We start from the raw sequence: 144179 nt of genomic DNA, 5'->3' as shown, positions 1-144179 counted from the left end.
AGCATTTTAGAAATATTATCTTAAGCATGACAACTCTAACTTTATTTATTAACTCATTTTAATGCTACATTAATTTTTTCGTACACTTCGAGCGTTAGGTAGTTTATTCAAAATTATGTTAAATCAATAATTTTAATTTTTTTTTTAAATACTGTCGCGTGCATTACTTATAGAAAGATGTTTAGTGTAAGAGATAAAATAGTGTTGTTTATTTCTCGCGTTGTCCCCGCTACGCCAGTTATTGTCTTTAATCACGTGGGCAGGGGAAAGGTCAAGCACTAGGAGTCACATGACGTGTCTTAACGGCTACAAGGTTGTCTTCCGCAGGTCAAGGTCACGATGGTGTAATATCACAAAAACTTTTTACATAAGTTTATGAATACGATGCATTCTGTTTACCAATACCATTTTCAATGGGTGACTGGCAGCCAGTCAGTAGGTCGGTATGGGCATACATGTATATGCAATATGCATTCAGTCTTTTTATTATGACTACATTCGTGTATAGAAGAAGGTGACCATTGAATGAATATATTATGGTGATCCTAATACGCTGGACTGGGTTAGATATTGCTTAGTCGTTAGGTCAGATACAGTGAGAGACATTGTTTCTATTCTATTTATCTGAATGTGATTGTGAATTAGGATATATATATATATATATATATATATATATATATATATATATATATATATATATATATATATATATATATATATATAACTTTGCATTAAAGAGAATGATACCAGCTACAAAACATAAGTACCTTATGTAAAGGATAGATCTGACACTGGAAACTTGAAGCTTTTTATTTAAACATTTACTCATACCACTAAAACATCATTAGAGACACCTAATTATAATTAACGCCATGTGGTAAGTTATAAACGAACTTAATGGCCCAGACCCAGCCTACAAAATCATAAACTTTGTAGGTGTCGTTAACGCCAACACTGTTTTATAAGACCACTTAATTCCTGGGTGGTATATCATTAAATTATCACAAACTAGCGGAGGTTCTTTGATTAGAAGGAAATAGATGATAAACTTACGCATGCCTGTGATCGTATTTCTTGATACCGAGCTAGGTGTGAGTTGTAAGTTATGGGGTGAGGATGGTGTGAGTGGTAAGTGGTAAAAGTGGTAAGTTATGGGGTGAGGATGGTGTGAGTGGTAATTGGTAAGTTATGGGGTGAGGATGGTGGTAGTGGTAAGGGGTAAGTTATGGGGTGAGGGTGGTGTTAGTGGTAAGTTATGGGGTGAGGATGGTGTTAGTGCTAAGTTATGGGTTGAGGGTTATGTTAGTGGTAAGTTATGGGGTGAGGGTGGTGTTAGTGGTAAGTTATGGGGTGAGGATGGTGTGAGTGGTAAGTTATGGGGTGAGGGTGGTGTGAGTGGTAAGTTATGGGGTGAGGATAGTGTTAGTGGTAAGTTATGGGGTGAGGGTGGTGTGAGTGGTAAGTTATGGGGTGAGGGTGGTGTGAGTGGTAAGTTATGAGGTGAGGATGGTGTTAGTGGTAAGTTATGGGGTGAGGGTGGTGTTAGTGGTAAGTTATGGGGTGAGGATGGTGTGAGTGGTAAGTTATGGGGTGAGGGTGGTGTGAGTGGTAAGTTATGGGGTGAGGGTGGTGTGAGTGGTAAGTTATGGGGTGAGGATGGTGTTAGTGGTAAGTTATGGGGTGAGGGTGGTGTTAGTGGTAAGTTATGGGGCGAGGATGGTGTGAGTGGTAAGTTATGGGGTGAGGGTGGTGTTAGTGGTAAGTTATGGGGTGAGGGTGGTGTTAGTGGTAAGTTATGGGGTGAGGGTGGTGTTAGTGGTAAGTTATGGGGTGAGGGTGGTGTTAGTGGTAAGTTATGGGGTGAGGGTGGTGTTAGTGGTAAGTTATGGGGTGAGGGTGGTGTGAGTGGTAAGTTATGTGGTGAGGGTGGTGTTAGTGGTAAGTGGTAAGTTATGGGGTGAGGGTGGTGTTAGTGGTAAGTTACGGGGTGAGGGTGGTGTTAGTGGTAAGTGGTAAGTTATGGGGTGAGGGTGGTGTTAGTCGTAAGTTATGGGGTGAGGGTGGTATTAGTGGTAAGTTATGTGGCGAGGGTGGTGTGAGTGGTAAGTTATGGAGTGAGGGTGGTGTGAGTGGTAAGTTATGGGGTGAGGGTGGTGTTACTGGTAAGTTATGGGATGAGGGTGGTGTTAGTGGTAAGTTATGTGGCGAGGGTGGTGTTAGTGGTAAGTTATGGGGTGAGGGTGGTGTGAGTGGTAAGTTATGGGGTGAGGGTGGTGTTACTGGTAAGTTATGGGATGAGGGTGGTGTTAGTGGTAAGTTATGGGGTGAGGGTGGTATTAGTGGTAAAGTATGGGGTGAGGATGATGTGAGTGGTAAGTTATGGGGTGAGGATGGTGTGCGTGGTAAGTTATGGGGTGATGATGGTGTTAGTGGTAAGTTATGGGGTGAGGGAGGTGTTAGAGGATGTAAAGCACAGTTATGAGGTAAGGATGGTGAGTTATCTTTAAAATGTTAAGCTTTGACAGGTAAGATTTGTACTCAGGTGTTGTTGTATTACATCGAGGTGGGGGGATGATAATAGATAAATAAATATATGTGTGTGTGTGATTGTGTGTGTTTTTGTGCGTGCTTGTATCATGTACGATAAGTAAATATGTGTGTGTGTTTGTGTGTGTGTGTGTTCTTGTGTACGTGTATGTATCATGTCGTTTTTACGAGCGCCAACAGCAGCAATCATGAGATATAATTGTAATTTTGTAGTCTCGTGGTACAGACAGGATACAACTTTACCTGGCAATTATCTGTTACACTCAAGTTTCCTTACCAGATAAATTATCTGTTTTACAACAGATAAATTATCCCTATTACACCACAAAGGTTTTACTTACCCCAAATTGGCCTTGTTGACCCTGGCGTCTATTTCAAATTGGGACGAGTGTCTTCAACACAACTTCCGGGTCTACAAAAACTCGGATTGTCTGGGAAAGGCCAATCTATCTTTCGGTGAAATCTTGATAAGGGAAAAAGGGGGCAGGAAATAGATTTTTTTAAAATCTTCCCAAGGGGACAAAGAATATATTTTTGGTTATAGGAATATCCTCTTAAAACTTAAAAAATAATTTGTTACATAAATAAAATGAACTTTAAATGGGAGTGAACCTCACTGCCAAGGTACCTCACTAAATGACCCCGCCACAAAGTATCTCAGTTAAGAAACTCGTTCCCCACTTTATGGCGTTCATTGACACAAGCCCACACATGCACTACCCCACGTAATCCAGGAAAAAACTAACTCTGTTTTCTTATAATCAAGCAAATGAGTCTAAGAAAGAAAAGACAACTCCATCTTATTGAAATGATATACGAATTGTATAGCTACGAGAATTCAAACAGTGGATCTATAGGAAGTTGGATTAGATAAAAGTTGTGTAGGCGGTAGTTTGTTTTTGTTTTGTTTGTTTTTTCTTGCTTACCGTAACAAGAAAACGTGACGTCGGCGGTAAGCTGTGTGGGGGGTACGTAAGGTCATGGTAAAGGTCAATTAGGGTCATTGAACGAGTTTTTGAAGGTCACAGTAGAGGTCAATTAGGGTCATTGAACGAGTTTTTGAAGGTCATAGTAGAGGTCAATTAGGGTCATTGAACGAGTTTTAGAAGGTCATAATAAAGGCCAATTAGGGTCATTGAACGAGTTTTAGAAGGTCGTAGTAGAGGTCTATTAGGGTCATTGAACCGAGTTTTAGAAGGTCATAGTAGAGTCTCTTCGGGTCATTGAACGAGTTTTAGAAGGTCATAGTAGAGGTCAATTAGGGTCATTGAACGAGTTTTAGAAGGTCATAGTAAAGGTCAATTAGGGTCATTGAACGAGTTTAAGATGGTCACAGTAGAGATCTATTAGGGTCATTGAACGAGTTTTAGAAGGTCATAGTAAAGGTCAATTAGGGTCATTGAACGAGTTTTAGAAGGTCATAGTAAAGGTCAATTAGGGTCATTGAACGAGTTTAAGATGGTCACAGTAGAGATCTATTAGGGTCATTGAACGAGTTTTAGAAGGTCATAGTAAAGGTCAATTAGGGTCATTGAACGAGTTTTAGAAGGTCATAGTAAAGGTCAATTAGGGTTATTGAACGAGTTTTAGAAGGTCATAGAAGAGGTCTATTAGGGTTATTGAATGAGTTTTAGAAGGTCATAGAAGAGGTCTTTTAAAGATAAATTACAGGTCTTTGTAGGTCTAGGCCGATGTCTATGAATTCCAAACTAAAGGGTAATAAGGTCACGCAAAAGGTCTTTAAGCTTCACTGAAGAGGTTAATGAACTTCTTGACAGGTCTTGGTAGGTTTTTGTAGAAATCTATTAGGCCTCTGGCCGAGTTCTCGAGTACCCACCAGCTTAAGACACCGCCGGGATGTCAACAGTACCAGACTGCCCCTCCCCCCCCCCCCCATCCCCCATCCCATGCGTCTGTCTGTTAGCATCATTAAACCTGTAACTATTACATCACTAGACCACACGAGGTCCTTACGACAGGTGAAAGGCTAATTGAACGCCTGCAGGTCATCGTGGAGAAGCAATCAACCTTGACCTACCACCCCTCTAGACGAAAAAACAACTTTTAATTAGAGACGTGTAATAATTTAGAGCAATAAAAAAAATTAGCAGCTTTAATGATGTATGTCTAATTAAGCAATCAACTGTAAATTCAGATAAGCTTTTCAAGTCCCAAAGCATGTGGTTCAGAGAGTTTAAATAAAGATGTGGTTTCACGTAGAGTATTTCTTGTGGCGCTGTGGAAGATTTCAAATCTTGGGCTTGTGGCTTTACTAAAGTATTGGGAGTCAGGCCAGACATTGGTGTCTTGAGTCTCGCTAGAAGTGGAGTCAGCAAGATGTATCAGGTACGAGGTGTTGAACGAGTTTCACGCATGCGCATGGGTTGTTGCCCTTGACAACAACAGACGACATTTTAAAAAAATTACTTGCGAAATACTTACATTTTTATACACTTTACCTGGAATATTTGAAAGTTTTGGAGTGCCGATGAAAAAAAAAATCGCCCTTCGCTAACAATAAAAAAATTTTTGTGTTTACATCTAGGCCTAACGGAAGTGTATTAGGCTCCGAAACGACTACTTGTGGGGCTTGTCCTGGGTTACCAAGGTAAGGGCCAGGGTTGTTGTAAAATAGGTCAGTAAATTACCTTGAGAAATGGAGGTCATACACTGGTTGGATCCTGTAGCGGGCTGTCAGGTTGTGTGGGTGTATGTGTGTGTGCGTATGTGTGTGTGTATGTGTGTGTGTGTGTGAGTGTGTATGTGTGTATGTGTATATGTGAGTGTGTGTGAGAGAGAGAGAGATTGTGTGTGTATGTGTGTGTGTGTGTGTGTGTATGTGTGTGTGTGTGACAAAGGCATCTTACATGAGTACTTGCACACCCCACTCAAACCCCATTTCAGAGCTAAGAGAAAAGTCGATAGAATTAATATAATACAATTATAAACTATTGTAAATAGTCATCGTCGTACCCCCCCCCCCCCCCCCCGCCGACGTTTAAAGCCCCTTTGGGTCCTGTCCTGTCTGTGTGACTCAAGTCACTGGACGCAGTGTTTCTTCCAGACTTTTTTCTCCGGGGGTGCACTTGAAATTTTCGGGGGGGGGGGGGGGGGGGGCGGTAGACTTTCTTCGGTTCGGGGGGGGGGGGGGGGAGACTGTTAAAAGTATATATTTTCTATATAAATTATATACATTTCATTTCGTTCGGAGGGGGGGGGGTGCGGTAGAATTTTTTCGGTGGGGTGGGGGCTAGAGATGCCTGGAAGAAATTCTGACTGGACGGCAGTAGCGTAGCGAAGGGGGGGGGGGGGGGCGGAGGGGGACATATGTCCCCGGCAGCCGACCTAAGGGGGCGCCAAAATGGGTTGGAAAAATAAATTGTAAGGTTAAGGGGGGTGCAAATCGAAAGTTTGAGGGGGGGGGGGGGGGCGCAATTCGAAATCTTGAGGGGAGGGGTGCAAATCGAAAAGTTTGTCCCCGGCGCCGGGAAGGGTCGCTACGCCTCTGCTGGACGGCTCACTGGACGGCTCACTGGACGGCTCATGAATACGACTGTGGCTTACTTGTTGTTCTGGCTCCTGTCAGCTATAGGCGCCTGTGATCCCACCATGACAGCTGTCATTTGTCTGACACATGACATCAAAGACTTTCCTACTTCCGTGTTTTCCCCTCCCTATCCCCACCTCCCCACTCCGCTGTTTATATCTGGCAGCAAAAAAAAACTAATCCAGGGCTGATTTTTGCACCAGTGGAACCGCAGATGCTGCGATTACAACCTATCAGTTATTACACATCACGAATGTTAGAAGATAGAGAGTGATTGTGTGATTCCTAATTGGGTGATTGGGTGATGGGTGATTGGGTGATTGGGTTGTTAGAATATTGGTGTTTTCGTGACCAGAGGCGTAATAACCCATGTCGGCGCCCGGGGCGAACTTACAATTTTATACCCTCCGTCCACACATTTATATATAGTTATTCAAGTTGGCGAAAAGCGCCCCCCCCCCCCACCTCATCTGGAAAATACGGGGCACTATTTAGTAGTGTCTTTGCCTAATAATTTTTATTACGTTGTCACGCAGTCTATGTAGAAATTAGTAAAATTAGTCTATTTTCTTAACTTTGACAGTGTATAATTTATAATTCAGTAATACAGCTCAGGAAGAGCTTTTTATTCCTTTCTCTGCTTGTGACACCCTCAGTACTGAATGCCACAGTATATGCTGACCTTCAACCCTACCTAAAAACCTACTCACCTACACCGACCTACGGCGCACTAGCAGCCATATTTGATGATGTGTTAAATGAAGCCAAACAGAGTTTAATTAAGGCAATCGTGAGCTTGTGTTTACGTCAATAATCATTAAGCCTTGAATCACAAAAGGACAAAATAGGTTAAAAATCTTTTCAAATGGGAAAATATTTTTTTTAAAACTCTATTCTTTATGGAGGTGCATTGCTCTGTTTTCTGGTCAGGGCTAGGAGTGAGTGCATTAAAATCTCCCACGATGTTAGGAGTGAGTGCATTAAAATCTCCCACGATGTTAGGAGTGAGTGCATTAAAATCTCCCACGATGTTAGGAGTGAGTGCATTAAAATCTCCCACGATGTTTGGAGTTAGTGCATTAAAATCTCCCACGATGTTTGGAGTTAGTGCATTAAAATCTCCCACGATGTTTGGAGTGAGTGCATTAAAATCTCCCACGATGTTTGGAGTTAGTGCATTAAAATCTCCCACGATGTTTGGAGTGAGTGCATTAAAATCTCCCACGATGGTAGAAGTGAGTGCATTAAAATCTTTCACGATGTTTGGAGTGAGTGCATTAAAATCTCCCACGATGTTTGGAGTGAGTGCATTAAAATCTCCCACGATGTTTGGAGTGAGTGCATTAAAACCTCCCACGATGCTAGGAGTGAGTGCATTAAAATCTCCCACGATGGTTGGAGTGAGTTCATTAAAACCTCCCACGATGCTAGGAGTGAGTGCATTAAAATCTCCCACGATGGTTGGAGTGAGTTCATTAAAACCTCCCACGATGCTAGGAGTGAGTGCATTAAAACCTCCCACGATGCTAGGAGTGAGTGCATTAAAATCCCCCACGATGGTTGGAGTGAGTGCATTAAAACCTCCCACGATGCTAGGAGTGAGTGCATTAAAATCCCCCACGATGGTTGGAGTGAGTTCATTAAAACCTCCCACGATGCTAGGAGTGAGTGCATTAAAATCTCCCACGATGGTTGGAGTGAGTTCATTAAAACCTCCCACGATGCTAGGAGTGCGTGCATTAAAATCTCCCACGATGGTAGAAGTGAGTGCATTAAAATCTCCCACGATGGTAGAAGTGAGTGCATTAAAATCTCCCACGATGGTAGAAGTGAGTGCATTAAAATCTCCCACGATTGTAGAAGTGAGTGCATTAAAATCTCCCACGATTGTAGAAGTGAGTGCATTAAAATCTCCCACAATGCTTGGAGTGAGTGTATTTAAACCTCCCTCTATGCCCAACCTGGTTTAACTTACCGATTACATTAATAAGAATGATAAATAAATCGTAATATAAGAAAATATATATCTTAATTGTATAATTAAAGCATTAATGAAGGATTTATTTTTTTGTAATTAACTTCATGAGATTGTTTTCATCAACGTGTTGACCTTTAATTAAAAAACTTTGCCACACTTATACAAAATATGTTTTATGGCTGGTTCGTTGGTCAAAATGTGTTGTCCAATATTCATTTCATAAATTAAAAGACCGGATGTTTACTTAATTAGCTAATTGATTTTCCTGTGGCTTTTAAGCTATTTATGGAAGTACTGAATCTCTTATGTTCGGCGGCTACCATTTAATGAAAGAAGTCGAATCTAAATCTTAATGTATTTAACATTTACTTGTTTTAAAGATATCTGTATCTTTGTGTAGTTAGAGTTTCTTTCTACGGGGAGCCTCCCCCTCCCCCGAAGAAAGTCTATCCCCCCCCTGAACGAAATGGAATTTATATAGAAAATATATAAGTTTCGTCGTCCCCCCTTCCCCCCAAATATTCAAGTGCCCCCCCCCCCCCTATGATCAAAGCCGGACACAGTGCTTGTGATCAAACACCAGTTAATAGACCACCTGTGATCAAAGACCCTCTGCTGAGAAAACACCTGTGGTCAAACCCCCCTATGGTCAAACCCCCTATGGTCAAAGCACCGCTATGGTCAAATGCCCGCTGTGGTCAAACGCCCTATGGTCAAAGCCCCTATGGTCAAAGCTCCGCTGTGGTCAAACCCCCTATGGTCAAACCCCCTATGGTCAAAGCACCTGTGGTCAAAGGTCCGCGCACCGAGCATTCAACGCAAAATTGCATGAAGCAGTTTCCATTAAGATGACCACTTACTTGTAACTTAGCTTAAATAATTCAAATCGAAGTGTTTAACTTTGGCACGTTTCTAAAACCTTACCCACTCCTTGTTTTGTTAATGGCAGCCTTGTAAAAATGTTTAGAGATTAAACCTCAGGGGTGACTGGTTTTTAAATTAAACAAAACTTAGGGGACTTTTCTGATTTATTACGTCCCCTGAAGGAATGGCTTAGGTCGGTAGAGTTCAAACTTATGTAAGTCCAATCACTTTCGTCACGAGAGTGGTAAGTTTAATGTAAATAAAAACGGAGAAAAATTTTCAATTTTTTTAAAAAGTAGGTTATCTATGACGTCAAAGTTTGTGGTCAGAGATTGTGTGTTGGTTCCTTCACAGATTGATGTACTGAGTAGATGCTGATGGGGGGGGGGGGGCGTTGTCTGTGAATGAAGACAAACTAAATCTTCCTGTCTGGCAATTATTGTTGGGTTATCGACCTTCTTTTGGTGCAAGCTTAACATTTTTTTTTCTTCCAGCCTTTTGGTCTAGAACCAAAGAAACATTGAACTCAACGTATCTTTGCATCGCTTGATTAACCCGATCGTTCGTACCGTTTGCTGTCAGCTGTCATAAAAACACGACTGTAAGTTGTAAGAATGGATGATGAGATAATGGATAATCTCATTTCAAGGCTTCTTCCTGGTTAATCTATCCAGAAACGACACAAACGGATTTTAAAATATCCTTAATTAAAATTTGAATTAATTTTTTTTTCTTAGATCATTACGAAATCGTTTCCGTCTCCATTACACATTTAAGTACAACCTTGAGATCTTCTTCCTGAGATTAATTTCCTGAAATAATTTGTCCTGAGATTATTTATCCTGAGATCATTTGTCTTGAGAACATTCGTCCTGGGGTCGATTGTCCTGAAATCATTAGTCCTGGGATCGATTGTCCTGAAATCATTCGTCCTGGGGTCAGTTGTCCTGAAATCATTCGTCCTATGGTCGATTGTCCTGAAATCATTAGTCCTATGGTCGATTGTCCTGAAATCATTAGTCCTATCGTCGATTGTCCTGAAATCATTAGTCCTGGGGTCAGTTGTCCTGAAATCATTAGTCCTGATGTCAGTTGTCCTGAAATCATTAGTCCTGATGTCAGTTGTCCTGAAATCATTAGTCCTGGGGTCGATTGTCCTGAAATCATTAGTCCTGGGATCAATTGTCCTGAAATCATTCGTCCTATGGTCGATTGTCCTGAAATCATTAGTCCTATGGTCGATTGTCCTGAAATCATTAGTCCTATCGTCGATTGTCCTGAAATCATTAGTCCTGGGGTCAGTTGTCCTGAAATCATTAGTCCTGGGGTCAGTTGTCCTGAAATCATTAGTCCTGGGGTCAGTTGTCCTGAAATCATTAGTCCTATGGTCGATTGTCCTGAAATCATTAGTCCTATCGTCGATTGTCCTGAAATCATTAGTCCTGGGGTCAGTTGTCCTGAAATCATTAGTCCTGGGATCTATTGTCCTGAAATCATTCGTCCTGGGATCTATTGTCCTGAAATCATTCGTCCTGGGGTCAGTTGTCCTGAAATCATTAGTCCTGGGGTCAGTTGTCCTGAAATCATTAGTCCTGATGTCAGTTGTCCTGAAATCATTAGTCCTGGGGTCAGTTGTCCTGAAATCATTAGTCCTGATGTCAGTTGTCCTGAAATCATTAGTCCTGGGGTCAGTTGTCCTGAAATCATTAGTCCTGATGTCAGTTGTCTTGAAATCATTAGTCCTGGGGTCAGTTGTCCTGAAATCATTAGTCCTGATGTCAGTTGTCCTGAAATCATTAGTCCTGGGGTCAGTTGTCCTGAAATCATTAGTCCTGATGTCAGTTGTCCTGAAATCATTAGTCCTGATGTCAGTTGTCCTGAAATCATTAGTCCTGGGGTCAGTTGTCCTGAAATCATTAGTCCTGATGTCAGTTGTCCTGAAATCATTAGTCCTGGGGTCAGTTGTCCTGAAATCATTAGTCCTGATGTCAGTTGTCCTGAAATCATTAGTCCTGGGGTCAGTTGTCCTGAAATCATTAGTCCTGATGTCAGTTGTCCTGAAATCATTAGTCCTGGGGTCAGTTGTCCTGAAATCATTAGTCCTGATGTCAGTTGTCCTGAAATCATTAGTCCTGGGGTCAGTTGTCCTGAAATCATTAGTCCTGATGTCAGTTGTCCTGAAATCATTAGTCCTGATGTCAGTTGTCCTGAAATCATTAGTCCTGGGGTCAGTTGTCCTGAAATCATTAGTCCTGATGTCAGTTGTCCTGAAATCATTAGTCCTGGGGTCAGTTGTCCTGAAATCATTAGTCCCTCCACCTGAACTGGAATAAGTTGTGTGTGTGTGGTTGTATCTCCCTAAGAAAACAATTGGAATATTTCCCGTTTGTACTGGATGTCTACTACCTCAATCACAACAAAATCGTTCCAATCAGAAAGTTTTGACAAATGTGTTTCGAAGATGAGTACACACACAAAGAATCTTATCAATACGTAGGTTAGGCAGGAACGGCGTAGCCTAGCGGTAGAGAGCTAGACTGCTAACCCGAAAACGTCCCTGAGCCCACCCAGCTATGATGTGTACCTAACTCGCTTTAGGGAAACAAAGGTAGCTGGACATAGTGCTGCGGTAATTGAAACAGGTGAACTCTACTTCATCTTCCCCCTCTATCTTGGGAAAAGATGATAAGTTGTGCTGGTAATTAATGTATTAATCAACAAAAACACTATTCGGTAGTACTTCAGGATAAAATAATAGGTTATCTTGTAATTTCAGTAGAATTACTGTGTTATTAAGGTGTACCGTTGTGTTTGGAGTAGAATCAATGTGCTATTGTGGTGTGTGTGTTGTGTGTTCTTGTAGATGTTGGAGAACATGTTGATGCATAAATATCGCCAAATATGCTAGAATATAAAGTATGTGAGTTAGGGGACACTATCTGAGCATTCACTCAGTCCTGTTTCATATCCCTGGGACTGTGACATAGTAGATGTTTTATTAGATCTCGATAGACTACAAGACTCATCAATTTTATCAATTATCAAAGACTTAGCACTTTCATCACTTCGAGAATTATGGAGGTTGTATGCCAGTTTGACAAGTGTGACAAATGGTACAAGATGTGACAAAATGTGACAAAGTGTGGAAAATGTAACAAAATGTGACAAAATGTGACGAACTGTGACAAGATGTGACAAAGTGTGCCAAAATGTGACAACTGACAAAGTGTGACGAAATGTGACGAGCTGTGCCAAAATGTGAGAAAATGTGACAAACTGTGACAAAATGTGACAAAATCTAACAAAATCACAGAATGGCGACAGGTGCTGACCGGCGAGTATAAGTGTTGTTAAGATGTGAGCACCTTATCGATGTAAGCCTCATTAAGTATCGTGCTATTCTCGACTGGGCATCAATACTGGAGTAATTGGTGAACAGCTTGATCAAAAAAGGAAATGTAATTAACCTAATTGAAAAGTGCTTGACCGATATTTTCAAGGCTGCACGGAACACATGGGTGATGGGTGGTAAGTTCAAGGTTGTATGTTTTTACTTTCTCGTATACGAAGTAGGCCTATAGAGAAAGAATTGTAATCGTGCAAAATATCGAAATCGAGATTTTCACAGATCTTGACGTTCTACACCTCCCTGAGTCAGAAAGAACATACGTTTACAATATTGTCCGTATGTCTGCGTGTGTGTGTATGTATGTATTTGTTCGTGTGTGTATGTCTGTGAACACGATAACTTGAGTACCGTTACAGCTAAGTTGATGAAATTTCATATATATATCAAATTTATACTTCTGTACCAGCTTTTCAACTATTTCCGGTAACCGGAAGTGAAACTTATAAAACTTTTGGTTTTTCAAAAGACTTTAACTTGAGTACTTTTTTAGAGAGATAAACGAAATTTCACATATACGTAAAAGATCTAACTCCCTACCTTCTATCAAATTTTGAGTAATTTCTGTTGACAGGAAGTAGTAATTTACAGTATTTCCGATTTCATAAAAAAGGAATATGAAATTATTAAGTACTAATATTCCGCACTATTATACACATATTTTTGTCGTTCACTTGGTGCGCAATTCTTTTTTCTAAGTGATTCTATTATATTTTAAAAAGTTTAAGTAATCAAAAAGGCTTTTTTAAAAGTTTAAGTAATTAAAAATGGATTATAAATCACGTCTATACCCCGAGTTATTATCCTCCATATTGCTATTTTAGAATATTCGAGAAAGTTTAGGGGAGATCACTCCCGCTTTTTTAAAATATAATTACAAATATTTTCTCTGTTTCTTTTCAGATTGTGAAAATGATTTCTTATGTAATAGTTCGATTTTTTAACGGATTCATCTCTTTAACAATCCGAAATGAAACACAGAACTTCCTGTGTTTATAAAATCCCCACTAAATGGAATCAACACCAAATGGCTACACCCATAAGGAAGCTGATAAATATTTTTTTAAAGAGACACTTAAGTCAGTACTTCATTCTCCGATTCCGGTCTCAGTGGGGTGGGATATTTTTAGCTTAAGTGGTAACTTCCTGTGGATGTTCATCAATCAGTTCGTGTTTTGTTTTATCCACTGAGAAACAGCGGCCATTAAATAATGGCGTATCAACTGCGCATGCGTGGGGAAATCCGAGTCTAAAAATAGAACAATTAATCGCTGCTCATGTCAGATGTACTAGTACAAGTTTTTAGAGATTATTTTTAGTCAATAGATGACACATCGACAGAAAGTTATGGAAATGTTAATATACGCCATTTAAAGTAGCTCAACACAAAATCCATACCAGACGTAAAAAGTCTCTCATCTGGTAGCCACAGCTACACAAGCTCTCTTCCTGTGGACTAATTCCACCGGATGCTACCATCCACCCCCCACCCCCCACCCCACCCACCATTACCCTTTCTGCACTAACAAATGGGTTATTACCTGGGTCACGATGACCTAGCCGCTGCTCACCTAAAAGCGTGGCTGGCAATGCACGTGTCGACAGAACCATTCTTAGATTGTCAGGGTGAGGAAATGATGCAGTCATGGAATGCTGCTGTCAAATAAGGCTACAAATAAGGCGACAGTCACTTGATGCTACTGTCAAATAAGGCTACCTTTACTCGGTGCTGCTCAAAAATAAAACGATCACGCAGTTTTACTAAACAGATTTTTTATGGTGTCACTGTTTTCCTGTGGTGATGTAAAAAATTTGTTTGTTTTTTATTTCAGAAAAATCTATTTTGCTTTAATTTTCTTTTGCTTACAATTTCCACATTGCAAAAATGAATAAACGGAAGCCCCCTTGTACAGTTCCTGTAGCGGCAAATGTTGATGGAATTGTTAGACGCACAATGACGTCAATCATGACGACCTAAGCAAGACGTCTGTCATGTGGAAAACCATCTGTAAATAAAAACTGAAGTTTAATCAATTATTTCCCTTTATATCAGCTCATTTTTCCCTCGGGAGACAATAGGTGCAAGAACTCTTTATTTCCTTTAACACTAAGAAACATAACTCTGGAGGTAACTGAAGCTTTCATCCCTTAGCAACAAAAAAAAAATGATTTATATAGCTGTGTCCTTCATACCGAGACCCATCCCTCTGTTAAGTAATTACATGTTTGAATGATTATGCAGCGACAAGATTTTAAAAGAGGCGTGCTATGAGCAAACTTGATACTAACATTAGCCGACACGTTACGTGTGGTTGTATGGGTTTAATGTTGTTTTTATTTCTTCTCGCAGTAGGCACGATTTAAAGGGTAAGGGGGTTTAGTTTAGTTTAGTAAAAAAAAGTCCTCTTTTTGGTGTATTTAAGACAGTCGATGATTTGAATTTGCTGACGATGATAGACATAATCAATGTAACAGCATGGCTAGACGGTAGAGCATACGACTACTAACCCGAAAGTCTCGAGTTCGGATCTGGGACGCAGGACGTCCACCCATTTCTTATGGGTGCCTGACTTACGCTGAGGAACGTAAAGGCGTCTGGGAAAAGTACTGACCTTCACATGCCAAGGTCATTGAAACAGGTGAACTCTACTTCCCCTGCCATATGGGTCTACAGGTTCAAGAATGTACTTTTGTATGCTTACCTAGTTGCATAGACAGGCGATGAATCTAGTAGTCGATCTGAACGTTATCCCCTATGCATGACGCAACAACAAGATTCAGTCGCCTAAAATTTTGGGTAAATACTTACATCTATATTTTGTTTTACAGATATTGGACTCTTGACACATGCACAGAAAAATGGATAAATAAATGACTGGTTTTACCATACAAACTTGGTCATTTCGTTGTTTACTAGCGTCAAGCTACGCCATAAAGATCATGTTCGAATCCATCTCTGACTGCAATTACCGTTCGGTCAGTGACCTCAAAAAACGAAAGGTCAAGCCTGTAATTACTCCCCTGTGGTCAGTTCCTGGTCATTTATTCCACATCATCACCACGTCACTAGAGCCCGCGGAGTGATATCCTACCAGTGAATGTGGCTCTCAGGACTACTTTCTGTGAGCGCGGCAGTAAACGAAACGGTGTGGGCTTCAGCTTGGGATAATAAACGACCTCCTGCCCCTGTCCCCGGGCCGGGCTAAGAAAGGTTTGTGTCAGTTACAGTCATGTAAACTCGCCTTGACCTACTTTCTTCGGACGTTCTGTTGGAAACGCGAGCCTCGTAAACAATCTATGTCGACGTTTTTAGGGTCAAATGTGAGTCTGTCCCCACCCTCGGATCCTGTTTCCACCCCCGCACTTACTCACACACACACACACACAACCTGTCTCGGCGTTTTTATGGTGACATGTGAGTCAGTCTCCACCCCCGCGTTTTGTCCCCACCCCTACCATCTTTCCCACACACAATCTAGGTCGACGTTTCTGGGGCGATATGTGAGGCAATACCCTCCCCCACGGTCCAGTCAAAACCCTCACACACACAAATATGGGTCAATGTATATAGAACAATATGTCCGTCCCCACCCCTCGCCTACCCATCCCCAGAAAATATCTGAAAGTGTCATATCTAATTTCCCCAAAATGTCCGAGTTACGAGATGCCAACATCAGAAACCGTACAGTTACGGCAATTTCCGGCACCATCACAGACGTGAGAGGGTGGTAGATAGGAAATATCCATGTCCTCTAGTAAAGACTCACATTTCATACAGTTTCGATACGATACTCGCATTAAAGCAATACTACAAGAATTGTTCTGAAGTAGGATTCTTAAGTAAGTAAAAACAAATGTCATAGAGACTGAGATTTCGTGTGTATTAGCGTGTGTATGTGTGGATATGTGTTCGTGCGTGTGAGTGAGAGAGAGTGTGTGTGTCTTTGTGTGTGTCTATGTGTGTGTGTGTGTGTGTGTGTGTGTGTGTGTGTGCGCGCGTGTATGCGTACATGAAGCTGTAGGTCAGATGAGCTCAATAAATAAAAGTCAGATTTCTTAACCTCCATAAAAAAAAAACAATAAAAAACTTTAAAATGTCAAAAACGTACTTTAAAAATATTAACCCGTTTTTATGTTTTGACAACTACGAAAGAGGACGAAGGTGTTAAATAAACAAAATACAGATAACGTATTCGCTAGAAAATGTTTTTTTGACACAAATTATTTTGAGACGAATAAACTTTTTGGAAGCCACGATCAAACAATCCTGGCTACATTACATAAAAACGGTATACCGAAAACTGGGAAATATCCAAACACGAAACGAAAAATTTATAATAAAACATTCACAGACGAATACATTTCGAAACAAAAACACCCGCATCAAAAAAGAAAAAAAGAAAAAAAAAAAAAAACACGTTGAATCGAAAACATCCAAACACAAAAAGAAAAGGAAAACTACCAAAAACCCCTCGTATTTCCGACAGTAAAATAAAAGACCACCATCAACTCTTTGTGAAAGTTGAAAGATTTCCCCACCTGCTAATGCAGGGGTTCCCAACCCTGTGCCCGCGGGCGCTGAACGATTCGTATGTGCCCGCCTCTCACTATTCGACAGAGACAGAATTTTTTCCCTAAACATTATTTTAACATATTATTTATTTTTATTCATTTTTTACAGTTACAATTTTGTTTGACTGCCTAGGTTTGTCGATTTAAAATAGGTGGTGCCCGCCACCCTACTGATATTTTAGAATGTGCTCTAGAGTAAAAAAGGTTGGGAACCCCTGTGCTAATGGATTCCCTTCCCCAGACGGTACCTAAGGTGGGAGGGGGGGGGGGACTTTTATCTCTATGTTTCCATTTTTACACCAACGTTCCACTGAATTTTTATCGAGACAGAGAGTTGTGTTTACTTTTTAAATTGTTCATCAACATGTCATAGAAGCGAGAAGTCAAAGGGAAGCTACTCTTGTCCGTTTTGCTACATGAATAGGGGAAGTAACGCATTGTTAATATCTATCACTCGTTTAAAAAATTAACGCCGAATTCGAAAATATATTTATTGTTAAGTCAACGAATATTGTATTTTTAATATGATCTTGTAGTTGGATAATTAAACGTAGAAATGTTATCGTTTATTTAGTAGACGCCGGGATAAATTATTGAAATCCTTGGGGAAAAATCGCTGAGCTTGCGAAATGTAAAAAGCTGAATAATCATCATGTGACATAATCATCATGCGACATAATTATCATGTGACATTGTTATCATGGGAAATGTTTTATCATGAATGAGTAGTTATTCATGTGATAGTCTCGCCGCTACTCAGATCTGCTCTGAAATGTATTGATGTAGTTGACGCCAGTTATAATTTAGGTAACCAGGTAGTATTTTATTAGGGAAAAGCTCTCTTATCATTCAGTACAACATGACCATCTCTGATATTATATTAAACGTGAATTTAGCATTGATTCTCAAGTGGTTTATAATGCCAATCTGCGCTTTTTAAATCTCATTAATTAGATTTATTGGAAATCAGATTCTAAGAATTGTAATTGCACATGTATGTCTCATATTTTAAGTGAAAATCTGGAACCAAAATATTCAATTTGGCCCAGACACAGCTGGTTATGGCCACTAAGGACACGTATCCTGGTATTTTCCGAGTTCACTTTTAGTTGCCTGTTAGTTCACTATAAGTTAAATTTTAGTTGACTGTTAGTTCACTTTTAGTTGACTGATGGTTCACTATGAGCTCACTTTTAGTACTGTAAAACACAATAGCGCTAATGTAGGGGGAGTAATTTTTGGCTTGAAATCATGACGAAATATCCTGTCCTAAAATCGACCGTCCTTGACATTAAGATTATTTTTCTTGTCTGAAAAACTAGGAAAACACTGACCCTATATTTTTTACTACCCCCCCCCACCCCCACCCCCCCCCCGTCCATCTCCCACACAATGTTGGTTGTTATAGTCGAATAATTTCAATCAAGCTTTGATCTAGTCCAGGGGTCTCCAAACTACGGCCCGCGGGCCGGATGCGGCCCGCGAGGTCCTCTCATCCGGCCCGCGGAGATCTTTTTGTCCACGGAAAAAACATGTTTCTTGGAGGTGGCTGAGGAACTTTGCCCAGAAAATTCAAAATAATTTGAAAATGTAGCTTTGGTTGCAATACCATTGCCCGCCGTTTTGCAGACATTGGTGAAAACAGCAAGCTTTGTGTGCTAAATATATGGACTTAAGCTGTGTACTGAATACTCTAACGAAGAAGGTGAATTTAATAAGGTCATATGGGCTTAACCCTAGATAGTTTAGCGACATGTTGAAAGATACAAACACAGAATCGCAATATTTACTATATTACACAGCAGTACGATGGCTAAGTTGTGAGAAACTTCTGAGCAGAGTATTTAAGTTAAGAAAGGAAATAGGTGACTTCCTGGAAAGTAGGCAAGCCACGTCCATAAATGTCTGGTGAAGAATGGGTATAGCAATTGGCCTCTGCTGCAAACATAACTAGTCATTGAAATTTTCTGAACCCATAACTATAAGAGAGGGAAATATAGTTTCTATACACCCAACTAAAGGCATTTCAGCTACCCCGAAGAGATGCCTGCAAGAAACTCTGGCCCCCGAACTAATATTTGATAGTTAATGCGGCCCTCGGGCTGAAAAGTTTGGAGACCCCTGATCTAGTCAAAGGGAAATCACCGTAATAATCTGGATTTAACTTACTTGGAGATTACAGGGGAAAAAATACAGCACAAATAAAGGGAAGTAACAGTTAATTTTTTTTTCAAAAATAGTCTTTGTACTGAATGAAACTAGGGTTGTGGAAAATAAGCTTCTTTATTTTTTCTACAAACTTGGTTTAGTTTTTGGTATAGAAATATTTTGTTACCGTGAGCATTGGTTGTCAACACTAGCAAGCACCAAAAGATAGTTTTGTCTTTTCTACCAATGTTGTCCAGCCTACACCATTAAATTGTGTTCAATTGTCGATAAAATCGATTATTAGGGGACCAAAGAATTGAAAATTCTAAAAACTCAGAACTTTAGGTCACGTGGGAAGTCGAGCCGGCATTTTATTGGTGATCTTCTTTAAGAGGATTGTTAGATTGGGTAAATAACTAGGCCATTCTACTTCCACCCCCGCCCCCCCCCCCCCCCCCCCGGCTAACGTGGGGTACTCGTTTCAGCTGGATGGGCTGAGGAAGTTTAAAAAGATCTTATAAACTATTATAAAGATATTACATCATCAAATCTCTGTAAGACACTAACATATACGTCTATCATGAATATGTCAGACATCCGTTATAAGTGTGGCAGGACTCCATCATATGACAGACGTCCATCATAACCATGACAGACGTCCATCATAACCATGACAGACGTGCATCATAACCATGACAGACGCCCTTCATAACCATGACAGACGCCCATCATAACCATGACAGACGTCCATCATAACCATGACAGACGTCCATCATAACCATGACAGACGTCCATCATAACCATGACAGACGTCCAACATAACCATGACAGACGTCCATCATAACCATGACAGACGTCCATCCTAACCATGACAGAGGTCCGTCATAACCATGACAGACGTCCATCATAACCATGACAGACGTCCATCATAACCATGACAGACGTCCATCATAACCATGACAGACGTCCAACATAACCATGACAGACGTCCATCATAACCATGACAGACGTCCATCCTAACCATGACAGAGGTCCGTCATAACAATGACAGACGCCCATCATAACCATGACAGACGTCCATCCTAACCATGACATACGTCCATCCTAACCATGACAGACATCCTGTATCAAAGACAAGACAGAACGTGTTACCTGTCGTCACGTCTTACACAAACAAAGATTGATGGAACGCTCTTCAAAGCAACAAACCAACAAAGATAGATTTCAAAGCAACAAACCAACAAAGATAGATTAAAAATCGACAAACCAACCAAGATAGATTTCAAAGCACACGAACCACTCAAGTGAGAATGGAGCTACTAAGTCGAGGTTAAGCTCCCATTACTTCAGGGTAAGCTCCGAGAGCTAAAGATAAGACACCTCGTGACAGATGATCTTTCTGTGGGGAGAGGCATGAAAGGACACTCCCCGTCCCCTGAGGCTACTAAAGTTCAGGCAAACAAAGGCGAGTACATCACGGTTAGTCTAATGACTTTGTACTCAGCTCGGTGAGATAATGATTCAACTTGGACTTTAGAGTTTTAACAAAACATCGTGCAATTTCCTCTCAGCAACGTATCTTGGTAATAGACCTAGTAAATAAATACATACATACCCACCTCCCAACACCCACCTCACAATACCCACCTCCTAATACCCAATACCCACTTCCCCCAATACCCACCTCCCAATACCCACCTCCCAATACCCACCTCCGCCAATACCCACCTCCCAATACCCACCTCCCAATACCCACCTCCCAATACCCACCTATCCAAGACTACTCATCCACTGGAGAACACTATGGATGAAGTTCCACGCTATTTTAACCACCGGCCATCAGCTTGTCTTATTTAGCAACAATTAATCAGCGCCAAAAAAATATACACAACCATTTGTTTCTTCTTGAAGCAGGTAAGTCAGAACTGTCAGCAGTCTTTGGTCAGAGCATCATTACATACTGTCGTGGTTTCTTAAAGAAAATACATCTTATTGATTTTCTAGACTTCCCATGTTTGTATAACTGGACCTAACACATTCGGTATTGCCTCATGTATCAATCATACAAGCTAATCATTCGGCCTTTCCCCTGCTGCCCAGGTTTTGAACTTGGAACTATCCGCAATCATCAAAAGATCTATTAGATATATAGAACCATATATAAGCAAATCAGCATCAACTTGATTTCGCTGAACAGTATTCAAAACAAACCAACTTACTCTGGTTTGTTTTTGGTGGTATTTCTTTTTAAGAGTCACCTAATTCAATGCACAGTGCCTCGTCTTGCTTGTTTTTTTCATAGGTCATAGGTCATAGCAATGGGATCGGCCTTTAACCTTGTCGGCCTTTTGTCTTGTCGGCCTTTTGGATGTCGGCTTTTTGGCAGTCGGTCTTTTGTCGTGTCGGCCTTTTGTCTTGTCGGCCTTTTGTCCATGTCGGCCTTTTGTCCGGATCCCATAGAAATGACAGGCCGCGGCCCTCTGGCCGATTGTAAGAACCCGACCCTTTGAGATAACTCCCAGTGAAAGAGCTGACATAGACCAACGCGACTCGGTGATGGAGGGGGTCGACGTTAACGATGACAGCTGCGTACATCCAGCGGAAACTGGGCGGCTGGAGCAGACGTTAAGCGCCGGGGTATCGTCTGGTTCGGTCATTCCATTATGGCTGGCTGCTACGTGAGAAAACATTTGCGTCATAACGTTTGTCCGTGGTCATAAAATCACAGGGTTTTTCTTTTAAAGTATAGCCTACTGACGTCATAAAGTTAGTATCTGGTCATAAAATCACAGGGTTTTTAATGTGTGTTAAGTATAAAATGTTTAGCCTAATGACTTCATAACGTTAGTCTTTAATAATAAGGTTTTACAAAAAAATTGCTTATGTTAAAGTTACAATTTTATTTTTAAATTTCAGATAATTGTTTGTACTACCCATACACCAAAATTATATTCTTTGTTATGACTGGAAATCACACAAATTATATGGTTTATTATGACTGTGAAATCACATAAATTATATGCTTTACAATGACTGCGAAATTATAATTTTCCCTGTAAAAACTTGACTTGTTCATGTCTGATTTTTATTTTGACGAATTTTTTGTTACTTTCCCTTATGGTGATAGTGCCCACTTAGATCTCAAGAACCAAGAAAATGAATGGCTTTTATTTTCCACTGCTAGAGTTACTAGACAAAAATCGTATATCACGTGATAAGGGTTTAAAGAAATTCTATTCTCATCATAACCTTTACTTTGTGTTCTTGTGTCAAAGCTGGCCTCTTCCAACGGTCTTTTTACTTTTACCAACTCGAAGTATTGAATCGGTGAGACTAGTGAAATATGGTCGTTTTTTTCTCATGAGGTACGGCGAGGTATGTTTTAGTTAGTTACGTTGATAAGATGCAGTATGTTTATTTTGTTGTCAGATAGTAACATGGTAGTAGTTGGGTGGTGGTTGGATAGTTGTGTTGTGGGACATGTGGTAGTACTGTCATGTAATAGTCCTGATATCTGACAAGTGGTAGCGGGATGGTAGTGCTAAATGACATTCATATATATATATATATATATATATATATATATATATGTGTGTGTGTGTGTGTGTGTGTGTGTGTGTGTGTGTGTGTGTGTGTGTGTGTGTGTGTGTGTGTGTGTGTGTGTGTGTGTGTGTGTGTGTGTGTGTGTGTGTGTGTGTGTGTGTGTGTGTGTGTGTGTGTGTGTGTGTGTGTGTGTGTGTGTGTGTGTGTGTGTGTGTGTGTGTGTGTGTGTGTGTGTGTGTGTGTGTGTGTGTGTGTGTGTGTGTGTGTGTGTGTGTGTGTGTGTGTGTGTGTGTGTGTGTGTGTGTGTGTGTGTGTGTGTGTGTGTGTGTGTGTGTGTGTGTGTGTGTGTGTGTGTGTGTGTGTGTGTGTGTGTGTGTCTGGGGTTTGCTTTGCCAGCACTGTCAATAGTATATCTTCCAATAAGCCAAAATCATCATCACATAACGGATAACCATTTTACCAACATGATAGAGTCTGTTCCCTCACAACAATCTTACATCCACATCATTTTACCAATTTCATTCCCCTTATATACACAACATTATACCAATTCGATTGCCTATGTGCACTCATAACATTTCCTTCCGCTAGATAAGCTCTGATTTAATGAGTGTTGACAAGAGAAGATAACTTTTTCAGATGTCTACGTCCGCTTATACAACAAGGGCAGACAATCGCCTGGAGGGGTGGCGGCTTTCCTTGGTGTTGAAGCATCTTTTTTTGTGGTGTTATGGTCAGCTTACCGTAGTTGTGGACAATACGTAGTAGTATTGTGGTCAACATATTGTGGTGTTGTGGTCAACATATGGTGGTGTTGTGGTCAACAGATCGTGGTGTTGTGGTCAACATATGGTGGTGTTGTGGTCAACAGATCGTGGTGTTGTGGTCAACATTTGGTGGTGCTGTGGTCAGCATATTGTGGTGTTGTGGTTAACACATCGTGTATTTGTTGACAACATATGGTCAGCACACCATGGTGTTTTGTTTAACAAAGCCTAGTGCATGTAGATGGTGGTCTATAAAGTGGTGTGATGGTGTGTGTGGTATGGGTTTGTTAGCAGGTGTCTTCTTTGAATATTATATATATATATATATATATATATATATATATATATATATATATATATATATATATATATATATAGTGTATTGAGGTAATTTCTCAAGAGATAATGGATGAAAATCTATCATGGGGATATTGTCAATAGAGTGGCAGGATATAGGATTTGAAGAGTACATAAGTAAAATCTAAAAACAGTTCTCTTAAAATAATCCGAGTAAATATTCAGGAAATGCACTATAAAACTATTTATTTCCGTGTATGTAAATTACTATTTTTCTTCGACAATGTTCGGCTGATTGACATTTTATAAATGGATGTCTTGGAAATTCTAATTTAAACCTGAAACGGAATATAAAGATAAGTCTGAAGCTGTCTGTTAAAATTTCGTCAAAATGTCTGCATCGCGTGATGTACAGAAAAATTGTCCCTTTCAAATATAATTGCTATCTGTGTTGTGTCCTATAAGGTTTGAGTATACATGCGTATCTGGCAACACGGTCATACTTCATATGATCTGGCCAGTCTATGGTAGCGATTTGCAGTAAAGGGATGCTTCCTATAGTGGTAGTGAGATGGAAATATTCTAACTGTCACAACTTTTTATGTGTAACATTTCTCTATACCAAGATATCAATATATCGCAAAAACTTTCATTGCTCGCTTTTACTCCTTCCCCACGCCCCCCCCTATTCCACCTTCACTCCACCCTGTTTATTCCCTTTTCCCCTCTCCCCCCCCCCCCCCCCCTTACCTTTACCCCTAACCAGGGGCGGAACTACAGTGCCGCCAGACCCCGCATTGCGGGGGGACCCGGGACGTTTAGGGGCCCGCAGCAGACCATAATCAATTTTTCTACAATTAAAAAAATAATCTTGCATTTTGACTTGATGGATGTTTTGTCAAAAGAATACTGCAGCTGCGGTTGGATTATCTTCATTGTACAGACACCATCCCAAGTCCTCTTTCTTCTACAATCAAACACGATGTTGTCAGCAAAATTCTTTTGAAAATAAATCCATCGAGTGAATGATACGCAAACGTTCAAACCACTTCCATGACTTATTTCCCTTTTTAAAATAGTCAAATACATGTGCTATTAAGCACCTTTTAATAGATTTGCACTAAACAAATTAAAAAGCAAGAACTTCTCTTAATTTATTATTAAAAAAAATACATAATAAAGAATGACAAAGCATAAAAGAAATGTATTTAAAACTAATAATATAAATAAAAAAACCCACAAAAATAAACATAGGGCGAGAAACCATTACACATACACAGCTTTCATGCTTTATATTATTTCGACCGCCTTTTACTTTGATATCAAAACCAAGTCTTAAATTATTTTTTGAAATTTCGAACAAGCCCTAAATGAGTATTCTATGATGGTATTTTCGTATATATATATATATATATATATATATATATATATATATATATATATATATATATATATATATATATATATATATATAAATAAATTTATATATATATATATATATATATATATATATATATATATATATATATATATATATATAAATTTATTTATATATATATATATATATATATATATATATATATATATATATATATATATATATATATATATATATATATATATATATATATATATGGGGCCCAAAAAATTTCTTTGCGGGGTGGCCCTTTTTTACTAGTTCCGCCACTGCCCCTAACCCTTTCCATCCTGATAGCCATCTATCTATCTATCTATCTATCTATCTATTATACTACTAAAAGTCAAGTTTGTTTACATGTTTGAATATTTATTTGTTTTTTTGTTTGTTTGTTTGTTTGTTTGCCTGATTGACTATCTCGCATGGTTGCACTCATCGTGGAAAGCTGTAAAATAGTATGTAGGTAGAGAAAAAATTTTGTTTTAAGACAGACTGTTCAGACTGTTAATCACACATTTATTTAAAGACGTTAATTAATTTATTGATTTATTCATACGCAGAGTAACCCATTTTTTTAAAAAAGTTTAGAACGACCACTAGACTCGACGGAAACAGTGACGTCACAGGTTTTTGTTTACTCTTTAGTACAAAAAAATGGCGGCGTCTATCGAAGAAAATTGTGTTCCCATTCAAAAGTTTAACGCGTTCTAAATCTAATTTTCTGTCGGTCATAACTTTAACAATACGTCCGTTTGCTGTATTTATTACGTTCCAACACTTATATCAATTTTAAACTGTCTTTTTTCATTTAGTTTTACAATAAATTTCTCTAGATCTAAAGATCAGCTGTCGAAGGAAAGTTATGAATCTAGCCTAGATCTAGATCTAGCCTAGATCTAGGTCACTAGACTCAATGTAAATTCTAGATCTAGACTTAATGTAAATTCTACATCTAGAATCTATTTCAGGCCTTAATACATCTAGAATCTATTTCAGGCCTTAATTATTTTATATAAATCTTTGTTTGGCTAATTTAAGATAAAATTTAATTTGAAAGTTACTAGATTCTACTACTAGACTTAGATCTAGATCTATGCGCGGAGACTCAAAAGTATAGTATAAAAATTCATTTGTGACGTCACGAGTAAATAGCTAAGTTGATAGCGTAGTCCGCTCTCATGTGGGTGGTACAGGTTCTAGACCAATATGTCAATGATCTTTTTTTTTCAATTTTTTTTTTTTTAGATGTGAATGATAAAGTTGCCTATCTGAACTTGGCAGGATACAGGGCAGGTGAAGTAGAGTTCATCTGTTTCTTTGTCCTAAGCATATGAAAGGATAGTGTGGTCAGAGACATGCTCGGCTGGAATCGTTTTTAAACGATAAAAACATGTTGTCTGAGACTTGGCGGGACACTGGGCAGGTGAAGTAGAGTTGAGTAGGTCACATGTGACGTCAGTATATGAAGGGATAGTCCGAAATCGGTGTTTTCGGTGTTTTTAAAAGATAAGAAACATATTTTTGAATGTGGGGTCTGTTTTTGTGACGATAAGCGACACTGCAGTAGCGTAGCGAGGAGGGGGGGCGGGAGGGGAGGCGGGGGGAGGTGGAGGGGGGGGGCGGGGGGACATAAGTTGGGGCGCCAAAATGGTTTGGAAAAATAAATTGAAAGGTTGAGGGGGGTTCAAATCGAAAGTTTGAGTGGGGGGGGGGGGGTGCACATCAAAAGTTTGAGGGGGGGTTGAAAATCGAAATCTTGGGGGGGGGGGGGGGTTAAAATCGAAAAGTTTGTCCCCGGGCGCCGGGAAGGCTCGCTATGCCTCTGAGTGACAGACGTGATGTTTTTTGATGGATGACCCCCGAAACCCACAGTTATCCAACGGATGACGGGTATTCTAGTATACTACTAAAAGTCAAGTTTGTTTACATGTTTGAATATTTATTTTTTTGTTTTTTTGTTTGTTTTTTTTGTTTGTTTGTTTGTTTGCCTGATCGACTATCTCGCATGGTTGCACTCATCGTGGAAAGCTGTAAAATAGTATGTAGGTAGAGAAAAAATTTTGTTTTAAGACAGACTGTTAATCACAAATTTATTTAAAGACGTTAATTAATTTATTGATTTATTCATTGTTAAATTAACCGTATTTTTTTAAAAATGTTAATACTTTGAATAAACTTTGTGGGGATAGTGACGTCCCTTGATGTGTTTACTTTTTTGGTACAATAAAAATGGCGGACTCCATCATAGACTTTGTGGCCCATTCAAAAGTTTAACGCGTTCTAAATCTAATTTTCTGTCGGTCATAACTTTAACAATACGTCCGTTTGCTGTATTTATTACGTTCCAACACTTATATCAATTTTAAACTGTCTTTTTTCATTTAGTTTTACAATAAATTTCTCTAGATCTAAAGATCAGCTGTCGAAGGAAAGTTATGAATCTAGCCTAGATCTAGATCTAGCCTAGATCTAGGTCACTAGACTCAATGTAAATTCTAGATCTAGACTTAATGTAAATTCTACATCTAAAATCTATTTCAGGCCTTAATACATCTAGAATCTATTTCAGGCCTTAATTATTTTATATAAATCTTTGTTTGGCTAATTTAAGATAAAATTTAATTTGAAAGTTACTAGATTCTACTACTAGACTTAGATCAAGATCTATGCGCGGAGACTCAAAAGTATAGTATAAAAATTCATTTGTGACGTCACGAGTAAATAGCTAAGTTGATAGCGTAGTCCGCTCTCATGTGGGTGGTACAGGTTCTAGACCTATATGTCAATGATCTTTTTTTTTCAATTTTTTTTTTTTTTTAGATGTGAAGCCTATCTGAACTTGGCAGGATACAGGGCAGGTGAAGTAGAGTTCATCTGTTTCTTTGTCCTAAGCATATGAAAGGATAGTGTGGTCAGAGACATGCTCGGCTGGAATCGTTTTTTAAACGATAAAAACATGTTGTCTGAGACTTGGCGGGACACTGGGCAGGTGAAGTAGAGTTGAGTAGGTCACATGTGACGTCAGTATATGAAGGGATAGTCCGAAATCGGTGTTTTCGGTGTTTTTAAAAGATAAGAAACATATTTTTGAATGTGGGGTCTGTTTTTGTGACGATAAGTGACACTGCAGTAGCGTAGCGAGGAGGGGGGGGGGGCGGGAGGGGAGGCGGGGGGGGGGAAGGGGAGGCGGGGGGAGGTGGAGGGGGGGGGGCGGGGGGACATATGTTGGGGCGCCAAAATGGTTTGGAAAAATAAATTGAAAGGTTGAGGGGGGTTCAAATCGAAAGTTTGAGTGGGGGGGGGGGGGGGTGCACATCAAAAGTTTGAGGGGGGGGGGGGTTGAAAATCGAAATCTTAAGGGGGGGGGGGGGTTAAAATCGAAAAGTTTGTCCCCGGGCGCCGGGAAGGCTCGCTATGCCTCTGAGTGACAGACGTGATGTTTTTTGATGGATGACCCCCGAAACCCACAGTTATCCAACGGATGACGGGTATTCTAGTCTCTCACACATTACCCAAACCTAACCCCCTCTCCTAAAATCCCATAACCCTAAAAACTGGGCCCTCCCCCCAATTCAAAATCCCACAGTAATCAGTGTTAGCTGTGTGAAAACTGAACAAGAGACCCTCCCCACCCCCACCCCCCCCCCCCCCTTCCACCATTCAGACGAGACACCCGCCTGCTAGTGAGAGTGTCAACAGACTAATGTACAAGACATCACGTGACTTGACCGAGTGTTTAAAATGTTTACTGCTCGACTACCGAGTGCCCAAACGTCAATAGGCGGTTGTTGTTTTTTCAACGGTTGGCAAAGTGGTGGTATTAAAAGTCTGATCCCATAATGCGTCAGTAGCGTTGGGAATAGCCGCCATGTTTTTTTTTTTTAAAACATGAGATGTTGGGTTAACTGAACTTCGCAAAGCTCAAAGTTGAAGACTGGCTTCTCTCCCCTCCTGTCCAAAGTTGAACTGCCTTCTCTTCCCTCCTGGCAAGAGTTGAAGACGGGTTTCTCTCCCCTCCTGTCCAAAGTTGGCTTCTCTCCCCTCCTGGCAAGAATTGAAGACTGGCTTCTCTCCCCTCCTGTCCAAAGTTGAAGACTGCCTTCTCTCCCCTCCTGTCCAAAGTTGAAGACTGCCTTCTCTCCCTTCCTGGCAAGAGTTGAAGACTGGCTTCTCTCCCCCCCTGTCCAAAGTTCAAACTGGCTTCTCTCCCCTCCTGTCCAAAGTTGGCTTCTCTCCGCTCCTGGCAAGAGTTGAAGACTGGCTTCTCTCCCCTCCTGTCCATAGTTGAAAGTTGGCTTCTCCCCTCCTGACAAGAGTTGAAGACTGGCTTCTCTCCCCTCAATCAGGTTCAAGAGTATCTAATTAGCCAGATTTTTGTTTTGTCATGGACAGGTCATGAAACAAAATCTTCATCTGATCAATGGATCGCTAGGTCTTAAGAGGAACTTTACTATACCAGGACTATTTTTAGTTATAAGCAATGGAATGAGTGTTCCCTGAAAAATAACTTTTTTTTTAATTTCTACGTATTACTATTATTACATCTTTATAACAATTTGAAAGACATTTTTAGAATAACAACAAAAAATTTGCCAGTAATCCTGTCAGAAATCAGTGAGGCATCAATTTCTTCTGTGGTCATAATAAGTCTTGGGTCTATGCTATGATTTCAGCTTAGTGTTAAGAGTGCTCTTAGACTATTGATTCTATAATAATTCTCAAACTATTGGTTGTTTGAGTACGGCTTTAGTAGATTAAACTTTGATGTACTAAACAGGGAAATAAGCTGAAAGCCATTCCTACATTATTTATTTCTACTTTCTCGATTATACGAAGTATAAAGTCTTGTAATCGTGCAAAAAAAAAAAAAAAAAACGAAATTTTTACAAATCTCGACGTTTTACACCTCACTGATACGGAAAAACATAATTTTGCTATCTTGTCCGTATGTCTGTCTGTAAACACGATTACTTGAGTACCGTTACAGCTAGGTTGATGAAATTTCATATATCAGTATTTTATCAAAATCGAAGATCCGTATCAACTTTTGAGCGATTTCCGATAACCGGAAGTGGTACTTTTTCTACTTTTCAAAAGCCTGTAACTTGAGTACTATTTTAGATAGATAAATAAAATTTCACATTTAAGTAAAAGATCTAATTCTCTACCTTCTTTCAAATTTTGAGTAATTTCCGTTGACCGGAAGTACTAATTTACGCGATTTCCGATTTCTCAAAAAACGCATGTAAATTTATAAAGCACTAATAATATTGCGCACTATTATGCACATTTTGTTTTGGTGTTCGCTTGGTGTGCAATTCTATTTTCTATGAGATTCTATTCTATTTTTAAAAGTTTAAGTAATTAAAAATCATGTCTATATTCCAAGTTATATAAGAATATTCGAGAAAGTTTAGGGGAGATCACTCCCGGTTTATTAAATTGCCTTCTAATTTTGATCAAGGGGAATTAACTATTTTTTGTTTCAATCCTGTACATCATTAATGTGAGAACACAAGTACAGTTTAATAAAGCAGTAAAGACAAAAAAGCTCATAAGTTTAACAACATAATATAATTGTTCCTTCAATAAACATAATGCACATTCAAACATTATGGGGAGCTTTAACAAAAATAAAAATAAGGAAACATTCTTTTGTTGAGCATCAATTTCTGCATGTAAAAGTGAACAGTGAACAACATACATCCTTGTTACAAAAATAACAATTTTCTGTGTGATGGTTAGAAAACTACAAATTGAAACTGACAGCATTTCTTGACAGAACTAAAGCTCCTCATGGGGGTGGGTGTCTTGTGGCTGGGAGCATCTGGCAGGGGTTGTAAACTCAAACTGGTACTCACAGCGGCTTGGCTCTGATGCACCTGTCAGAGCATTCTCTGATCCACAGTGGATCTTTACCTGGATGATCAAATCAGATAGGTAAGCCAACAGTTAATCAACAGCAGTGATTTATCAAACTACAGTTGTACAGCTTACTGGCTTCTTCATCTAAAACCTCAATATGAACTTGCCAAAAATTTATTGTATGCTACATGTGTAGAAAAGATTATGCCAGAATTGTATTCTAAGTGCTTGAAATTGAAAACTATTTGATTTATGCAAATGAAAAGCATCCAGTATTGATTATTAGGCACAACATAGACAACCAACAATACAAAAAAAAAATAATAAGCATCCAGCTCTAGGCAGTAACCAACAATAAATGAAAGTGAAACCTACATGGCATGATCTGTTGGGCCCATTCCAGCAGCTCTGGCCATTCTCATACTTCATGGAGTCGTATTTGTCACCTTCTGGGCCATGCCAGTGTCCCCACACACTGAAAACATTTTTAAAATCTTGAATCAAACAGTGCTTCATCTCTAGAGCACAAATATGATAGGAAAACTGGCATCAAGCTCCCTTTTTTTAATGTGACAGTTAGTAAATAAAATGAGAACAGGCCTATATAATGTAAAATAATCCAATTTCTAAAAAAGTATTATAGCCAATCTCTTAATGAATAACTTTGGGATTAACTAAAAATTCATCTCCCCCCCCCCCCCCCCACATCAGACAGAGCCATGTTGTAAGCTACTTACCCCAAGTTAGTTTCTATACCACCACCTTTAGGTTTCTGAGATGTCTTCTCATAGGGGCAGAATTTGTAAGTGTACTCTCTGTCTGTGTACTCAAAGCACTGGCCCTTCAGGACAGAGAACTCTTCTTCTGGCCCAAGGTCAAGGTCCAGATACTTCTTTATGTTGCTGATGTGAAAATTGTCAACATTGAATGAAATGACAGTCATGAACTTAACATGCAGCTATTTTAGCATGGAGAGACACATTGTCATGACTTACTTAATTTCGTTGTCAATATCTTTCACTTTTTTGTCAGCCTCGTCATATTTTTGTCTGGCTTCATCAGCAACTGGGTGAGATAGAAAATGTGTTACTTTCAACTGTGGCTAACAAAACACAGAAGGTAATTAACACTAGGCTTTAATACAACACAAAGTTGTACGAGAATGAAAACAATGAAGTTGTCTCCACCTACTTGCCATCAACCTCTTAGTTTCATCATCATAATCAGGCATCCTATCTTCTTCAGCAACCTGCTCCAACTAGGATAGAAAGAAGTGACTTTTAAAATACAAACTAGCAAAGTGTTTATGAACTCTCTAACTTAAATATGGCATCTGGAGAAAAACAGCGTTGCTGCTTTAACCACAAGTCAGGCTGCTGTTATTTATCTACTAAAACTAATGAACTATACAATTAGTATTTGGATCATTTCTGATCATTTTAAATAATAAAATCTTAATTCTAAATTAAATTAATTATCCACAGAATAAATAAGGAAATAACAAATTCTAGTTAGTTATTTGATTCTTGTATCAATTAGAGGTAGTGTAAATCACCATTTAAATGTATATTATGGAACAAATAAAAATGTATTTGAAAGTCACTATATCCAATTTCAATTATTTTGTTAGTTCTTACACTCAAACATTATAACAAGACTCTACAATTAGTATGTAAAATTTAACAAGACAACTACACTTAGTGTTTCCTGCATAGATTGTTTTTTTTTAGCCACTAATACAGTCCATCCCTTTTACCTTTATGCAACACATACAAAGTTTACAGAAGACTAAATATTCAAGAAATCAACAACCCAAAAAAAAAAAATTATAACAATGAGCACTTAAGCCAATGGCACACAAGGCAATTTAACTAAAATTTAAGCAATGATAAAACACAATGTTTGCAGAAAAAAGATTTGTTTTAAATATCTATACTTGTTTAAAGACAACTTATATATACCATTTTTAAGCAGAAACATTCTTCAAATTTGTAGTAAAATAAATTCAAAGGTTAAGAAAAGAAAACTATAAAAAGTGGTGTACTTAAATAATTTGCTGAATAACTTTTGCCACTAATAAAGCTTAAGTGGTTCTTAATTATGCATGATTATTTGTGAGATTTTATAATTACAAATCCCTGTACTCAAATATTTCAAAATTTCAAAGCATTTGTAAAATAGCAAGACAATTAAAAAATCATAATTTGTAATTGGAAGTGTTGTATCAATGTGCTGTGCTGTGTGCCAAATAAATCAAACATTCAAAAAGCAATTAAAACTGAAATAAAAACATTTCAATAAACATCGATCAGGTGGGGCCATCCACAAATAATTTGTAATGGTACAATTTTAAACAATCTCTTAATCTTCTACTCATTTCACTTTTTTACTTTGTAGACTAAGAACATCTACATTTCTTTTAAAAATTAAGGGTATCAGGGTCAGTAGGTATTATTATCAAAAGAACATTGCTGGTTCTCTCACTAATATTAGGGGACAAGGAAAAACAATTATTTTGTATATTTTTTATCAATGTTAATAAACTATGTTACAGCTTCTTTTGATGGCAATAAAGCTTCTTGTTAATGTATGGGTCTGTGAAAAATTCAATAGTACTAAAAGAATTTCCTGAATATAACCGAGTTAGTACCAGCACTAGGATGATGATCCACTTTAAAAAATAGGATGATACTTGGATGCACACAAGTTATAAACAGAATAGATCCAGTAATGCTACCAGCTGTATGCAGAAGGTAAATGTTCATGATACAGGCAACTATGGAGAAACCACTTTCAGCTCAAAATGCAGGCATCTCATTGAAAAAATGAAATAGGAAAATCTTACTTACATCAGATTTTTTATCAATTACATCTTTATTATCATTTTTTTCTTCTACATCTTCCTCATCATCATCTTCTTCAGTATCATCATCATCATCATCATACTCCTCAGTTTTTTCATCTTTTTCATCTGTAGTTCCTTCTTTAATATCATCAAGTGGAATTTCCTAAGAGTACCATGCAAGCAGATGTAGCTTGTCCCAAGCTAGAACCACTTTAAATAATTAACTTACAAGTGCTCTAATCAAATTATGATAGTCCTTAATTAAATTAAAAGGCACCTTTAACATTTTGTACTCAAAATCTTGGTAAAATAAGCCCATTAGCATGGATTGAACTAAATGCTAAGGCATTACCAGTATTGCTCTAAAGTTATAAAATATGGAACCAAATTATTACTTAAAATACACAGTATATAATCAAGACCTGCAGTAGACAGGATTAAAGCTAGAAATTAAAAAAGCAGCACCAGTATAAACAATCTATTGTAAAAACATCTTTGCTTATACTAAGTATGTTTGAGTGTTTCTATACACTCAAGTGCTGAATTCTTAACAATTAAATTATATGGAATTTTGTTATTTGTTTAGTGCAGTTGCTCCAACATACAAAAGACAAATAACATTTATGGTAGTATAAACTGATTGTTCAAAATATTCAATCATGTATTAAAAAAAATGCTTAAAAATTGTATAACATACAAAATGACAAGTTAGTTGACACAATGATGAAGTCTTAGTCAGCAAACAATGGAAAGTTATTTGCCAGCTCATAGACAATTACAAATAATTGAGATAAAAACTCTTCACATCAATGTTAAAGCACAGTAAAGAGAAAATTAAAAACATACTTTGAAATATTTTTAAATAACTAATGGTAAACAACTGGTAAACAAAAAAACAACTAAAGTATAAGAATATTGAAATAATTTTTAAGTCTTCCATAATTAAAAAAAAAAAGCAAGAACATGTCTAAAACAACAATGACAAATATGTCTAAAATAGAACAACTAAATACAAGTTTTAAGAACAAAATAAGATTTTCAAACAGTGAAAACATAGTGAAACATATATTATAAACAGAAGCGGTAAGCTATTAGTGTGCTATATAAAATCACACAAGTATAAAAATAATTTCAAAAAAAGTTTAGAACAAAAAAAAAATGGGTGATGAGCAAGGAATAAACAAAAAAGTGGGGAACTACTTATTAATGTCATACATTTTTGTGATCCCTCTAACTATTATAGGAATGTAGATGTCCCTGATTTAAAAAAAAACACTTACTGGATCTGCTTCTTCAGGCACCTCTGGTGGTGCTGGAGCTTCATCCTTCTTTTCCTCCTTGGTTTCTTCTTGTATTGACCCATAAGGTTTGTAAATCTCTTTGACATTGGGCCAGATCTTTTCTGTGAAGGTTTCTAAATCAACCTCCTCTCTTTCCTCCAGGTATTCCTACCATAAAACAAGGCAGTGATTTTAGAAACCACATAGACCAAGATATTGAACAGTAACATCTAGATAGATAGGTGTACCATGTGTTTGTATGCTGAATACAACTTTATCTGGAAAGACATGAAGTTGTGCACCTACCCTAGCCTCTTCCTCACTAACTGTACCATCAGAATCAATATCAAACTCTGGGTGTCTTATGATTTCTGGGAAGTCAACTCTGGAAATAATGTTCTCATTACATTAAATTCAGATGGGCAATTCAAGACTTTTATGTGCAGCTAATTAACAAAAGCTGTGAGTGAATAATTTTAAATCAAAACCAAACAATGAACTCATGACTGCAATGGTTACGTCGAACTTGAGGTGACAATGGAAAAAAATAACTCACCGGCCATCCTGATTAACATCCAGATCAAGAAACGCTAGAGAAGCAGCTTCAGTTTCTTGCCTCTTTTTGCGCTCAGCTTTCACAGCTTCAAAGAAAAAAACAATATCAAGTAGCATCATTGGGTTTCCTAAGCAGCGGACTATTTTCTTATGATCAAACTAAATGTTTACCTTCCCAGGCTTGTTCATGTTTATCTTTAGCCACTTTTTCTGGAGCTTCAGCTTCCTCTTTCGCAGCTAGTAATAAGAAAATGGTTTTATTATATAGAACTGTATAAAAAACTGTTCTTGCTATTGTTTTTTTAAAATAAGCCTTCCAACAAAACGATAATAAATTAATTATAACACAAGATATATCTAACAAAAATACATTAAATTAAAACAAAAAAAAAACCTTTGAGAATATCTTTCTCTTTGTCAAGCAGATCCTTTTCTTTTGATAATTCTGTCAATTGAGACTGGGGAAAAATAAAAATTATTTTTCTAAACAGACACAAATTATATAATTTACTTGTTTTGTCTTCGCTTGCATTGAAAGTTAATTATGAACTTGTTAATAAATCGTATAAAACAAGGGTGATTGCTGTTATATTCTGCCTTGTGATCATAGTTATGTTAATATTTTTTACAGATATCCTGCAGCTGATTTCTCAAATTACAGAAAATAATCCTTAAAAAGAATAATGAAATATAGATCTACTTTATTCATTGTTTTAAGTTTGCATGTTTTAAATGATCTTGTAGTTAGGGAAGGCCTTATATGCAATAAAAAATATACAATAAGAAATATTGCTATTTATGTTTGTACTAGGTTAAAACACTAACCAGTTTCTCATCTTTGGTTCGCCTTCCAGTCTGAATATACTCAAGCTTAACTTTATAACCAGCTTCTTGTTTCTCTCTTAACGCTTCTTGCTGAGCTCTGATCTCTGCTAGCATTTTCCTAGAGAAAAACACAAAATTTTTTAGTAATGACAACATTCTAAAAGTTTTAAATCCACAAAAGAAACCAATGATGACAGGAACAGAACATTAAACAGTGAATTAAAACTAGGACTAAACTAGACAAGACTTACTCGCAGAGGTTCTCACAAGAGATTGTACCATCATATTCATCAGAACCATCACAACAGTCTGGAAAAGTGAACAGAAATATAATCTGTTACAATTAAAATGAAGTGAGGCTAAGCAAATCTTCACTTATGATGCAGAGTAATCTAAGCAGCTTACCACAGATCCCATCATTCACACGCGAGGACATGATGTAACTGCCTTTAATTGACTTGTTTTCACAATAGAATAATCCATTGCTACATGCAGAGGTTCCTGTATTAAACAAGATATTATCAATATCATTATTTATCAATATTATAGTTAACTAGTGTCACAGACTGTATTATTATGTATCTTTATTATATTGTGTTTTGCATGAATGAAGAGTAGCTGGCTAGCGGAAGGACTGTCTGAGCGATCGTCATGTGTTTTTCCGTGTTTTGGGTGAGATCGCTCATTGACGTAAGGGGAGAGAAAGTAGTGAATAAAAGGGAGAGCGAAAGGTGAACGGGTGTTGTGTGCTAGGACTTGGGACTGGAACGATGGCAGTAGAATGTAAGATGTCTCCATGACTTGGAGTCGTGATTATTATTTGTACCTATTATTTGTACCTATATCAGTTGATCTTCAAATATGGATGTACCACGGATTTATCTGTACATAGTGTAAATAAAGTTGTCATTTCAAGTTGCCACTGTTGCTCGTGTTCCTGTATGAAAGCTAACCCACAACAACAAAGAATACATGTTGTTACATATGGTGTCAGAAGTGGAGGCAATAAAGTGATGTTGCTACATTGTATTACTGTTACTTATGATGTCACAAGTGGTTGAAGAATTGGTGCTACATATGTCAGAAATGGAGATATTACAGTCTGTGGTCTTCCACTGTTTACCAAGTACGTCAAGTTCTTGAAAGTCATCTATCTACACTCAAGTCAGAAGGGTTGCTGTAGTCAAGTCAGACGTTTTGTTCAAGTCAAGTCATCAACGTGATAATTTTTATCACCTTATTTCGATATTGTCTCACCAATGTCGAGTAAATATCGTCTGTGTGTTTTTTCTATTTGGATTTAGCTGTTCAAGTTTTTTCTATTTGGATTTAGCTGTTCAAGTTTTTTCTATATGGATTAGCTGTTCAAGTTTTTCTACTGTTTGGATTTAGCATATCAAGTTTATTTTTGTAACTGTTCCTAAACTGTTCCTAAAGATGTCTTATCTAAAACTGGACAAATTTCTACTCTGTAACAGGCTACTAGAACTATTTTGAATTTTTTCAACTTTTTGGAATCAACAAAGTGAACTATTTTTGTACTATATATGTACTATGAACTTTTCTTGGATTACTAGATGTCTCTAATCAACTGAACAAAGCCAGAAACCAAGAAAGGGTATTGTAAATTAATTAACATTTATCTATTGTCAACTAATGAATTTATATTTTATGTCATAGAAAATATATCAAAATGTTATGTTTTGAAGAATATCTAGCACTAGCGAGGGCGCAAGGCATTAAGAAGATGAAGAAGCAGATAGCCTGGGCAAACACTCGATTTGACAGAGACATAGAAAAAGCATTAGAAGCATGGGACGAAGAAACAGGACGACCCCGAGTAGCTCATGGAAAAGTAATAAGTGAATTAGATGATGAGATAGAAATAGAGTGTAATAGATCAAGAGCTATTACAGACATGCAAAAAGAAGAAGAAATGTCAGATGGAGATAAAGTAGAAGAGACTGTACAACTAAAAGGAAAGCGAAAAAAAAGAAACAGAAAACAAAGAGCAGATAAAAGGGCTGAAACTTTGGAAAAACAAGTTGGCCTACATGAACTAGTATATAAACAAGAACTATTAGAAATGAAAGCTATAACAGACACAAATGAAACAAAATTAGAAAGTGAACAGACAGAATTTAAAGCAGAACTTGAAGAAGTAAATATTGGCAACCTTTGGAATGAAGAACAGAGTAACATAGTCCAGGAAGAATTGAAACCCAAGGAAAAAACAGAGGTTGAACTTAATAATGATTTAAAGGGGACAGATACATTAGAATGTCTTAAGATTGACTCTTTATTGACTCAAACGCAGGTACACGAGAATATTATTGAAAGTTGTATCGTAAGTCCATCAGAGAATGGCAGTCAACAAGAAATAAGTCCATCAGATAATGGTAGTAAACAAGAAATAAGTCCATCAGTGAATGGCAGTCAAAATGATTTAATAAGCCCATCAGTCAATGGCAGTGATGATTTAATAAGTCCATCGGAGAATGGCAGGAATCATGATAAACTAATGATGATTAATGAATCAGTGAACTTAATAAGCCACAATGAAGAGAACGTACCTATTGAAGATTTACTTCGAAAATTGGAGTCAAACTATAAAGAAGATATACTAGAACTCAAGAATAAATTTAACAAAGAAATGGAGAAATTAACACAGACATTTATGTGTGAATTAGAATCAATAAAGAAGCACAAGGAAGTTAAGAAAGATGAAACAGTAACTAGAAACTACCATGTCATTGATGCACAGAATGAAAGTAAAAGAAATTTAGCAAACTATGAATACAGTCAACATGTTAATAAGAATGTCATTAATGTCATTAATGCACAGAATGAAAGAAAAAGAAATTTAGCAAACTATGAATACAGTCACCATGTTTATAAGAAGCCAAAATCTAGATGTTTTTACTGCGGAAAAACAGGTCATTACCAAAATCAATGTTGGCATAGGTTGGCAAATCAGAGAAGAAACAATTATGTACACAGAAAGTCATGTGAGAAATACAGTAATTTAAGGAATAATGTATCAAGTTCAAATCAGAATAACAAAAGTGTGAATAGGTATACTAATGGAAGCTACCGACGCAACACATATTATGAGAGGCCAAAGCAATGCCATAATATTTATATTAAGTTGGTTGATGAACCAAACGAACGTACACAAAGCAAGATAACTACTGACATTGTTCAGAAACCAGAGGAGAATATTAAAACAAATAAAGTAACACAAGTTAAACGAAATCAAGGAAATGATTATGGTAGCACAGCTAAAAGCTACAATTTGAGGGAGAGATGGCATACAGGTCATCGTCAACTGCACGAGAACGATTACTCATGCTATAGAGGATGCTAAGATTAAATTATCAATTGACAGTTTATTAATATTATACAGTCTGTAACTGTAATATATAAATATCAAATAATGTGTTTGAGTAAACATAAATTGTGTACTATATCTAAAGAATGTAAACTGTATTAGGTTAAACCTATTCTATACTATTAATTAACAGAGAATAATGTATAAAGTAAAAGTTAGAGACTATTTACTCCGCATAACAATAAGACGGAAGTCTCAATGATGAATTGAATTGTGTATTAGTCATTACCTGTGGAAGGCAGGAATGTGGTTGTGTTGTGACCTAGATATGACTGAAATGGGTCAAATAGGGGAGACAACAAAGTATATTACTCATGCGTGGTAATAACATACCTTGATGATAAGGAAGTTTTTTTTTACCACATAGGATATAGTTATTTAAATTAGGAGTTGAATTAAGTCTTTGATAATTTCAACTATGTATTATAGTTTGGTAATTTACTAAACTCATTTGTCTTGTTTATACTACAATTACTGGGTAATTGAAATGTTTTTCTTTCTCATATTTGAATATATTACACATAATGCTTGTGCATTAGTCTACAAAGAATGTATTTTTCCATGTTTTTTGAAATGTATAAAAAATTTTGTTGTCTGGCACATGGTCCTGCCCTACTAATATTGTATTTATAAATTTTGTTACACAAAATTTTATTCGAAGGGGGGACGTGTCACAGACTGTATTATTATGTATCTTTATTATATTGTGTTTTGCATGAATGAAGAGTAGCTGGCTAGCGGAAGGACTGTCTGAGCGATCGTCATGTGTTTTTCCGTGTTTTGGGTGAGATCGCTCATTGACGTAAGGGGAGAGAAAGTAGTGAATAAAAGGGAGAGCGAAAGGTGAACGGGTGTTGTGTGCTAGGACTTGGGACTGGAACGATGGCAGTAGAATGTAAGATGTCTCCATGACTTGGAGTCGTGATTATTATTTGTACCTATTATTTGTACCTATATCAGTTGATCTTCAAATATGGATGTACCACGGATTTATCTGTACATAGTGTAAATAAAGTTGTCATTTCAAGTTGCCACTGTTGCTCGTGTTCCTGTATGAAAGCTAACCCACAACAACAAAGAATACATGTTGTTACAACTAGAAAAAGTGGATAAAATATTATCAAATAAAAAAATTAGGTGAAAAGCATTTTGAACAAGTTAAATCATACTTAAAAGTTAAATGTAATTGTTACGTCACTTTTTTGTCAAGATTTGAAAATTTTTATGAAGAATATTTTATATATATATATGTATACTGTTTACCTGGTTCATCTGAACCATCAGCGCAATCACAGTAGTCATCATTTACATGTTCCAAAGGGATGGATTTGCCATCTGATAAACATCTGAATGTTGTGCTTCCTTGATAAAATGCTGCCTCTGAGGGGCAAAAGTAAATTTAAAAGGTGCATTATAAGATGAAAAGCCAATCCTAGGCAGCATTAATAATATAAAATTTCTTGGCAACAATACAACATGTTTGTGGTGGCAGAGGATTCTAACACGATGATGTTCAAATTCAAAGTCTATACATCGGGTGGCTTTGATGTTTCAGTTTCACATAAAATAAAGAAGTTGATCTAGATGAACTCATGTATTTCTGGCAGTTTTGAACAAGGTGGTATTTTAAGTCAACACAAAAGAAAGTTGATAAATCATAAACCATCAGCATGCCGCAAAAAATTTGAAGTTATAATATAACAAAGTTTAGGCCCATTGTAAATCAGGTGCTGCATAATTTTCACAGGTATTTGAGGTATCTTCACATTTTACCCTCACCGGGCATAAGTCTGATAAGATGCGTGACAATAGTGTCACAAGACCAGCTGCAATTTATCGACTCACCATTTCGCATTTCACAATTTACCCACACCAGTCTGGATCTATAGATTTATTCTAGATCTAAATTTCAAGATCTAGATTCTAAATATAAATTAGAGGCTAGATCTTGATCTATTTTGGTTATCTATCGTTTTAGGTGCGTAAAAATCGGTCAAAGCTAAACAATAGTAATAGATTAGGCCCCTACCTCTTTTTTTAAACTAAACCAAGAAACTAAAATCTAACGAAGTGTCTATTCACAGTCGACTGTGAATAACCGTATTGGGGCTATTCACAGTCGTGACCGTTTTTTGATAGACTTAATGTTAAAAATACCCAACATGGGCATGAAGATGTGTGGTTGAACGGTCATGGGGAGTGGCTATCGTGCCTTATTGTTATGACTCTTAATGTATTCTTCTTTATCTTATTATCAAAATATTTTTTCACAGTTACTTGAGTTACTCATGGTTTTTTTTGTTTTATTTTTTCGTTTGTGACGTAATTGTTGGCATATCAGCAAAAAAAAAAAAATCTATACCCCACTCCCCAGTCACAATAAATGCTTTTATTATTTTAAGATATTATTCAAAGTCGTATTTAGCATGAAATGACAGCCGACTGTGAATAGCCGTATTGGGGCTATTCACAGTCGGCTGGGAATAGCCCCAATACGGCTAAAATCTAAAAATTGTCTCTTCTCAGACTAGTTAAGTTCAAAATAAGTTCAGTACACTGATGAGAGTATGACCTCAGTATGAGAGTACACTCTCTCAGACACTCACTGTGTCTGAGTGAGTACACTCAGTACACTCACACTGTGAGTTAGGCTTTTTGATGAGAATTACAGAATGATTTTTTTTTTATTGAAAATGTATCAATGATAGCTAGAACACTAGTAAACTAAGCTAATTTAGCATATTTTAACTTTCTGTGCAAAGTCATTATTACTGAAAAAAATTCCAAAGTCAGGTCAGCCTGTGGCACCCTCCACTGAACTTGACAGAAGGAAAAAAAACTTGACCCGTGACCCTCATTAAAACAGAATTTGCTTTTGTTTTATTTTTTATTTTTAGTAAACATGTGCTTTATCTTACCCAATAAGTGATAAAAATTTGAAAATTAATTTTAATTACTGTTGTAAAGTGAGATAAACAGCTTAATAAAAACATGTTTTCTTGAGGGGGTGTGACCCGGGTGTGTCACATCGCAATTGGAACTTTATATTTCTGTGTTTTATGACTATATTTGTTTACAATTAGCATGCTATGCTTTTAAAATTGATAAAGGGTAAGTATACCAAGTTACAAAATCTTAAAAACGATCATCAACGAAGAAAGCGTAAACATTCTATTTTTAGGTGTGACATAAAAAAACAGTCATAAATCTAGCCAAATGATTGGATTCTTGCGCGGCACACAATTCTTAAATAACAGACTGAAATAGAAAAGGATAGTTCCGTTTTCTAAAATTAACGATGGCATCGTAATCAATAGTTTTATCCCTATACCGTTTAGAGAAAGCAAAACTGGTCGCCATTTTAGTAAGCGCATGAGCCGTGAGATGCCACGAAAATGACAAACCCGGAAGTGTTGAATCGAATGGCCTACTGTGAGTAGATCTAGAATTCTAGATCTAATCTAGATCTAGATGAGAGTGTCTATTGGTACTTTACTACAAATAGCCCTCAGAAGGCTATTCGTACTTCGCTATTTTTAGCCGACCAATGAAATTTATTTTTAAATTCATTGGTGTATGACATTTCAATTTTGAACGCTTGAAGTAACTGCTCCGGTGGTCGAAGTGGTTGTGCATTGGCTAGTTTGTTTTCGAGGCATGGGTTCTATTACATTTAGCTCAGAGATTTTTTTTTCATTTTAATTTTGCTTTTTTTTTTTTTTAATTTTACTTAAGGATTAGGGTTAAGTATTAGGCCTTATTAGGGTAAGTCTAGATCTAGAATCGGTAATCCCTTAGTTTAGCGTCGGTTATTATTCCGGAATCGTATAGCAGTAAAAAACAGTAAAACAATGCCAAAGTCTGTCACACACTTCCGGAATTCACCGGAAGTACTGTAAACAATACTTTATTTGGCGTCATCTTTTATTTTTATACAGAATGTTTAAATTTTGGATAGATTTATTTTTGTAATCATTTTTACTATTTTCGTAATCTAGATTTTTTTACTTGGTCTAGCAGCTAGATATCTAGCTAGATCTAGATCTAATTAATTAATGGTCGCAAATCCGCTGCAAGCCAAAAACATTAAATTATTACATTTGACTTCATTATTTATATTTATATATGTTTTTTTTTTAATTTTTAGATCTACTAATTTAAATCTACTATTATATTTATTCTTGTTTTCTTTAGTCGATTAAACTTAAAAAATTAAAACATTAATTTACTACAATCGACTTTCAATTTATTTATATTTCAATGGTCAAATAAACCATGGTTTACCGTAACTCTAGCTACCGAAACTCAACAAACATTACCCAATAATTTCCGACGCTAAACTAAGGGATTACCCTAGAATCTAGAGATCTACTACTAGATTTAGATCTAGATCTACTTAGTAAAAGTCTTAGTACTTGATCTAGATTCTAGTACTCTAGTCACTAGTGAGCACTAGAGGTCTAGATCTAGATCTAGAAATTCTAGATCTAGATTCTAGATCTAGAATCTAGATCTAGAATCTAGATTCTAGTCTAGTGAGACTCTAGTGTCGAGTCACGGCTTAGGCCTTAGGCTTAATTATTAATTATTAAATTAAGTCTTTTAGGCCTACTTGAACTTGCCAACCTAAGATGCAAAATTTTTAAATACAACACATACTTTCAATAGAAACTCCTCTTGGCCTTTCAAGGCAATAGATTCCAGCACTAAAACTCAATATCAAAGAAAAAATTAATTCTAGCTTCATTTTAAATTAAATTCAAAACTCAGCTAAGATTCGGCTGAAGACTGATAATGATGACGTTACTGTACCACTAGACTATACCGCATTCACTTCCGCTATCACTTTTAGTATCGTTTTTTTTAATGCATTATTATCTGATAACTTTTAAATGTAAATTTTAATATTGTCAGAATATCCATTTTCTCATTTTAAGATCTCTCTAGATCTAGATCTATGTGAATTTCTTCCATTCCATCAGAATTGTGTGCTTTGTATATGTTTGGCACTAGAGAGGCACACGTTTCATAATGATCTAAAGTTAAGGTCACTAGGCCTGCTAAACGAGGTGCAACATTACAACTGCTACTGCTTTGTAGAGTTTCTTCCAGGCATCTCTTCGGGGGGCTTTGCCCCCCCCCCCCCCCCCCCGAAAACTTTTTACCGCCCCCCCCCCCCCCCGAACGAAATGAAATTTATATAATTTATATAGAAAATATATACTTTTAACAGTGTCCGCCCCCCCCCCCCGAAGAAAGTCTACAGCCCCCCCCCCCCCCGAAAATTTCAAGTGCCCCCCCCCCCACCCCCGGAGAAAAAAGTCTGGAAGAAACACTGCTGCTTTGTAACTTGGTGCTACTTAACTGAGGTGCCCTGTCAAAACGGCCGGAGACAAATCGGCCCCGTAAAACGGCCCCGTTAATATGACCCCGTCAAATCGACCCCCGACAAAACGACCCAGTCAAAATAGTCCCGTCAAAAAGGGCCCCGACTTATTGACTCCCGTCAAATGGGCTCCAGTTATATTGACTCGCGACATATAGGCTCCCGACAAATGAACTCCCGACATTTAGGCTCCCGACAAATGGACTTTCGACATATTGGCTCCCGACATATTGGCTACCGACAAAGTGGCTCCCGACATATTGGCACCCCACATAAGGGCTCCCAACAAATGGGCTCCCAACAAATGGGCTCATGCCATATTGGCTCCTGACAAATGGGCTCCCGACATATTGGCTACCGACAAAATGACTCCAGACATATTGGCTCCAGACAAATAAATGGAATGACCACTATTGGCATAAATAAAGACAACGTAACCGTGTTCATGTGATGAGGTAGTTTAAACCAGTGGCGTAGCGAGGTCGGGTGTCACCCGGTGCGGCACTTAATGGTGTCACCCCCCAGAGGCGTAGCGACCCTTCCCGGGGACAAACTTTCAAGTTTTCTATCCCTCCCCCCTTCTCAAACTTTCGATTTGCACCCCCCCCCCTCAAGTTTTTCTATATATTTTGCTATTTTTTGCCTTGGTGTCACCCCCCCCCCTAAATGGTGTCACCCGGTGCTGTCCTCACCCCCCGCCCCCCCCCTCACTACGCCCCTGGTTTAAACGTTACCTAACCCGATTGATTCCTACGAAAGCAATGTGACTAAGTACATACCTGCGTATTTAATAATGCAAATAGTTTTCTCAGTCAACCTTCTCCGGTACCAACTATAGAATAGTTCAAATCTTCTATTCCGTAGCTCTAACCACATTAGACCATATTTGTCATTTATATTTTGTACCAAAATCCACGTAACATATCGTTATCCATAACGTTCTCCTTTATACGGATATATAATTTCTCAGCATTTAACATGATCAAGCAGGCCAGGTAATATGAACATATCTGAAAAATCGATATATTCGAACCTTTCCTTTTACCTGCGGCCTTCCTTTGTATTTCAACTTTGTCACGGCTCAGTGGAAAAAGTATTTAAGTGTATTTTGAGAGTTTTGAGAAAAATGAGTGCAAAGTTTTTAAATTGAAGCTGAAATACCAAAAACAGCTGATGCAGAGTATTCGAATGAAGCTACTTCGGTACTTTTTCCATGGCCCAAATTTACATGGATGGTAAAGGGGAGGTAATCAAATAATATACCGGTCTTAACTCTTTTTTGAAAAAAATGTAACTTAGGCCCTAGGTACTTTTTCCACTGAGCCCTTCAAATATTTGTTTTGGAAGGTGATGGCTGTGTAATAGCTAGATCTATAAAATACTATAAATACTAAACTTTATATCCCAAACGTATTTATAGCTGGCTGCTATACACAATTTTCCCCGAAAAAAGCGAATTGATGTCACCTGTGTGTTTATTCATTCATTGAAAGTCACCTCATAACACAGTTACAGTACAGTATTTTACTTACTTTTAAGATTTTAAGTTTAGATACTAGATACTAGATAGGCCTATATCCTGGTTGTCTTAGCCACAAGTTACAAGTATTTTACTATTTATTTATTAAGTAAGTAGATCTAAAAGCCATCAAAATTTATACTCAAAAATGTTGTTTTTTAAAGGTTTTTTTGTTTGTTTTTATGTCTTATGTTAAGATCTATCTAATGTATACTAGAATTTTGTATACAACACAAAGTGGAGAAAAATGTATGTAGAGCTTTATTTTTTTTGTCACTCTAGTGACTAGTGTAATATTAAATATAAGTTTGAAAAATACAACGCCTAACCCATCCCTACACAACGTAAATCATTGTATGCGTTTTTCTCATGTAAAAATCAGTTTTAAATAGTTTTCTGATACAGATTTTTGTTTAAGTAATTAAATGCATGGCTATGATTTGTAAACCCAAAGTACAAAATATACAAAAGAGAACCGAAAAGCTATTTCTTTGCAGATCATTCACTACAGTTGATGAAGTTCAAAATACAACGCAAACAAAATACAAGTGGGTGAAGTATAGCCTGGTAATTGAAACAGGTATTTCTGTTTTGTATTACAAAAATAGAAATTATGAGTAGACCTATTAGGTTTAATACTTTCAAGAAAATATTATAGCATGCATAGCTAACGCTACTACCTTTGTACACATGTAACGGATAAAGTAGAAACAAAACCATTGGCTGATCTTTTCTGAAAAGAATATATTTTGACTTGATATTAATAACTTAAGTAACATTTTTTAAGTGAATGTTTCTGAAACTATTTCGCTGTCATAAACAAATAACTTCTTTTGCATTATTACAAAATATGTGTTTACTTTCTACCGCAGGTATAACAATGAATGTTATGCTCATTGGTAGAAGTTATGGCAAATCTTCCTGTAAAAGTACTTTGATGGCAGGAGTTGTACCATCTCATTGCAAGGATTCTATACTTGGATATGAGCTTAAAGATAGAGATTTTATTAATGTATTTGAGGCGCCATCTGTTGAAGACATTTGTATTTTTGAAGAAATGATCAGATTTCATAATTACACAAAAGAAGTTATGAATAGAATTGGAGTATGTATTAATGCTTTCTTAATTGTGCTAAGGTATGGTTTAAGATACACCAAGCAGGATCATGACTTACTTACACATTTAAATGAATATTTTGGACATGATTTCTTAAGAAAATATTGTATTGTTTTGTTTACACACGGTGATATTTTCAGTGATGATTATAAATTGTGTACATTTCAAGAATGGTGTGATTGGCAAGATGGCTACCTGGAACTTTTGTATAAGGCTTGCAACAAACGGTTTATGTTGATGTGTAATAAAGGTGAAGACATTACAAAACAGCAATGTCGTAATAACGTGTTGGCATTGGTGAATCAATTAAGTTTTAAACAAGAACCGTTCACATTGGAAAATTTTAGAAACAACAAACCAGTTCGTGAAAGGCTGTTACTCTCCCTACCATCAACATCTAAAGTACAAGTCATTGCAGTGATTTTTGCTGGCTTTTGTCAAGAAGTAGAAGACATGTTAGAGGCAGATAACATAGACATCGCTGATAGACTACAACACAGAGCTCGCTATCTGAAGGATAGGTTAACTGAAGAAATATCTCAGTTCAAGAGGGCGTTTGAAAAACCGAAGCTTGAGATGGAGAAAAACATGACCGATCTATATAACGTTGATTATAGTCTTCATGTTGTGGGGGATATAATCAGCCGCTGTCAGTTAAATAAAATGTCATTTATATTTGCAAAAAATATTGTAACAGCATTTCGTAAAGAATTTGAAATCTAAAAGAATACTTTAAAGAATAATAATCTCAATTATTTTTGTTATTGTATAATAAAACTTTAGTCAGTAGGCCTGTACAATTTTGATACATAATGTAAAAAATGAAAATTAGTTATTGTTATTAAGGTAAGATGAAATAGATCTTTTATTTTCAACATGTGTACAATTATTTTCAATGTAATATTACTTTTGTTTTCACAATATGTCAACCTTCAGTGTAACATTATTATTTCCAACATTTATTGACTTTCAGTGTAACTTAACTATTTTCAAAATAATATTACTTTTGTTTTCACAATATAGATCTATCAACCTTCAGTGTAACATTATTATTTCCAACATTTATTGACTTTCACTTTCAGTGTAACTTAACTATTTTCAAAATAATATTACTTTTGTTTTCACAATATGTCAACCTTCAGTGTAACATTATTATTTCCAACATTTATCGACTTTCAGTGTGAGTTAACTATTTTCAAAATAATATTACTTTTGTTTTCACAATATGTCAACCTTCAGTGTAACATTATTATTTCCAACATTTATTGACTTTCAGTGTGAGTTAACTATTTTCAAAATAATATTACTTTTGTTTTCACAATATGTCAACCTTCAGTGTAACATTATTATTTCCAATATGTGTCCGCCTACCATGTGACATCAATAACTGATGTTGCTGTGTACGTTAGACATTAAAACTGAACATGTTATTGAGATGAAATGTTTTTGTTTATTAACATCCCTTTCAGGACCAAGGGACACCAGTGTCCCAAATTTTCAAATTATCACCAAATGAAATTGAAATAACATAGAGTTGTTGAATTTGCTTTAAAACATTTATTACATGATAGACTTAATATAAATAAAGTTGCTTTCAGTATATATGATATAGCTTTGTTGTCATATTTATGGGAACTTTGCATTTTTAGACCACTCGCAAAGCTATAGTTTACATTTTTATATAAAAAATACTTACTGTAACAGAAAGAAATTACTGGCTGTTTTTCAAAGGTTTACTATTTAGGTATTATACTTACATGTACTTTTCCTAATAGCTTTGCTTGTTTTTTTTAAAGTAATTTATTTTGCTTGGGACATACATGTCCCTACAGTCTGGAAGGGAGATAACTTTTTTTACAATGTTGCTAAGCATGTGTTTTGGCATTAGAATACAAATAGTTGAAACAGCCTATAACCGACTCAATTATGGAAGTCATTGATAGATGACTGTTAAATTAAAACATACTATATTTTATAATCGATAAACTAATATAAAAATAAGGCCTGCTGTTACGGGTCATTTGAGGTCAGGTTAGAATAGGGTAGAATAATATAGAATTAGGGGAGAGTGCGTGTGTGAGTTGAGTTCACCCTAGAATATTGTTAACCCCGGTGTGTTTAATTAGTATAATTTGCTCTTGAGTAAATGCCTATCACTTTGCATTTTAAGTAGTGTAATTAATTTATCTAGAATTCCTAAGTGCTTTAGATGTTTTCCTTACAAGTACTCTGTAGTATGTGCATACAACATACGGGTGTCACTGAGTGCGGTAAGGGGTCATCCATTTATGACGACCACAATTTTTATTTTGGACGACCCCCCCCCCATGTGTGGACGTCATAAATGGATGGCCCCTAACCATGGGTGCCACCCCCACGCCTTTCACGAATTTTTGCATTTACATGTTAAAGAAACCCCTCTTCCTTGTTTTGATTGGATAAAGCATTATTTTGTGAGTAAATTTTAGTATTTTTTGCTTAGGTGTAACCCCTTTAATAGCGTCACCCGGCGTGGAACACACACCCGCTCCGGCCTAGTGATGATGATATTAGTAAAATGTGTGTGGTTTTTTCCATTATGAAGTGATACGTTTTTTCTGGAAAGAGAGTTTTCATTGTGTGTTCCCAAACCAATCTTGCAAAACACAGGACAATCATTTGTCAAATAAATATTTTTTATTTTGTTTTTAATGTTACAACAACATAAGGCCTACACATCTGAGCTAAAAGTAACAGAACAACATAAAAACTACACAATTGAGCTAAAAGCAACATTGAACAAAAATAAATGTTGTTTTTAATCATATCAATGCATCGCTTTTTGAGCACAGTTAAAAAATATGTCTTTTACTGTAACTACAGTAAATTTAAGACATGCAACATTGTGAATACACAATAAAATGAGCAACAATGTCTAGTTTCTTTTGATAAGATCAGAAATTCATTGTTTTTTTATAAAGGTTCTTAGACATTGTTACAATTAAAACAAGAATCAGAAATTTTGTAGAAAATTTTTAAAAAATGTAAATACTTACAAAATATGGATCTATATAATCTATATATTGCTGTTTATACACCAATAAAAAATGCCACAATTTTCTACATAATACAAAATAAACGAAGTATAAGATCTGAGTGCATTAAAAACTAAGTCAGTTATTATAGGTCCTGCAGTTTGATAGGTCTAAACTATAAAAACATTGTTTGCTTTTAAGTAGTTTTATCTCTGCAACACCACTAAAAATGAGGCAGTATTTAAGGTTTTTTTAAATTTTCTAACCATAAGCTTCACCGCACACATAAATGTAGTCTATATCACAATAAAAAAACACACACAAATAGCTAACTTAAAGGTTTATGTAATATTATAGAGGACAATCATTGGAATTCCATTATTATTATAAAGAGTGGGGAAAAAAAGCAGGCCCTTTTATTTATAACATCATTTTTGATAAATCACAGTTAAAAAACATTGAGTTTTGCTGACACTAAAATAAAAATGGTTAAAAACTACAGTACAAAAATTGAGCAATATTTACAAAACAAATATTTACAAAAGAAATCTAACACATCATGCGCCAATATACAACTTAATACAAGCTTGTATAAACTATTTTTGTGGTACACTTTCAACCAAAAACAATTCTTAAAATCCCAAGTACTCTTACTGCATGGCATCACCAACTTAAAAAAAACAACTTATTTTACAGGAATATTAAATCTTATAGAAGTTATTTTGGTCCACATTTAATAACTTTCATTTGGTCAAAGACGTTAAATCAAGTGCTTATTAATTTGTTGTAATTACAGAATGTTAAGTAGTTGTTTCAAACATTAGAATGTCCTTTTTTCCATAAGGCAACCACAGCAGACTTGAGATACATTTTCTCTTTAAAAGATTTTGTTTTAAACTGCTTGCCATTGGTTTTCATTTCATCGCCACTGTCGTCACTGTTGAGCCCTGCACCTTCGTCCCACGCCTCGTCCTCGGTGTGGATCTCCATCTTCTGTAGTATCATGCGCAGCAGCTGGTTGTTCTTGTCCAGTACTGTACTCATCTCTCGCATCCTGTAGGGTAAATGGGACGTGAAAGTAAAACAAAATGTTGACAATAAATTTAAAAATTTTTTTAAAACTCAATAAATATCAAAATATAATAATTAGATTTTAATCTCCATAATTAATAGAGTGCTCTAAGAGTAAAATCACCATAGAGTGCTCTTCTAGTAATGATTAAAGACGAGAATAAACTGGGTGTCTAGACACCACTGCCTGCAAACTGCATACATGACGATAGCTGCGTCCGTTCAAAACAGGTAAAACTAATGTTGATTTATTTTTTATGACTATAACATCTTGAACTTGAAGTACTTTTATGAGAATCCTATGTTTGTTTTTTATAATACAGAGGTTTGATAGGGGAGTTTCAAAAAAATGAAAATTATTTGGCTGAAACTGAAAGTATTTTTCAAATTTAAAAGATTTTAGTAGAATGACAACAGTCAAACTAAAGTCATATAAAAAAATAACTTTCAGCAGTCTAAAAGCACTGCTATTTTTAGATCTATAGACTTATATCACACCTGACTTTTTGCTTATACATTTCTTCATACAAGTACGAGTTGTGCATTCCTGTTTCATTACATCTGCCATCACTGTCTGCCTTCTTAAATGAAATCATTGAAAAAAACTGGAAATTGAAAGTAAAATAAGTTAATGCACTTGACACAAGAAAGAAGGAAAATAAAAACAAGTGAAATTATAATTTTGAGAAAGTATATGAATATGAGTTCTTGCAGCTAAAATTTTACAATTTGTCAGTATTGTGTTTTAATCCTTACATTTTCCATTTTTTTCTGGCATCTGTTAGGGTACTGTTTATATTCTTCTATTGTTACTCTTCGGTAAATGAACATGGGCATTTTTCTTTCCATGTTAATGTGAAGCTCAACCTATATAGCCAAAAAATTAATTTATAAATAAAATTAAAAAAAAACAGTTTACAATAATATTAAAATTAGCTATGTGTTTGCACATTAAAAACAATGCTAATACTGAATTAAATTTTTTGTAAATAAAATTTGTTTGACCAACCTGCATCGCCAGACGTTTTAGTCTGGCATCTCTCTGCACAGATTCTATGTCACCAACTGCTAAACCAATCTAGAAAAGAAATCTAGCTTTGACTCATACTCTCATCATGTTTTGTAAAAAAATGTAATTAAAAATGTATTTAAATTAAACAATACATTCACAACATAATTTAATTATTTTCAAAATATTTATTGTAATACAAAATATTTAGAAAATTACAATAAAAATAATTCTGCAAAAAAGACATTTAATTCGGAAATAATAATGTAAATTCATTTAATTGATTTTATAAGTCAGTTAAAATGTTTAAGGTAAAAAAAAAAGGTTATTTGTTTTTAAAAAATGACTTAGCTACACTCACCAACAAATTCATCAACAAAATGGGCATGAGCAGTACGAAGATGGTTAGCAGAATCAGAGTGACATTCCCAAAGTGTAGAGTTTCCTCCCTGCCATCAACATACTGGTCATTGAAGGAGGCCATGTAGTCCAGCTCCAACATCATCATGAAGGTCCGCAGGAATGAGAGGCCGGGAGTGGAGTAGGCTTTAGAGTCCTGTGGGACAACACAATCAGTTTAGTGGTCAAGAGAGGCTGGGAGTGGAGTAGGCTTTAGAGTCCTGTGGGTCAACAAAATCAGTTTAGTGGTCAAGAGAGGCTGGGAGTGGAGTAGGCTTTAGAGTCCTGTGGGTCAACACAATCAGTTTAGTGGTCAAGAGAGGCAGGGAGTGGAGTAGGCTTTAGAGTCCTGTGGGTCAACACAATCAGTTTAGTGGTCAAGAGAGGCTGGGAGTGGAGTAGGCTTTAGAGTCCTGTGGGTCAACACAATCAGTTTAGTGGTCAAGAGAGGCTGGGAGTGGAGTAGGCTTTAGAGTCCTGTGGGTCAACACAATCAGTTTAGTGGTCAAGAGAGGCCGGGAGTGGAGTAGGCTTTAGAGTCCTGTGGGTCAACAAAATCAGTTTAGTGGTCAAGAGAGGCTGGGAGTGGAGTAGGCTTTAGAGTCCTGTGGGTCAACACAATCAGTTTAGTGGTCAAGAGAGGCTGGGAGTGGAGTAGGCTTTAGAGTCCTGTGGGTCAACACAATCAGTTTAGTGGTCAAGAGAGGCTGGGAGTGGAGTAGGCTTTAGAGTCCTGTGGGTCAACAAAATCAGTTTAGTGGTCAAGAGAGGCCGGGAGTGGAGTAGGCTTTAGAGTCCTGTGGGTCAACACAATCAGTTTAGTGGTCAAGAGAGGCTGGGAGTGGAGTAGGCTTTAGAGTCCTGTGGGTCAACACAATCAGTTTAGTGGTCAAGAGAGGCTGGGAGTGGAGTAGGCTTTAGAGTCCTGTGGGTCAACACAATCAGTTTAGTGGTCAAGAGAGGCTGGGAGTGGAGTAGGCTTTAGAGTCCTGTGGGTCAACACAATCAGTTTAGTGGTCAAGAGAGGCTGGGAGTGGAGTAGGCTTTAGAGTCCTGTGGGTCAACACAATCAGTTTAGTGGTCAAGAGAGGCTGGGAGTGGAGTAGGCTTTAGAGTCCTGTGGGACAACACAATCAGTTTAGTGGTCAAGAGAGGCTGGGAGTGGAGTAGGCTTTAGAGTCCTGTGGGTCAACACAATCAGTTTAGTGGTCAAGAGAGGCCGGGAGTGGAGTAGGCTTTAGAGTCCTGTGGGTCAACACAATCAGTTTAGTGGTCAAGAGAGGCTGGGAGTGGAGTAGGCTTTAGAGTCCTGTGGGTCAACACAATCAGTTTAGTGGTCAAGAGAGGCTGGGAGTGGGGCTTTAGAGTCCTGTGGGTCAACACAATCAGTTTAGTGGTCAAGAGAGGCCGGGAGTGGAGTAGGCTTTAGAGTCCTGTGGGTCAACACAATCAGTTTAGTGGTCAAGAGAGGCTGGGAGTGGAGTAGGCTTTAGAGTCCTGTGGGTCAACACAATCAGTTTAGTGGTCAAGAGAGGCTGGGAGTGGAGTAGGCTTTAGAGTCCTGTGGGTCAACACAATCAGTTTAGTGGTCAAGAGAGGCTGGGAGTGGAGTAGGCTTTAGAGTCCTGTGTGACAACAATCAGTTTAGTGGTCAAGAGAGGCTGGGAGTGGAGTAGGCTTTAGAGTCCTGTGGGACAACACAATCAGTTTAGTGGTCAAGAGAGGCCGGGAGTGGAGTAGGCTTTAGAGTCCTGTGGGTCAACACAATCAGTTTAGTAGTCAAACATAAGGTCCTTGTGTAATACTTTTTTAGCGCAATTTCCATTCTGGAGAATTGCGTTTATTAACTCGTCTTTTCTGGGAATGGATGGATGGATGGATGGATGTGTGTCCGCAGCTTTAAGTCGTATCTCCTCCTCAACGAAGCAATATCAAGGACTAGTTCCAAAAGCAATTATGTTAAGCAAGTTACGAGGATGAACATAGGCTATAAAAATTCCGGGTTTCTTTCATGGATTTCCCGGAAAAGCCAAAAAACCTCGAACAAATGCAGTTTTTTGCCCATATCTCGGCAACCAGACCACTTAGCGACTTGAAACATGTACCAATCGATTCCTGCCATAATTTAGAACTATATTGCCGAAGAAAGTTTTCAAAAATATCCTTTCGTTCGGTCACAAAAAATTTTTTTAATTAATTAAAATTTGGACCGAATTAGTAGGCATTTTATGCAACCACACCACACGCGTCATCACGTTCAATAGCTGCGCCATCACGTTCAATGGCTGCGACGTCACGTTTGGTAGCTGGGCGCGCAATGGTTTTTAGTCATGTTACTCTATTGTAAATAAAACATGTAAAATACTGAAAAAAAATTAATAAAAAACGTTTTAATAACTAACCAATGGTTTTACTAACCCTGCTCTTGATTTACGCTACGACAGAGCTATTTTTAGATAACACAAGGAAATTGCGCTAAAATTGTCACTAGACTTTTTTTAATTACTTGTTTTAAAACTGATTTAAGAAACGATATAACTTAATAAATGGTCTCATAAATTCCAACTTGATAGGAACTACAGAACCTGTTGGGATATCTTTGCTCAAAGTGTCAGGGTGTTGATATATATTTAGAATTATATTGCTTAACAGGAATTTGAATATTTAATGAACAAATAATGTATTACCAGTAATTTCATTTTAACTACGAACATAAAACAAGCACACAGTTTATTTTTTTTAAATTTTGATCTGGATTCTAGATGTAATATAATAAAAACAGGGAAAATGAAGATATTTGACAAAAACTAATATTTACTTTAGATAATACAAGATTACGCTTTAAATATTTTAAAATATTTCTTATTAAAACAAATAAAATTACATCAACAATACTTACTTCTTGAAAGAGCAGCATGTAAAATGACAGGCCAAACGCAATAATCAGGATGGAGAAAACACACAGAACTTGAACTAAAGTCCGTAAAATTTCCAGGAACATCACAACATAGATGCCGAAGAAGTCAAATCTAAAATACATTCAATCAATGAATGAAAAACATATGACAAGTCTATGTTAAATTAATGCAAAGTTCAGCTGCTCAACCTGATTGAAACATTAGCAAGCTGTATTTGACTTTGTAACTTTTTTAATTAAAAAAAAACAACAGACAGAGTTATGTCTAAAGCACATACTAGTTACAAGCAAAGTTTAAAAAAATATTGTTTACCTCTGAAGAAAGACCAGGCAGTTGAACCATGCCAGGAACACGGCCACCGCCCCAGCTTCCCACTGCCAGTGTAAGGACTTTTGGCACAAGAACGGCGTGACAAAGAGAAGTGTGGAGATGTACAGTGCCCACTCTAGGCCATTACCCATGTCAGCAAAGTAGCGCAGCTTCTGCAAGTTGACAAATTAAATACACAGATAATTACCTTTAAAAATGATAATGATGTCTTTTTGTTTTTATTAGAATGTGTATTTTTAATGTATTATGTTACTTTTAAATGGCTGAAATTCTTTTAATTTCTGGAGGTTTAAGTGAAAATTTTTTTTCTTATGATTAGACCTACAACTTGCAATTTGGAATTGGCCTACTTAAATAGTTAAACAAAATTTACTCTTTATTTAGTTTGAGTCAGAAAACAAAGTGCCAATTTCAGGCCTTTTGCTCAAAGATAAATTTAACAGCATGAAACAGTTGTTTATTAAACATTTATTTTGTCGCCTACAAAATTATCAGAACCAGAGTTTACATAAGAATTACCTGTGTTATTAACTGTGCTATTTCCTTAATGACATTCAAAATACTGTAGATCCCAATAAACCAGAGACAGACCACATACAAGGGAGTGAACTGGTACCCATCTTCCAAATTTCCATGGAGGTATTGCACGGTAGAGTTAGAGTCACAATCAGAATCATGGTGCTACAGGACAATATATGAACAAAAATTCAGATGGGATGAATACCCCACTTTTAAAAAAAAAATGTTCACATTATATTGCAGGCTGACTTCTAAAAATTAGAATCAGCTAAAAATTAATGAGTCAAACTTTTATGACTTACCATGAGAGAGTTATGATGCACAACAAAGCTTGTAAGAGATGCTAAAAATAGTATGTATACAAGTAAGTATGCTGTGTAGAACCACACACCATATCTTTTCCTGGAAAATATGAAATAAATAATTTATTTCACCAAAAAAAAAAATGTTAAAACTTTGCAGATTTCAGTGAAATAACACAAAACCCATACGGTTCAAATTATCTTTTGTGATACCAGCTATATTTGATTAATGATGTCCATTGGCTGTCATTTGGTGGGAATTTTTAATTACATTGTCTAAGCTATTGAAACTTCAAGAAACAGACTCACTAATTTACAAAAAAATGTGACAACAGCATTTGTTTAACTGACTATCTGACTTCAATATAAATTATAACAACAACATGTCACCAGTCTTACATGTGACAACAAACTAACCATTTAACTTAAATGTGACAACTAACTCACCAATAGACTTAATTGCGACAATAAACTAACCATTTAACTTAAATGTTTCAAAAAACTCACTATCTGACTTAAATGTGACAACAAACTCACCATTTAACTTGAAGAAATGTCACACACACAGGATGAGAGAGACAGTCAACCCTGTTATTTTTTACCATAGCCTGCAAAATGAGACATTTATTTTTTCATTAAACTACACAACAAATTATCCTACTACTACTACTAGGCTATATTATTTGAGATTCTTTTCTTGAACTAGTCAATGGAACCAGGGCACATTGTGAGTTAGCCACTTTTAGTTCAAGTCACTTGGAAAATTTATAAAGAGAAATTTAACAACTTTTACCATAATGAGCTTTTAAATGCACAAGAAAAAAGCAACTAACATACATTTTCATTAGCTGTATTTGACAAATTCTATTCGTAAAATAAAAAGTGTTAATTGCAACATGTAGTGTAAACATCTCTAGAATAACCAATGCTTTTATTTTTTACTATTATAACTGAAGAGAAGTTGTGTTTATTTTCTCATTTTTAAATCTCTTTAATTTTTTTAAAACCTTGTTGTCATTATTTTATTCTACTTCTAACTTTTTTTCCAAAATCTTCCCATAAACACAAGTTTGTTGTGTAGTACAATAAACTCAAATGAGCCCAATCTTTTGCTCTGTGTTTTGTAAAACTTTAGTCTTGAAATTGTAATCGACCCACGGACAAAAGTACGTTCCCTCTGTGTTTTGTAAAACTTTAGTCTTGAAATTGTAATCGACCCACGGACAAAAGTACGTTCCCTCTGTGTTTTGTAAAACTTTAGTCTTGAAATTGTAATCGACCCACGGACAAAAGTACGTTCCCTCTGTGTTTTGTAAAACTTTAGTCTTGAAATTGTAATCGACCCACGGACAAAAGTACGTTCCCTCTGTGTTTTGTAAAACTTTAGTCTTGAAATTGTAATCGACCCACGGACAAAAGTACGTTCCCTCTGTGTTTTGTAAAACTTTAGTCTTGAAATTGTAATCGACCCACGGACAAAAGTACGTTCCCTCTGTGTTTTGTAAAACTTTAGTCTTGAAATTGTAATCGACCCACGGACAAAAGTACGTTCCCTCTGTGTTTTGTAAAACTTTAGTCTTGAAATTGTAATCGACCCACGGACATAAGTACTTTCCCTCTGTGTTTTGTAATACTTTAGTCTTGAAATTGTAATCGACCCACGGACTTACGTTAAGTGACATCATGGGAACAACACCTTCATGGTCTTTAGAGTTCCTGGTGGCCTCCAGACAACTAGTGGGCGTGTCCAGGTACCTGAAGTTGTAGGTGATCTGTTGAGGGAGATGTGGGATAACTCTAAGTTAGTGGTGGTAAGGTTTTTGGTTGTCGATTATATAATTAGTATTGATAAATGTTAAAGCTTTAGTAAGCTTTTTTCTGACTAGTGCTTTAGTGTGCAAGCTTTTGGCTAAGACTAAACTAGACCAAACTAGACTAAATTAGAGTAATCTTGACTTTAGAGCTGAATTGTGAACTGTAGCCAAACTATAAGTCTTGTCTTACATGATAGTTTGGACTTTTAGGATCATCTTGTGATGGTATCTGGCATCTGTCTAGAACATTCTGGGGGAAAAATGAACGATGTATTTAAAAATAGCCTTCATGATAAAGAAATATTAATATTGTTCTTTTTAGCGCAATTTCCATTCTGGAGAATTGCGTTTATTAACTCGTCATTTCTGGGAATGGATGGATGGATGGATGAATGTGTGTCCGGGCTTTAAGTCGTATCTCCTCCTCAACGAAGCAATATCGATGAATAGTTCCAAAAGCAATTATGTTAAGCAAGTTACGAGAATGAGCATAGGCCATAAAAATTCCGGGTTTCTTTCATGTATTTCCCGGAAAAGCCAAAAAACCTCGAAAAAATTCAGTTTTTGGCCCATATCTCGGCAACCAGACCACTTAGCGACTTGAAACATGTACCAATCGATTCCTGTCATAATTTAGAACAATATTGCCGAAGAAAGTTTTCAAAAATATTCTCTCGTTCGGTCACAAATTTTAAAATTACATAAACACCTACAAACCGATTGTTCTTCTAGCTTGAACGCACCCCAACATTATACGTCAGAGCTATTTTTAGATAACATAAGGAAATTGCGCACAAATGTCACTAGACTTTTTTAATTAACTTGTTTTTTAGATGTCATGTCAAAAGATTTTACCGTCCTTCATCAGACATTGAATGATAATGCTAAGCAATAAGCAAGTTTCCCCTTACCCCCGCCCACTCCTCCCCCCCCCCCCCCCATCCCACAAACTAAACTTATCAAACTTACCAAGCAAACAGCAGGCAGATGCTCTATCAGTCCCAGAACAAAACAGCCGTAGACATTTGAGCAGGTCTGCAGAACCTCTTCCCACCTGGAAAACAAAAAAAATATTTTCTCTGTATTAAAAACTGTCGACTTATAAAGTTTTCTCGTTGGGAGTTGAATTTCATAGTTGTTTGTTTTTTTAAATTAATAAGCATTTAGATAACTATAAAAATGGCAACATCCCCATGATTGGTGTTTTAAATAACAAGCATTTTGATAACTATTAAAATGGCAATACCCCCATGATTGGTGTTTTAAATAACAAGCATTTAGATAACTATTAAAATGGCAACACCCCCATGATTGGTGTTTTAAATAACAAGCATTTAGATATCTATTAAAATGGCAACACCCTCAGGATTGGTGTCCTTGTTTATCACTAATAGGCTACCTCACTCCCAAATATATCGTCACGACAATTCATATCTCTTTCTGATGTGAAGTAACTATTCAAGACATAACTCAAATTACATTTTTTTTTCTTTCGGGAAACATCACTTATCAAACATTTTCTATTGATGAAATTCTGTTTCAATTTCCAAATATGGTATTTTAAAAAAAAGAAATCATCATTTCTTCCCGTTCGTCACAAAGACAAATGGGGTAGATGAAGTAGAGTTTATCTTTTTCAAAACCTGGGGAAACAAAGGGATAGTGTGGTCAGCCCTATGACCAGCCGTCTTTGTTTCCCTATCTGGGTATCCATAGCTGGGTGGACTAAGGGACGTTTTACTGGTTTGTGCCCGGATTCGAACTCGAGACTTACGGATTAGCAGCCTAGAGCTCTACCGCTAGGCCACAGCAGAAATAAATGCTGATAACTACTTTCCCGATTTTTCTCTTCGCCACGCTAAAGTCTGAAATCTCCCCCCACCCACGTCCCAAGAATTATGACGTCATTTTAAACTCCCCTTTACCTCTCGTGGTTGATGGTGGCCACAGCAACCTCCGTGAACTTGTACTGAATGACGTAATCAAAGAAGGCGAGCCCCTGGTGGTTCTTCAACAGCTTGGCCCCCATGGTCAGCAGGAGGGTGGTGGCCGAGGTCTGGCCATTCTTGGCCGCGATGTGCAGGGCCGTGTCCTGACGGCCAACAGTGGCCAAACATTAGTCACACAGCTCAACATTTTATTCACCAAACATTAGTCACACAGCTCAACATTTTATTCACCAAACATTAGTCACACAGCTCAACATTTTATTCACCAAACATTAGTCACATAGCTCAACATTTTATTCACCAAACATTAGTCACATAGCTCAACATTTGATTCACCAAACATTAGTCACATAGCTCAACATTTTATTCACCAAACATTAGTCACACAGCTCAACATTTTATTCACCAAACATTAGTCACACAGCTCAACATTTTATTCACCAAACATTAGTCACATAGCTCAACATTTTATTCACCAAACATTAGTCACATAGCTCAACATTTTATTCACCAAACATTAGTCACACAGCTCAACATTTTATTCACCAAACATTAGTCACATAGCTCAACATTTTATTCACCAAACATTAGTCACACAGCTCAACATTTTATTCACCAAACATTAGTCACATAGCTCAACATTTGATTCACCAAACATTAGTCACATAGCTCAACATTTTATTCACCAAACATTAGTCACATAGCTCAACATTTGATTCACCAAACATTAGTCACATAGCTCAACATTTTATTCACCAAACATTAGTCACATAGCTCAACATTTTATTCACCAAACATTAGTCACATAGCTCAACATTTGATTCACCAAACATTAGTCACATAGCTCAACATTTTATTCACCAAACATTAGTCACATAGCTCAACATTTTATTCACCAAACATTAGTCACATAGCTCAACATTTGATTCACCAAACATTAGTCACATAGCTCAACATTTTATTCACCAAACATTAGTCACACAGCTCTAGATTTTATTCACCAAACATTAGTCACACAGCTCAACATTTTATTCACCAAACATTAGTCACATAGCTCAACATTTTATTCACCAAACATTAGTCACATAGCTCAACATTTTATTCACCAAACATTAGTCACACAGCTCTAGATTTTATTCACCAAACATTAGTCACACAGCTCAACATTTTATTCACCAAACATTAGTCACACAGCTCAACATTTTATTCACTCAATTTACGAAGTATTCTTTTTTCGTGTTAGTGTTAAGAACATAAGCTAAACTAAACGATAAATGCAATTATAGACTCTATTTTAATTGTATTTGTTGAACAAAAATTAAATTTTAAAATATATTTGGGTCCCGTTGTTTGAATGTATTTAGTTTTTATAACCAATGGGTCATCCCTAAATGACGTCACGCTTTTTTGGACGATTTTTACCCACCCCCCTCCGTCACACATCGTCACAAAAAGCCAGACCCCCCCCCCCCCCTAAAATGACGTCACACCTCAGCCTAAAACCACCCTTAAAACTGCTGTTGAATTTTTCTTTAAACATCGATATTTTTCCAAAATCTTGTCTGTCACCATAGGGTATTTTAATCAAATTCCTATAACAATTTATTAAAACAATTTTCTATAACGCGAAATCAAGGCTAAAACTCGTTGTTTTTTATAATGCAAAAGTGTGACGTCACACCATTTGAACCACCCCCTCCCCCTCATCACACACCATCACAAAATTACGTACCCCCTCCCCCCCCCCCCACGAGTGTCACGTCATTTATGGACGACCCCCAAGTTGCTTGTTTTTTTTTACCCTGATCTTCCAAGCTACCAACTTCACAAAACTCACCAGCGCATAAATACATTTATAAGAAGTTCTATCCTTCCCCTTTAAGTATACCACTTTAGTATTGAAATAATGCGAGGTCTATCCTACCTCTACTGTAAAATACTGAGTGAAGGTCTATCCTCCCTACTGTTTAACAATTGATTGAAGGTCTGACCTACCCCTTATGTTAAGCTATAGAGTGAAGGTCTGACCTACCCCTTATGTTAAGCTATAGAGTGAAGGTCTGACCTACCCCTTATGTTAAGCTATAGAGTGAAGGTCTGACCTACCCCTAATGTTAAGCGATAGAGTGAAGGCTTGACCTACCCTTTATCTTAATTGATAGAGTGAAGGTCTGACCTACCCTTTATGTTAAGCTACAGAGTGAAGGTCTGACTTACCCCTACTGTAAAGCTATAGAGTGAAGGTCTGACCTACCCCTACTGTAAAGCTATAGAGTGAAGGTCTGACCTACCCCTTATGTTAAGCTATAGAGTGAAGGTCTGACCTACCCCTAATGTTAAGCGATAGAGTGAAGGCTTGACCTACCCTTTATCTTAATTGATAGAGTGAAGGTCTGACCTACCCTTTATGTTAAGCTACAGAGTGAAGGTCTGACTTACCCCTACTGTAAAGCTATAGAGTGAAGGTCTGACCTACCCCTACTGTAAAGCTATAGAGTGAAGGTCTGACCTAACTATTGACTTATTGTGTGAAGGTCTGACCTACCCCTTCTAGGTTGGCGGCGTCCATCAGGTTAGCGTGAACCCCGAGAATGACCTTCATACTGTGTGTCCAGCCGTGGGCAGCGGCATGGTGTAGGGCAGTGTTGTCATCGTTGTCTCTGTGGGCATAGGATAGGGCATTGAGAGGGGGAGGGCATGGTGTAGGGCAGTGTTGTCATCGTTGTCTCTGTGGGCATAGGATAGGGCATTGAGAGGGGGAGGGCATGGTGTAGGGCAGTGTTGTCATCGTTGTCTCTGTGGGCATAGGATAGGGCATTGAGAGGGGGAGGGCATGGTGTAGGGCAGTGTTGTCATCGTTGTCTCTGTGGGCATAGGATAGGGCATTGAGAGGGGGAGGGCATGGTGTAGGGCAGTGTTGTCATCGTTGTCTCTGGGGCATAGGATAGGGCATTGAGAGGGGGAGGGCATGGTGTAGGGCAGTGTTGTCATCGTTGTCTCTGTGGGCATAGGATAGGGCATTGAGAGGGGGAGGGCATGGTGTAGGGCAGTGTTGTCATCGTTGTCTCTGTGGGCATAGGATAGGGCATTGAGAGGGGGAGGGCATGGTGTAGGGCAGTGTTGTCATCGTTGTCTCTGTGGGCATAGGATAGGGCATTGAGAGGGGGAGGGCATGGTGTAGGGCAGTGTTGTCATCGTTGTCTCTGTGGGCATATGATAGGGCATTGAGAGGGGGAGGGCATGGTGTAGGGCAGTGTTGTCATCGTTGTCTCTGTGGGCATAGGATAGGGCATTGAGAGGGGGAGGGCATGGTGTAGGGCAGTGTTGTCATCGTTGTCTCTGTGGGCATATGATAGGGCATTGAGAGGGGGAGGGACATTGAGGGTGGGAAAAGCTTAAGAGTTTTTACTGGGGCCATCCTGCTACAGTACAAATCTGGGGCCATGTTGTTACAGTACTGGGGCCATGTTGTTACAGTACTGGGGCCATGTTGTTACAGTACTGGGGCCATGTTGTTACAGTACTGGGGCCATGTTGTTACAGTACTGGGGCCATGTTGTTACAGTACTGGGGCCATGTTGTTACAGTACTGGGGCCATGTTGTTACAGTACTGGGGCCATGTTGTTACAGTAAAGTCTGGGGTCATGTTGTTACAGTAAAGTCTGGGGCCATGTTGTTACAGTACTGGGGCCATCCTGCTACCACTTACTTGTTGACAACAGCGCCCCTCTGTAGCAGCAGCTGTATGACCTTCGTGTGGCCATTCTGTGCGGCTATGTGTAGAGCTGTCAGACCTGACCCGTCCGTCTCATTGATGATGTTCGGTCCGTGATGGCTGTCTAGCAACCTCCGGCATGTGTTGTACCGGCCGTACCTACAGGAACATGCAACGTTACTCCATCATTCATCTGGATGTGTATGGTTAAATTATAGTAGACACACACTTTGTTCATACTGCATTGTTAACTTCAAAACCGTGAATATCGTAAGTTCGCGGATAGCTAGGTGCGAAATAAAATGGTCGCAGATTACTTGACTACAAAATGAAATGATCGCAGATTACCTGGCTGCGAAATGAAATAATTGCAGATTACCTGGCTATGAAATGAAATGGTCGCAAATTACCTGGCTGCGAAATGAAAGGGCGATTGCTTCTGATTGTTCTTGAGGTTGAGAACCGCCCCCATCCTGATGAGGTCATCCAGGGCCAGTAGGTGACCCTCTTTAGTGGCATAGTGCAGCGGTGTGCAGCCGAAGTCGTCCTTCTCGTTCTGGAGGTTCTTGATGTCCTAGAAGATAGCGGAGGGTGGAAACTACTGGTGAAAACTGGTCGTCTTGCAGATTTTCAGGAGTTAAAGCTACATTTTTAAATTTGAATGTAATAAGTGCTGTAGCGATTTTCTATCTGAGGCAGCCGTTTATTATTAGTTCAAGAATCCACCAACAGCCACAAGATCCAATACCATCCACAAACCATCCACTACAATCCACCTTCACCAGCAAGATGGACACCCACCTTGATAAAATCTCCGCCGATTTGTTCGAGTTTCCCGCCAAATTTGACCGCCAGATGCAGAAAATTTCGGTTGTTTTTGTCTTTGACGTGCACGTCTGCTCCCTTGTAGATGAGCAGCTGGACGGCGCCCCAGCACCCTTTGGAGGCCGCGAGAAGCAGGGGCGTCCTCTCGTTAATGTCGCGGCAGTCAATGTCGGCGCCCTGTATGGAATATACGGGTAATGTAACTAAATGATTGTAGAATATCTCACTGCAAAAACAGTGTGTAGGGCTATGCATCAGTGGTGGCTAATTATCACACGAACACAGTCGAATTTTAAAATTATTATAATATCTCAGCAGATGAACTTAAACTTGAATTCTTTCCTTTTAAGCACTACAGAGTTGGTCTTTTGAGAATAATTTGCACTAATAAAAAAACAAAGTGGCCACGACAGCGTACACAATAGGATAACATCATACACAATACGGTAACAAAACAAACCTGTAACAAAGTGGACATGACAGCGTATACAAAACGATAACAAAGTGGCCAAGACAACGTACACAACCCTGTAACAAAGTGGCCAAGACAACGTACACAACCCTGTAACAAAGTGGCCAAGACATCGTACACAACCCTGTAACAAAGTGGCCAAGACATCGTACATAACCCTGTAACAAAGTGGCCAAGACAGCGTACACAACAAGACAACAAAGTGGCCAAGACAACGTACACAACAAGGCCATAAGACGTACATGTTCCAGCAGATACTCCATGACAGGGATGTGGTTGAAGAGAGCGGCTCTGTGCAGGGGCGTCATCTTCATGACGTCCAGACTTAGCACGGCGGCGAGGAAGTTCTCCTGCTGGATCTCCTCCATCAGCTTGATCATGTCCATGTTACCCTGGGCGCAGGCGAAGTGCAGGGGCGTCGACCCGTCGTCCTGGCGTATGGTGATTTGTTGAAGTTTATGTACGACATAATTATAGAGCAGATGGGGAGTACTGACGTTATTTTTAGGGAGGGAATTTACGTAATTTGGTATCTCTAAAAAAGAAGAACCACTGCTGTAACAACTTACTTGCTGAGCTTTAACTGAGGCCCCTGCTTTGAGACACACCCTGACAGCCTGGTGGGGGGGGGGGGATAGTAAAAGTTTTTTTTCTTCAGTTTTTACATCAACAACAAAATTGGCAATATTTGAGTGCTTGTGCTAAAATGTTATAACTTGGCCATGGTGATCATATCGAATATTGCTATTAAATCATTTTTTTAGAAGTTTTTAATTTGAAAGGTTGTTTAACTCTTGCTATTGTGTAATTACCAATTGTGTGTTCAGCTTTTCAACACACAAGTTACATGTCTATTTTTAAAGTTAATGAAAAGTTATATTATTTCACTTATCACTCGTCATGGTAAAAACCAGGACGCTCCAGATTTGAGCATCTTTGAAATATTCTTGAGACCAAAATAGAGAGGTGTCTCTATAGAGCACTGGTTTTATCTTTTGTCATTTTCTTACCTTGATATCGCCTCCGTTAACTGCTGCGTGCAAGGGGAGATTATTCTCCCTGTCCTTGAACGACAGGATTTGCTCCCTTGTGTAACCATTTTTTATTGCTAAACATAGACAGAAAACATGTTGATGATATGTAGCAGCCATTGGTATGTACATTTCTTTATTAAAATTATTGTTCTATAATGTTAACATCCAGATGTGTACTCACATTATGATGTTATCATCTAGACATGGACTCACACAATGATGTTAACATCTTGACATGTACTCACACAATGATGTTAACATCTTGACATGTACTCACACAATGATGTTATCATCTAGACATGGACTCACACAATGATGTTAACATCTATAAATGTACTCACATTATGATGTTAACATCTATAAATGTACTCACATTATGATGTTAACATCTATAAATGTACTCACATTATGATGTTAACATCTATAAATGTACTCACATTATGATGTTAACATCTATAAATGTACTTACATAATGATGTTTGCATCTAGACATGTTCTCACACAATGATGTTAACATCTCGACATGTACTCACACAATGATGTTAACATCTATAAATGTACTCACGCAAAGATGTTAACATCTATCAATGTACTCACACAATGATGTTTGCATCTAGACAAGTACTCACACAAAGATGATTGCATCTATAAATGTACTCACACAAAGATGTTAACATCTATAAATGTACTCACACAAAGATGTTAACATCTATAAATGTACTCACACAATGATGTTTGCATCTAGACAAGTACTCACACAATGATGTTAACATCTAGACATGTACTCACACAAAGATGTTAACATCTATAAATGTACTCACACAATGATGTTAACATCTAGACATGTACTCACATTGTTCTATGATGGCCTCCATAGCACTGGCCGCAGCACATTTGGCCGCCATGTGGATGGGGTAGTACCCAAAGTCGCACTTAGCACACGGTTTACCCCCTTTCTCCATCTGTTACAGACAAAATTATAGAGTCAATTACCTCCCCTTGTCCACATATTAGAGACGAAGTTTTAGAATCAAATTTTTCTTTGGTTATCTGAGATAGCAAAACAAAGACCAACATCTTATATTTTACTTTGTACTTCTGTATACTAGTATGGTTTTTACTGTCTACTATAGTAAACGAAACATACGATTTTAAGAAACTTTTTGTGTAAGTTCGTGCAATCAGTAAAACTTGCCGAAAATAAAAACTAGAAAATTCATTATACGTACTACCGCAGTGTGTAGATATACAACAAAATTCGGGGCTCAATCTTTTAAAAATGAGCGCCGGTATAAAATCTGGATTCGTAGTTCAACTCTCATTATATCATTATTTACCACAACAAAAATATTATTTGATATCCGTGCAAATCACACAGTGCCTTATACAAAACCAAGTTTCGAAGTTTGTGAATCTATAACACTGACTTAAATAAACCTTACCATAATCTTCAAGTTCCGAAGTTTGTGAATCTATGACACTGACTTAAATAAACCTTACCATAATCTTCAAGTTCCGAAGTTTGTCAATCTATGACACTGACTTAAATAAACCTTACCATAATCTTCAAGTTCAGAAGTTTGTCAATCTATAACACTGACTTAAATAAACCTTACCATAATCTTCATGGCCTCTCCGTTGTCTTTGGCAGCGGCGTAGTGCAGGGCCGTCATCCCAGACTCACCCCGACTGTTGGGGTCAACGCCATTGTCCAGCAGGGCCTGGAATAGACAGACATAGAACTGACTAGTTGGTAGAGAAGCTTATCTATGACGTTGTCATTTATGGATGTTTTTCCTGGTAGTCTTTGATGGCTTAGAATTAGACCGTGCAGTTAACGTATGGAAACTAGAGGGTTGGCATTTTTCTGACCCCCCCCCCCTCCACTCAGATTTGTATAGGGCAGAAAATTGTCCAAATACCACTGGAAATAGACATAATGCTGTCTGATGGAAATAGACATAATGCTATCTGATGGAAATAGACATAATGCTGTCTGATGGAAATAGACATAATGCTGTCTGATGGAAATAGACATAATGCTATCTGATGGAAATAGATATACTGCCCATCTGATGGAAATAGACATACTGCTGTCTGATTAGGTTATGTGGATTAAGCTGGGAGATTAAGGAAAAATTAGATTTGGTTGAGAATTGTATTCAGTGAATATAGATCAAGCGAAAAGTAAGTGAATTAATCTAGAGAAAAATGAATTCAGCTGGGAAGATTTTCATGCAAGGGTTGTAACAAGAAAGAAGACACGATTTTATTGTCTTATGTTTCAACACACAAAGTCTGACACAACTAAACAATTAGAACTACACAAAAGAACAACCAAAGTCACTAGACCATGACAATTAGAACTACACAAGAGAACTACAAACACTAAAAGTCACCAGACCATGACAATTAGAACTACACAAGAGAACTACAAACACTAAAAGTCACCAGACCATGACAATTAGAACTACACAAGAGAACTACAAACACTAAAAGTCACCAGACCATGACAATTAGAACTACACAAGAGAACTACAAACACTAAAAGTCACCAGACCATGACAATTAGAACTACACAAGAGAACTACAAACACTAAAAGTCACCAGACCATGACAATTAGAACTACACAAGAGAACTACAAACACTAAAAGTCACCAGACCATGACAATTAGAACTACACAAGAGAACTACAAACACTAAAAGTCACCAGACCATGACAATTAGAACTACACAAGAGAACTACAAACACTAAAAGTCACCAGACCATGACAATTAGAACTACACAAGAGAACTACAAACACTAAAAGTCACCAGACCATGACAATTAGAACTACACAAGAGAACTACAAACACTAAAAGTCACCAGACCATGACAATTAGATCTACACAAGAGAACCAACAAACACACAGACCTTGACAACATCCAGGTTCGGTAACTCCGCCGCCACATGTATGGGCATCATGTGCTGCATGTTCTTGATGCTGGTGTCTGCGCCATTTTTGATCAACAAGTCCACAATTTTGTCGAACCCAGCCAGGACCGCCAGATGTAGACATGTGTTGCCTTGGTTGTCAACAACGTCCAGCTCTAGAATACAAACATAGTTACCTCCCGTTACAACTGAGTTACCTCCCATTAAAACTGAGTTACCTCCCATTAAAAAATGAGTTACCTCCCATTGCAAATATAGTTACCTCCCATTACAAACTGAGTTACCTCCCATTACAAACATAGTTACCTCCCATTACAAACTGAGTTACCTCCCATTACAAACATAGTTACTTCCCATTACAAACTGAGTTACCTCCCATTACAAACTGAGATACCTCCCATTACAAACTGAGTTACCTCCCATTACAAACTGAGATACCTCCCATTACAAACTGAGATACCTCCCATTACAAACTGAGATACCTCCCATTACAAACTGAGATACCTCCCATTACAAACTGAGATACCTCCCATTACAAACTGAGATACCGTCCATGACAAACAATATTACATTATAAACATAAATTAATTTCCTTAACATTGTCCTAGATATAACACAAGCAAAAAATATTATACTAACACAATTTTAATGCTTTATAAATAAGAAAGAAAACAATCTTTCTGTAGTAAAAACGTTGGTCTATTATAGCAAAATATTTGTGTTATTGCCTTATTTTTAGTGCATTTAAAAGCTTGGTGTTATAAAGGTTTTTATCAGGGGCGGAACTACAGTGCCGCCAGACCCCGCAATGCGGGGGGGCCCAGACCAATTGGGGGCCCAAAAATCATGGCTAAATTATTTTTAAAAAAATAAAAAAATTAGGTGGAGGTCGAGTTATCTTTCTTCTACAGTTACAAACAAACACGATAGTCGGCAAACGTCTTTGAGAATAATGCACTGACTATAGCTCGAGAGACCGCCAGACATATAGACAACTTCAAAGACGAAGCATCTGAAATTTGACTGTGCCGGTACGCTTTGAAATCGGGCTGGGGAAATGTTGCGGCGAGGCGACTATCCTGGTCTTCTAGACGACCGGAAAAAGTCGGCACTATTGATGTAGATGTTTATCGGCGCTTTCTTGTCCCCTTCCCTTCCCAACTCTCTCCCCCCCCCCTCCCCCCTACCCCTCACTTCTACCCCTCACCACACCCTTACTCTTACAATAAGATGTAATGCATAGATTAACGAACCGTCTATGAACTGTAAACTGACCACTTCTGCACATTTTGTTAAAGACACTAGTCAGTAGTTGTTCATTTACCTGATGAACAGGGGCGGAACTACAGTCCCGCCAAACCCCGCAATGCGCGGGGGGGGGGGGGGGGAAGGCCGTTTAGGGGCCCACGGCTGACCAAAAAAATTTTTTTTTTTAATTTTGAATTTAATTTTTGCCTTAATATTTGGTTTGTAAAAGAAAAACACTGTAGCTGCGGTACGATTATCTTTATTTTACAGTCACTATACCACGCTCTTCCGCAAAAGATAAAATTCATTACACAAACTACAGTGTAAAATATAAGCAACTCTTCAAATTTTGAATGACTTCTTTGACTCGTTGCCCCCCCCCCTCCCCTCCCTTTGATAGCTAAATAGAGGACACGTAACTGTTTGACCGATCCTCCAAAGTATACTGTGGCGGATGGGGCAGGGGATGGGGACCAAAAAGGGGGTTAAAAAATTGTCGACAAATTCTTTACATATTTAAAACAGTTATTTATAGTTGTATTTTTTAACCATCGTCAAGGCCGAGTTCTATTTCCCTACAATCAAACACACGCTGTCGCCGGCAAAATTCTTTTTTAAAAAACAACAAAGTCCATAGCACGAAAAGCCGCTACATATGAAGTGGGCTTTCAATACTTTCATGATGCGCGGTTCATAATTGCGGCATTGGTAGGGGACCCGAAATCCATTGTACATTTTTCAATGTTAATATGTGTTTGTGATAGTGGTTGAATTTGTATCCTGTACTATCTTGTATCGTACAAATAATTTTAAAAAAATAATATAATACTAGAAACTTCAGTTTTATATACGTTTACTTGTTTTTGATTTTACAAGAAATATAGTAAACTTTTAAGGCCTATACTTCAAATTATCTCCCCTGAGTAAGTTTTACAATGGGCGATGCTGGCGTACATAGATCAAGGCGTTTTGTTGTCCCTTTCAAGTTTTTTCCCGAGCCGACCCCTATCCCATCCCTCTTTCTCAACCTCACAAGTATCGAGGAGATAAATGTATCGTTTATGAACTACTTCCTAACCGTACGATTCACCACTTCAGCACATTTTGTCAGACACTAGACAGCACTAGATCTAGTCAACACATATTAATTTACTTTCATAGTATTAGGCACATCTAATTCACAAAACAGGGCAGGTAAGATTATTTTTTATATAATTATTTAGAAATTAATTAGAACGTTTAGAATTAATTGAACATTATTAATAGTCATTCAGGTGTGGGTGTGTGAGCGTTTGGCTTTTTGTTAATCCCCCCCTCCCCTAAATCAGAAGGTTATCCAACGCGTGACCTGGCCACATACAGTTGTACATGTGAAAAACATTTTTCTCTCTATTATTATTATGCATTACTGCATCATTCACCCAATCGCCATGAAAACTTGGGAAGCTGTTGAGTACAGCCCCGCAAAGGTTTCTGTCATAGGCCTAACATTTGTACATATTTGAGTGGGGACTCCTAACGGAAATATGTGATTTAGCGCCCCGTGATCCTGCATAAGCGGATGAGGTTACTACTTGAATACAACTGCCGTCAGTGTCATCCTGAGCGCATCACATATGAGCAAGTTGGCCCCCACAGACAGTCGTTTAAAAGTTCCCACAACACTAGGAATAAGTCTCGCTACTACACTCGATGACTAAATCTAATTAGGTCTCGCACCAATGTTTCTTCCAGGGTAGACTGTTTTCGGGGGAGGGGAGGGGGGGGGAGCTCTGCCGGAAGAAACAATGTGTCACACCCATCACCCGTGCAGTAATGTAACCGGTAGCTCCAAGAGCCCCGTGACTCCCCTGACACCTGGGCCGTCGCCGAGGGATTTACAGCATGCCTTGGCGTGTCTAGTTGGTAGTGTGGACAAACCCACGCCCTAAGATCCAAGAAATGAACTGCCGACATTGTTAACATTTAATTCAACTTCTGGAAATCAGGGCACACAGTTAGTAACGTTTTGATGAAAGCCTCAGTTTGGTGTGTTGGACTAGATTGAGAAAGGGGCCAGCTCGTGTGTTGGAAAACCTCTGATTTATTCGTGTACCAGATGGAATTTTTTTTAAATTGGGAGCGAACCTTGTTTTATATATATATATATATATATATATATATATATATATATATATATATATATATATATATATATATATATATATATATATATATATATATAGGGGCCCAAAAAAATTCTTCGGGGGGGGGGGGGGGGGGCTTTTTTTCTAGTTCCGCCACTGATACACATGACATGTTGTTGTGATTAGATTTAATTGAATTTTTTTTTTTCAAAACCCGATCAGGCCAGAAATGAGTATCCTATGTTCGTATTGTGTGTTTATATATATATATATATATATATATATATATATATATATATATATATATATATATATATATATATATATATATATATATATATATGGGGGGCCCAAAAAAATTTTTTGCGGGGTGGCCCATTTTTTCTAGTTCCGCCACTGGTTTTTATACTTGTTTTACCCTCCAATTTTTTAGTCACTATATGTTACAAAATACCGTCGGTATTCAAGTTTAAAAAAAAAACAATCACATTTTTGAAAAAAAATTCCGTTTGTTCGCAATAGTTTGAATTTTATAATAGCTGCCTTTTTAAAAAATTATTTTGCGCGCTGCGCGACCACTCCTTCCCTCTTCCCACCATCATCAACAACAGCAACAACATAGCCAAAGTTTAATTCCTTATTGAATAGTGCTTCTTAGAACCTGAATAATTCATCAACAAGTGAGTACCTTCAATGCTACAGTGCTATCAATTTGAGAAAGTATTAATTTTCTTGAGGTAGGAATAAAATCGGGATAAGTTAAAAGTTGGACATAAATTGTTGATGTTTTAGTATTGATGATACTAAGCGTTGCATATGATACGTTGATATTGAAAGTTGAGGGTGGTAAGTTTTGTATGTTGATGTTGGTAGTTAGTGACACTAATTTAAAAGAGTTTACAGTGTCAGAAATAGTTAGTCACATTCACAAACTTTCATGATTGGTTTAACTGTTGCAGCTCCACTGAACTCCCACCTGGGTTAAGCTCCAAAAGTTTAACAACTCACCTGGGTTTAGCTCCAACAGTTAAACAACTCACCTGGGTTAAGCTCCAACAGTTGAGCAACTCACCTGGGTTAAGCTCCAACAGTTAAACAACTCACCTGGGTTAAGCTCCAACAGTTGAGCAACTCACCTGGGTTAAGCTCCAACAGTTGAGCAACTCACCTGGGTTAAGCTCCAACAGTTAAACAACTCACCTGGGTTAAGCTCCAACAACACCTCCACGACGTTCACGTGACCTTTGAAGGCCGCCAGATGTAGCGCCGTCTGCCCCTGATTGTTCCTGGCGTACAGACGGGTGGGGTCCGTCTTGATGATCCGGGCAACTTCCTTGGCGTTTCCATTCTGTGCGCACTGGGGGCAGGGGAAACAAAAAGTCTTAGTTTACAGTGACTCTAGAGAGTGGACTTTTAAAAAACAAATAGGAATTAATATGCGGGCAACCACTTTGACGTTTTCATTCTGTGCGCAATGGGGGCACTAAAATTAAACAACTGAGCTTAGAGAGTAAACGTTTTGATTTTCTAAACAGTCAAGCCATGCTTTGAATGTACATGGAAGAGATCGTTAACAGCTGTTATGCAATAAGATGGGAATTATTACAAAATACACGTGGAAACTTAACGGTATAGAGGATCGTCATCTTGGGACAGTGATGGTTCCACAATACGAAGATATTCCTCACTAAAACAAGAATCAAGAAACATGTAAGAGAAGGCAAAACATCCAACCCTGTCTGTCAGGTGCTTTTTTTTGGCAAAGGGAGAGGGGAATACGATTTATTCTACTTAGTAAGGTTTACAGTTTCATTTTTTAACCTAAAAGGGACGACACACAAATATTGTTTATGGTATTGGTTTTCACAAAATCTGAGAAGGCCTGAATCTGCAGGGGTAGTGACGTCATTGTCGACTTGAAAACATCTGATTAAGACCACGTGGTACACGGGGTAGGATGGAGTATTCGAGTACTGACATCATGTCAACATTCAGAGATGTACTCACACTCTTCATTATGTATGCTGACATGATGTTAACATCAGTATTTATGATCGCATTATGATGTTATCATCACTATGTATGCTGACATTATGATGTTATCATCACTATGTATGCTCCCATAATGTTGTGAATCTCCCTATATCAACGACTAACTTTGGCAGCATTATTTTTTTATTCCCTGAGTCAGTTGGACACAGTAAACACACATGAGACAACACTGACATGCCCGAAAAACAGCAAGGGTACTTTAGCTGTTTACAATCAGATCGATCAAGTCACGTGATAAGCAATCGCTCACCTCATAGTATATTCCTTGTGTAGTTGCCGTAATTTAACCAAGCGCGCGAATAAAATATTCATCACGACTGTACTTTTCTACTAAGTAATGTCGACACAAATTAAAAACATTGCTAGTCTTAATAGTTTTAAAATTTACTAACAGGTATACAAAACTAAAAAATAATAATATTTTATCTCTATTTAAAACAATACAAGGGACTTTGGGCACATTTGTTTAAATATTTCTTCTTTTGATGTGTAATTTTTTAAAACCAATTTGATTTTTTTTTAGCTAGAACTAAATGTCATAGAAATAGTAAATTACTACTAGATGACACTTTCTCATGTCTGGTCTGATATGTGTATTTGTGACCGTATGGCAGTGCCTGTATGTTTGTGACTGTATGTTTATATGTACACTAAGTTAAGGAAACACACGTCACAGTAATATAGTCCCTATCTCATAACTACAGGGTTACTGTCCATGACCGAAGCACTTGCTCACACAAAGGTCAACACACAAAGGTCAACACACAAAGGTCAACACACAAAGGTCAACACACTAACACCAACCAACCGGAAAAAGGTCTTTAAACAAGAGCACGGGGCTCCCAGCCCTCGGTTTCTCGAACAAACTCAGCCCCTCGTCGTGCACGACATGAGCCACACAGTTCTGGAACCGGGTCAGTCTCGGTGACCCGTCCGGCAGACTGGTGAAGTCAGAGACCAGGATTTTTCTGGAACTTGACCTCTGGCGACTGGCTCGCGAGGAAAACATTTCCTTCAGAGATGTCAACATGGCGGAACTTCTAGAAACTTCCATCCATCGCGTGCACGTTAGTTAAAGTTAAATAGCAGGAAAACACACAAGTTATCTGTTGCGAACCACACACACACACAATATATATATATATATATATATATATATATATATATATATATATATATATATATATATATATATAGCTGATCTCGAAGTAAATATTACAAACAAGGTCCACCTGAAGTATTTATCAATCTGGAACTAAAGTTGAAATACACCAGCACTAAAAAATAACCCTACTTTCACTACCAAAACAACACAAATCAAAACTACTTTCACCAACAACACTAATTAAAGCTACTTTAACTTTCACCAACAACACTAATTAAAACTACTTTACCACCACCACAACACTAATTAAAACTACTTTAACTACCACCACAACACTAATTAAAACTACTTTAACTACCACCACAACACTAATTAATACTACGTTCACAAGAATTATCAACACTAATTAATACTACTTTCAATACCAACACCAATTAAAACTAATTTAACTACTACCACAACACTAATTAAAACTACTTTAACTACCACCACAACACTAATTAATACTACGATCACTACCTACACTAATTAAAACTACTTTCACTACCACCACAACACTAATTAATACTACTTTACCACCACAACACTAATTAATACTACGTTGACTACCTACACTAATTAAAACTACGATCACTACCTACACTAATTAAAACTACTTTCACTGGCGGATGAACACATAGCCACACAACAGACCGACTGTTCACAGATCAATTAACACCACCCAATAACAATATTCACCCGAAGGTCCCGGATGCAGAAATATGCAAAGCCATTGTTTGTGTCCGGCCCATGGTACTAGCTTGGTAATCTAGAAAAGTGGGCGGTATCGATTTCTATGGTATATACATAATAAGTATCGATATGCATTTTTTTTTTAAATGTGGATTCTATTTAAATTTAAAGAAACCGTTCAAAATTAAGCTTGGCTATTGAAATAAATACGAAATACAAGGTGTGATTAGGATTCGATCTGGCAATGTAACGTAGCGTAGTCGACACCAAGTCCTACAACCCCGCCCATTTCCGTTGATGCCGAATGAAAAGGGGCGGCAGAAAAAAATTCCTATTACATCTCGAGTTTACGGTCAACATTAGCAGACGATTCATGAAACGCTGGTGTATCATCCTGTGTCAACAGATTGCACATTCCCGCTTGAATGTTTGAGGATTATCACGTGACTCGAGTTGTTTTCACGTACGTGACATTGGAGTTATCCCCGTCATCACGGGATCATTTTGTTTTAACTTTTCAGATCTGATGTCCGTCCACTCTGTTTGCCAACAACTGAAATCAGTGCGAAAGTTAAAACCCGAAGCTATTAAATGTGTGCATCTAATTATCTGGTAACCGGCGTATATATATATATATATATATATATATATATATATATAATATATACATATTTATATATATGTGTGTATATATGTATATCTGTATATCAGTATATGTATATATGTATATATGTATATATGTATATATGTATATATGTATATATGTATATATGTATATATGTATATATGTATATATGTATATATGTATATATGTATATATGTATATATGTATATATGTATATATGTATATATGTATATATGTATATATGTATATATGTATATATGTATATATGTATATATGTATATATGTATATATGTATATATGTATATATGTATATATGTATATATGTATATATGTATATATGTATATATGTATATATGTATATATGTATATATGTATATATGTATATATGTATATATATATATATATATATATATATATATATATATATATATATATATATATATATATATATATATATATATATATATATGTATATATGTATATATGTATATATGTATATATGTATATATGTATATATGTATATATGTATATATGTATATATGTATATATGTATATATATATATATATATATATATATATATATATATATATATATATATATATATATATATATATATATATATATATGTATATATATATATATATATATATATATATATATATATATATATATATATATATATATATATATATATATATATAATAAATGGCATCCGTTTCAGTGGGATCGATAACAAGTTTTCTCATACACAAAGACTGGAATAAACGCAATAACCTCTTGGCAATAGTTGCCCATAACACGTAAACAAAATCATGAAATCATCAGCGGTGATCGGGTCAACTCGCCCTGCCTCCCCCCTCCCCCAGACGGATGCCATTAACTTCATTAACTTAACATCTGACTGTTGTCATCATGACGGCCCGTCAAATGGCCAGGTCTAAAAGTCCATCCAGGTGAAATATTGATGAGGCGGGTCAACGAGAAACGACATTAATTAATACCATAATTAATACCACAAGGTCGGGCATTAGTGGTGGATGAACGTGGGAGGGGGGGGGTGTACGGAAACTGATGGGTCGTGGATAAAGACATTTGTAGATGAATATTGGGGTTATTTTGATACAGGTACGGAGTGGCCTAGCGGTAAAGCTCTAGCGCTGCTACCTGTTCGAATCCGTGTAAAAGAGCTAGTAGAAATTGCCGAGTCCACCCAGCTCTGATGGATACCTAACTCGCGTTAGGGAAGCAAAGGCGGCGGGGCATAGTGCTGGCCACATAATCCGAGGTGTTTAAAACAGATGAACTCTCCTTCATCTGCCCCATGTGTCTCGGACACCGACTAGTGAAGGGAATGATGATTTCGTCACAAAGACTAAGGGAAGGACATTTGTAAATTAGATTTTTTATTAATTTACCTTAATTATATTTTATCGTATAGGCCTAGTCTTATTCAAACAAGTTCTTATTAGCATAGTTCAATTTTCAAGGTTTCAATTATTCTAAAGATTCTCAGTGCAACACACAATCTTTTAATTGAAGACGATGTGATTTGCAACTAGATTAATGACAGTTTACTCTTACATCCTAGGCTGACTCGTCACTCACCACTTACCACTTAACACTCCTCGTATAGTTTGAACACGCCCCTGGGGTATAGTTTAGACACGCCCCTGAGGTATAGTTTGGACACGCCCCTGGGGTATAGTTTAGACACGCCCCTGAGGTATAGTTTGGACACGCCCCTAGGGTATAGTTTGGACTCGCCCCTGGGGTATAGTTTGGTTTATAGAAATTTAGACTAGACCCCCCCCCCTTATTCCCATAGACATCCATACACATCACTGTACCAGCGTATACAATAGTATACATCCACAATCCTACATCGATCCACCCAAATTTCCCGCACATACAAACGATCACGTTGATTACTAGCTTGTTTCATCAGCTGGAGGTTTTGTCCCACGTTTGGTTTAAACATGTCCAAATATTCACGCGACAGTCCCTCTGTTTTTACAAGCTTTTATTTAACTCGTCAGTCTGTCGTCAGTCTGTCTAGACCGAAACGCAGGAGTGAAAATTCGGACACTTCTACTTGACCGATACGATTGACAGTTGGCACGTGGGTCATGACATGAAGACAATGCAATCTGAAATTAAATTTGACTTAATAGGATGCCTAATTAATTTTTTATGAATTAATTAAAATTTGGACCGAATTAGTAGGCATGTCTTCCAACCACACCAAACGCGTCATCACCTTCAATAGCTGCGCCATCACGTTCGATGGCTGCATTAAAAAACCATTGCGCGCCTACTGAACGTGATGTTCAGTAGGCGCGCAATGGTTTTTAGTCATGTAACTCTATTGTAAATAAAACATGTAAAGTACTGAAAAAAAATTTCATAAAAAACGTTTTAATAACAAGCTTTTATGTAATAATGCACTAAAAAGTAGAAAATAAATTATAGACTACTATTTAAATAACTAGAAAGAAAAGCGTGGGTGTCTTCCTAAACATTAGTAAAGGTATCCAATAGATACTAAAGTGACCCACGCTTTTCTTTCTAGTTATTTAAATAGTAGTCTATAATTTATTTTCTACTTTTTAGTGCATTATTACATAAAAGCTTGTTATTAAAACGTTTTTTATGAAATTTTTTTAGTAGTCTCGTTACAGTTATTCAAAAACAGGCAGTGGCTATGGAATATATGCTACGACCTTAAAGTATCTAATTACGCTACATCACGTGATCAGCTGATTGATTTAAAAACGTTAAACACTGTACAAAATCAAATTGGTGTTCGAAGTTGATCGATCTCTAAATACAGTGTATTATGTACTAGTCCCGCTGTACCACGTCCATTGTTCCTCGTCTTATGGAGTCGAATAGCTGTAGATCTTTTCACAATACGGCTCTAGTGATTGAGACAGATAGGCCTGAGGAACAAGACGAATCATCTCCCTTGGTGAACTATCTGTAGGGTTGTCGTTCATAAATGGAAGAGCTCGATAGTCCGAATACAATTGATAGACAGGTGACCTTAGTCCGACATAGTCCTACATACAAGATTCCTACTAATCATGGAGATATACAATATGACAGTTTATATAACTTATTCGTTAATTAATATACGTTTTTGTATAAAATTGTATTCAGGTTTAAAAACAGACTGGAAATTATACCTCATTTTTGTTTTGCAAAAAGATGTAGTACCGAAACGAAACAAAATTGTCCTCAGCGGTAATGGTAATGTTACACTTCTTTGCAAAACAGAAGTTGAGAATGCAATGTACAGGCTTATGGAGGGAGATGGGGAGATGGAGAGAGGAGGGAAAATGTAGGGAAAGGCATTGAGTTGAGTCACACATCTGTCACGGAGTAAGATGTCATCCGTCTCTATGTCACGTTTTTTAAAACCATTTTACCTCCCCTCCCCTTCGTAACACAAATCGTCACAAAAATCCGAAGCCCTTACTGCCTAGGAGTTTGACGTCATTTATGGACAACCCCTAAGTGTTGGAATCTTTATCAACAGCGCTCGTAGAATAAAATGTTAGTTTTGTACTGTGTGTTTATGAACACAGTGTAACGCTGTACAATTAGCGCCAACGAGGAAAAAAATATAATTTTATACTCAACAGTTTTAAACCTACCAACATAATAAAAGCACACAAACATATTTCAACCCTAAACAGATCTGCAAATAATAGTCTCATTTTGACGTGAGCTGTGGCCAGAACAAAGTTCAACACCTGCGCTTTGCACCATGTATGACAGACATGCCACACTGCACTTAACCAACAAGTCTGACAAATCTAACCAGGGCTGTTGGTCAGCCATCTGTCCACGGTCATGTATTGTTGGTCATTTCTACACAACAACATAACGACACAGTATTAAAAAAAACACAAGGAAAATATAAGATAATTGGGTGAAAGTAGGAGTGGGACCTACATTAAATAAAGAGATAAATTAGATGGGACCTACCCCTACCGTAAGTAGCGAGATAAACTAGACGGAACCAACCTTTAAAAAGTGAGATAAACTAGACGGGACCAACCTTTAAAAAGTGAGATAAACTAGACGGAACCAACCTTTAAAAAGTGAGATAAACTAGACGGAACCAACCTTTAAAAAGTGAGATAAACTAGACGGGACCTAAATAGCGAAATAAACTAGACTGGACCTACCTTAAAAAAGTGAGATAAACTAGACGTGACCTAAAGTGAGATAAACTAGACGGGACCTACCTTAAGTAGCGAGATAAACTAGACGGGACCTACCTTAAGTAGCGAGATAAACTAGACGGAACCTAAAGTGAGATAAACTAGACGTGACCTACCATAAGTAGCGAGATAAACTAGACGTGACCTACCTTAAGTAGCGAGATAAACTAGACGGGACCTACCTTAAGTAGCGAGATAAACTAGACGGGACCTACCTTAAGTAGCGAGATAAACTAGACGGGACCTACCTTAAGTAGCGAGATAAACTAGACGGGACCTACCTTAAGTAGCGAGATAAACTAGACGGGACCTACCTTAAGTAGCGAGATAAACTAGACGTGACCTAAAGTGAGATAAACTAGACGGGACCTAAAGTGAGATAAACTAGACGGGACCTAAAGTAAGATAAACTAGACGGGACCTAAAGTAAGATAAACTAGACGTGACCTAAAGTGAGATAAACTAGACGTGACCTAAAGTGAGATAAACTAGACGTGACCTAAAGTGAGATAAACTAGACGTGACCTAAAGTGAGATAAACTAGACGTGACCTAAAGTGAGATAAACTAGACGTGACCTAAAGTGAGATAAACTAGACGTGACCTAAAGTGAGATAAACTAGACGACCTAAAGTGAGATAAACTAGACTTGACCTAAAGTGAGATAAACTAGACGTGACCTAAAGTGAGATAAACTAGACGTGACCTAAAGTGAGATAAACTAGACGTGACCTAAAGTGAGATAAACTAGACGGGGCCTACCTTAAGTAGCGAGATAAACTAGACGTGACCTAAAGTGAGATAGACCTACCTTGAAGATCCTGTTCGGGCTATCAGCTATGTAGCAGACGGGCCCAAACTCGAGGTCGTCTGTTATCAGAGAATCCCCCGGCTCAGACGTTTCGCTTTTACTCTTGGCCATTGTCCGCCATTTTCCCAAACTCCTGATCTTCGTCATCAAGTTCGCTTTGTTTTTCGCTGGCTGTCTGGCGTTGGACGACTCCAACATGGACATTGTCTCTAGTGACGCCTTCCCGTGGGGGGTGCTCAGCCCCACAACCACGTCCGACAGCGTCCTCTTGTTCGGGGTTCGAACCCCGGCCTGGTGTATGACGTCACGTTTGATCTGGTTTGACTTGGGCGTCGGCTCGGATTTGTTGGATATGATGGATATGGCGTCGGATGCGGAGCGGTGTCCGACGCCCCTGGGGTCGCCGTACCATGACTCCGACACGGGGGTGTAGGAGCCCAGGGAGGGGCGTTTGTTCTCAAGACTGTGCGCCCCGTCGTCTCCCAAGGCTATCTGCTTCTTCAGGGGACGTTTGTCCATCGTGTGTGACGCCCGTGTTGGTCTCGAGAAAGTTTAGCGTTAAACTTTGACTAAGTTAAACTACTACACAGATTTCAACACGATAGTAAGTTATAATTTAAAAAGTGACTCTACAGAGATAAGGATGAAAATACTGCACTCATTTGGCTGAACATAGAATTAACATTTCAAAGCACTAGATCGGTTAATTGCACTTTAATTAAAACGGACATGGGGAAACATGTAAACAGGGTGGAACCACTGCAAGCAAATAAAATATTTATAAAACAGTTAACTCCCCTCCGCGGTAGAAAATATTTAAAACGAGGCTTGTGCATGCGCAGAAGGATAGCTAAAAAAGCTTTCCTGTTTTATTTTGAATCGTGACGCGAAACGAAATTTGGCTATAGTTATAACATAAGGTATTTAAAATGTATTACAATTGTTTTTATTTTTAAATTGGTACTCAATTTAAAAGCTATATATTTCTAAAAAATAACAAAAATATTTCAGTACTAGATCTAATTGCCCCAAGAATAAATTGTACCCTAGCAAATTATTGTTAAAAAACACAAATGATCTAAATGTACAAACATGCAAACAGTTCCAGAAACAATTAATCTCGAGGCTGCTTTAACACGCGACGAATGAGGACAAACGTTGACACGGATGGGTCTATGTTTACCCTGACGTAGACAATCCAAACTGTGACGTAGAACACAACAACCCCCAGCAGAAAGCACCACAATCTAAACACAAATCGTCCCCACAGTGTGATCCACACTCACAATTGAAGTAATTTGAACCTGTAGACTCGACACACTGGATATCGTATGTACAAGTAAATGATAGGATCGATTCTAGTATCGAAAAACAAACTTTTGAATAGCGTAAAAGGCGATATTCAAATCTATCTAAACGACATTTTATTCACAACAGGAGAGCGATAAAAATGGAATTTCTAACTCTGGTGGTTCTACAAAAGTGTTCAAACAGCCATAAACACGATTCTTGTATAAATAGTAATCGATACCGACCGTTCACTGCGAAGAACTAATAGCACTAAACACTTGAATTCAGCGGACGTCAACAACAGTGCAGTTCTTTTTCAAAATAAAGATAGCACTTTTTAAAATATTCTGCTTCGTTAAAACGAAAAATTTAAGCGCGATTATCAAGAATTACTGTGCGTAGAAATATGAAGTATCACATTAATTGTAAGACTTCTACTCGGTGTGGTAAATAAATTCCACTGGACTAGTCAGCAATGATATGTACGTCTCCAAATTATTGAGGGTTTTACAGCAAAGGTTATAAATGGGACATCACGTGATCGGTGCACGTCACATCCGGGCATTGAATTTGACCAATCAAACAAGAGCTCGGCTGATAGCCAGCGCCGATACGTCGCGCCACAAGGCCAGACAACTTAACCAAATAACCAAATAACCACAGACCTCTAATTTTTGTGCCGCAGCAAATAGCCAGTCCACTTAACCAAATAGCCAGTCCACTTAACCAAATAACCAAATAACCAAATAACCAAATAACCAAATAACCAAATAACCAAATAACCAAATAACCAAATAACCAAATAACCAAATAACCAAATAACCAAATAACCAAATAACCAAATAACCAAATAACCAAATAACCAAATAACCAAATAACCAAATAACCAAATAACCAAATAACCAAATAACCAAATAACCAAATAACCAAATAACCAAATAACCAAATAACCAAGTAACCACAGACTTTGGTTTTTGTGTCGCGGCAAATAACCAGTCCACTTAACCAAATAACCAAATAACCACAGACCTCTAATTTTTGTGCCGCAGCAAATAACCAGTCCACTTAACCAAATAACCAAATAACCACAGACCTCTAATTTTTGTGCCGCAGCAAATAACCAGTCCACTTAACCAGGTAACCACAGACTTTGGTTTTTGTGCAGCGGCAAATAGCCAGTCCACTTAACCAAATAACCAAATAACCACAGACCTCTAATTTTTGTGCCGCAGCAAATAATCAGTCCACTTAACCAAATAACCAAATAACCACAGACCTCTAATTTTTGTGCCGCAGCAAATAACCAGTCCACTTAACCAAATAACCAAATAACCACAGACCTCTAATTTTTGTGCCGCAGCAAATAACCAGTCCACTTAACCAAATAACCAAGTAACCACAGACCTTTGGTTTTTGTGCCGCAGCAAATAGCCAGTCCATTTAACCTAATAACTAAATAACCGCAGACTTCTAAAAAAAATTTAGCCTCGGCACGTGGCCGATTCACTTAACCACTTAACCAAAATTTATTTTTTTGACGATTTTTAACAATTAATCTAAGAAATTAAAAATAAATAAAAACTACTTTAAAATATATTTTCTGAAAACGAAAAGTTCACATGCTCTGATTGTATTCTTATTAAAACAAGCTTCGTATGAATATATATCTTAATAACGGAAGTACGACAACAAACTTCAAGGTTATCATATAGGCCTCATGATTTCCCAAGTTATGTTTGGTACTCCAAAAGAGCTGAGTCCAGTACTGCTCCTAAATATGTGCTCTAAACTCCGCCTTGTAATGAAAACACTCCCAATCTCGCGAGATGAACAGTGAATGAGGCTTTCAGAGATAATTTTTTTTGGGACCTTCATTGAATTGTAGGGTCATCTTGTTTTTACTGGTCCAACATTTTGAGAAACATTCTGATACATGTTCTTGACAAAAGTAAACACTAGACCAAGTATGAAACGGTCAAACCTCAGCAAGTATGAAACGACCAAACACCATCAAGTATGAAACAAACATTACCATCTATGAAAGAGCAAACACCACGAAGTATGAAACGGTCAAACACTACCAAGTATGATACGGACAAATATCATCAAGTATGAAACGGACAAATATCACCAAGTATGATACGGACAAATATCTTCAAGTATGAAACACGCAAATATCATCAAGTATGAAACGGAAAAAAATGACGGTCTATCAGCTTGTTAAAATTTTCGGCAACAATCATTGCACTGCACATCCTAGCAGTTCTATGTTCAAACTGATAATCAACGATTTAATAACTAGAAAAGCTAACGACAAATGACACAGAATAAATCTGTAAGACTATCTGAGACATATCACAGGATCGGTTCCACCTCAGACGGCAGTTATCTCCTCCTAGTTGTGATATATGGAAGTTATATGTTGTATAGAGCTGTAGGCTGAATATGTGCTGGAGCAATACACAAACGTATGATTTTAAAACGCATCTTTTTCGAGTTGTTACATTTTATGTGAGCCACCTCGACGCACATAATTAATGGTACAAGCAATATGTTAATTTAAACCATTCGGTGAGGATCTGGTTTACATGAACTTCAACAGATCAGTGACTCTAAGATTCTAAAGAACAATCAGATTCAATGGTTGATCTATGATTAACATAACAAAAACCAGTTGGTACTTAACAATATCTTTACATAAAATATAATCAACTCGTAAATGGCTACTTTATGACATCTTTACAAAAAATCAAAACAGTTGGTGTCAATGGCCACTTTATGATGTCTTTACAAAAATAAAATCAGTTCGTCAATTGCTACTTTATGATATCTTTACAAAAAATCAAATCAGTTGGCGTCAATTGCTACTTTATAATATCTTTACAAAAATAAAATCAATTAGTCAATTGCTACTTTATGATATCTTTACAAAAAAATCAAATCAGTTGGTGTCAATGGCTACTTTATGATATCTCTTAAAAAATGACTTTATGGCGATGAACATGAACCGTTAATTCATCGTTGACAGGGGTAAAGGTCACAGCGATGCCAGCCACGTTTGATAAGAATCTGGCCAGTTTTATGTCTTGTTTGCCAGTTAATATTGACCAAGCCATTTGGTCGGGAAGTTGCCGGCCAAAAATTATCATTGATTGCTGGTGCTATTTGACCACAATCGTTTGCTAATACGCGGGGCATCATCTCGTGGAAGATTTCGCTTCACGCTGAGTTTGATAGCTGGTACAGATTTAATATATGATACAAAATTGATAACTGATTCATTTTTTTATATTCTGATACAAATTTGATATCCGATAGAAATTTTGTATCTGATACAAATTTAATGCAAATTTGATATTTGACACTGAACATGATTTTTAAAAGTCTTGTCAAGAAACTTTAGTAGACATTGTAATAAATAATATGCCTCGCCGAATAACTCGTAAATACCACTAATAACCGTTCGCAGACAAAAGTCTTAAAAAGAATATTACATCAGTCAAATGTCGAACAAAGCACTTTACAGAAGCCAAGAGTCCTACAAAGAATATCATATCAGGCGAAAATCTTACAGAGAACTTGATATGAGACCAAAGTCTTAGAAAGAATATTGTCTTATGCCGCATTAGCCGGACATGTCTTAAATTTGTTTCGTTTAAAATGAAATTTAAATTGAAGTTATTTATGTACAGAGTTTGAATAGAAATTCTATAAAGCCAAAACCCCTGGGGATAGGATCTGTAAACTTGTCTGTTTCTTAATGTGGTTGGGTTATCTTCAGATGTGTTGAAGTGGCTGGTGAATGTGGTATCTGTATCTGTATCTGGATTAGTGCAGTCCACTATCCACACTAGTCGGTGGTAATCACTTGGATATCACGTGACATGCGTGTAACCCAAGGTCAAGGCTACCAGGTGCGGCACTATTCTTAGATCGTTTTGAATAAATGAACCGTTTTACAACTTTACGATTAATGGAATGACGTGGCGAAATCTACTGGGTTCCATGACTCGGCGTTTTTTGTCATGTTTAGATTTGGAGTCAAATGCAAGATATCAACTAATGTTGCTGGCGTCTGATGCAAGAATTTGGTTTATTTTGGTTTCTGATGCAAGAGTTGATAAGTTATTTTTTTGGAAGTCTGATGCAAGATTTCGTTTGTTAATTTGACGTCTGATGCAAGATTTAGTTTATTATTTTGGCGTTTGATGCAAGATCGGAAGTTGCAAGAAACATATGACGCGTGTTTAAAATAAAGGGTTAAATTTGTAAATTTTGAGCCCATTATGATTGCAGACATAAAAGGAAAACACTTCTTTTACTATTGCAATTTCTTTTACAAATGTGCCAGGTGCAGTGTTTTAAACTGTACGGGTGTGTGACTTACACGTGAGCGATGTGGGGGATTGAAGTGTGTGGTGGTGGGGTGGTAGTGTTTATTCGGAATGGGGTAGTTTCTGCAACACAGATTCGAAAAATAAGAGTTAGGCGTTTACTACATTCAGCTTCAATTGAAATTACATGCATTGAAATTACATTTACATAAATAATTGGACAATCTAGCCGTGCACTAGTGAAGTCCACTAATAAGGAGGTTAAAAAGATTTGTCTGAAATTTTTTTTCTAGATAAAGCTTGTAACACGCGAATAAATGAAACGTTACTTAACTGTCGGACAATGGCGGAGGGTAATGACACGAGTTCTGTCCCATGAGACCCGATCGTGAAAACAGGGATGACAACTCGATAACTTCTGATCACGATTGATTAATTAATTGGCTGACGTCACACTGTCACGGTGTTACTAATGGACGAATGTTCTAGAAATTTTTTGAACACAAAAGATAGAGCGAGGTTGGTACCCATTAAGTGTTATCATGGCGAGTGAAACATGGAGGGGAGGGAGGGGTAGGAGAGATCAAAGCTAGAGATAATGTAATAATGAGTTAAGTGTGTGTTGACTTAACAGTGAGTACTCACGTCCAGAGATAGGGTGATGTTGTTTGATGAGCTAGGACAGACGGGGAGGGGGGGGGTTGGAATGGTGGGGAGAAAAGGTTGGTAATGTTGCTGTGATACTTGGTAATGCTGTTGTTGTTGGTTATGTTGATGTGACAGTAGATAATGTTGTTTTGGTTGTTAATGTTGCTGAGGTTGGGGGTGGTTGATGCTGCCTAGAAAGGTAGCTGATGTTGCATATGTTTTCTTGAAATGCCTGGCTATGGTGGTAGAAGTGGTCTGGTGTGGGAAGGCGGGGATAGTGTTTGTCTGGCAGAGATGACATACGTTTAGTGATAAATTTTAAAAATTAAAACGTCGGTTGTTTAAAGAGTAATACTGATCAACCTGTTACAAAGATAAAAATATACTTATTGAAACATTTGTTACACTCTGATACTTTCTAAATAAGATTTACGTTGCATTGTTGGCATATGAATATTGTTTTGTTTAAAATGTAATACTTCATAATGTGGGTGCGTGTTTTTTTTTTTTTGGTGGTTGTGTTTTTTTTCTCTTGACAACCGCTATTTCAAAATGAATGTAGTTTTTAAAGCAACTCAAACGATACACCATTAGAAGCTGACAAGAAACAATACACAAAGCGTTTTGTTTGAAGATGGAAGTGGACATATGTGTTTGGTTGAATCCTGGAATTTTCTGGCTCAACGGTTCTATAGACACAGGTCAGTGATCGTCATGCATGGATGACCAGGCTACTCCAGGGAACAATTGTTCTGAGATTAGACTTGACCTACTTGTCTTAATCACGTGATCAGCTACTAACAAAAGTACAGAGGTACCCACATAAAGTGTAGTTGACGACACAGAATCAGTGGGAAAACTCAGTCGAAAATTCACGAAACTGCTCACGAATTGGCGTTGCGTTGTACTCATTTTGTGAACATTACCGTTTGCTTTTCTTTAAAACAAAAATAATAAGCTGACGATTACTACTTGGTCTAATAAACTGAGTTTAATTTTCAAGTTTCGTTTTAACATTTAAACACAGATTGAGAAGAAGAATTCGTCTAACTAGCTGAGAGTTAACGGAACGTTAAAGTTTTTGTTACAGCGTGTTTTGGTATGAAGCGTGGAGCCCCGACAAGTTGTTGGGGACGGTGTGGTCGGGTGGTAGAGCAAAGAATGCTGACTCCAAGAGCCCCGAATTCGGACCCCGAGCAGAAGAAGAGCTAGTTAGCAGGAAACAGAAACTGATCTAGGCGAGAAAACTTGGGTGGGTGCAAATTCAGCATCAAAGCAGGCTGAAATCGGAGTCAAGGGGCAATATGGCGCATAACATTTTGACACGCAATACCTAGTTGTATTGGACCAAATTCTCTCCAATGTTACAATTGAGAATGAAGAAGTAGACAGCAGGTTGTTAAATAAATGAGATAGGCAGAGGTTACATTTCAGGTGTTGGGGGGGGGGGGGGGTGTTAGGGGAGATCAGTGTGCAAGATACCGGTCTTTCACATCAAAAGTTTTTATTTTCACCATGAACTTGCTACAAGACTTGTTTATCCACCCTTTATTTAATCAATTACATTCTTACGCCTTACGAGAAGTGGCGTCAAAAAAAAAAAACAACCCAGAAACTCAAAATGTATGTCTTTGTTCACAAGAAAATGTTTAAGGACTAGCATTAGAAAAAATGATGATTTCAAATAATATTGATTAATTTAAAGACAATCGTTTTAGTTTCATTACTGAATCAAGGGCATTAAAGCAAGATGATATAAAAAACTTGACAAAAATGAGTTATCTCCGTTGGCTGATATGAAAAAAAAAAGCTAATTCCTGACTTTTCTCCAAAACTGAGAAACGACAAATGTCGTCAGCTGTTAGCCGCGTGCTGCTACTGTAGGGCGACGTCACGACACTCGTGGTCAATCTAACCTTGAGCCATTACTGTGGCGTCACTATGTAACTGAGTGTGTCAACTCCCCTCCCCCTCCAACAATTTATCATTTTCGATTTGGTGTCACCGCTATCCCCCAATTGTTTTAATATTTTAACTCGATAAAACATTGTATTGACGGTAAATTTTGTTTCTCGGGTTGGTACCCCTCCCCTCCAACGGTATACTGTCATCCTGTACGACATCGACCCCCCCCCCCCTCCACAGGTCATTTAGCAGGTTGTTCCTGCACCATGACGTCATCGCTAGAGCTCACGTATGCTGTGCTGATGCAACCAGCTACAACAAACCGCCGCTTATAACCAGAGTCTGACGAAATCTACCAGATATGGTGTCATGTTTGTGGTAGCGTTCAACAATTTGATGATAAGGGGATTGGTAAAGTAAATAAAACGAACGCCCCTTCCGCCCCCCCCCCCCCCCATCCCAGAAAGATGCTTGAAAGAAACGCTGGTTCTCGTCTTGCTTTAGAATTTTATCAACACCAATGTATAGCTTTTATATTTAATCACATTGGGGCAGGATAATTTGCTTGAGGAATTTGCTTTAAAAACTATTTCAATTGATCAAAAAAATTTCAAATAGGACTCAAACAAATTGTAAGCAGCAATAAAATTTGCAAATAAAAGTAAAGAACATGAAGTAGTAAAAACGTATGTAGCAGAACAAATTGATGTAGCAGTAAACAGTCCTTAGCAGAAAAATTAGTATGGAGTAAACACTTAAGTAATAGTAAAAACTTTTTGTAATTTAAAAAAACGCGTGTAATCGTAAAAACTTTTTATAATTGTAAAAACTGTAATTGTAAAAACTGTAATTGTAAAAACGTGTGTAATCGTAAAAAACGTGAAAAAAACGTGTGTAAGTTTAAAAACTTGTGTAATGTAAATACTTGTGTGGCCAGTTGTAAAAATGTATGTAATACAATCATTCATTTGTGGAAGTAACCATCTGTACTTATCAGCTAGCCTGCAAGATTTACCTTGCAGAAAAATTAGTTGTAATATTTACCAAAAAAAGAAAGTTAAATATACACCAGCACGTTTTCAGTCACGTTTAAACGTCTCAATGCACCACCTACAGGGTTCTTAAGTAGGTATACCACGCATCACTGAACACACACTACGACGAGATTCCTTTCATTGAATATCTGGTCACGCATGGTGCTTTAATTAGCAGCATTGGGTGGTAACATGTGAAACAACAACAGACTTTTGTGGTAACATCCAGGTGGAATAAACAATGGAAAAACTGAGTAGCACCATAACACAGGGATAACACACCCAATAACACCATAACACAGGGATAACACACTTAATAACACCATAAACATGGGATAGCACACTCACTAAAACCATAACACAGTCCAAACACGACACAGTATCACTGCTGCGCTACATTAGGACAGCACCGCTATAAGAACACACCAACACACCACACCCGGCATTATTCCATCCAGCTAGGTCAAGCAACAAATACACACGTGTGTATAAATGACCATGAAAACAGTCTCCTTATTGTAGGAAGTTTTTCCGCGCAGACGATCAAGAAATAAACTTACATATTGTTGACATATTTTTTAAACACCAGCAAGCTTTGCCTGCCTGATAAGCCGACCGTGGTTAAAGGGAAATCCTACTCTAATGTCCCGGTGACAATCTTATTCCCGATCTAAGCTACTACAGGCAGGTAGGTGGGGGTGGGGGGACATTTTTCCCATGCAGCTGTCAAGGCGGATGTGTTGATCTAGTACAATTATGGGATATGTCGTGTGTAAATATAAACACACTCGAGACAGAGATTTGCAAGGGCTTTATGAATTGGTTCCATTACAGACAGTTTAGTATTCATAATGTAAAGGTGTCTGCCTATTATGACAATCTGTATTGATTTTGTAGCTTTACACAAATTTGCTTCTTAAATAAATATATCGAGTATTGATATTGTACTTAAATCTACTTATGATGACATACTTTTGTGTATTGATATAGTAAAATTCTGATCTTAATTATAGACTTTTGATTTAGTTTTGAGTATTGATATTGTAGGCCTACAAATCCAATTATGATGATAAAATTTTGATTATTGATCTTATAAATAGGTCTGCTTTTATTGATAGACTTTTGAGTGTTGATTTCATAGATAAATCTGCTTTTATAGATACACTTTTGAGTATTGATATTGTAGGCTTATAAGTCCAATTATGATATAATTTTGTTTATTGATTTTGTAGATAAGTCTGCTTTTATCGATACACTTTTGAGTATTAGTGTTGTACCCAAGTCTGCTATTGATGATAGACATTGACTTCAGAACTTTGAAATCTGCCCTTCACGCCAAACAGCTTGACAAATCTTGCCGTCAAAACACCCCTGTTACTGACCCCCGCGTCCTTCACCTTGTGAAATCTGTGACCTGCGAGTTCAACCAACCGTGACTAGATTCACTCAAGCATTACCAAAACGTATGCCCCACCCACCCCTTCACCCTACCTTGTAGCTTATGTTCACGGGGGCGAATGACTTATTTGACTTGTCGTCATGACTTGCAACTTATATGATTGGTGGGTTTTGTTCAGTCATGACTAGCAACTTCTTTGACGTGTTAAGTTATGACTTACAGCTTATTTAATTTAAGTCATGACTTGCAACTTATACGACTTGGTTATGACTTGCAACTTATCTTACTTGTCGGTTTTGTTAAGTTATGACTTTCATCTTATTTAATTTAAGTCATGACTTGCAACTTATTTGACTTGTTTAGCAGTGAATTACAATTTTTTTCATATTTTTAAAGTCGTAATTTATTTGAAATAAATAAAATAAATTTAAATACAAAAAAAAAGAAGAAAAAACGTAGAAAATAAAACAAACTTTCTTTGTTGTTTTTTTCCCCTCAATTAGGGGTTAAAAATTAAAATAATAAATATTTTTTAACAGTTAGTACCAGCTTTAATTTTTGTTTGCAATTTTGTTCGTCCTTCGCGATTTGCTTTAGTACCCGGTCAGTAATTTGATATGTCAAGTATAAAGGACAGTTATCTGCCCCTTTATTATCGCCCATTGTCGGCCTTTAGATAAGGAACTTCAGTGAACTTTTTACCTTTTTACTGCCGTTTCCTGACTGACCGATCGATCGCCAGTACTTAATTGTGTCACCCCCAACCCCCCCCCCCCCCCCCACACACACAGTTTTAATATTTTAAAATAATATTTAATGAATAATTTAATAAATAATTAAATTAAAATTGTATATTCATGCGTTGTCATCGGAAATATTTTTGTCTGGAATGAATAAACGAAATAGCTGCATAAAACGATATTCAAATTAGAGATACAATTTTTTCAATACAACCCACTTACCCACAGACAGATGGACAGACACTGTGAGCTTTAACAAAATGCTTATAAGAAAAATATCCAGAGAGTTGAGATAAACAAATACCAATTTATGCCGAAATTATTTTAAAAAACATACCTCTTCAACAGCACTATCTAATTCCGTGTGTACTACGTCATCGAACTTTGCTTTTTTCGTCAGAGAAGGTGAAACTTTCGCCAAATTTCTAATGAACGTCATGATAGCTCTCGATTCTCTGTTTAGCTTAGGTTTTAGTTTAGCGGAGTAGCCTGCCAATAGTTAGAAGCGCTAATCCAACCCTTCAACACAAATGTTCTTGATCTTAAATTTTGTGATTGGCTTAGATACTTTCTTTGTTTTTCACAGTTTTTGTGCTTATATTCACTAAGTCCCTATGTGATCTTAGCAGTAGGTATTTAATAACAAAATATTTTGGTCGTCTTTTAGATGTCGAAGTTAAAAGCTATTTTCACCAAGAATGGGGTCGTGCCAAATTTGACCTTGACAATCGATCAAAGCCATCTCTAAAAAAAACACAGGCAGTCGTAAATTCCCACCAAACGAAATACACTTTAGCCAATGAAAGCTGCGCGCTAAAAACTAAATCCCGGTTGTAAATAACTTAACTAGTCGTCTGCTACAGGAATCAGAGGATTCGGGCGGTGGTGGACACAATTAAGCTTGATTACACCTGCCTGGAAAATCTGGGGTGGCAGGGTATCACGTGGGTCGTTCACTTTTTGTTTGTTGGGAGGAGGGGTGGGAGGATGAAGAGGGGGGGGGGGTAATCAGCATTAGTTTAGTAAACAATGACGACAGAAAATATATTAACGAAATACAGCAAAGTGATCAAATTAGTGGAAAAAGTGTATTTTATTTGTATTTTGTTTTCAAATTTTAAGTTTGAGTATTGTGGCGTTACCTATCACCAAAACACACATACAAGTTGTTTTATGTCTTTGGCAAAGTACTTTTTCGGATAAATGTAATTTACGCAAATAAATATGTCGTTTATTTAAAAAAAAAACATTACGTGGTAATTTAGAGCTATTTTTTAAAGTTGTTTTTTTGAACACCAGTAAATGTTTTAAACTGTGACCACCCTCTTCCACTGCTAGACATATTGTCGATGCACAAAGCCAGAGTCTAGTAAACACGCAAACAAAGTGCTTTGTTAATGGAACTTCAACAAATACATTTCAATTTTCTGCCATTAAGTCACGAATCGGACAAGAATGCAAATGTTGAGTTCGTTGGAAAAGTTTACAAACACTGTAACTAGATCTGGTGGAAAAAAAATCAATCACTTTTTTTTCTTTTTAATTGATTTGATGAAACTCACACGAAAATCATCGGGTAATTTAATTAAACACGCGTCACTGTGACTCAGTTAAACAAGCGTCGTGGATGTGACTCAATTAAACAAAGCGTCACGATGACTGGACAAAATTTTGAGCACTTGGTTCTCACGATATTTTCCCAACAGAACCAGAAACAGCTATTAAAAAAAAAAAATTCCTACCCTTCAAACCACGAATTTATGGAACAACAACCATAGGGGTACCACGGCCTAGAATTTTCTATTCAATGAAGTAAAATCATAACAACACCTCAACACCTTTTAATTTTTATCAGCTCAGTACTTATGGATTGAATAACTAAGTAATACAGTAGTTTAGTTTGTTTATATGGAAAATCAAGTCTATAATTAATTATCATCTTCAATATCTATCGAGCAGTAGTTTTTTTTTTTTTACATAAGTATTTTCTCCTGAATAACATGATTGCTAAATGGAGAACAGTCTTATTACATTTTTAAAAAAAATCTTGTTTTGTTCAATAAAAATGTGTCCTAATCAAACCCTTAGATTAGCAATTTTCCAGGGGAGAGTTTTATAGCAGGCAATTAACCAGCTTATCTCCCCTTGTCAACTTTCTCTGGCATGTTGGCGTGTGGGTCGTAATGATTTGACCCGATAAAATCACTGACAATAACTCATAACCCTCATCTCGCGCAAATACTGAAATCAATCACGCCGTATCGATAATTGGCCACGATGCTGTTTAAATGAGGGGTGTAATCAGCAATCAATGAGTGAGTGGTCAAGTTTTGAGTCCGCTCACGTCTTTTGACTACAACTGGTGGTTCTCTAACTCCATTCTTTGTCTGTCAGCGGTCAATCGCAACATTTTTTCGAGAGTCACTGACACCCCTTGTGAATATATGCGTATATATATATATATATATATATATATATATATATATATATATATATATATATATATATATATATATATATGCGTTTGCTTTTGTATATTCTTTTGTGTTTGCGTTAAGTTTGTGTTTGTGTTTCCGTTTTTCTTTTCGTCTGTGTTTTGCGTTTATGTTATGTTAGCGTTTGTTTCTGTGTTTATGTTTTGTTTTTGGTTGGTTGCGGTTAGGGTTAATTAGAAAAATAATATATTTCCTAAACCCGGGCAAAGCAGGGTATATGCTGCTTAATAAACAGAGATTTCATGGTCCTCTTTATATATAGGTTTTTCCCAGAGGCCAGTGCAGGGCCTGGCCGGGACGGCTAGTGTACGTATATTTATCAGTGGCGTGCGGTCCAGGTAGATGAGACCAGAAGTCTGGCTTTGATACCCTTGTTGCTGTCTATGCAGCTACAGTGTTAGAGCTTTGTTGTCCAATGCACTAAATAATCAGATAATTTTTCTTCTAAAAATAGATAGAAATCCGTGGTTGTCCTGTCACAACTACAAACCTTAGAAAACAGATTTTTGTGTCCAGTTTGAAAGTAGTTTTTTCTATTGTGCATTTTATTTAAAATGTCAACATTGGTTGACAAGCCGCTAGATTTCTCAATTTTAATTTCAAATTTTGTAGTTAAATTTTATTTTTAAAAATTAACAAAAACGTATTGAAATTAAATTATTTGTTAGTAATCCCGAGCAGATGAGGCTCAATAGCTGTAGACAGCAACTCATCTATGAGAGACAACTCCAAAATCAAACAACTGTTGCCTTGTAGTTTGTTCTTGGTTGGACAAAGGCTATGGAACAGAGGCGTATCCAGGTTTTCGTTGTAGGGGGAGCGAAAAGAGCAAAAAAAGGCGCCGAATTTTTAAACCGTTCTATATATGTGTATTATATATATTTATATATATATATATATATATATATATATATATATATATATATATATATATATATATATATATAATTACTAGCTGTTTGTCATTACTTCGCTATGATGTAAAATAAATTGAAAGTAGCACTCTGAAGAAATAAGAAAAAACACACAATGTAGGCCGACAAAACAAAAATTGTATCAATCTAAACACACACAAAATCTACACACACTACAACCAAAAACAATGAACGTAATACAATCTGTTTTGTAATTCTTGTAAACAAATTTCTTACATAATAATTCCTGGGAAATTATTTAAGACAAGTGAAATTGGGGAAATAATCACTCTCTTAATATAAAAATGTATATATCTGCACATTTAATTATAAATGTCAAAATAAATAATTAATTACTTTAGAATGCAATCAAATTGTTTAACACTATTCGTTTTTACAAAATGTTTTTGTTTATAATCAGAATTTAATATATCGTCATCATAAATGCTAAAGTATTACAGCATAATAAAAGTTTTTAAAATCAGAGTTGGTATAAAACCACGCTCTTCAATATAATAGAAAAACAGGAATAACAGCCCACATTTAACTAAACGTCGGGCTTTTAGTTTAGATCATGTATTTTTAATTAACTACTGCTTCTTTGTGTTCTTTAAAGATCATTTTTTAACATAGTGATAGCTATGGGTTCGATCACTGTATTGATCACACACCTTTTTACTGGTAATTGCAAAAACAATATTCACGGAGTTTTACGTTTAAAAAGTTAATTTTCTGGCGGCATGGTACTTTGGTACATCATTACGCATTTTTCTACATGTACTTAACAGATCAGTTCGGGGTGGGTTGGGGGGGGGGGGTTCAACTTCATTCACCAGTGTCCGGTCACTTTAGGTCAATTATCCAACCCAGTGTATACCTAGGTGTGACATTAATGTCGCTCTTCACAATTGTGGTGGTGAGGTGTGGGGGGTGGGGGGAGTTAACCAACTTAGAGTGGACATAGCATCAGTTTTTAGATGACTGTTCTAAACATACATATATATTACACAAATAGATTTAACAGAAATAGATTTAAATATTTTTTTACAGTGGCGTCCATGGGGAGGGGGGTTGTAACTGTTTCATATAATTTGTAATCGTAATCACTATCGCCCAAACTGTAAGAATACTACTACTTCATCGTGATGACGTCAAAATTTCCCCACCACTACGCAGTTTGCTCATAAGTAAATTTAAACAGAGGTGCCACATCAGTTGTATTTGTTTCTGTATTGTAATTTTTAAAAAAATTAATCACACGATTCAAACTGTATATATATATAAAGTAATTATGTGTGGTTTTATGTATAACATTTTCTAATTCAATTATTCGTAAGCAAATACATTATACAGTTGCCTTAAACCTAACACCCCTCTTGCCAAGTGGTACTACCCGTAGAGGTTTTTTAAACATTGCAATGCATCGTAATGGTTCTTTTTAGAATGGCAAACTGATGCAGCTGTTAATACGTGCTGTAAACCTAGACACTACTAGACTAGTACAATAATGCTTAATTGTTGCATGAAAAGAAATCTTGTGATTTACATAGATGTGCCGACCAAAAATATTTTTTAAACAAATATCATTTTTTAAAACTGTGAGTTTAAAAAGTTTCCAAAAAGGCGCCACTTTGCTGCCTGCTCCCCCCCCCCTGCGTACGCTACTGCTATGGAAGCAAATCCAGAAACAAAAGCAGGCTGAAAACGACCATTATGGCGCATAACATGCTGACACGCAATACTTGACTGTGTTGGAGGGGATCCCTTCCAACACTAGAATTACGAACGAAGAAGAAGAGATTTTTATTACTCTGGGATCTGTTAACTAACCAAATGTCTGGGTGTTGATTGTGATCAAGCTCAACTATCTAATACTCAGAGTTTCTTTCAGCCATTTCTTCGGGGGGTGGGGGGGGGGTATACGAGATAACTTGTAAAACATACTTAAACTTGATGGTGGCAGTATAGTAATGCATAGTTTGGTGAGTATTGTTCTCAAAGAAAACTCGAACACCTTAATTACTGTAATTGGATTGTAGCAGGATAGTTGTGTATAGTTTCGGTGAAAGACTTATAATAAAAGAAAACGTGCGTAACTTAATTACTTTAATTGGATTGTAGCAGTATGGCTATGTGTAGTATCGGCGAAAGGTTTGTAATAAAAGGAAACGTGTTTACCTTAATTATTTTAATTGGATTGTGGGACATCAGACACACTCCATCTTTTGGATTCAACAAGAAATCACTGCTATCCTCAAGATTGTCCTTTTTTTCGGGTAATATTTGATGATTAAAAAACTTTTTCATATTCTTCACAAAAAACTCAAACATGAATTATGTAAAAAGTGTAGTTTCTTTAGACAATAATCCCATTAGGTATCCTGTTACGGTATTCTCTGACATTTCAAACAAACCGCAGTGCTATCATGCAAAGAACCTTTGCGCATGACTACACCAGCCACTTCAGTAAGGAACTGGTTTCATAACATCCATTCAGAGGTGCCTAGAACATTCCACGCTCAACAGTTCAACATTTCATTTGATCTATAGATCAGAACTTCGCGATCAATCCCATTAAGTTCATTGAAATAACAAAAACAGACCTGTTTAGATCTATAAATAGCATTTTTTTTTTTGGTGACAGACTTGTCATGACCAGCACAATGTCAGTCCTGTGCTGACATGACAGGTGTCAGAAGCTTACGTCATAGATTGGGTCATAAGTTGGTCCCAGGTGTCAGACAATAGGTCTGTACTGATATAACACGTGTCAGACACTTACGTCATAGAGTTGGTCCAAGGCTGGTGCACATAATGGTTTAGGGAAGGGGTCATAGACAAGCTCATAGGTTAGGTCATGAAATGGGGATTAGAATGGTCGAACTATGACTTATAAGAGGGGTCATAGTGAGGGGGGATAGAAAGGGTCATTGGTTAGGTCATAGAAGGTCATAGGGGGGGGTCCAAACGTTATAGGGTATACGAAGGAATATATCATTGGTCGTAGAATGGGGTTTTTGATGGAGTGTGCCATAGGTGATAAAACGGGGTATACAATACGCCCCAGAATGGATCATGGAATCAAATAAGCATTTACTTATTTCATAACCAAACCAAAACAATTATAACTAAAAAAAAAGTGCTGAAACACATATAGAGCCTTCTGTTGTGTATGCGCACTCGACCTGAACCCCATAATAAACATGCAGTAAGCGAATGAACTCCAAGGGAAGTAAACGGATATTTATGAAATCGCGGACCTATCAAACATTATCTACCTTTCGTGAGAAAACTTCAAAAATAATTTCTCAATTTTTGTTTATTAGTTTTCAGCTGTCGGGTTTTAAAAGCGGTTTCAACATGTAAGGCCTGCGATCTTTAGACTAGTTGTAGTCCAGCTTTCCGTACCATAAATCAAAGCAGACGGGGCGGGGGATGATGGGGTGGGTGGGGGGGGGGGGGGGGGGAGAGATGGGATTGGATGGTGAAAGCAGATCAACAGAGAACAGCGTGAAGTTCTAGTGCCTCTAGATCGTGCACGTGTTATCAAAAACTATGAAACATTCACAAAATACATCAGTGATCATTCACGGCAAAATAATTTTATAGCAAGAGTTGACAATCAATTAAAAAATATATAATGATTTCATATCATTGAGCTACCCTTGTCATCTAATGTTGTAGTGATTGATGGGGGGGGGGGGGGGAATATATATTATATATATATATATATATATATATATATATATATATATATATATATATATATATATATATATATATATATATATATATATATATATATATATATATATATATATATATATATTGGGGGAGGGCGGTAGACTTTCTTCGGGGGGGGGGGGCGGTAGACTTCCTACGGGTGGGGGGGCGCCCCCCCCCCCCTCGAAGAGATGCCTGGAAGAAACTCTGCAGGTCACGTGGTATATTTATTTATAGTTTACTTCAAGCAGCTGTCTACCACGAGTAACACACGATTTTTATTACACCGAACTCATTAGCAATGAATTTAGATTATTGATTAATAATATAGACCAGAGCCTATTATCTTTATTTTCTCACCGCATGGTCCCCTCCTCCTTCTTTAAAACCCTCCCCATTTCTCGACCACTAAAAAGCAAATAATAAATTTCATTTAGCCCCAGTAGTCAACTGTGGTTTCTTATAAAACTCATCTTCCCCCCAGCGGTCAACTCAGATTTAATACAATCATTTCACCAGTCGTAACCATGGCAACAGACGTCTGCGTCTGAGAGAAATCAGTGCGTAATTTAAAATCATCAAAACTTGAATCTCGGAGCAAAAATTAGAAGATATTCAAGAAGCTGATTGGTTTAATTTTACGGGAACATGGAGGAGAAATTGTGTGCTAATTGTTTGAACGTCTAGGTATTAGTTCTCCACTTTCTCAGAGAAGTTCTAGCTAATGTGGAGATCGTGGCTCAGTAATCTTCTCATTGCTGCAGTCAACTTAAATAAGTTTTCATTTTTTTTAAAATCTAGGTGCATATGTCGCAAACGAAGATAAATTGATAATTATATGGCTTTGTATGTCTTGTTGTGAAAATGGGATCGGGGGAGGGGCAGAACTCTCAAATAAATTAGTGGGATATTGATGGGGTTAATGTCGGAGGTTATTGTCGGGGGTTAGGTTTTTTTTTTTAACCCATAACTTTTGTGACTGACCAATCAACCACGACCATATGAGACTGACTAATCAACCATGACAATATATGCCTGACCAACCAATGGTGGCCATTTGTGACTGACCAATCAACCACGACCATGTATGACTGACCAATCAACCATGACCATATGTGACTGACCAATCAACCATGAACATATGTGACTGACCAACCAATGGTGGCCATTTGTGACTGACCAATCAACCATGACCAAATGTAACCGACCAATCAACCATGACCAATGGACCTGACTAATCAAACATGACCATGTGTGACTGACCAATCAACCATGACTATGTGTGATTGACCAATCAACCATGACTATGTGTGACTGACCAATCAACCATGACCAATGGACCTGACCAATCAACCATGACCAATGGACCTGACTAATCAAACATGACCATGTGTGACTGACCAATCAACCATGACTATGTATGACTGACCAATCAACCATGACCATGTGTAACCGACCAATCAACCATGACCATGTGTGACTGACCAATCAACCATGACCAATGGACCTGACCAATCAACCATGACTATGTGTAACCGACCAATCAACCATGGCCATGTGTAACCGACCAATCAACAGAGCTGTACCTTACCTTGTGGATCCAGTACGGACTACTGCTGAAGTAACACACACCATCGTCGCCATGCTCGTCTGCCTTCAATGGGTTTTGATTGGCTGATGTTTTCTCATAGTTCCCCTTGCTTGTGGTCGTCTTGAAGTTTGAAGGTAGAAATCCACGCATGTTAATGTACTGGAGGTAGAGCAAACAGATTGGAACAGGTGAACAGGTGGTACAGCAGGTGAACAGGTGGTACAGCAGGTGAACAGGTGGTACAGCATACAGGTGGTACAGTGTGAGGGTGGGGGTGAATGAAGATGAAGTAACCACCATTTGTGAGGGTGGGGGTGAATGAATATGTTACCCGGGCCTGGTATAGTTTTGTGAAATCACCACACACACTTCTATCTACCTACTCTATACTATATACTGTCTACTACTACTACTAACTCTACACTCCCACGCCCATCCCTAACACACAATCTACCTCTAACTCTCTACATATCTCTGTCGGTTCTCTATCGCTACCTATCACCGTCTGCCTTCTCCCCACGCTTCAGTGGTCAGCTGACTGTCCCACGTGACCGGACAGCTCCTGTAATTCCATTGGTCTGTTTAACTAACTAAGCTATACTCTATTTCTATCATCTACTTGACTTATGACTTAAACTAGCGTTATCACTTACAGCATACAGCTAAAAAGTGGTACAGCAAACAGGCGGTACAGCATACAGCTAAAAAGGTGGTACAGCATAAAGGAAAACGTACACGTGAACTGGTGGTACAACATACAGGTATGGGTCGGCGTGGTCGAGTCGGTAAAGCTCATGGTTGCTAAACCGAAAAGTCTCGAGTTCGAACCCTTTGACAGATGAGGTTCGTTAGCAGGGGACAGCCACTCTTCTAGGAGAGACAACTTTAAAATCAAACAACTGCTTTCTTCAATTTCTGCCTGTTTTTCTTTTTGGATTTGCTTCCATAGCCTTTGTCCAACCAAGAACAAACTGCTTTCTTGTAGTTTGTTCTTGTTTGGACAAAGGCTATGGAAGCAAATCCAAAAAGAAAAGCAGGCAGAAATTAAAGTCAATAGCGCATAACCAGATGACACGAACGCTTAATTGTGTTGGAGTGGATCCCGTCCAACACTAAAATTAAGAATGAAGCAGAAGAAGAAGTAAGAAGCATACAGGTAACAAGTGGTACAGCACACAGGAAATTCGTGATACGGAAAACAGGTGGTACAGCGTAGAGGTCGTACAGCATACAGGTAAATTACAGACCATCAGAAGAACGCAACTGAGTTTATGCAAGGAGCTTGTGATCACCCTCGCAGCTACGCCTCTGAAGTCACCGAAAACTGAGGTATTACCATATCTCACACTTCAAACGTAACACATTTTTAGACGAACCGATCACTACACCACGTCTGTATGAGTACATCTTATTCATCAAAGATCAATTCAATCAATAGAAATAATACAACATTCCCACAGATTATAATTTATACATTTTACATTTTGGTTACAATTTAAACCGTAAAAATATTTTTCAAATAGCTTACAAAACTAAGACTACAGTAAACGATACTCTCAACTGTTTTAAAAATCTTACCCTCCTGCTAATTGCACGATTTTAACCGTTAATTCCCTCTGTGTTCGAAAATCAATTATCACAACACGATACACATAGGAATTAAACTAGATCAATTAATGTTCATTGTCAACTGGATATATTCACCATCAGGCTAAACTCATTGTTGGCTGGTTATATTCACAAAGATTTATTTTCACCATGAAACAATCTAACGCTAATATTGTTCCTACACAACTCTATGACCCTAACACAAGGAAAAAATTTCCAGACAAATATCATATCTCCATGAAGGATAAAACCACATAAATATAATAGCACCATGAAACACCATTCCAGACAAATATCATATCTCCATGAAGGATAACACCACATAAATATAATACCACCATGAAACACCATTCCAGACAAATATCATATCTCCATGAAGGATAAAACCACATATATATAATACCAACATGAAACACCATACGACAGTATTTTGGCATAATATAACAGTCCAACACCACTCATATATCATAACACCAAGAAACATTCCAACACCACACATATATATCATAACACCACGAAACACATCAGCACACACTGAGAACCTACCACCATGAATCATCTCAGCAATAAACTAAGACAATACCACCATGAATCATCTCAGCAATAAACTAAGACAATACCACCATGAATCATCTCAGCAATAAACTAAGACAATACCACCAAGAATCATCCCAGCAATCAACTAAGACAATACCACCATGAATCATCTCAACAATAAACTAAGCCAATACCACCATAAAACATCTCAACAATAAACTAAGACAATACCACCATAAAACATCTCAACAATAAACTAAGACAATACCACCATCAAACATCTCAACAATAAACTAAGACAATACCACCATAAAACATCTCAACAATAAACTAAGACAATACCACCATAAAACATCTCAACAATAAACTAAGACAATACCACCATAAAACATCTCAACAATAAACTAAGACAATACCACCATAAAACACCACAGCACTAAACTAAGACAATACCACCATGAATCATCCCAGCAATAAACTAAGACAATACCACCATGAATCATCTCAGCACTAAACTAAGACAATACCACCATGAACCATCTCAGCAATAAACTAAGAATATACCACCATAAAACACCACAGCAATAAACTAAGAATATACCACCATGAAACATCTTAGCAATAAACTAAGACAATACCACCATGAAAAATCTCAGCAATAAACTAAGACAATACCACCATGAAAAATCTCAGCAATAAACTAAGACAATACTACCATGAAAAATCTCAGCAATAAACTAAGACAATACCACCATGAAAAATCTCAGCAATAAACTAAAACAATACCACCATGAAACATCTCAGCAGTAAACTAAAACAATACCACCATAAAACACCACACCAATAAACTAAGCCAATACCACCATGAAACATCTCAGCAGTAAACTAAAACAATACCACCATAAAACACCACAGCAATAAACTAAGACAATACCACCAAGAATCATCTCAGCAATAAACTAAGACAATACCACCATGAAACACCACATCAATAAACTAAAACAATACCACCATAAATCATCTCAGCAATAAACTAAAACTATACCACCATGAATCATCTCAGCAATAAATTAAGACAATACCACCATGAACCATCTCAGCAATAAACTAAAACTATACCACCATGAATCATCCCAGCAGTAAACTAAGACAATACCACCACGAAAGATCCCAGCACTAAACTAAGACAATACCACCATGAATCCCTCTAACACCGACGATCACCTGTTTGCTTGTGTACTAGGCGAGACAGCTGCTTCAGTACAGGATCATTTGGGTTATCCTTCCTAATCACAACACGACATGATGCCTCATATGTTTGTTTACTTTCATGCCATTGTTATTTAATACAAATAAGCGACAGATGGCAGAAATATGTCGATAATATGGTACATGCAGGGTTTAATTGTGGCTGCTTTTTTGTCTCGATATAAAACGGTTAACTGTGGCTACGTGCTTGTTTCGATATAAAACGGTTAACTGTGGCTACTTATATGCCCCCCCCCTTACATAAACAGCTACATAGTGGGAAAACATATGTTGTTTTTTTAATGACCAGTTCATTGTAAATGATTTCTTGGATCATAACTGTATATTTACGAAGCAACTCATTCGTCTCGACATTACAAAAGTTGTGATAAGACATTGGCAAATGGGTCAAATACATAGGTCTACTTGCCACCAGGTCGACTCGAGTTCGAATCCAAGTTTAACTCAGTAGAACGTCCCTGGGTCCACCCAGCACTTATGGGTATCTAACTCACGTTAGGGGAGGTAAAGACTGCTGGGCATAGTGTTGGCCACATTATCCCTTCATATCCCTAGGTCAAGAAACATGAACTCTACTTCATCTGCCCGATGGATCGCATGTTCTAAAGAGGAATATTTAGTTTACTGTACTAGTCACCAGGTATTCGTATGTAGGGTAGACAGCATATGAATATGTTAACAGGTTAGAAAGCATATGAACATGTTAACAGTGTAGACAGCATATGAACATGTTAACAGTTTAGACATCATATGAACATGTTAACAGAGTAAACAGCATATGAACATGTTAACGGGGTAAACATCATATGAACATGTTAACGGGATAGACAGCATATGAACATTTTAACAGGGTAGACAGTGTGACCTACTTAGGTCGAGTCATTTTTATTTTGACATTGTATAATTCCTTATATGGAATGATGGTGTAACACCTGGGGTTTTTCCATTGACTATTAAGGTGTTTGAGACATAGAAAATTTCCATTAAAATCTGATTGAATGATTCTGATCAGATGATTATCCCAACCAATGGCGACATGAGTTGAGGATAACCTCCCCTGTCACAGAAGTCTTTAATTGCCCCGCACACTCGCAACACGAGAGAGTTTTTCTTGACCTAAAAGTCTACGAGGCCGTTTTACCTTGGTCAGGCAGCCGTCCATATTGTCCGGCTATAGACTCTGACCATTTGAACGTGAGAGTACTTAAGACCTGTGTGTGCCTTGCTTTCTTAAGTGATTTAGTCTTCTAGTTTAATATTACTTGTCGCTCAGTGATTCTAGAAACTACAGCAGTGTTGTGTGGCCTGTAGCTGTTCTTTAGACAGTGTAGAAATCTGTGATAGTGTTTTTTCCTACATTGTGTAAGTTGGTTTTTGATATTTTATACATTAAATATTTTATCTAGTTCATCTTGGTGTTCTGCCACTTCTGAGTTCGCTGATTAAAAGGTCGTATGTAGATTGGATGAGTGTTAATTACAATAGTATCACTAGCTTCCCTAGACATTAAATTCGAGCCCTAGTGGTCGTTGTGTTAAGTGTTCATCCACTTAGGCCGTAAGGCATTTGCATATGACCCCGAAAAAAGAATCCGGGGACGTTCTCCTTCTATTTGGCTGATAGATAGGTTAACGTTACAACAGCATATGAATATGTTAACAGGTTAGACAGCATATGAAATGTTAACAAGGTAGATAGCATATGAACATGTTAACTATCTGATTTTCTCGAGACGTGTTGAGGGCAGACAGAAAAAAAATATGCTTTTGGCCTCAGTATTCCATTGCGGTGTATTCCATTGTGGTGTATTCCATTGCGGTGTATTCCATTGCGGTGTATTCCATTGTGGTGTATTCCATTGCGGTGTATTCCATTGCGGTGTATTCCATTGCGGTGTATTCCATTGTGGTGTATTCCATTGTGGTTTTGTGTGATAAGTACAGTGCAACTCCTTTACATGACATCTATATCATTTACAATACAACCTCTATACATGACATATATGCAGAGGCTTAGCGACTTATTCCGGCGCCCGGGGCGGATTATCTATTTTTCGACCCCTCCCCCAATTTTTATATATAGTTATTCCTGTCTATGAAAAAGCTCCCCTCCTTTGATTGTGTATAATTCGACACCAGCTTAAAAGAGCTTTTAAATTAGTTTTTCTACCCCTTTTGGCGCCCCTTGAGGTCGGCGCCCGGAGCGGCCGCCCCACCCGTCCTCCCCTAGCTACGCCACTACATATATGTCAGGTAAAATGCAACCTCTCTAAATGACAAATGTCAGGTACAATGCAACCCCTGTACACGACATACATGTCAGGTTCCATGCAACCTCTCTACATTACATAAATGTCATGTAAGAGTGGGGATGTGTTTGCTCAGTGGCTCATTGAAGGATTGGAGTCGCTCACACATCTATATATATAAAGCAAAGTGGTCAGGTGCCCGATAGGGCACTTCCCGGCGCCGCAGGCGCGTCAAATTTGGCACGATGGTGTCTTGGGGCGATAGAACACGAGGGCCGGTGACGGTTGGCCGAAAAGTCCACGGGGAGGGGGTCAAAACTGACCTCGACTGACCGGCGCCTTATATGGGCTATATTACGAAAAAAAATTTCCTCCGACGACCCCCCTTGAAATTTTGTGAGGTGGTAGGAGAACGCCTCGGAGTGTCACAAAAAACTCGCCATGTCCGGGAAAATTCGTTAAATGGGTCAAAACTGACCAGTCGTATTTCCCTATATAATCTTTGTATTTTATGGGAAAAACAGAGGGTGATTTCAAAACGGATTTGAGGGCACTTACCGTCTTTACATCTGGCTAATTTTTTGCATGCTCTTAGGTAAATGGCTTGACCTTTAGGGAAAACTGTCGGTTTTACTCAAAGCCCTCGACGAGGGCTAAAAAGTGACCGCGAGTGAAATTCTCTTTATATGAGCTCTATTACGAAAAAAAATTTCCTCCGACGACCCCCCTTGAAATTTTGTGAGGTGGTAGGAGAACGCCTCGGGGTGTCACAAAAAACTCGCCATGTCCGGGAAAATTCGTTAAATGGGTCAAAACTGACCAGTCGTATTTCCCTATATAATCTTTGTATTTTATGGGAAAAACAGAGGGTGATTTCAAAACGGATTTGAGGGCACTTACCGTCTTTACATCTGGCTAATTTTTTGCATGCTCTTAGGTAAATGGCTTGACCTTTAGGGAAAACTGTCGGTTTTACTCAAAGCCCTCGACGAGGGCTAAAAAGTGACCGCGAGTGAAATTCTCTTTATATGAGCTCTATTACGAAAAAAAATTTCCTCCGACGACCCCCCTTGAAATTTTGTGAGGTGGTAGGAGAACGCCTCGGGGTGTCACAAAAAACTCGCCATGTCCGGGAAAATTCGTTAAATGGGTCAAAACTGACCAGTCGTATTTCCCTATATAATCTTTGTATTTTATGGGAAAAACAGAGGGTGATTTCAAAACGGATTTGAGGGCACTTACCGTCTTTACATCTGGCTAATTTTTTGCATGCTCTTAGGTAAATGGCTTGACCTTTAGGGAAAACTGTCGGTTTTACTCAAAGCCCTCGACGAGGGCTAAAAAGTGACCGCGAGTGAAATTCTCTTTATATGAGCTCTATTACGAAAAAAAATTTCCTCCGACGACCCCCCTTGAAATTTTGTGAGGTGGTAGGAGAACGCCTTGGGGTGTCACAAAAAACTCGCCATGTCCGGGAAAATTCGTTAAATGGGTCAAAACTGACCAGTCGTATTTCCCTATATAATCTTTGTATTTTATGGGAAAAACAGAGGGTGATTTCAAAACGGATTTGAGGGCACTTACCGTCTTTACATCTGGCTAATTTTTTGCATGCTCTTAGGTAAATGGCTTGACCTTTAGGGAAAACTGTCGGTTTTACTCAAAGCCCTCGACGAGGGCTAAAAAGTGACCGCGAATGAAATTCTCTTTATATGAGCTCTATTACGAAAAAAAATTTCCTCCGACGACCCCCCTTGAAATTTTGTGAGGTGGTAGAAGAACGCCTTGGGGTGTCACAAAAAACTCGCCATGTCCGGGAAAATTCGTTAAGTGGGTCAAAACTGACCAGTCGTATTTCCCTATATAATCTTTGTATTTTATGGGAAAAACAGAGGGTGATTTCAAAACGGATTTGAGGGCACTTACCGTCTTTACATCTGGCTAATTTTTTGCATGCTCTTAGGTAAATGGCTTGACCTTTAGGGAAAACTGTCGGTTTTACTCAAAGCCCTCGACGAGGGCTAAAAAGTGACCGCGAGTGAAATTCTCTTTATATGAGCTCTATTACGAAAAAAAATTTCCTCCGACGACCCCCCTTGAAATTTTGTGAGGTGGTAGGAGAACGCCTTGGGGTGTCACAAAAAACTCGCCATGTCCGGGAAAATTCGTTAAATGGGTCAAAACTGACCAGTCGTATTTCCCTATATAATCTTTGTATTTTATGGGAAAAACAGAGGGTGATTTCAAAACGGATTTGAGGGCACTTACCGTCTTTACATCTGGCTAATTTTTTGCATGCTCTTAGGTAAATGGCTTGACCTTTAGGGAAAACTGTCGGTTTTACTCAAAGCCCTCGACGAGGGCTAAAAAGTGACCGCGAATGAAATTCTCTTTATATGAGCTCTATTACGAAAAAAAATTTCCTCCGACGACCCACCTTGAAATTTTGTGAGGTGGTAGAAGAACGCCTTGGGGTGTCACAAAAAACTCGCCATGTCCGGGAAAATTCGTTAAGTGGGTCAAAACTGACCAGTCGTATTTCCCTATATAATCTTTGTATTTTATGGGAAAAACAGAGGGTGATTTCAAAACGGATTTGAGGGCACTTACCGTCTTTACATCTGGCTAATTTTTTGCATGCTCTTAGGTAAATGGCTTGACCTTTAGGGAAAACTGTCGGTTTCACTCAAAGCCCTTGACGAGGGCTAAAAAGTGACCGCGACTGAAATTCTCTTTATATGAGCTCTATTACGAAAAAAAATTTCCTCCGACGACCCCCCTTGAAAATTTGTGTGGTGGTAGGAGAACGCCCTGGGATGTCCCAAAAAACTCGCCATGTCCGGGAAAATTCGTTAAATGGGTCAAAACTGACCAGTCGTATTTCCCTATATAATCTTTGTATTTTTTGGGGAAAACATAGGGTCATTTCAATGCAGACTTTAGGGCACTTACCGTCTTTACATCTGGCTAATTTTTTGCATGCTCTTAGGTAAATAGCTTGACCTTTAGGGAAAACTGTCGGTTTCACTCAAAGCCCTCGACGAGGGCTAAAAAGTGACCGCGAGTGAAATTCTCTTTATATGAGCTCTATTACGAAAAAAAATTTCCTCCGACGACCCACCTTGAAATTTTGTGAGGTGGTAGAAGAACGCCTTGGGGTGTCACAAAAAACTCGCCATGTCCGGGAAAATTCGTTAAGTGGGTCAAAACTGACCAGTCGTATTTCCCTATATAATCTTTGTATTTTATGGGAAAAACAGAGGGTGATTTCAAAACGGATTTGAGGGCACTTACCGTCTTTACATCTGGCTAATTTTTTGCATGCTCTTAGGTAAATGGCTTGACCTTTAGGGAAAACTGTCGGTTTCACTCAAAGCCCTTGACGAGGGCTAAAAAGTGACCGCGACTGAAATTCTCTTTATATGAGCTCTATTACGAAAAAAAATTTCCTCCGACGACCCCCCTTGAAAATTTGTGTGGTGGTAGGAGAACGCCCTGGGATGTCCCAAAAAACTCGCCATGTCCGGGAAAATTCGTTAAATGGGTCAAAACTGACCAGTCGTATTTCCCTATATAATCTTTGTATTTTTTGGGGAAAACATAGGGTCATTTCAATGCAGACTTTAGGGCACTTACCGTCTTTACATCTGGCTAATTTTTTGCATGCTCTTAGGTAAATAGCTTGACCTTTAGGGAAAACTGTCGGTTTCACTCAAAGCCCTCGACGAGGGCTAAAAAGTGACCGCGAGTGAAATTCTCTTTATATGAGCTCTATTACGAAAAAAAATTTCCTCCGACGACCCCCCTTGAAATTTTGTGAGGTGGTAGGAGAACGCCTTGGGGTGTCCCAAAAAACTCGCCATGTCCGGGAAAATTCGTTAAATGGGTCAAAACTGACCAGTCGTATTTCCCTATATAATCTTTGTATTTTATGTGAAAAACAGAGGGTGTTTTTAAAACGGATTTTAGGGCACTTACCGTCTATACATCTGGCTAATTTTTTGCATGCTCTTAGGTAAATGGCTTGACCTTTAGGGAAAACTGTCGGTTTCACTCAAAGCCCTTGACGAGGGCTAAAAAGTGACCGCGACTGAAATTCTCTTTATATGAGCTCTATTACGAAAAAAAATTTCCTCCGACGACCCCCCTTGAAAATTTGTGTGGTGGTAGGAGAACGCCCTTGGATGTCCCAAAAAACTCGCCATGTCCGGGAAAATTCGTTAAATGGGTCAAAACTGACCAGTCGTATTTCCCTATATAATCTTTGTATTTTATGTGAAAAACAGAGGGTGTTTTTAAAACGGATTTTAGGGCACTTACCGTCTATACATCTGGCTAATTTTTTGCATGCTCTTAGGTAAATGGCTTGACCTTTAGGGAAAACTGTCGGTTTCACTCAAAGCCCTTGACGAGGGCTAAAAATTGACCGCGACTGAAATTCTCTTTATATGAGCTCTATTACGAAAAAAAATTTCCTCCGACGACCCCCCTTGAAAATTTGTGTGGTGGTAGGAGAACGCCCTTGGATGTCCCAAAAAACTCGCCATGTCCGGGAAAATTCGTTAAATGGGTCAAAACTGACCAGTCGTATTTCCCTATATAATCTTTGTATTTTATGGGGAAAACATAGGGTCATTTCAATGCAGACTTTAGGGCACTTACCGTCTTTACATCTGGCTAATTTTTTGCATGCTCTTAGGTAAATAGCTTGACCTTTAGGGAAAACTGTCGGTTTCACTCAAAGCCCTCGACGAGGGCTAAAAAGTGACCGCGAGTGAAATTCTCTTTATATGAGCTCTATTACGAAAAAAAATTTCCTCCGACGACCCCCCTTGAAATTTTGTGAGGTGGTAGGAGAACGCCTTGGGGTGTCCAAAAAAAACTCGCCATGTCCGGGAAAATTCGTTAAATGGGTCAAAACTGACCAGTCGTATTTCCCTATATAATCTTTGTATTTCATGGGAAAAACAGAGGGTGATTTCAAAACGGATTTGAGGGCACTTACCGTCTTTACATCTGGCTAATTTTTTGCATGCTCTAAGGTAAATGGCTTGACCTTTAGGGAAAACTGTCGGTTTCACTCAAAGCCCTCGACGAGGGCTAAAAAGTGACCGCGAGTGAAATTCTCTTTATATGAGCTCTATTACGAAAAAAAATTTCCTCCGACGACCCCCCTTGAAATTTTGTGAGGTGGTAGGAGAACGCCTTGGGGTGTCCCAAAAAACTCGCCATGTCCGGGAAAATTCGTTAAATGGGTCAAAACTGACCAATCGTATTTCCCTATATAATCTTTGTATTTTATGGGAAAAACAGAGGGTGATTTCAAAACGGATTTTAGGGCACTTACCGTCTTTACATCTGGCTAATTTTTTGTATACACCTCTATAGATGACTACGCCGTATGAAAAAACTGTTGGTCAGACTTAAAGCCCTCTAAGAGGGCTAAAATGACCGCGAGTGAAATTCTCATTATTCGAGATTTGGTCATTTTCTATGAACAGGGGAGGTAACTTTTTAATGTAACCAATTTTAAATATTTTGTATACTCTTTTTAAGAAAAAAACAAAAATCATAAAGTATAGAATTGTTTTAAATAAATATTTTGTTATAAATTAAGTTTTGCATTGTACTGAAATTGTAAAAATTAATTGCGAAAGTAATTTTTATAATATTTGATTGATACTATTAAGAAACCCCTTGCAGTTCTAATAACCTTGCGAGTAATAAGTTTGCGAATATTCCATCAATATGTGATAACCGTAGCATTAGCACACTGTATAAATTTAGGCCCTAAGCACTTAACATAGCAGCAAATCACCTATTAATTAATCATTCAATTCCTCATTTTTTTTTGAAAACCTAAGCGAAGCTAGGCAGTATGCCTAGTCTATATATATAAAGCAAAGTGGTCGGGTGCCCGATAGGGCACTTCCCGGCGCCGCAGGCGCGTCAAATTTGGCACGATGGTGCCTTGGGGCGATAGAACACGAAGGCCGGTGACGGTTGGCCGAAAAGTCTACGGAGAGGGGGTCAAAACTGACCTCGACTGACCGGCGCCTTATATGGGCTATATTACGAAAAAAAATTTCCTCAGACGACCCCCCTTGAAATTTTGTGAGGTGGTAGGAGAACGCCTAGGGGGTGTCACAAAAAACTCGGCATATCTCGGAAAAATCGGGAAGTGGGTCAAAACTGACCAGTCGTATTTCCCTATATAATCTTTGTATTTTATGGGAAAAACAGAGGGTCATTTCAAAACGGATTTTAGGGCACTTACCCTCTTTACATCTCGCTAATTTTCGGCATGTTTATAGGTAAATGGCTTGGCCGTACGGCTGACCTGTCAGTTTTACTCAAAGCCCTCGACGAGGGCTAAAAAGTGACCGAGAGTGAAATTCTCTTTATATGAGCTCTGTTACGGAAAAAAATTTCCTCCGACGACCCCCCTTGAAATTTTGTGAGGTGGTAGGAGAACGCCTTGAGGTGTCAAAAAAAACTCGGCATATCTCGGAAAAATCGGGAAGTGGGTCGAAACTGACCAGTTGTATTTCCCTATATAATCTTTGTATTTTATTGGAAAAACAGAGGGTCATTTCAACGCAGGCTTTAGGGTACTTAAACTCAGTATATCTGGCTAAATTTTTGCATACTCTTAGGTCAATGGCTTGACCTTTAGGGAAAACTGTCGGTTTCACTCAAAGCCCTCGACGAGGGCTAAAAAGTGACCGCGAGTGAAATTCTCTTTATATGAGCTCTATTACGAAAAAAAATTTCCTCCGACGACCCCCCTTGAAATTTTGTGAGGTGGTAGGAGAACACCGTGGGGTGTCACAAAAAACTCGCCATGTCCGGGAAAAATCGGGAAATGGGTCAAAACTGACCAGTCGTATTTCCCTATATAATCTTTGTATTTTATGGGAAAAACAGAGGGTCATTTCAACGCAGGCTTTAGGGTACTTAAACTCAGTATATCTGGCTATTTTTTTGCATACTCTTAGGTCAATGGCTTGACCTTTAGGGAAAACTGTCGGTTTCACTCAAAGCCCTCGACGAGGGCTAAAAAGTGACCGCGAGTGAAATTCTCTTTATATGAGCTCTATTACGAAAAAAAATTTCCTCCGACGACCCCCCTTGAAATTTTGTGAGGTGGTAGGAGAACACCGTGGGGTGTCACAAAAAACTCGGCATATCTGGGAAAACTTCGTAAAGCGGTCAAAACTGACCAGTTGTATTTCCCTATATAATCTTTGTATTTTATGGGAAAAACAGAGGGTCATTTCAACGCAGGCTTTAGGGTACTTAAACTCAATATATCTGGCTATTTTTTTGCATACTCTTAGGTCAATGGCTTGACCTTTAGGGAAAACTGTCGGTTTCACTCAAAGCCCTCGACGAGGGCTAAAAAGTGACCGCGAGTGAAATTCTCTTTATATGAGCTCTATTACGAAAAAAAAAATTCTCCGACGACCCCCCTTGATATTTTGTGAGGTGGTAGGAGAACGCCTTGGGGTGTCACCAAAAAACTCGGCATATCTGGGAAAACTTCGTAAAGCGGTCAAAACTGACCAGTTGTATTTCCCTATATAATCTTTGTATTTTATTGGAAAAACAGAGGGTCATTTCAACGCAGGCTTTAGGGTACTTAAACTCAGTATATCTGGCTAAATTTTTGCATACTCTTAGGTCAATGGCTTGACCTTTAGGGAAAACTGTCGGTTTCACTCAAAGCCCTCGACGAGGGCTAAAAAGTGACCGCGAGTGAAATTCTCTTTATATGAGCTCTATTACGAAAAAAAATTTCCTCCGACGACCCCCCTTGATATTTTGTGAGGTGGTAGGAGAACGCCTTGGGGTGTCACAAAAAACTCGGCATATCAGGGAAAACTTCGTAAAGCGGTCAAAACTGACCAGTTGTATTTCCCTATATAATCTTTGTATTTTATTGGAAAAACAGAGGGTCATTTCAACGCAGGCTTTAGGATACTTAAGCTCAGTATATCTGGCTAAATTTTTGCATACTCTTAGGTCAATGGCTTGACCTTTAGGGAAAACTGTCGGTTTCACTCAAAGCCCTCGACGAGGGCTAAAAAGTGACCGCGACTGAAATTCTCTTTATATGAGCTCTATTACGAAAAAAAATTTCCTCCGACGACCCCCCTTGATATTTTGTGAGGTGGTAGGAGAACGCCTTGGGGTGTCACAAAAAACTCGGCATATCTGGGAAAACTTCGTAAAGGGGTCAAAACTGACCAGTTGTATTTCCCTATATAATCTTTGTATTTTATGGAAAAAAACAGAGGGTCATTTCAACGCAGGCTTTAGGGTACTTAAACTCAGTATATCTGGCTAAATTTTTGCATACTCTTAGGTCAATGGCTTGACCTTTAGGGAAAACTGTTGGTCAGACTCAAAGCCCTCGACGAGGGCTAAAAAGTGACCGCGAGTGAAATTCTCCTTATATGAGATATATATAAATAATTTGACGATCGATCCCGTTAATATTATTTGAGGTCGTAGACCGACCCTGGAGGGTAACAAAAAAACTTTAATCCCGTCGGAAAAAGCTATTGTAGTCGTTAAATATGTTTATATATCGTATTTTCTTATATAAGCATAGTAACTGTTTGTTTAAAAAAAAAGTAAACACAGAGATACGTCATTCGGTTAATTTCCAAGGGAGGTAACCTTTTTAAATAATTATTTTTCAAATAATTGTATACTATTTTAAACAGAAACAGAAAACGACAAAGTATAGCATTTGTTTTAGATAAAAATAAGTTATTAATTAAGCTACATATCATAATTAAATAAAACATTAATTTTAAAAGTCAATGTAATATAAATTATGAGATATACTGTTCATGGAACCTCTGTAGTTCTATTTCCATCTTAGTTATAAATTGCGTACTTTCGAACATTTTCTCTGAAAGCTGATGTTAAAGAGCATAGGCCTACAACATCTTCTCTAAAATTAGCATTACTGTCTACATTTAAGCACTCCACGCCTCATCCATCACCTAATAATTACTATTCAAATTATCAAATGTTTTTGATAACCTAAGCGAAGCTACGCAGTATGCCTAGTATGTCATAAAATGGACATTTACTTCAATAAACTGAAGGATCAGTCTCATACACATAAGTCGTAAAATGGACATTTACTTGAATAAACCGACAATGTAAAAACGAACTAAGGGCCAGAACCCATAGAGTAGCCGAGTAACAAACATGTTTTCCCAAACAAGAGATTCCGTTTTACAGTTGCTATATGAAAATAAAGCTGTACTTTAATCACCGACCCATCAAGAATCGATAGGATAGCGTGTATTAAATGCTCGCCTCTAGTCCAATGGAAACACTGGACGGTGGTGGCTCTAGAGGAAGGTAAATAGAAAACTTGTTTCTGTTTGGCTTGGGCGTTAAAGTCTATTGTTACAGCCGGGCTGTAATCTGGGACTATTAGATGGGGGGGGGGGGGGGATAAGGGGGTGCTGCCCGGGAAGGGGTGCTGGCTAGATGAGGAGGGGGAGGGATGTTGCCCGGAGAGAGGGTAGTGGCAGGGGAGGGGTGATACGACAATATATAGACAGATATTCAGGGGCGTATGCAAGTTTTGGTGAAGGGAAGCATCAGGGGCGGAACTACAGTGCCGCCAGACCCCGCAATGCGGGGGGGCCCACGCCATTTAGGGGCCCATAGCCGACCATAATACATTTTTATGGTTAGAAAAATATAATTTTCTTGCATTCTTGAGTTGACGATATAACTATAAGCTTTTGTAAATAATAAACAGATCTACTACAGTGTTTCTTCCAGACTTTTTTCTCCGGGGGGGGGGCACTTGAAATTTTCGGGGGGGGGGGCGGTAGACTTTCTTCGGGGGAGCGGACACTGTTAAAAGTATATATTTTCTATATAAATAATATAAATTTCATTTCGTTCGGGGGGGGGGGGGGCGGTAGAATTTTTTCGGGCTTCGCCCCCCCCCCCCCCCCCCCCCCCCCCGAAGAGATGCCTGGAAGAAACTCTGATCTACTACAGTAGTGATGTTATACAGTAGCTAACGCATGCTGTTGCGTAAAAAAAAATATGCCTTAGCTGTAGTGTGAAAGATAGGCAAACGTTCAAAACACTTCCAAGACTTATTTCCCTTTTTTAAATAGTTAAATAGGGGTGCTCATAAGCTCCTTTTGATATATTTGTACTAAACAAATTAAAAAGCAATTACTTCTCCTAATTATTATTTTTAAAAAATATACTAAAGAATGACATAGCATAAAAAGGAAATATGTTTAAAACAAATAATATAAATAAAAAAAAAACATTAAAATAAATATAACACGAGAAACCATTACACATACAAAGCTTTCACGTTTTATATTCTTTTGACCGGCTAAACAGCAGGGTGTAGGCAAACATGTTGAATAAACTAGTTCTAAAACTGAACTTTTAAAATTCAAAACAAAATAATGCACTCACACATGACATGTTGTAATTTGTTTAAATTGAAAAAAATAAGAAATTTGTTTTCAAAACCAGATCAGGCCAGAAATGAGTATCCAATGTTTGTATCATGTGTTTGTATATACGTCACATATATATATATATATATATATATATATATATATATATATATATATATATATATATATATATATATATATAGGGGCCCAGAAAATTTATTTGCGGGGTGGCCCTTTTTTTCTAGTTCCGCCACTGGGAAGCATAGTCAGAACATAGGCAGTTTTGACATTCAAGTACATTTTACTCGAAAATTTAATACTTTAAAACCGATTGATGTATTTTAAAAAGCGGGATGCAAAAGACGCTTAAATGCAGATATTTTTTTGCATCAAACGATCTTTATTTGAAATTGGAAAATAAAACATTTGACTTGTACAATTCTAACAAGACCGACTTCTAAATTTGGAGTTCCGAAAAATGTAAGGACAATACCCTCATGCTTTAGGTTCGACAACTGGATTCGGTGTTTGAGATGTTGTGGTCGCTGGTATATTTTGTATGTGTATCTCCAGAAACTCCGATCTTAGGTTGTTTTATTGCTGAAAGTTTGCAGTTTGAAAAATACGTCACCAGATTTGCGTCATTGTGTGATGTTCGTTGTCGATTTGAAATATCTTTTAATTTCTTCATTTAGCACTCTGAATATTTCTTCCTTTCTGGTTTTCTTTCCATTTAGCTTAACTCTCTTAACTAACGAATTCCAAGCACCGATGTTGTCTTGGTCACAAAGATCTAGTTTGCTAATGGCCCACCAACGATGTTATATATTAGAAAATTGCTGGCTAGTCAAAAAAAAAAAAAAACAACAACGATACAACAGCTGGTTGGATAAATTTATACCACATAGTTTTAGTCAAGTTAAAAATAGATCAAGATATCGTAGAATAAAATAGTGAAAAACATAAAGCCTCTACCCTTGCATATAATTTGCAATCGTCATTGTCGCCCAACCGACCATAATAGTACATCGTCGCGGTGACGCATGTTGTTCTCGTGAGATATTCCCCGCTGATAGAGACGCCCCGTCCGTTATGTTTAAATAAGTAGGGCGCTTAAAACAAAATAATTGCACTATTTAAACCTTAAATATTAAGTAATTTATTATAAAAATATATGTATAATATTTTCAAATTTAATTGACACAAAAGAAAATAGACTACGCAGTAGACTTTAACATAACACCCCTGTTTTAAAGTGGTACAACCGTCGAGTTTTTTTAAATAATAATCATCGTAATACTTATTTTTAGATCAACAAACCATTGCAGCTGCTGATATGTATTGTAAGCTTAGAGATTCAAAATAAATGGATATCATTATTTAGCAATATTTAAATTTAAAAACGAAAAGCTGATTGAAAAGAAATCTTGTATTGATGTGATTCACATCGAAGTACCAAAAAAAAAAGTATTTCTGACAAATATAATTGTTTCGAATTTTTAGTTAAAATAAGTTGGAACCTATCCGAAAAAAGATGTCAGTGTCATACCGACCGCCCCACTCGCCCTCCCCTTGCTACGCCTCTGACGAAAGTGTTTTTATTTGTTGAATGATTTTCATCTACAGTGTGAGGAAAAAACACAAATTGTTTATGCTTTCCACACAAAAATTAATATAATATTTATTGTCCGGATGTAGTAAATTATTTTCGTAAGTAGATTAAAGAGAAAATGAAAATAATTTAATTGAGACATTAGTCAACTAAGCCGTGCTTGTAGTGACAGCCACATATTTAGACCAGACAAACGACAGCAGAGAAAGCTCACGTGAGCTACAGTTCAGCTCAGCCAAGTCTTGCTTACAAGAGTAGAAAATCAAGGGAGAGAAACAGTACAGTCGATTATAATTAACGCAATATTAAACAAATCCGTTTTCTGGGCTACCGTTTAAGTTGTTAAGTGAGCTTCATATCTAATTGAATAAAACAAATAACAGTTTAGAACTAGAGTCACCGTTTAAATTACTATGCAATGCCTAAATATACGGAGTTGGTCAGCTTCTAACTACGTTCAATAAGGAAAACAAAATTACAACATTAATCTTCAACACATTTCACTCGAAGATAGTTTGTAATGTAGTAAATTATATCTTATTCAGAACTTAAAGAACCAGTAATTTTAGACCCCCCCCCCTTCGATTCCTGTATTTCATGTCTTGTATGGGGCGACCGGAAACAGACGATGGGCGCCATCTTCTGCGGCCACCTCACGGTTGAAAGCTCTGGCCAACAAAACCTCTTGTCTGTCGGAGACCTGACGTTTTGTGGCTCCGCTAATGGAACGGTGTACTAGTTCTGGGGCCCGGAGCAGGGCAGGATCATCAGGTTTTATAGGGCAGGGCAGACCCATCAGGTTTTATAGGGCAGGGCAGAACCATCAGGTTTTATAGGGCCCGGAGCAGGGCAGACCCATCAGGTTTTATAGGGCAGGGCAGAACCATCAGGTTTTATAGGGCCCGGAGCAGGGCAGACCCATCAGGTTTTATAGGGCAGGGCAGAACCATCAGGTTTTATAGGGCCCGGAGCAGGGCAGACCCATCAAGTTTTATAGGGGAGATCGCCATTTGCGATTAAGGTCATTAAATGCAGCACACTGTTAGCATTGTTCGCCAAAATATCCGTCAGTAAACAAACTTGCGTCTGGAATATCATTTATTTTACGGAACAGTTTGCCACTCTTTTACATATTCTAAATACTTAAGATACACACACGCACGCACGCACACACACACACAAACACACACACACATATATATATATACATATATATATATATATATATATATATATATATATATATATATATATATATATATATATATATATATATATATGCGTAAATGTTGCATCAGTATAAAAAGAAATCTTTCCACTCACGTTTCCTACAGCACAAAGATCTACACACTCAGGTGATCTGATTAGTTGCCGCTTCTAATTGTAAAGCAAACTTTGTACTTTGGAACTACAACTAAGCTAAGTAATTACCAACCTACCCACACCAGTAGCATTAAGCTAATCAAATATCACTTTTCAAACCTGTAGCATTAAATTAAGCTAATTAAATACCGACCTGTCCACTCCTGTACCACTAAGCTAATTAATTAAAGCCCACCTGCACACAACTTTACCACTAAGCTAATTAATACCAACCTGCCTCCACATGTACCATTAAACTATTTAAATACCACCTGTTCACACCTGTATCATTAAACTAATTAAATACCACTTCTCCACACCTGTACTACTAAGCTAATTAATTAATACCCACCTGCACACACTTATGCCACATTCTTGAATCACAACCTCTCTAGTCAGAAGCTCAATCCATGGTCAACACACCACTAATGCCATGATGCTCATCAAGGTAAGGGAAGCAACCTAGCCGGAGCGGCACATTTCTTCTTCCCATATCCTATCGCGCATCTTAGATTGCGGGCCCTTGCAGAAAAAAATTACTGAATGATTTTTTTTCTTCTTTTATTTTTATTCCTCATCATGTTTTCTTATCTCCCCCGCCCCCTCGCGCTTACCACTCCACCTCCGCTCTCCCAATATTCTGCTCTTCCCCTACACCATATGTGCATATTGTTTGATTCCTGTTATTTTTGTATAATCTTTAACAAGCAGTGTATTATTGTTTGAGTGCTTTTTTCATCTTCTACCATAGCAGCATAGTTAGTGTTAAAATTGCGTATAGGTATGGGGTTAGGCTACAGTTAAGAATGCGATAGAATTTTAATAGCTACCTTAGATACCCACTGTTGGCTATCATAGAGGTAACTGTTGATGTGGTAATATTTGACATGTGTAGAAAGTGATGGTGAGGTCTTGAAGTAGGACTACTTAGATGACCAATAAACCTCAAGTTTTCGAGATGAGAAAGCCTAGCGAAATGAACAATTTTATAGACGGCGCTCTATACGAATATACGTCAGTTCTTCATGAAAGACTACCAGTTTCTTCCAGGCATCTCTTCCTCCGAGGGGTTGGGGGGGGGGCGCTCTGCCCCCCCCCTCCCCCACTGAAGGAAGTCTACCGCCCCCCCCCCCCCCGAACGAGATGAAATTTATATAGTAAATATATACTTTTACTAGTGTCCGACCCCCGGAAAATGTAGACCGCCCCCCCCCCGAAAATAACAAGTGCCCCTCTCCCCCCCCCCCCCCCCCCGGAGAAAAAAGTCTGGAAGAAACACTGAAGACAAGTAGTGCAGTTGTTAAAAACAAATCCGAGTATTTTACTTTAGAAGGGGAAAGCTGCAGAAAAAAAAACTTATATGTTTGGCATTGTCATGGATTATTCCAATTAATTTTCCATTTTTTATATAGACGCTAGTATTCAAATATTTAAGTAAATTAAAATTAAATATAAAATCCTCTCCGGCCAGACGGTCAAATCAATAGATGTAGAATTACGTCATTTGAAAAAAAAAATCAGTCGATATAATTATGCCGTAGTTGTTAAATCCTTTTATCTTTTCTCTATTATTGTATAATTATGCTTAATTATCTAACATAGAATCTGCTAATGAGAACACAAAGCATATTGTCTGTACAATACGTGCAGGCAGCTATAAATGGAAAATGTTCATTGATCGAAATTCCAAAACTTTCTTTGTAAATGTAAACAAAAATAGCTCATTGTGCAGAGTAGTGGGACGTGTAAGGGAAGTAATCAACGGATTAAGGCCGTTTGCCATTTGTAAATCTTACAGTGAAGACAAAATAAACTGGGAGTGATCTCCCCTAAACTTTCTCGAATATTCTTATATAAAATAACAGGGGATGGGAACTCGGGCTATAGACATGATTTTTAATCCATTTTAAATACTTAAAGTTTTAAAAATAGAATAAAATCTCGTAGACAAATTAATTGCACACCAAGTGAACGCGAAATAAAAAAGCGCATAATAGTGCGCAATATTATTATTCTTTTAAAATTTACATTAGTTCTTTGAGAAATCGGAAGTAGCGTAAAGTACTACTTCCAGTCAACGGAAATTACTCAAAATTTAACAGAAGGTAGAGAATTAGATCTTTTACTTACGTATGAAATTTCATTTATCTATCTGAAATAGTACTCAAGTTATAGGCTTTTGAAAAATTCAAAGTAGGAAAAGTACCACTTCCGGTTATCGGAAATCGCTCAAAAGTTGATACGGATCTACGATTTTGATTAAATACTTATATATGAAATTTCATCAACCTAGCTGTAACGGTACTCAAGTTATCGTGTTTACACACGGACACACACACACACACACAGACATACGGACAAGATTGCAAAATTATGTTTTTCCGTATCAGTGAGATGCAAAACGTCGAGATTTGCAAAAATCTCGATTTTTTTTTTTTGCACGATTACAAGACTTTCTCTATACTTCGTATATACGAGAAAGTAAAAAGAAAGAATACTGAAATACAAAAAAATAATCAGCCCTATATGCATGATGTTATTTGTTTACTATCCTAATCGTTCTATAAGTTTATTTTTGTTTAATTTATAAAATATAGCTTTACGCCTTAAGGGTCGTTCATTACATCTTCATCTTGATTTTTCTGCCTACTTTTTCCCCCCACGCTGCTAAAATAAAGTCACACATCCGTACTCCATAGCTAAGCTAATCGCAATACTAACCACAAGTTTCGATGTTTCATATTTGGAAACGCCATCTCTAACTTAGAAGGTATTTTGTTGATAAGTTATTAATTGTTAATATATGAAAGGAAAAATAATAGTGAAAAATTGAAAAATAAATAAATAAATGGGAAATACAGCTAAGTTCCCTTTCCTAAACAAAACAACTACAAATTGAACAAAATGTAACGTCACACTTCCTTACACAAAAATCCCCCCCCCCCTTTTCCTACAGAAGTGTGACGTCATTTAAGGAGCGCCCCCCCCCCCCCCCCCCCCCCCCATCCCCTGAATTAATATATCTAAAATACTGGCACAAATAAAACAAACACCTGACCGATGAACTCATATCCTGGTATACAAGTTAGCGAGCAGCAGAATTCTGGGTAAAACTATCAACATTGACATTATTTCTTCAAACACATTTACCCATATTTTTAGATTTAATTTACTCACGATTAAAATGTTGCTTGCATTTTAAAATGATAAGCTGTGGTTTAGCCCGTGGAGTGGGAGGGTGATCTGCCCTTGCTAGCAGTAAATATGCTAGAGTGGAGATAGATTAGTGGGCCTGTACGATAAACATTGTGTGTCCGGGAGGCAGGTTAGATTATAGCCGCGTTCGCAGAAATTGCATCAGTTGCTGCCAACGATTCAGGAGAAACTATTTGGTTTTCATTATGTATCTTCCACACTTGACATAAAATGTAGTCTAATGTTTCAGCCATCTTAGTCTGTTATATATGTTGTAGTCTGTTGTATATGTTGTTGTAGTCTGTTGTACATGTTGCTGTATTCTGTTGTAGTCTGTTGTACATGTTGTTGTAGTCTGTTGTACATGTTGCTGTAGTCTGTTGTAGTCTGTTGTACATGTTGCTGTAGCCTGTTGTAGTCTGTTGTACATGTTGCTGTAGCCTGTTGTACATGTTGTTGTAGTCTGTTGTACATGTTGTTGTAGTCTGTTGTACATGTTGCTGTAGTCTGTTGTACATGTTGTTGTAGTCTGTTGTACATGTTGTTGTAGTCTGTTGTACATGTTGTTGTAGTCTGTTGTACATGTTGCTGTAGCCTGTTGTACATGTTGTTGTAGTCTGTTGTACATGTTGTTGTAGTCTGTTGTACATGTTGCTGTAGTCTGTTGTACATGTTGTTGTAGTCTGTTGTACATGTTGTTGTAGTCTGTTGTACATGTTGTTGTAGTCTGTTGTACATGTTGTTGTAGTCTGTTGTACATGTTGTTGTAGTCTGTTGTATATGTTGTTGTAGTCTGTTGTACATGCTGCTGTAGTCTGTTGTACATGTTGTTGTAGTCTGTTGTACATGTTGTTGTAGTCTGTTGTACATGTTGTTGTAGTCTGTTGTACATGTTGCTGTAGTCTGTTGTACATGTTGTTGTAGTCTGTTGTACATGTTGTTGTAGTCTGTTGTATATGTTGTTGTAGTCTGTTGTACATGCTGCTGTAGTCTGTTGTACATGTTGTTGTAGTCTGTTGTACATGTTGTTGTAGTCTGTTGTACATGTTGCTGTAGTCTGTTGTACATGTTGTTGTAGTTTGTTGTACATACTGATTTAGTCATGGTACATGTTGACGTGGTACGTTGTACGTGTTCTTATATTATGTTGTTGTGTCATGTGGATATTACTGGTGTATTATGTTGCGGTTTTGTGTACATGTTGTACATGCTGTTGTAGTCAGTTGTACAAGTTGTATTTAGGATTATCGATGTAGTGGTAAGCTTTATAAAGGTGGGAACCTAACCTTCTGAACCATTGGTAGCACGAAGTATATTTATGACGTTAGCCTTTGTTTACGTTTTGCAAAGCTCTACTAGTTTGAACAGAATCAGCTGATTTGATGATCAAATTCAAATTAGCTTGTGTCGATACATTTTCGTCCGATAACTTGCACAGAAAAAGTAATAGTTTTGCTGATCTATACATAAAAAAATTCGGTACCTTTGCCAACAACCAAAGCAGAAAAAACGCACAAAATAAATAAATAATAGCAATTTCTGGAATACAGGTGCGTATAGTTTCATTTATATATTTTTCTTTAAATTTCAGTCCACAGACATCCCCCTCCTCGGTCCTATTTTTCGGATTTAGGTCAGCAAATGTAGCATGATGGTGTTTTAACATCCAAACTTTGAAACTATTTTTAGTTTAAAAAAGAATCTCAGTTTAGGCCCACGACCTAAATGAAAATCGATCCTTAAAAATAGAGATAATAATAATTTGGTTTTTAAAAGGCGAAACATTATTGTGTTGATGTTTACTTTCATTATTTCCCCTGTAAATTCAACATGGCGACTCCGTATAAACTTAGATGTAATCTTACCGGTCATGAAAAGGATGTCCGCGTTCTTGTTAACTCAATATTTCCAGAAAATGGATTAATATCGGGATCTAGAGATAATACTAGCTGTTTATGGGTTGAAAATGAGTATGTTCTAGTTAATATAGACTTCAAGTAGCGTAGACAAGTCTTAACCTGACTAACCAAAAAATATTAAAATAACATTAAAAATGCCAAAAAAAAAAAAAAAAAGAACTCAAGCCTACAAGAAAATTTAAAAATTTTAAATTTTAATAAAGTTAAAAAATACAATTTTGAAATTGAAATAGAGTTCTAGACTAGACGTTCTAGATCTAGTTTAGAAATAGGGAATAAACCAAGCTTAATCTTAGATTACTAGATTAGGCCTATGACATTTGCTTTTTTTTTATAGGCCTACCTACAACTACAAAGACCAAATTTGAAATTATTGTAGGGCCTAATTATTTTGGAAATTGTTTTCAAGCATTTAAAATTAATTAAATTTCTTATATTTAGGCCTATATTTTAAACATTATATAATGAAACATTATACTTATAGTGACATTTTGACAAAGAGCAAATCTGGTATTTTCACCAACTGTCTAACTAATTACTAAAGATTGTTAAAAATAAATATCCACATAAGGGAAATCCCCTCCCTCACAATTCAATAAATGTATAGGCCTAAATAAATATATTTTTAATTTGAGCCAATAGAATATAATAATTTAAAAAAATTTTTTTAGGTGTTATCTGAACAAATAGAGACTTATGTCAAAGATGGAGCCCACTAGAAGTAGAAGCAGAATACGTATCATAAACTCTATTTTCCTTGAACAATGAAACACCTGAAGTAACAAGACATTCTTAACAAATAAAAAGCATCTGTTGTATAAAGAACTGACATGTCTGTTTCAGAGCTGAGCAAAGATTTGATAAAAGTCTTGTGATGAAGGGTCACACCAACTTTGTGTCTAGTATCTGTGTCATGCCACCTGACGACAACTACCCCCAGGGGCTGATAGTGACTGGCAGCATTGATAAAAGTATTCTGGCCTACAGACCCGGTGAAGCAGAACCTGTTTTTAAACTCACTGGCCATGAGGGAAATGGTAAGTAAACACAGGTTTTAAACCTGCTGTAAGGTGTTTTGAAATGGTAAGTAAACACAGGTTTTAAACCTGCTGTAAGGTGTTTTAAAATGGTAAATAAACACAGGTTTAAACTTCTGTAAAGTGTCTTGAAATGGTAAGTAAACACAGGTTTTAAACCTACTGTTAAGTGTTTTGAAAGGACTGCTGAAAGTTTACTTTTAGTAGGTTCATTAGATGGAATGTAGTAAATATTCGGGCTCTCATCCACAGTGTGTGCTTTAGCCTCTGGAAAATTTGGTTTCCTTCTGAGTGGGTCATGGGACAAAACAGCAAGGGTGTGGCTGAATCAGAAATGTGTCATGGTCCTGGAAGGTAATGAAGCTTTTTAGTTTAATGTTTGTGTTTAAATTGTAGTGTCAATTATTGTTTTAGTTGAATGATCTGTGTATGATGTATAGTGTCAACTATTGTTTTAGTTAAATGATCTGTGTATGATGTATTGTGTCAACTATTGTTTTAGTTGAATGATCTGTGGATGAAGTATAGTGTCAAGTATATGTAAGCAATGTTGTGTCATCAAGAAAGTTGTTTGCTTCAGGTCACCAGATGGCAGTGTGGGCAGTTGGTATCATCTCAGGTCAGGGTGTCATGTTAACAGGGTCAGCTGACAAGACCATCAAGTCATGGAAGGCAGGGAAGTGTGTCCAGACTTTCACAGGTTACTCTTCTCTCTTTAAATCTTCCTCATATTTCAATGCTATGTTTTATTGAATTTTTTATTGCTTCTTTTAAAAAAGTTAATGTTTAACCAATGTCCTATGTCTAGAAAAGACTGTGCATGTGAATGTTTCTATTTTCAGGGCATGAAGATTGTGTCCGAGCTATAGCTGTGATCAGTGAGGGAGAGTTTTTATCCTGCTCAAATGATGCGACCATCAGACGCTGGGCCATTTCATCTGGAGATTGTTTAGCTATTTACTATGGTCACACTAACTATGTCTACTGGTGAGTTCATCTCTTGCCAATACCATTTTAGTCATGTGCCGTTTTGTTTTATTTATACACCTAGTTTTAAAGCACTGGGAGTTCAGTTTACAAATGTAATTTTAAAGAGATAAATAAATGTCACCATTATATGTGTTTTTAAAATTATTGTTCAGTTTGTCAATTTTACCCAATGGGCAAGACTTCATCACTGGGGGAGAGGATCGAACAATGCGTGTATGGAGAGATGGGAAGTGTGTCCAAACACTCTATCACCCCTGTGAATCTGTGTGGACTGTCTGTGCTTTAACTAATGGGGACATTGCATCTGGGTCAAGGTAAAGGTCACTCATGTATTCAATAATGATTTAATTGTACATTTAACTTTTAAAATCTTGCTCGATGGTAGAAGTTATTATAAAATCTAAAACTATTTATTTAAGATAAAGTGATTAGAAAGTAGTTAAAATATATTGTGTAACAATAATTTGCTGTGCCAATGTTCAGTGCAGCTGGGATCTATTTGATCTAATCCAAACCTTTGTTCTGTCAGTGATGGTATCATCAGGATCTTCACACAGGCACCAGAGAGAGTGGCCAATGCTGAGATACTGGCGGCCCATGAAGCTTCCCTGGCCAGTGCTCCAGTGGCTAGCCAACCCCTGGGTGACATCAAGGTTGAGGACCTGCCCGGCCCAGAGAGCCTGAAAAAACCAGGTCAGTCCCCACACCTTTGTTTATTCTCAGTCCCCACACCTTTGTTTTCTCTCAGTCCTCACACCTTTATTTTTAGCTTGCACAGAGCTGTTCAAAATTTTGAAAGAGAACTTGTGGTTTGTTTTAACATTTAAGATTATTTTCAGAACTTATATACCGAACTTGTTATTATTCCCCCATCTCCACCCCGTCACACTACTGATGCTTTGTTTTGCCACTGCAGGCAAGAAAGACGGCCAGACAACAATGGTGAACAATGGCAGCACAGTGGACGTGTACCAGTGGGACGCCAGCCAGTCCAAGTGGATCAAGATTGGCAATGTTGTGGGTTCCAGTGGTAGCACGCAGAGCACCTCAGGGAAGACTTTGTTTGAAGGGAAGGTACGCAGCCCCTCTTTTTGTTATCTACAGCTATACTTTGCTCAGATGTTTCCCTGACAAACTTTGTTTGAAGGGAAGGTACGCAGCCCCTCTTTTTGTTATCTACAGCTATACTTTGCTCAGATGTTTCCCTGACAAACTTTGTTTGAAGGGAAGGTACGCAGCCCCTCTTTTTGTTATCTACAGCTATACTTTGCTCAGATGTTTCCCTGACAAACTTTGTTTGAAGGGAAGGTACGCAGCCCCTCTTTTTGTTATCTACAGCTATACTTTGCTCAGATGTTTCCCTGACAAACTTTGTTTGAAGGGAAGGTACGCAGCCCCTCTTTTTGTTATCTACAGCTATACTTTGCTCAGATGTTTTTCTGACACTTTAAATTTTGTTTGAAGGGAAGGTACACATCCTTAATGTTATCTATAGTTATACTGTTCTCAGATGTTTCCCTGACAAACGTTGTTTGAAGGGAAGGTACGCAGCCCCTCTTTTTGTTATCTACAGCTATACTTTGCTCTGATGTTTCCCTGACAAAATACAACTATTCTGTTCTCTGGTACTTTAAACTTTGTCATTGCTCACATGATTTACTACAGTAATTAAAACAATTAAATTTTGAAAAGGTATTACATTAAACTTGAATACCCCAGGAGTCCTGTTTAAATGGATCACTGTTTAGTGATCAAAGTTTAACTTTCAGAAATCATATTAGTAAACTTCAGTCATTAAAATATCTGCAGAATCAGGATGTGGCAAAGGATGTAAACAGACTTTTGTTTTTGTAGTGTTAAATCACCCTACAAATAATAGGATTTAGCTTGGTTAGTTACTGGTGTTATACCAAATAAAGTTAAATGAATCATGTATTTTGTTTGACCTAGGAGTATGATTATGTTTTCACCGTGGACATCAAAGAAGGCTCGCCTCCCCTGAAGCTGCCCTACAACATAGCAGAAGACCCCTGGATGGCGGCCCAAAAGTTTTTGTACAAGCATGATCTGGCCCAGGTCTTCCTTGACCAAGTGGCCCACTTCATCATAGACAACACCAAGGGGGTCACGCTTGGCACTGGGTCAGCTTTATCTCACTCAGATCCTTTTACTGGTCAGTTTTAGGGCTAGTCATTGTTTCACTGGGGCCAACAGCCTGATGTGAGTTTGCTGAAAGTTTGAGTTGGTCATTTGAAGGTGTCAGGAATTTTTGAGTGGTTCAATTTTTACATGCAGTCTCGTGAGTGTGGAATGTTCCTGGGTGTAAAAAGACATGAATGGTTGTATGTGTGTACGTTGTGTTATCAGCTGCTAGTAAAGTGTGTTTGTTACTGAGATATGTTTGTTAGTGAGGTGTGTTTGTTACTGAGGTGTGTTTGTTACTGAGGTGTGTTTGTTACTGAGGTAAGTTTGTTACTGAGGTGTGTTTGTTACTGAGGTGTGTTTGTTACTGAGATATGTTTGTTAGTGAGGTGTGTTTGTTACTGAGATATGTTTGTTAGTGAGGTGTGTTTGTTACTGAGGTGTGTTTGTTACTGAGGTGTGTTTGTTACTGAGGTAAGTTTGTTACTGAGGTGTGTTTGTTACTGAGGTGTGTTTGTTACTGAGATATGTTTGTTAGTGAGGTGTGTTTGTTACTGAGATATGTTTGTTAGTGAGGTGTGTTTGTTACTGAGGTGTGTTTGTTACTGAGGTGTGTTTGTTACTGAGGTAAGTTTGTTACTGAGGTGTGTTTGTTACTGAGGTGTGTTTGTTACTGAGGTGTGTTTGTTACTGAAGTGTGTCTGTGACTGGGGTATGTGTTTGTTAGTGAGGCATGTTATTTACTGAGGTAAGTTTGTTACTGAATCAAGTTTGTTACTGAGGTGTGTTTGTTACTGAAGTGTGTCTGTGACTGGGGTATGTGTTTGTTAGTGAGGCATGTTATTTACTGAGGTAAGTTTGTTACTGAATCAAGTTTGTTACTGAGGTGTGTTTGTTACTGAAATGTGTCTGTGACTGAGGTATGTGTTTGTTAGTGAGGCATGTTATTTACTGAGGTAAGTTTGTTACTGAATCAAGTTTGTTACTGAGGTGTGTTTGTTACTGAAGTGTGTCTGTGACTGAGGTATGTTTGTTACTGAGGCTTGTTTGTTGATCTGCCACAGGTGGAGATAGATACATCCCTGGCAAAGATGAGACCACAGACATGATGATGGATGTGTCGGATCCTTTCACAGGCTCGGGTCGCTATGTCCCTGATGGTGAGTCCTTTGTGGTAGTGCTTATAGTGGTCCAGTCTTGTGGTGTTTCTGGCTGGCCATTTATAAGAGTGTGTGTGTTGGTCAGTCTCGTGATATGGACTTTACTGATGTTAGCCCCAGCTACTATAGTGTCACATATCCACAAAAAGTCTGACTCTTGTCCCCTGAGGTCGCATAATTCCACCTCTCCCCGTAAAATAATCTTAACCGTAATCAATATGATTTTTGTCTTTTATGTTGTTTATAAAAGTAAATTACATGCTCCATTACATTTATTCAGCACACCCATGGACCAGAGACGCAGCGACCATCCCGGCGCCCGGGACCAAATTTTTAATTTGTTCCCACCCCCACCATATATTTTGTATATTTATAATGCAAAACTGCAGCTAAAATGAGATTTTAATTTGTTTTTACAACCCAGTTTGGCGCCCCCTAAAGTCGGCGCCCGGGGACATGTACCTCCCTGCCCGCTCCCTCGCTACGCCTCGGCCATGGTCTATGTAGCACATCATCACAAGACTCTGACCCCTCCCTACCCCTCTGTGTGTGATATAGATGACCTCTATGACCTCTGTTGTCTGTAATAAATCTTGTGCTGTCTGTTGATATAGTGGTGCCCTAACAATTCCTGTATATCTGACTAGGTCAAGACAGTGTCAAACAAACCAGCTCACATTTTCCTGTCAGAGATTTTATTTACTTTGATAGCGCAAGCCCTGTTGAACAAATTTTAGGTAAAAACATTCATTCACCTATATATATGATTATACATTTAACTCTTAAAGCCCAGAATTATTTTCATGTTTTACCGGACTTTTTTTTTTCTCTCAATTCTTTACAGTATTCCTGCTGCAAAACCAACTCATATATTTTTTACCCTTTGATTTAAAACCCACACATCTCGATATAAATTAATTGTAATTAAATACACTACACACTTATATGAATTTTAAGTAATTACTTATTTATTGAAGAAAGATAGTTGCTTAGTTAAAGAAGAAAAGTAAAGAGTTGATTTTTCTGGGCAAAAAATACCCTTCTGTCAGGAAAATTACTGATAAGAATTATTTTTCATGAGTTTTTATTTATAGAAAACTAAAATACGTCAATTTTTCTACAAAAATCATTGAAATGATTAGTTATTAGCATAAATACTTTAATTTTAATTAAACTTAAACATAAACGTTTAGACGCAGTAGTGTTAAAAATGCCGTTTTGTGAGTGGTTTTACAACTAAATTTCTATAAAATAAAAAAAAATCAATCCAACGAGAAAACTACAAGAAGTAAATACAACAAAACATGGCAGCTCTAACAATTTTTTTTTTAAATCTTGTGCCACTAATATTTTACAAAAATATAATTTTACAGAGTTGCACAATTTCTAAAGTAATGTAGTTAATCAACCAGGCATAAACTAGCAATCATCTTCATATTTACAATATTGTGTGGATTTAATTATTCAAATTTTGCCTCAAAAACTTCACTTTATGTAAAATATTTTTTTATATATGATTACTAAATAAAAAAAACAAAAAAATATTATAATCAACTTGTAATATTATTTTTAACAGTGAAACTTTATTCCCTTATAAGTGAAGTTAAGTACTTGTTTTAAATGGGAACATAATTTCTATAATTTATTTGACATTGATAGTTGAGTAAATAAGTCGTTTTTATTTGAGCAGGCAAGTTAAAAGAATTCAACAAGTCTGTAGACCCAGATCTGCAAGTGCCAGAAAAATCTTTTGAGAGTTTAGTCCCCTTGTTGTCTGGCCAGTCCAATGATGAAGGGCTGAAAACTTTAGAAACTCTTATAACATGGCCACAAGGTAATGGTTTACTTAATATGGCCACAAGGTAATGTTTTACTTAATGAGGCCACAAAGCAATGTTTTACTTAACATGATAATGATTATAGAATGAATGATTTCAGAGTTCATTCCCCTTCTTAAAATTCCAGAATGTTTTGAAAAAAAATGTTCTCATAAAAAATGTTGAAAGCTTAAAAACTACAGAAATCTCTTAATGTCTTTAAATTAGAAAATTGTTATGAATTTTAAGAATCATCATAAAAAAAAAGCTGCAAAAATAATTTCTATTTGTATTTTGGAAACACAGTTTTAGTATGGGCAAGTAAAACATTATCTCACATAAGTGTTCTAATATGTGCTAGCATTCAAGCATTTTTTATTCACTGTGGGGCTTGTCTAGTGTTTACATCCAGATGAAGTCATTTGTTTCTTCACTGATTTCCTTTTTTATAGCTGCCCCGATACAATTAGTTGAGCTTGGACTATATAGGAAAAATAGTTGATTTGCTTATTTATCTAAGTAGTACTGAAGATAACTGTATGATTATTTTGTTTTATATTATGAGTCTCTGTAATTTTTCAATACTTTTTTTTTTTGGCCATATCTGATGATCATTTTAAAATATCCTGAAATATATAATTTCTTCCTGAAAAACTCTTGTGCTTAAATCTTCACAAAAATGTTATTTCTTTTAATCCCCCAGATTGTGTTTTCCCTGCATTAGACATCCTGCGCATCAGTATAAAAAACCAGGCCATCTGTTCCCTGTTCTGTTCCCAGCCGTCATTTGTGGACCTGCTCTGTCAGCACGCCAGCCAGGGCAACCAGCAGGCCTGTCGCATGTTGGCCATGCGCACCTTCGCCAACCTCTTCAGACACCCGGAGGGCGTGGCCCTGGCTATGAAAGAAATTGACAGTATCCTCCAGTCCGCTATTGTTGGGAAGGACTTGACCACCAAGAACGCGCAGTTGGCCGTGGCCGCTGTTATACTGAACTACTGCGTTAAACTGGCCCGTGTTGATGATCTAGAGAGTAAATCCAAATGTCTCCAGGCTGTGGGGGAGGTGCTGACGGCCACTCTGGATCCTGAGGCCGTCTTCAGACTTCTGGCCGGCGTGGGAACCCTGGTTACCGGGGACGACGGCTGCAAAGCTCTGGCGCATTCCATTGACTTGCCAGATTTGATAGCCAAATTTCAAATCTCAGACATAGCCAAACTGGCAGAGTGCGCCCTTCAACTGTCTAAAACTCTGGCCAGCTAAGGTCTTTCAGTGCCAGACACCGCCAGTTAGTTGTGTTTGAGTGATCTCTCTACTCCGTGGAACTATAGTTTTACTCCATCAACCTCAACAAACTATTTTTTATCAAAAGGCCAGCTCTGTTTGTTTTTCTTGAATTAATTACACATGCATTTCTTAATTAAATTATTACAGCATGGATTTCTGGCTTTGAGTCTCATATTTGTACCAGATCAAAGTTTTACTGTTACAAGACATGCCAATAATTTTACCTTTTGGTGTCTAGATTAACTCGATAATTTATCCAGGGGGGGGGGGGGGGGGAACGATGACACTTTAAATGACCTGTTGCTTACAGTGCAGGGTGCACACGTTGCACTATTCTGCATCCAACTTGCGCAACAACCAACCTATAAAACTAACTTCTTAATTAGTGCCGTGGGATCCCGAATTTGTTGAAGCATTCATGTGGTGTGGTTAAATGAGGCGGCGTTGAAGTGTTGATCACTGGGTCAACATCCAGCCTTTGATGTGTCGTCATGTTGGACTTTAATTAAACTAACATTATGCTCGGGCTGTGTCATGTGATCTGTCAGGGGACATCACTCACTCAGTGAGTTCGCTCCCTTGGTACATTTTCCTGCTAAATTTTTTATCCTTCAATACCGTCAGTCGAGGTTTCAGATAGAAAGAAAAAAATGTACCACGGGTACAATTTTGTTCCGGGCCCCAAAAAATGGTGATCAGATAGTGGACAAAAGCAGGGAGTCATTAATTACTCATCAATTACACATTAATTACTCATGTTTTGATGACAGATTGGTGAGACAATCTTGTTAGTATGATGCTGAATGTTGACCTACTAACACTCAGAACAAGGACAATTTGTTGAACTACACGAGGACTTTTTTTCTCTACAGGACATTTAAATAAGGACAATTTGGTTAATAACACAAAGGCATTTCGTTATTGTCCTCTACAGGACATATAAATAAGGAAAATTCGGTTTACTAGGACATTTATCTCTTGCCTTCATAGGACATTTATAAAAATATAAGGACATTTTGGTGAACTACACAAGGACATTTACCTATACAGGACATTTAAATAAGGAAAATTTGGCCAACGTTGTACTGACTCTACACAAGGACATTTAGTTCAATGTCCTCTATAGGACATTTAAATAAAGAAAATTCTGTTAACTAGGACATTTCACTATTGTCCTCTCCAGGACATTTAAATAAGGAAAATGTGACTATACTCAAGGACATGTACACACGCATCATTAAAGCCTCTCCCCTATCCTCGGATTTTTCTTCGCTAGTGGCTAATCGGCAAGTTCGCCTCGGTCATGTCTGTAGATCTAGTTAATATTATCACGTTAATGTAGTGGGTCACGGTGAGTAGGTAGTGACGCACACGTACCTAGTTCAAGGTCACGGTAAGGTGATGAACCCTGACCTAACAGCACTCAGGATGTTACGTAACATCGGCTGACAAAACACTACAAATGACAACAACATTGATATTATTGTTATGAGATAAAAACGTAGTTTAATGACATTCGTGAAAGTAACAATTTATAGACAGCAAAGTTTTAAACCTTTGTTACAGTTTTCAATCATTATATAAGTAACAATGTATAGACGGTTAATTGAAAAGTTGTTTTTATAGTAATCAAAGAACAAGCGTTATTTATCACATGATTGAAGGTATCTACAAGTAGGCGCCGACATATTTAGTAGAGTCTTAAGCAGAGTTTCTTCCAGGCATCTCTTCGAGGGGGCTTTCCCCCGAAAAATTTTTACCGCGCCCCCCCCCCCCCCGAACGAAATGAAATTTATATAATTTATATACAAAATATATACTTTTAACAGTGTCCGCCCCCCCCCCCCCGAAAATTTCAAGTGCCCCCCCCCCCCCCCGGAGAAAAAAGTCTGGAAGAAACACTGGTCTTAAGGTGAAAGGTCATTCTCAGGTTTCTGTTGCTGATGGTTCCAGTACTGTACAAGTTACCTGCCTGTAGGTAACTTTGTAGTGCCAGGTACACACAGGTACCACAGACATCAGGTGTGTCTTATGAGAGGTGTCTTAGATTAAAAAAAAATGAGATCATTCTCCAAGGACACGCTTGGCCACGATGATGAGTAAAGGACCAAAGACTCGCAACTCTGTATTTGTTTTCTAGCAGTTTAAAATTATAAAGAAATAATAATAAGTTCTGGAAATCTGCATTGAGCAATGACTTCATTTGATACAATGGTATTTTTAAAATGGTTACGTCATCACTCTGACGTAGGTGATAGGTCTAACCTGTGACGTCATTTTATCCCCAAATACACAGAGACACATTTTTAAAAAAAACGAATAGAATCTAGCCGTAAATGTGTACCGATGTTTTCTGCTGTCTCTGTGTGTAATGTGTTTCACTTGTCTATTCGACAATCCACACCCCCCCCCCCCCCAAAGGGTTAACAAGGGAAGTTATAAAAAAGAGATAAATCAGTTCTGCTCTGTACAAGTCCGTCTAATGGCAGCTCTTTGAATCTGCGGTAACTAGGCTGACGTAATTCCCAGTGGCACTTACGTCATAGGTCATTATACGTCTGGATTATCCCGCCTAATGTTGACGTAATTCCCCTAACCCTCTCCATCTCCGCTTCACGCCCTGTCACCCCCCCCCCCCCCCCCCCACCTCCCATCCCTTTCTGGCTGGATTAGTTATCTTCCGTGTATTTTGATGCATTGTTCTAAAAATATAACTGGACAGGAAGTTTGACACTGCGCATGTTCAGAATTAACAATAACCCGGGTAGGCTATGCTCGCTTTGCCAATGACAAATGTCCCGATACTGAAGATTATGTTCTGTTCTTTTTATGTTATACGGAGCTATTCATTGCAACGATTTTGGATTACGTTACTTTAAATCAATAATCATGTTCTCGAAAACTGTTAAAACGGCAAAGACGAATGTTAACTTCTTACACTACACAGAGTAAAATTGTTAATATTCCCCCCCCCCCCCCCCCCACCCTCCCTGCATGGCAAGAGCTTATACATAAACATGTTACATTAAAATATTTTTAAAAATCGACAATTTAATCAATTATTAAGGTCATTTTTATCACAAGCTTAATAAACAGTAGTTTACAGGTAGGCAAGGACATAATAATTTTGGCTGCCCCCCCCCCCCCACATACACACAAGACATAGTTTTAGTAGGAAAACTTGTGTTATGTGTACAACCACCCATCTGATGTACAACCACCCAGCTGATGTACAACCACCCAGCTGATGTACAACCACCCAGCTGGTGTACAACCACCCAGCTGATGTACAACCACCCAGCTGATGTACAACCACCCAGCTGATGTACAACCACCCAGCTGGTGTACAACCACCCAGCTGATGTACAACCACCCAGCTGGTGTACAACCACCCAGCTGGTGTACAACCACCCAGCTGGTGTACAACCACCCAGCTGATGTACAACCACCCAGCCGTTCTCCAGAAGAGAATTCGCTGGTAACAATTAGAATAAAATAAAACAATGACATTACAAGCCGCTTGATGTGAATGATTAAATCTTTCCAGCAGATTTTTTTTTTTCCAAATCAAATCAGCAATGAATGTAAAAGCTAATTTTAAAGAGCCCAATTAAGGGTATTCATTGACGAAAAATAATTCTTATAGTATACACAACTGCCATTAAATAATTGATGTTACGACCTTCTTTGAATTGTCCACATTTCACCTTCTACGTTCAGTAATAGAACTACGAATAGTCCATCGAACAGTACTTCATATAGATTTGTCACTACTTTAATTAGTACTTCATATAGTCTTGTCACAGTACTTTTATTAGTATTTCACATGGTACTTTTATTGTACTACATGATGTACTTAACCACGACAGGAATGGTTGGTCAAGAAACGGTCGTTGGATTTGTAAACAACACAAATATGGTCGACCAGCGACCTCAAAAAACACAAAGTAAAAATAGAACATCACACAACAAGCATGCGCCGCCATTTTGGTGTCGTCACAAACAGAAGTTTGTCTATACATGTGCACTGTATGAAGGTCATAAAACATAATTCCCAAATTGTCAACTTGGTCACCTCGTATCACCACTGATGGGTTAGTGACCACATTATATTTTCAATCACCACATGTTAATTTCGAACTTTTGATCACCACATATTCATTTCGAACTTTTGATCAACACGTATGTGATCCTTTTAATAAGGAGCTGAGCTAAACCTTTTTAATGAGCTGAGCTAAACCCTTTTAACCAAGAGCTTATTTTTCTTCAGTAGCTGATAAACCTTGAAACTTTTTCTTCCAATACTAAATCCAGTTTTCGCTGTATGGACTGAAAAATGAGAGCTTTAATTTATCTTTCGCTGCGCCTACATATTTTCAGCAGAGATATTTTACAAAATGGCCATGCAAGAAGCACTGGTTCATTAACAACTGGTTTTGTGAGTACAAATTGCCAGCTTGCCACAACTACTTTTTTAAAAATCTGGCTACTTGCTGCCTGGATGACCAGCTTCTTCCAGACGCCCTGGCATATCCGGTATAGAAGGTTGCCCTTGGTGGGAGTAACTCTTGCTATCCAACTGCTTCCCATGTTGATTATTCCGCTTGTGTAAGATGGAATCAATTTTACAATTGTTAGAACATAAAACATAGGAATCCTGAAAATGTGTGAAATCTTTCGGCTCGGAGTAGCCCTTATCTTTCTCAACTAGCTGTTTATTGCTATCTTTATGAATTCTTCCGTTCTGACTTGCCACATTGGCTTCACATTTTGTTTCCGGGTGGTCGGAAGTTGTGGGAGTAAACGAAGAGTCTGGGGATTTCTGTGTGGGTTTTGATTTCAAGATGTTGTCTTGACCTTTGTGAAGGTCATTTGATGAGTTAGGAACCGGCTGGCCAGTAGGGGAGTCGTGATTGTGTGAGTGACCATTGGTGTTGTGTGAGTGACCATTGGTGTTGAGGGTGCTGCCATTAAGGCGGATAGAGTGTGGGGAGTCAGATATTGCCGGTTTGGTGCTGTAGTCTTTAGTATGTACGGCATCAGATATTGCCTGTTTGGTGCTATAGCCGGTACTGTGTACGGCGTCAGATATTGCCGGTTTTGTGCTATAGCCGGTAGTATGTACGGCGTCAGATATTGCCGGTTTGGTGCTATAGCCGGTAGTATGTACGGCATCAGATATTGCCGGTTTGGTGCTGTAGTCTTTAGTATGTACGGCGTCAGATATTGCCTGTTTGGTGCTATAGCCGGTACTGTGTACGGCGTCAGATATTGCCGGTTTTGTGCTATAGCCGGTAGTATGTACGGCGTCAGATATTGCCGGTTTGGTGCTATAGCCGGCAGTATGTACTGCGTCAGATATTGCCGGTTTGGTGCTATAGCTGGTACTGTGTACGGTGTCAGATATTGCTGGAAGAGTGCTAGAGGTTGTTACAGTGTCCCCACCCCCTGCCACAGATGTGTTGAACACCACGTAGTTTGAGCTGGTGACGTGCAGGTACTTGGGTGGTTGACGAGACTGGTTCGAACCCTGGTTGTGCGGGTGTTCCGTGGCAGACGAATCGTGATCGATCTCGGAGGTGGGCGTGTCGGCCTTGATGCACTTGTTGGTGCTGCAGACGATGTAAGGGCAGTGGTGGGCGGAGCTTAGGGAGTCATACAGGTCATGGAACACCTCCTTAGACTCCGAATGGTCGCTGACACAATGCCCGTTGGTTTTAAGTTCCGGTTTCAACTGTCCAATCAGAGACTCGGAAACGTCTTGATCACGTGATTTACTCCCGATGTTATCATTGGGTCGATCTGCGTCAGACTTGCAGAAGTCTTTTCTAGTATCACTGGGAGACTGCCCGAGTCTAAGAGAAAGGAGTGGGTTCAAAACCTTCCGGCGACTCGGCCCGTTGTCGTTACAGTTCGAGCACACAGAGACGAGTTTGGCGACGCTATCCGTGCTGGCCACACTGTCGTCATTCAACCCCAGGTACCCACCCTCCCCCTGACCCTCAGAGTCGTGTCTGGGGGAGGGGCCACATCGCTTGTTGTTGACCAGGACTGTCTTCCCCACTGTCGTAGCCTCGAACGTGAAGCTGCGGTTCCCCATGACGTACCTGACGGATGGGGTCTTGGCGTTGCCGTTCCGCAGAGGTTCCTTCTTCTTGTGGAAGCAGGCCTTGAGCCGCCTGAAGATCCGGAGCAGCGAGTTCTTCCTGAAGATGACGTAGAGCCAGGGGTCCAGGATCTGGTTGGAGCTAGCCATACGAATGACGGTCAGGTCCAACACTCGATTGGTCTCGCCAGTAAACTGCATGACCAAAATATGAACCTGAAACAAAGGGCGGTTTATATTAGTTATAGAAGTATTTAAACATTTTAAAATTGTTTTAATTATAGTAGCACGTGAAACACGCGTTCAAGGTTTGATCTTTGTAAGAGTAGTTGAAAAAAAAAGTTAACAAACTTTTATAACTTATGTTTAAGAGACTGATGTCTTGTTCTTACACTCTTAATTATACCATGTTTTTTATCGAGTAAATTTTAAAGCGATTTGTTACATTTTAAAAATACAATTTAAAAATAAAATACTAAACATAAAACATTATTGTTATAAATAATTTGGAATTAGATTGAAATCCCAAAAAGAAAAAGGATAGCGGATAGGCCTGAACAAACATAGACAAGATCAGCTGTCAGTGAAGCAGAAACAGCTGGGATGTCGTGGACCCAACTTGGAGGAATTGCCCAGAACCGAGTACGATGGAGAGGTCTGGTTGCGTCCCTATGCTCCACAAGGGGTCGTTATGAAAGATGATGTTGATGATGTCGTAAACGAGTTAGAGAATGTAATGATGGACTTCAACGTGGTCCATTGGTTAGAAAATAGATGAAGAAAGTTCATATTTTTGTTAGCCTTGATAGAATCATCAGCCCTGTGCACAGTTATTGCTTATTCGTGTCCATTTAGAAGTGTTATTTAGAACATGAGTTTATGTAAGCTATTGGTATTTTGAATCTTATTTTAAAATTTATCTGTATATTTTAACACACAAATGGTATAACTACACGTCAATATTTTAGTGAAGACTAGCCATTGCGCTCACAGAGACCCAGTTCGTGACTGCAATGATTGCTATTTCGTCACATTCGCCCATCTGTCCCCAATCCGTATGTTAAAGTTTTAGTTAATGAGTCTTTTGATAATTGGATACGGTCAAATTGAAACTATTAAGTCCTTGCATTTTACATCAGTTTGTACAGTTTAAAATTGTGAACCAAATTTAGAATTGTGTTTGTCTTACATAATGGTGCAGTTACTGCATTGGGTGATGAATGTTAGGCTAAGGCTAAACTTTTCAATCCGGTATAAAAGTAGTGGATGGCCGTTCATCTGATCTATATCTAGGCTAAATACTTTGACCAAACAAATATAGGGGATGGCCGTTCATCTGATCTATATCTAGGCTAAATACTTCGACCAAACAAATATGGTGGATGGCTGTTCATCAGATCTAGATCTAGGCTACATACTTCAACCAAACAAATATAAGGGATGGATATGCCGCTATTCATCAGATCTAGATCTAGGCTACATACTTCGACCAAACAAATATGGGGGATGGCTGTTCAGCCAGCCGATTAACTCCCGCCTACGGCTCTAGAACGCCAGTTGGTAATCTCAAACAAGGGAGTGATGGGGTGGTGAGGGAGGGGGCGGGATGGTGGGGTGGTAAGGAAGGAGGTGGAATAGTGAGAGGGGTAGATGGTGGGGGACTAATGAGTCTACTGTGTAAAGATTTTACACGTGGGGGGGTGGGGGAGGGGGATGGGATTAATGAATCGACTGTGTAAAGATTTTTACCAACTGGTAAACTGGTATGTAACAACGTGGAGCGTGAGCGGCCTCAAGATGGCGACTTCCTGTGTTGTATAACAACAATCTAACGGTTTCGTTTCATTTCCATCAAATGTTTCATTATTAGCCGTTAGTCACCACAGGGCATTGGGTGTGTTGGTTACGTCATACTTTTGATTTGAGCTGTGAGGATATATTTATCATGGCTTTGATGGGTCCTCAAATTGACTGTTTAGACGTAGACCAGAGTGGTCCTAGTTGGGCTGGGCTAACATTGTGTGAGAACCACCGGTCGGGTAAAGGTCGATTGGTCTCGATCTTTTATGAGTGTAGACTAGTGGACCAATGTGTCAGTCCACACAAAGTGAGCCCTATCCCAAGTAGATTGGTCAAAGTAAGTCCACACAAACTGAGCCCCAACTCAAGTAGACTGGTCAAACTAAGTCCACACAAACTGAGCCCCAACTCAAGTAGATTGGTCAAAATAAGTCCACACAAAGTGAGC

General features: G+C 37.8%; 4 protein-coding genes across 5 annotated transcripts; 2 read left to right on the top strand and 2 right to left on the bottom strand.

Moving 5' to 3' along the window:
- Positions 1 to 30641: 30641 nt before the first annotated feature.
- Positions 30642 to 44681, bottom strand: LOC131950319 (glucosidase 2 subunit beta). Of its 2 annotated transcripts, XM_059312426.1 has the most exons (16): positions 44507 to 44681; positions 41111 to 41227; positions 36862 to 36957; positions 36708 to 36765; positions 36457 to 36574; positions 36026 to 36089; positions 35803 to 35868; positions 35633 to 35717; positions 35383 to 35461; positions 35077 to 35244; positions 33801 to 33959; positions 32143 to 32209; positions 31947 to 32016; positions 31689 to 31853; positions 31327 to 31426; positions 30642 to 31005 (listed from the first exon to the last, which is right to left on the bottom strand). In XM_059312426.1, the coding sequence occupies exons 1-16, from the start codon at positions 44592 to 44594 to the stop codon at positions 30871 to 30873; spliced, it is 1635 nt and encodes a 544-aa protein (XP_059168409.1). In that variant the 5' UTR covers positions 44595 to 44681; the 3' UTR covers positions 30642 to 30870. The 2 variants fall into 2 exon arrangements, with proteins under 2 accessions (XP_059168409.1, XP_059168410.1); XM_059312427.1 differs by lacking the exon at positions 33801 to 33959.
- A 2131-nt stretch (positions 44682 to 46812) lies between these two features.
- Positions 46813 to 48874, top strand: LOC131950321 (uncharacterized). The gene is made up of 3 exons (XM_059312428.1): positions 46813 to 46861; positions 47250 to 47332; positions 47625 to 48874. The coding sequence occupies exon 3, from the start codon at positions 47633 to 47635 to the stop codon at positions 48590 to 48592; it is 960 nt and encodes a 319-aa protein (XP_059168411.1). The 5' UTR covers positions 46813 to 46861; positions 47250 to 47332; positions 47625 to 47632; the 3' UTR covers positions 48593 to 48874.
- Positions 48875 to 50546: 1672 nt separating this feature from the next.
- On the bottom strand, positions 50547 to 92921 carry LOC131950327 (transient receptor potential cation channel subfamily A member 1). The gene is made up of 27 exons (XM_059312433.1): positions 92878 to 92921; positions 83107 to 83735; positions 74753 to 74909; positions 70158 to 70333; positions 68858 to 68962; positions 68095 to 68203; positions 67218 to 67315; positions 66777 to 66824; positions 66450 to 66638; positions 65712 to 65912; positions 65321 to 65484; positions 64905 to 65069; positions 63740 to 63854; positions 61171 to 61337; positions 60215 to 60299; positions 59436 to 59495; positions 59102 to 59203; positions 57969 to 58039; positions 57432 to 57531; positions 57130 to 57291; positions 56593 to 56762; positions 56262 to 56391; positions 53325 to 53519; positions 52964 to 53032; positions 52711 to 52821; positions 52453 to 52559; positions 50547 to 51937 (listed from the first exon to the last, which is right to left on the bottom strand). Exons 2-27 carry the CDS (start codon positions 83623 to 83625, stop codon positions 51697 to 51699), a joined length of 3816 nt encoding a protein of 1271 aa, XP_059168416.1. The 5' UTR covers positions 83626 to 83735; positions 92878 to 92921; the 3' UTR covers positions 50547 to 51696.
- A 34365-nt stretch (positions 92922 to 127286) lies between these two features.
- LOC131950328 (phospholipase A-2-activating protein) lies at positions 127287 to 135978 on the top strand. Its single transcript, XM_059312434.1, has 13 exons — positions 127287 to 127443; positions 128236 to 128429; positions 128682 to 128783; positions 129010 to 129129; positions 129272 to 129416; positions 129572 to 129733; positions 129949 to 130112; positions 130336 to 130493; positions 131370 to 131592; positions 132626 to 132721; positions 133369 to 133458; positions 134412 to 134555; positions 135242 to 135978. Exons 1-13 carry the CDS (start codon positions 127304 to 127306, stop codon positions 135799 to 135801), a joined length of 2298 nt encoding a protein of 765 aa, XP_059168417.1. The 5' UTR covers positions 127287 to 127303; the 3' UTR covers positions 135802 to 135978.
- The last annotated feature ends 8201 nt before the right edge of the window (positions 135979 to 144179 follow it).

Source organism: Physella acuta, unplaced genomic scaffold (genome assembly GCF_028476545.2).
Source record: "Physella acuta isolate Inbredline_101_S28 unplaced genomic scaffold, ASM2847654v3 ptg000753l, whole genome shotgun sequence".
NCBI classification, from domain to species: Eukaryota; Metazoa; Mollusca; class Gastropoda; family Physidae; genus Physella; species Physella acuta.
The sequence above is the reverse complement of the archived record's forward strand: the minus strand, read 5'-3'. Positions and strand labels throughout refer to the sequence as shown.

Bases quoted from the DNA above. Each gene is read 5' to 3' on its own strand.
- LOC131950319 (XM_059312426.1), bottom strand. From the start codon at position 44,594: ATGAAGCTAGAATTAATTTTTTCTTTGATATTGAGTTTTAGTGCTGGA. The intron at 33,960-35,076 runs GTAAGTGTTTTT...TGGTACTCTTAG, and splicing joins TGCCTGAAGAAGCAGATCCA to GAAATTCCACTTGATGATAT. The intron at 32,017-32,142 runs GTAGGTGGAGAC...TATCTCACCCAG, and splicing joins AACTAAGAGGTTGATGGCAA to TTGCTGATGAAGCCAGACAA.
- LOC131950321 (XM_059312428.1), top strand. From the start codon at position 47,633: ATGAATGTTATGCTCATTGGTAGAAGTTATGGCAAATCTTCCTGTAAA.
- LOC131950327 (XM_059312433.1), bottom strand. From the start codon at position 83,625: ATGGACAAACGTCCCCTGAAGAAGCAGATAGCCTTGGGAGACGACGGG. The intron at 67,316-68,094 runs GTGAGTACATGT...GTCTATGTTTAG, and splicing joins GGAGGCCATCATAGAACAAT to CAATAAAAAATGGTTACACA. The intron at 57,532-57,968 runs GTGAGTTTGTTG...CATATTTTCCAG, and splicing joins ACATTTCTTCAAGTTAAATG to GAAAAGATATGGTGTGTGGT.
- LOC131950328 (XM_059312434.1), top strand. From the start codon at position 127,304: ATGGCGACTCCGTATAAACTTAGATGTAATCTTACCGGTCATGAAAAG. The intron at 128,430-128,681 runs GTAAGTAAACAC...TCTCATCCACAG, and splicing joins CACTGGCCATGAGGGAAATG to TGTGTGCTTTAGCCTCTGGA. The intron at 128,784-129,009 runs GTAATGAAGCTT...TGTTTGCTTCAG, and splicing joins ATGTGTCATGGTCCTGGAAG to GTCACCAGATGGCAGTGTGG.